This window comes from Oryzias latipes, chromosome 10, assembly GCF_053564925.1.
Source record: "Oryzias latipes strain Hd-rR chromosome 10, Olatipes_Hd-rR_3.1".
Taxonomy (NCBI): Eukaryota; Metazoa; Chordata; class Actinopteri; order Beloniformes; family Adrianichthyidae; genus Oryzias; species Oryzias latipes.
The window spans coordinates 3,257,501-3,375,144 of NC_136246.1; the positions used below are offsets into that span (position 1 = coordinate 3,257,501).

General features: G+C 45.2%; 3 protein-coding genes across 19 annotated transcripts; 2 read left to right on the forward strand and 1 right to left on the reverse strand.

Moving 5' to 3' along the window:
* Positions 1 to 9,359: 9,359 nt before the first annotated feature.
* On the reverse strand, positions 9,360 to 105,225 carry rapgef2b (Rap guanine nucleotide exchange factor 2b). Of its 16 annotated transcripts, XM_078953840.1 has the most exons (31): positions 104,559 to 105,225; positions 76,106 to 76,176; positions 74,526 to 74,582; positions 68,478 to 68,561; positions 54,434 to 54,509; positions 51,702 to 51,869; positions 41,660 to 41,677; positions 31,977 to 32,108; positions 29,509 to 29,686; positions 27,263 to 27,399; positions 25,434 to 25,592; positions 23,655 to 23,807; positions 23,410 to 23,574; positions 23,216 to 23,323; positions 22,936 to 23,139; positions 21,623 to 21,731; positions 21,275 to 21,551; positions 20,931 to 21,088; positions 20,783 to 20,797; positions 20,312 to 20,552; positions 19,791 to 20,174; positions 19,490 to 19,701; positions 18,995 to 19,118; positions 18,645 to 18,668; positions 17,638 to 17,861; positions 17,221 to 17,388; positions 16,953 to 17,102; positions 13,567 to 13,768; positions 12,983 to 13,488; positions 12,419 to 12,712; positions 9,360 to 11,161 (listed from the first exon to the last, which is right to left on the reverse strand). In XM_078953840.1, exons 1-31 carry the CDS (start codon positions 104,625 to 104,627, stop codon positions 11,136 to 11,138), a joined length of 4,893 nt encoding a protein of 1,630 aa, XP_078809966.1. In that variant the 5' UTR covers positions 104,628 to 105,225; the 3' UTR covers positions 9,360 to 11,135. The 16 variants fall into 16 exon arrangements, with proteins under 16 accessions (XP_078809966.1, XP_078809968.1, XP_078809967.1 ...); XM_078953842.1 differs by lacking the exon at positions 41,660 to 41,677; XM_078953841.1 differs by lacking the exon at positions 20,783 to 20,797.
* Positions 104,175 to 108,266, forward strand: spmip2 (sperm microtubule inner protein 2). 2 transcript variants are annotated; one of them, XM_078953857.1, is made up of 3 exons: positions 104,175 to 104,406; positions 106,585 to 106,814; positions 106,962 to 107,235. In XM_078953857.1, exons 1-3 carry the CDS (start codon positions 104,307 to 104,309, stop codon positions 107,010 to 107,012), a joined length of 381 nt encoding a protein of 126 aa, XP_078809983.1. In that variant the 5' UTR covers positions 104,175 to 104,306; the 3' UTR covers positions 107,013 to 107,235. The 2 variants fall into 2 exon arrangements, with proteins under 2 accessions (XP_078809983.1, XP_023815272.1); XM_023959504.2 differs by lacking the exon at positions 104,175 to 104,406 and adding an exon at positions 105,923 to 106,109 and having other exon boundaries at positions 106,962 to 108,266.
* Positions 108,267 to 113,414: 5,148 nt separating this feature from the next.
* LOC144994967 (uncharacterized) lies at positions 113,415 to 116,729 on the forward strand. Its single transcript, XM_078954479.1, has 3 exons — positions 113,415 to 113,932; positions 115,051 to 115,089; positions 115,235 to 116,729. Exons 1-3 carry the CDS (start codon positions 113,415 to 113,417, stop codon positions 116,175 to 116,177), a joined length of 1,500 nt encoding a protein of 499 aa, XP_078810605.1. The 3' UTR covers positions 116,178 to 116,729.
* The last annotated feature ends 915 nt before the right edge of the window (positions 116,730 to 117,644 follow it).

Genomic DNA, 117,644 nt, shown 5'->3' on the forward strand with positions numbered 1-117,644 from the left:
AAAAAAACAGAGCAACTGGAAACAAAACTCCGGACATTTGACTGAAAAAGCTTCAAATTCTATTGAAATCCTTGCACAGAACATGCAGATATTTTCTTTTTTCAGACATGATTTCCTTTACCTACAAGCATAAATGCATCAGAAAACCAAGCAGCAGCTGCAACAGAAGAGAGAAAACCAAAGGAAGCAAAGGGTTTCATTTGCTTTGTCTGAGTGCAGAAGTGTGGCTTTTGTGACACAACATGCTTCACAACAAAAACAACACAAAACCCATCACTCCAGAACCAAAAAGAATAGAGCAGGAGCACAAACAGAGGCCTGAGGTGTCGTTTTATTGGGCATCAGAGGTTTCTTCAAGTGCTGTAGAGTCAGAACCACATTTCAAGCTGGCTACTGACTTTATTTCTGCTCTGAGCGTCAACACGAGTCACAGCTTAGTTTTTAAACAGAACCGTGTTTTTCACAAATCATATTTATTCTGATATTTAGATAAATGTTTGACCCAAAAGAAAATGCATGATGCTGGAGGAATAGTGAGGGGGTCAGACATGCTCAAGGAAACGAAAACTGTTTGTGTCAATTCAATCAATTTTTGCTTCTTCTCCACTTTATTATTCTGTCAATAAATCTGCTTTTATTGGGGGTTAAGTGAGTGCAGATCACACATGTTAGTGGGCAAGTCTGCTTATGCTAAACACTTTTATATCAAATGTGTTGAAACGACCCTAAAGCTTCTTGACTTCCAATGCGACATTCTGAAAAAGATTAAGCAAAATCAGCCCTAAACAGTCCTGAAATGCATTGTGGGTAGTTTAGAGGCTCCTCCCGCAGCATGTGTAGCAGCGTGGATGCTGCTGAGGAACCGTTAACTTGGTATTAACGCCATCATTCAGAGGGACCCCCCCCCACTCCCCCAACACATATGAGGTTGTGTTTCAGCACAGAAAACAAAAAGAGCATCAAACTGTTTCAGCTGCAGAGGGACAGCAGAAGGAAACACAGCAGATTACTGTTGGGTTACTAATAAATCACAGCTTTATGCTTCTGCCTCTGTCACGTGCACACGGAGAAGATTAATGGGAGTTTAATGATCCTGCTGGAGAAACTGGATATTATGACATTACCAGTTTTACATTTGACATTTTCAGCAGCAGTCCCCTGATAGTGCTGTATTATTCATACTAAACCCAGGTAAAAGTCCCGCAGACTGTGAGTGTGTGCGGCTAAAAATTCAAACTTATTACATGTTGATAAGCTCGTTACAGCATTTTTCTGCCGGTAAAACCCCCCCCTCCCTTCACAGGTTGAAGCCTTTCAATAAAGTGGACGGAGGGCCGGCCTCTGCATGCCAAGCAGCTGATTGGGAGTCAGGTTTGTCGGTGTGTCCATGGGTGGCTGTTCGCTTAAAAGATCCATTTGAATTCAGAGCGCCTCAAAGCGTGTCCCTCAGCTACATTTACAGATTGGATAGCAATCAAATGGGATCCTTTGGGGGTGGTGAAAGAGGGGAGGACACAGCGTGAGAGAACACACACGGAAATGAGTCCCCCTTATTGAGTTTCATGCTTCCCACGCAGAGGAGCTAATGTAATGTGTTTACAGCTCTACATGCTAATGCGTGTGCTGATGTGGAGTGTGATGCCCTGCACTGCGTCCACGTCACGCATTACTGATGATTATTAAATGACTGTTTGTAGCTTCATCCTGAGCTTCTCCTCATTTTTCTGCATGCTCTCCTAGTCTGGTCAACCCTGCCAGGAAACTGCATTGACAGTTCACTGTTACTCACTAACATTTATTAAAGTGCAGTTTTGAAGTACTTTTCAGGCAGTTTGCATCACCACTGTTACTTGAACTTTAGCAGTTTGGTGAGGAATAAAGGGGACTCCTACACCAGGCAACAGTAATCTCATTCCAAGGTTTTTACCAGTAATTCTACGCCTCAGATTATGGTGACAATTCAAGTCGATCATCCTCTCCATTCATTTTAGTGGCAAATTGTTGCAGCTGAGTTCATGCAGGGGGGGCTTAGAGCACAGCAGGTTGTTGAATTCACATACAGTAGATCATACTGGAATCAAATAAGGCTTTTTTAAAATGTTAGTCCAAACTATTTAAATAATTTGAAGGTATGGGACTCACATTAAAAGGGACTCCATAAAAAATGTCTTGTCTGGACTAACGTGGGTCACAGCAGAGGTCATGGTCTGTTGTCTTCTGACAGCTGAAAGTCAAAACAAAACATCATGAGAGTATTAAAGGTTTTGCTGTGAACGTTGGATTTTAGAAGTGCACCAACAAGTTGCATTGGTCTTTGTTTGGCTGAAAAATGTGTTTTCGTGTAAGAAAAGTAAGGCGTTTTATAGCTGCCACTAATTGAACGATCGCAAAGACAACTTAGCGGGTGTTTTCAGGAACTGAGTGAGTGAACCTTACAACCGCGCAGGCGCAATGCTAACCGAGCGACCCGGCATTTTACAACTACACGCCTGCAATCCTAACTGAGCAGGGATCCTGCGTGCTCCCTGGGTTTGCACAGTGTTAAGGGGTGTGTTTGTCACCTTTCTGGTTTCCTGAATACACCCACTCAGATGTCTTTGCGATCGTTAAATTAATGGCAGCGATAAAACGCCATAGAAAAGGTTGAAATATTCCGGCAGAATGAAACCATTTCCTGACTGTCATTCAGACACTCAGACGGTTCTGTCATTTTCATAATTCAGAAAGAAGCAGCAAAAAACTTTGGAACAGTAAAAAAGTTAAACATAAAGGCTCGAGTCCCGTGCTTTGACTACGGTTTACCCCTAGTGTTATCTTAGGTGACCCCCACCCTTCCATTGACGTGTTCTCCCTACCATGACAAAGGTGGATAAAGGTGGAAAGATTTCATGTAATCCATGGACACCAGTGAAGATCACAAATCATTGAAGAAAAAAGGTTCAGAGCACTGTCTAGTGGGTCTAGATGACCCAACTCCCAATGTTAAAGTGTCTAGGATAGCACAAGGGTTAAAGTTTGTACTTAGTCTCAACCCAAAAGCCTGTAGGAGGAGATGTCCTTCAAAACTACAAATCTCTCAAAAGCTACAGAGGGTGCATGTGCTGAATGAGATGAACACAAATGTTTGAATGGCTGAAATTGGCAGAAGATGTTGTTTTTAAATGATAAGAAAGTGTTTCAGTCCTTCTATTGTAATCAGGAGAAAACATCTTTCATTGTCTTCCTCCATGCCTGGGCTTTCTGTGGCCTCGCTCCTCTTCTTCAGCCTCTCTGACGTGTCCACACTCCGCCTGCACAAACCCCATCATCTCAGCTCTCCTCTGGCAGCTCCTCCTGTCCATCCTGCTCCTCATTAAAAGAACACAAACTATCTTCTCAGAAAGATGCTGCAGTGTGGGGCTTTAACTGTCACCGTGCCAATCTTCAGCAGTTCCACTCCGCTGAGCAAGGATCACTCATCTAAACTCAGGTAAAATTGGTTTTTGCACAAGAAAAGTGGGGGGTTGTGACAGGATCAAATGCTTTAGTAGCTCCTAGAATTGATATTAACCTGTGGCATTTCTGGATCTGGACGGATGGGGATGGGGGCACAGTTAAACCTGAAGTCATTTCATCTTAGTGATGCTTCATTTGTTTGCATCCTTCCTTCCTCTGCTCGTCCTCTGGAGTCGGGGTGGAATGGTTTCTTCGAATGACTCAAAACTTTCATTCTAGAAAAGTCAGAATATCCATCTTCCACTTACACAGTGTCAACATGTTACATCAAACCCAATATTTAACAGCCCCTCCTTCGAGATTTGGGTCTGTCTGTGTGCACACAGATCCCAGACCTTCATTCTCTTCGCTGACGCTGAGAAGACGTTTTCTTGCTTCTGTGAACAACAAGAAAGTCATTACCGCACGAGTCCAGCTGCGAGCACGGACAGAGTAATTTAGCCGAGAAACGAGTGATGAATGGAGGGAAGAGATTGATCTGGAAAGATGACTTAGAGGAGGGAAAACAAGACAACAGACAGACTGTGGTCATGGTGTTACTGAGGCAAAAGCAGGGAAAACAAACAGACCCCTGGGACTGATGGAGCCACGGTGTGCTTTCATTCTCTCTGCCATACCTGTCAGTAGTTTGTATGTCAATGAGCATGCAGGGGAACATTTAATTATCCAGCATAAAAATGTTTTGTCTCAAAGATGTGAGGAGATTCAGCGTTTGTATGGTCAGTGTGCGGTTGTGATCCAGCAGGTCACACTGGCACAAACTGCATATGTGACATGTTTGACATGCACACAAGGCAGATGTCCCTCCTGACCAACACTCTGCATTTTGCCGGACTTGGGACAGCACTGGAGGACATGTGATTGCAGTAATGTATAGAATCTGGTGGTCTCCATCCACAAAAACAGGCTCCTTTGAAATACCAGTACAGCAAGAATTATTATCATGTTGACAGACTTTCTTTAAATAAGCCAAAAAAATCAACCAGTGGGGTCAGAAGAACAGTCTTACCAAGAATTTTTTCTCAAAGTAAGATTTTTTGCCATTGAAAAACATTATTGATACGATTATTTTTCATGCAAGACAGAAAACATAACTATTCCTCAAACAAGGTTCTTTTACTTCCGTATCCTTTGTGCTATCCTAGGCACTCCAACATTTGGAGTTGGGTCATCTAGACCCAGTAGACAGTGCTCTGAACCTTTTTTCTTCAGTGATTTGTGATCTTCACTGGTGTCCATGGATTACATGAAATCTTTCCACCTTTATCCACCTTTGTCATGGTAGGGAGAACACGTCAATGTAAGGGGGGGGGGGGTCATCTAAGATAGCATTAGTGATAAAATTCAGTTTTTGCAGTACAAAGACAACAACTCTCAGCTTCTGAGCTCACATGAGACAGAGCGTGTCCGGCAAAGAATCTTTGTCATCATTGGTTAGTTTGAAATAGATCTGAGTAGATAGATAACACTAAAACACACGTGTTCACATGCAGGTTCTCTGTGTGTCTCCCTCCAACAGAGTCATACATCTCTTCTGAAGACGAGGGTCTGCTGTCACAGGCACACACACACAGACACACACCCACACACACAGACCCCCACCCCCACCCACACACACGCACAAATATCCAGCAATCAAAGTTAAAAGTTCTTTTCTTCAGTCTTGCTCACAGATTAGCTTTATTTCTAGACAATGTTCTAGACAATGTTGTCTAAAATGTAGAAAGTGGAATAGATTCATTTTTGTTCTCCAATGTTCCTACAAACCAGACACTAAACCCAGAAACATCTTTCTTATTTTTACATAATATTCTTATGACTATGACCGAGTCTTCACAGAATTGGGCCGCAAGATCATATTAAATGTGCATTAGAGCTGCCCCACAATACATACTGTACTGTTAATATTACAAATCCCATAATGCTTTTCAGTCACGTCCGACAAATTAATATCACCCTCCACAAAAATGGCCAAACGAAAGATGGACAACAGGAGCTTTGAAGACATGCAGGAGGCAGATTATCTGTTCACGAATATAAAGGACAGACCTGCTTGGTTGTTTGTGAAGATAACGTGGCTGTAAAGAAAGAATATAACATAAGAAGACACTAAATGAAAAGTTAAACATTGCATTTTAGTTGCAGTACATTTTTCAATGAATATTGAGTTTGGCCCGTGACTTTCCTTCACTGCACTGTGAATTAGAGTTTGACACCCCTGCACTAAAACATGGAATGGAAATCCTTTTTTAGTTATCATAAAAATGGAGGTGTTAGCTTGGATGAGTCAAAAACCTCTGTGACAGCAGGAGCTGGAACGCTGAGCTGCAGGCTCCACAGAGGAGCTGCTTGAGGCTTTTCTGTGTGCTGTGACAGTCTCACACCACGGATGGACCGGCGGTCAAAGGCTGCCAGCAGCAGTGAGTGGACCTGGAGGTTTGAGTCCGTGTCAAACTTAACATTTAGTGATCTATTTTCAGGAGGATCCTCTCAGGATCAGAAGAAGCTCTTCTCCTAACGCGTTAAGGTGGAGTCTGGGGGGCAGCAGCCGGACCAGAGAGCAGCTCCAGCTCTCCAGGGGCCAAACATCAGGGACGGTGCAGACACCTCTGTCTGTTTCCTCACAGCTTCCAGTCAAACACAGTGTTAGATTCCTAAAACTGTTTTCAAATGTATCTTGGCTTTGAAGACAGTTTGGGGGGAAAAGCAGCAGAAGGGCTGCAGAGTAAGATGAAGTCAAAGAATTTGATTAAATTACAGCTCACACATGTGGGGAAACAAAACGCTCCAACCTTAATGAAGCACATGAAGTGTGAAATTCATTTTAGCCTGAACAAAGAGGAGGGAATGTGCTCTTCATCCCAACAGGCCCTCGACCTTCAGCCGCTGTTACCTGGTCACAGGCACGTCTGCTGCTTCTATTAATCTTTTTCTCAGTTCTTGGACTCTGACAGGTTCTAAGTGAATTGTCTTTTCAGGGTGTCCAGCCCCGCCAGGTCCAGACACAGCCTGGAGAGTGCTTTGACATCTCCACTCTCCTCAGCCCCCCTGTTGCCGCCTTCGGCCAATTTACCATGAAAAGAGTTCAGACACTCCTATAATGTGACCCTCACGGCCCGACACTGGCAGCTCCCCCCACGCCGGCAGCAGCTATCTACAGAGGCCTGCTGGCAGCCTGCTGCCCCAAGATAAGGATGGTCCCCAGACTGGAGGAGCCCCATCCCACAGCATTCCATGGTGAAGAGCGCCCCCTGGTGCCACAGCTTGGTCTCCTCCAAATGTCTGGAGCAGCTATGCTGTCCGTTTGCCATATGTGTGTGGACTTTCAAAACACCACATCTTAGTTGTTTATATGGAAAAAACTAAGAATATTTCAGCTTTTCTTCACTGAACAGTTCATGAAATGCAAAAGTTAAACACAAATCAAATTTGTTTAAACCTATTCTTCAGTAAATCACAATGAAACATACAGAATACAGGATTTCATTGTCAAAAAAGCTTAAACTTTCTCACAGAGAATGCAAGAGAGTTTTTCTGTCGTAACCCTTGTGCTATCCTAGGCAGTTTAAGGTTGGGAGTTGGGTCATCTAGACCCACTAGACAGTGCTCTGAACCTTTTTCCTTCAATGATTTGTGATCTTCACTGGTGTCCATGGATTACATGAAATCTTTCCACCTTTATCCACCTTTGTCATGGTAGGGAGAACACGTCAATGTAAGGGGGGGGGGTCATCTAAGATAGAACAAGGGTTAAGTGTTGTGTTTAGCAAGAGGGCAGTGTCAAACAATTTATTGCTGGACATTTGCGTTTAAAACACACAAGGCAGTCATCTTTCTGTTTAGCTTTCCGACTAAACTTTTGATTCATCTGCGTGAAAGAAAAGCTGTAAAGTTGTAAGTTAATCTACACAAAACATGTAAAATATGCCTTTTCTTATTTCTTTATTGGAGTTATTTGTTGGCCTTTTAGCATGATGACTTATTTTGACATGGATTGCACAGAGCAAGAGGATGTGAGTCGTGGTAATGAGGAAGCCTTCACAGTTGTGTAGCATATAAGAGAAAGTGTTCCTGAATGTGAAATACAGCTAAAAACAGTGAGTTTTTGTCTGATTATTTATTTGTTACTTTTGCAGTGATTACGTAATGACTTGTAAGTCATTTTGAGTTTATGTTTTTTTTTCTCTGTGGACTGCTGTTTTTTATTTTTGCTATTTTCAATATTTTGTATGGTCAAACTTTTAACTTTTGCCATAACTAACAGTTGCCAAAGAACAACCTGTGGCAATGATGAGGAGACACGTCTTGACTATAATACCTGAAGCTTTATTCAATCATATGCCAACAACTGAAATAAGGCGGGCATATCATCTTATATATTAACAAAGAATCAGAACACGCCCATATCAACTGCAAAGCCTGTTGGGTGTGAAGCCCAAAGGCAAGGGTGACACCACACGCCCCCATGCTTGACTTTGGGAGGGGGCTGTTATCCAGGTGCTTTTGTCATTAGATTCCTCTGTTAGAGGGCATTTTTCCTCTTGCCTCTTCTAAAAAAATCTTGTGCTTTTTGAGGCCTTTCCACTCTCCCTGGGGTCTTCTGGTCTGGGAGTTGCTGCAGAGACGTTGGACTTTTAGAAGGCTCTCCTCTCCACGCGGGCATTGGAGCTCTGAAAGAGGGATTGTTGGGTTCCCAGTCATCACCCTGACCAAGGCTCTTCTTTTAGATTGCTTGTGTTTGAGTCCTAGTGGCTCTGAACCATCTATGGATGACAGAACTCTGTGGAACCTTTGAGGGAGCAGAACTGTTTCTGTTCCCTTCTCTAGATTCGGCGTTCCTGTCTCAGAAATCTACAGAGAAATACTTTGGCGGCGGGTTTGCTTTCTGCTCTGACTTCATCTGTCTGCGCAGGGACCTCGTGTGGGCCGCTGTGGGGGCCTCACACCCCCAATCCACGGAGATCACCACAAGTCCAGAAGCTTTAGAAACATCTGAAGGAGGATCCGAGGAAACGTAGGACATGTGAACTTCAAAGGCTGTGAAGACTCGTGCACAGTCATGGTCCTTTCAATACACATGTGAAAATCAAAAAGATGTTTCTGGATTTAGTGTCACAAAAATGAATCTATTCCACTTTCTACATTATAATAAAGAAAAACTCTGCTTTCAGAAAGTTAAGCTAATCTGTGAGCAAGACAAAGAAAAGCACTTTGTATGCTGAATGTGTGTGAGCGACAGCAGACCATCGTCGTACGGCTGTAGGAGGGAGACACACTGAGACTCAGAGAACCTTCATCCTCTGGATGCCATAATTCATGAGGTGGATTTATAGAGCAGCTGCAGCAGGTGTGTGTGTGTGTGTGAGGGAGGGAGGGGCGTCACCTGCAGACACACAGAGGAAGAAGCTGAGGCGGATGGAAGATGGGAGCCAAGTAGAGGCTGCAGACCACAGCACTCAAAGCATCCTCTTTCCAACCAAACTAGAGATGGGAGAAATCTGAAGATGCTCTCTGAAGTTTCATGAAGCACAAGAAACAGCAGTGGCTGAAACCACTGAGAACACGTTCAGGAAGCTTAATGAGCCTCAGCTTCAACAGAGAATGTTGATTTGAGAAAGTTCCAGCTCATTTCAAAACCCGTCAAGTTGATCAAAGCCAGAGGAAGCAGGAGTCTGCTGAAGGTTTTGATAGCAGAACTGGATTTTAGTGCTGAAAAGCAGCAGACGTGGAGTGGAGTGAAGGTTTCTCATCGTTTTCCTCCAGTGGGACGTCAGTCGGGTTCCTGCAGGCAGTCGGTGGAGATGAAACTGCAAAAACCAGCAGCAACACTCACTCTGGCTAAAACACATTCCTGGAGTGCAGAAGAGGTTTCACCAACAGAATTTTATTACAAAAACAGAAACCAAATGTGGTTTTCTGCAGATCTCAAGATAACAAGACAAGAAAAGGAAATCAGGAAAAGACTGAAATGTGTCTTTTTATTCATTCTGACCCAGCGGGGGTCACATAGAAAAGTCTGGGCGGAGAACCGGTCCAGTCCGGTTCATCACTTCTTCCAACACTGACTGGTATCAGGACAAAAGAGAAGAAGTGCATTAAAACCCAGACCTTTATGCGCTTTTATTGATCCCCAGCTTCATATAAACCGGATGTTGAGGCATAAACATATCACTTTTGAACAAAAATATAACCAATATGTACAATTATTGTATTAAAAATACAAAACAACCGATGCATACTCCACCACTTGTCTTTTTAAAAGACATACAGGTTAAAGTAGTACAAGAAAGAATAAAGAAGTCATCACGAGCTAAATGTACATTTCTCACTGACATCAAACGCAGCAGCAGCAGCAGCTCTACCCACTACACTTATCTATCTGTACTCTGATACTTTTTGTGCAACGTTTATTTTTCAAAACATGAGGGGCCGTGCTGACACACACATGACCCTCAGAGAGAATGATTCATGTCACCACGGTATTACAAACAAGTTATTAACAATCTGCTGCCAGTACAAAAGATCAGGTTTACAAGGGAAATGTTGGCGGGCCGTCCAGAACCGCATTCATGGTTCTCCCCCATGTGGGATCAGAGGCTGATCAATGTGATCAGAACCTCTCCAGGGGGGGGGCCCGACCCTCTATGACTGGCAGAACTGTACTTCATACATCGCCTTCTCCACCGCAGTGGAGGAGAAAAGAGTCTGCAGTCATTTGGACCGACGGTGCCAATCAGGGCAAGATTGGATGTTTGGAGGCGTCAGAGCGAGGAAGAGGGGCAGCCTCTTCTTCCTCTCAGTCAACAGGAGCAAAGGGAAGAGTTGTGACTAAGGCATTTGACTCCATTAAAGTCTGATTGAATACTGCTGTGGGGGGACTGTCATCATAAGGCGCTTGGACACTCACAGCACTCACATCTGTCAGGGGACACTCTTATTGTGAAGGGCCAGTCTGTACAGGAAGTGGTGGATGTCTCATGACCTCTGAAATGTGCGGCGGGCGGCCTGGCTACTCTGAGCCCCCCCTTTGATCGCTCCTTGTGATTCCGAGCGGCTGTGCTTCTGGACAGAACGGGACGCGGGGGTCTCTGTGGTGGGGGCCCTGCAGCCGTGCTAAAAGTGCTTGGACTGGAACTGCATTCGTTTACACGGGTCCATGAGAGGCGAGGCGGGGCGTGCGCACACGTGTGGCCCCTGGGGGGTTGGATAACACTGGATTTCAGGAACTCCTCCGTTCAGGCACAGATGGGCTGACCTCAGAGTGCAATCAGGAGGGGGGGTGAGAGGAGTCAGCTGCTGTCCCCGACTGCTTCTCCATCAAAGTGCAGAGGAAGCAGGACTCTTCACAATGCTGCTGCCTTAACAGTTAGAGGGGGGGGGTCCACTGCTAGCAGAGACGTCCGTCTGGTTGATGGTGTGGGGCGGGACACCAGCCCCCGTTGGGTTTGGGTCCCGTGTCCGCAGTGCCGGGTGCCTCTTCATGGTCTCTCTTCGGTTCTTCACAGTATTTTCAGCATGCAGGGTTCTTCAACTCCCCATGATGCTTTAAGGCAGGGGGGGAGGAAGGGGCAGCTGAGGGGAGGAGGCAGGCACGTCTGTCCCTTCAAGCTACTGCAGTTGGGGGGCGCAAGCTGGCGTCCTCAGACCGCCGACACCTGCTCGTCCTCTGTGGACACACACACATGGGGAGGGGGGGTTACGAGCACGCAGAAAAACAAGACAATGCAGCTTCAAACTTCTGCTGCAGCTTCCCGACCAGAACCACCAGACCCGTTTCAGGTTCCATCCCAAAGACCAAACCTAGCACAGCGATGCAGACCTGCTCCCGGACACACCTGTGCCAGAGCACGTGCACGTTTGTGCACGTCTGCAGGTGTTCTCTGCGCTCAGCCTGAATGATGTCATCATGATCATCACCACTAAAGGTTTCAAACAGTGGAGCAGGCAGCTGTTAGCTGAACCCGTTTATCCACCGTTTCCTGAGTTCTGTCCTTCACTGAAGCCTCACGGGTCCTGAAGGTCCGACTGCTGGAGCTGCTCAGTCCAATTCAGAGGAGCAGCATCATCAACTGTTTCAGTCAGACGTCCATCCCTCAGCTCAGAACCCCAAACAGAACCTCGCTGTACAACAACCACACACACGAAGAACACAAGCGGTCCATGCAGGCTCACCAGAGGACACTGAGAACAAGGTCTGTTGGAGAGGAACCTTCAGTTAGAAAACATCACGGACGCCTGCTGAGGCTCACAGGGCTCAGGCTGGACCTGAAGGTCAGACCTGAAGGTCAGACCTGAAGGTCAGACCTGAGCCCAAACCTCCAGAATCAACCACATTCATGAGGTGAAAGCTTGTTTCCGTGGAAACAGGCCTGTTCTCTCAAAAATACAGATCATCCACCAAAGATGTACTTATGAAGGACAAGGACTTCTAAGGGGGTTTGTCAACAAACACAACAAACACACACTGTGTTCACGACTTAAGTCCTGTAGCTGGGAGACGTGCCGTGCTCTGGCACAGACGTGCACGCTATCCGGTACAGACATGTTCTGGCACAGACATGCACGCTATCCGGTACAGACATGTTCTGGCACAGACGTGCACGCTATCCGGTACAGACATGTCTCCAGTCTGGCAGCAGCCTGACGTAGATGCTTTCAGGTGAGGGACAGCCCCCCCCCTTACCTCTAATGTCAAACAGCCTCCACAGGTGTGGGTGAGGGGACGTGTAAAGGGTTCATCCAGTGATTCTTCCTCACATGCAGGTTTACTGGAGTGGGGGCAGACCCAATAAGTTGGTGTTTACCTGCCTGGTGCAGGGGGCCCTGCCAGCTAACCCCCCACCCTTTCATGGTCTGGGAGTCTCTGGTGTGTGTGCGGACGTCACTCTCTTCACAGCGACTAGTTTGGCTGACATGGACTCACCCTCCTCCTCCTCCTCCTCAGGCTCCTGCCCCTCAGCTGGTGAGCATGTGCGCTGGGGGCCGGCCCCCCGATGCTTGGAGCCCTGCTGCGCCTGGTGGGAGTCGGGTGACTGAGTAACCATGCGCGAGCGTTGCAGTGCTGTTGTGTAGTCAGGTGGGCGGCGGCCTGAGTGGGTGGCTGTGGATGTGGGGGCGGGTGGAGGAGGGTGCTGGCCCTCAGAGAGATCAGAGATGGTTAGGGCGGTGTAGCCGGGGGGAGTTGGGGGAGGTTCCCGGTAACGGCCGTCCTTTCGGGCTGAAACAGAAGAAAGAAAAGCTTTGATTTGTGAGCTGTTCATCAGCTGTTCATCAGCTGTTCATCAGCTGTTCATCAGCTGTTCAAATGTGTGAATAAATGACCCCAGCAGACCGGGTCTACTGCACAGGTCCAGAAGTGGAACTCTAACTTTTTACCCTTGGAACTCACTGAAAACTTTGTGTTTCTAATTACAACAGAATCGTTTTAATGTAGAGATTTGCCAAATCCATTCCCACAAGCCACACAACACTCCAAAAACACTCCTACCCCCCGATGGGATCGGTGATGGAGTGGGCCGGCTGAGCAGCTTGGCCTCCTCGGAGCCTGTGGAGGTGATGCTGCTGGTCTCTGCATCTGCGTTCACGTCCTTTCCGCCTCTCCTCTTGATGGTTCCCGTGTCTCCTTCGGAGTCCTCCCCCCAGTACGCCGCCGAGGACGAGGAAGAGCTGACGGATGCCCAGCTGGCCCTGGTCTGCGCTGCCCACAGAGCAGCATGACCCCCTAAGCCCCCTAAGATCTCAGGTCCTCCAATGCTACCCCCACTGCTACCTCCACCCAAAAGAAGAGTCTCCCAGCTGCGCCCCTGCTGCATGGTCTGGATGTTGTCATGGGAGCCGGAGGAACAGGAAGTCCAAGAGCCGCGGCCGCTGTCTGCAGCGTCAAGAGAGACGCGGTCCCCTTGATCCTGGGTTAGCTCCTCTGAGCTGGGGGAGGACAGCACGGTGGGACAGCCGGCGTAAATGCCCCGACAGTCCTGCATCGACGAGTACGACCTGAGACACGGCAGAAGGAGGCTGAGCTCAGACCCCGTCAGGTAAAGGACAAACGACCACAGGTCTCAGAGTTCTCACCCCAGGCTGTACTGGTCAGCGTCGGTGGTGGCTCTCCGTTCCATCCGGGGTCCGCCGCTGTGGAATTCCCCCACTCCCCCAGAGTGACGCAGCCTCCTCTCCTCCTGAGTCATGTCGAAGGAGGAGTTACTGACCAGACTGGAGCGGGACGAGATCTCACTGTGCCCAGAGTCTGAGTAGGCGTCGCCCATTCGGCCGTACCCTGGAACAGAGGTCAAGATGCCGGCAGCTTTTAGAGGAGAAGAAGCTTCATGACCAGAGGAAAGAACAAGCTCCTTCTTGTTATTTTGGAAATGAGAATGATGTTCAGCTCAGGAGGCGAACGTTTAAGTTCAGAAATGGGATCCAACTCGGCATTAAACAAGATCTCTGAGGACATCCAGCAACACAAATCACAGACACAGCCAGGGGGGGGTCGTTCTGGGCTTTAGCATGACACAGAGCATCTGGATGGATGGAACAGCAGACAAAGTCTTCAGAACCAACAGAGGTTGATGCAGACGGCAGGAATGTCCCATTGAACAGCTGAGGTCCATGGGTAACAGTCCTGCATGTCAGCCGTTTGGTTTCTCTTCACCTGTGTCACTCTCACCTGTTCTGTTCCTGAAGACCTGCTGGCCCCCACGGACACACCTCTGTGACAACATTAGCTAAACAACAGCAGGCTCAACCACAACAAATATCAGAACCATTTCAACACGAAAATCCATAAGAAATAATTATTCAAACAATTCAATACACTAGTACTAACGTATGAACAAATCACTACAACTGTTTCTCTACATATAAGTTGATTAAGTACAGGACTGGCAAATGGGAAATCAAAGGACGTGATGAGCTTCATCCAGTGCGGGTCCTTTGGTAAGACCCTTCAGACTACTGCTTAAGTACATAGCTACAAGGGGGGGCAAGTCTGGGTCTCCCTGTGCCTGTCCCCAGCCTGGAATGAATGCAGGGTGGTGTCAGAAAGGACATTCGGCGTAAAACTCTGTACCAAACCACCTGTGACAACCACTGAGGGGATTTACCAAAAGGTGAACAACAACACATATTATTCATCTTTATTAGTACGTTTATTGCTATTTTAGTACTTTAATTTTTTTTGCTTTAAGATCTAACAATAATGATGCCAAAGTCTTCAGTATTCTTTTAACAATACTATTGACACTTTAACACTTAAACCACCCAAACTAGACAAAATCAACCCCAAATATACTGTTAGTATTGTTTTGATCTCTATCTATTCTAATGGTATTGTCGTACTCATGGGTATAATGGTGTTTTTGTATTAGTATTTGGTATTAACCCTTGTGCTATCCTAGGCACTTTACCATTGGGAGTTGGGTCATCTAGACCCACTAGACAGTGCTCTGAACCTTTTTCTTCAATGATTTGTGATCTTCACTGGTGTCCATGGATTACATGAAATCTTTCCACCTTTATCCACCTTTGTCATGGTAGGGAGAACACGTCAATGGAAGGGGGGGGTCATCTAAGATAGCACAAGGGTTAATAGGTTTTTAATATGGTATACAGTGCCTTTGGAAAGTATTCGCCCCCCCTGAACTTTTCCACCTTTTGCTACATTTCAGGCTGCAAACATAAAGATATAAAACTGTAATTTTTAGGGAAGAATCAAAAATAAGTGGAACACAATCATGAAGTGGAACGACATTTTTTGGACATTTCAAACTTGTTTAACAAATAGAAAAACTGAAATAAAGTATTCAGCCCCTTTTCTTTCAGTGCAGCAAACCCTCTCCAGATGTTCAATGAGGATCTCTGAATGATCCAATGATGACCTACATGACTAATGATGATAAATAAAATAAAAGAACAGAATTTAAATGGCAGAGAGCATCATGAAGAACCAGGAACACACCAGGCAGGTCCGAGATACTGTTGTGGAGAAGTTTAAAGCCAGATTTAGATACAAAAAGATTTCCTCAAGCTTTAAACATTCCAAGGAGCACTGTGCAAATGATGATATGGATATGGAAGGAGTATCAGACCACTGCAGATCTACAAAGACCCGGCCGTCCATCTAAACTTTCAGCTTAAACTAGGAGGAGACTGATCAGAGTCTGTCCACAGGACAACAATCAGTCTTTTACTGCACTAATCTGGCCTTTATGGAAGAGTGGCAAGAGGAAAGCCATTTCTTAAAGATATCCATAAAAAGTGTTGTTTGAAGTTACACACAAGCCACCTGGGAGACACACCCAACATGTGGAAGACGGAGCTCTGCTCAGATTAACCAAAATCCAACTTTTTAGGAACAATGCAAAACGTAATGTTTGATGTAAAAGCAACACTGAACACACCATCCCCACTGTCAAACATGGTGGTGGCAGCATGATGGTTGGGGCCTGCTTTTCTTCAGCAGGGACAGGGAGGATGGTTAGAATTGATGGGAAGATGGATGGAGCCAAATCCAGGAGCATTCTGGAAGAAAACCTGATGAAGTCTGCAAAAGACCTGAGACTGGGACTGAGATTTGTCTTCCAACAAGACAATGATCCAAAACATAAAGAAAATCTACAGTGGAATGGTTCACAGATAAACATATCCAACTGTTAGAATGGCCAAGTCAAAGTCCAGACCTGAATCCATCGAGAATCTGTGGAAAGAACTGAAAACTGCTGTTCACAAACGCTGTCCATCCAACCTCACTGACCTCCAGCTGTTTCAAGGAGGAACGGGTAAAAACTTCAGTCTCTTGATGTGCAAAACTGATAGAGACAAACCCCAAGAGACTTACAGCTGGAATCACTGCAAAAGGTGGAGCTACAAAGTATTAACTTATGGGGGCTGAATACATTTTCACTTTTTTATTTGTTTGAAAAGTTTGACATATCCAATACATTTCATTCCACTTCATGATTGTGTTCAACTAGTTGTTGATTCTTTACCAAAAATTACAGTTTTATATCTTTATGTATGCAGCATGAAATGTGGCAAACAGTTGAAAAATTCAAGGGGGGGGCGAATACTTTCACGAGGCACTGTACTTGTTTTTCTTCACATTTATTCCTATATCTACTTTAACGGTACCTCTGCTCTCTAACCAACATTGAATAGACCCACTTAAGCACTACTGTATTGTGTGTTACCAGCGGTCATCTATGTTCACTTGCTCTGTATGTTGTAGGGTTTTTTGTTACTCCCTTGGCTTGTTGTACTAAAATAATCCAGAATGTCTCCTCTGGTGTCGTCCTCTCTCTGTCTGACCTCCAGGACAGAAGCTGCATCTCATTACTGCTTTAGCTTTGTGTAACATGTAGCAGTCAGTGAAGGGAGAAGACAATGCAGCCACCAGGAGGCGCCAGTGCCACACTGTGGCAGAGCCAGTGGACTTTAGGAGAGTTAAGAGATTATTGGCTTACCCTTCTTGGGTGAGCTTTGTGGGGAGGTGGGTGGGGAGGAGAGCTGGGAAGAGGCGTTGGACACGGTGTCCTCTGGGGGCTTGCGATGCCGTTCGTTTCCCTCCTCAGACAGAGAGAGGATCTTCTTCAGGGACTGGGGTGAACTGGTGCCTGTACACAAAAAACATGAGCAAAATTAGCATGTTGGGGGTGGGGGTGTCGTCAGGCACACTCTGTGGGGCAAAGCTGTTGCAGAGGAGCTTTAGGGGGGTGGGGCTCTTCCTCTCACCAAAGGGTGGCAGATCCTTGACTGGCACTCTCTTTCGGGATGGGTGCAAGGCCACAGCGGGGACCTGCAGGGCCTGGTTCCCTTTGGCGAGCTGGCCTCTTTGCTGGCTCGCTGCTCTGGACACAACTGGGGAGGTGTCCGGCCGTTTCCCGCCGGTATTCTTGGGCACTGAGCAATTCAAAAGAAATGAAAACCAAGTCTCTTTTCTGCTGCTCTACATTTTAAAAGATGGGATGAAGTGTGTGTCAGAAGATTTTAATTGAGCAGCAGTCTGTCCTACAACAAACAACCCAAAGGGTATTTCTATTGACTGTTTGGGTCCAACAGGCTCCTTCAGAACTCTATCATTAACGTTAGCACTCCCCACACAGAGAGCTGATGGATAAATATCTGCGTGGCTTTGTGTGTGAGCCTCACATGTACTGATGGAAGATTCACACTGCAGCGAAAGCGTCTGCAGACTCTCCTCGTTGGTTTCTAGGCTCAGGTTGGACAGGTACTGTTTGACCTTCCGGGCCATCTGCGCGTCCTCGTAAAGCTTTTTGGCGTTCAGGAAGGAACTGCGCCGCACCCGCTTCTTATGGCCGCCCGTTTGATTGACATCCAGCACAGCCGCGTTGGCACTACCCTGACTGAGAGACCTGATGAGGGCACATGGACGGCAGAGGACAGACATGTACTTAATAAATGCACTGCAATAAACACTGGGGGGGGGGGGGGGGGGGGACTGGGACATGCAAGTTTTTTCTACTCATTCCACACATTCCAGGCAGCAGAGGGAGGAGAGTTTATCCAATAGCAGAGGAGCAGGGGGGCGTGGTACTCTCAGTTTACATTTCTGTGGCCTGACTCAGTCATGAGAGTTTGAAGTTAAGTAACATGTGGTTTCAGTCTATCATCAGAGGACTGATGGGGGGACAGCTTCAGCTAGAAATACCCTTGTTTTCATGATTATGTCATTCAGACATATTATGTAAATCTCAGATGTAATCGACTCCATAATGAGTAAAATGGCTGTAAAACATGAATGTTCTACGTGAAAAAGGATCTGAAAGTTCAGAACAGAAATGTTTGGGTTCTTTCCAGGTAGCTGCACGGTGCTTCCCATTACAGGTTTGGTATGCAGCGTCTTCCACGTGACCACAAGAATGTAAAGCAGGAATAAAGAATGTTTTTCTGACAGGCCGACCAAAGCCGGAGGACAGGTGAAGGTCTGAAGGAGGCTGCATGCTCTGACGCATGTGTGCACGCTGCTGGTCTGCAAATGCCGCTTTGATTCGTCATGTTCAGGTTAGTGACAGGCAGGTTAGTGGGACAGTTCAACCCAAACTGGTACACAAAAGGGAGGCGTCAGGAGAGCCGGAGGGAGCACATGCTTAGGAGGACAGGCTGCTGTGCAGCAGTGCAAAGTGTCACCAACTTACCCTAAACTTCTCCATTTCTTCTTCCTAAAGGATGGGTGCCATGGACAAAGAAGCGTGGGAGGGAGGGGTCAAAGGGTGTATGAGCAGAAAGAAAAGAGAGTAGACACAGCTTAGGACAGAAAAGACCACCAAGATCACCAAAGAGAACCAATTTCACCAAAGAACCACGTGAAAATCAGCAGAAAGGGGATCGAACAGTGACACTACGGAGCGGACATCACTGGACAGAAGACGCTCCTGCAGGAGCTCCGAGCGCGTCTCCATGTCTGGAGCTCGGGAAGGAGCGGGGTGCAGAAACGGGACAGGACTGGCTGACCTCACTCGTTAAACGCATGGAACCAGGACCTCACCTGGTCCGAAACATAAGCGCCGGGTCCATGTTAACAGACGCCATCCGACCCACGTGGCGGATTTCTTTAGCAATCATCCTCAGCTTCTCAAAGTTCACCAGGCCGTCCACTTTAGAGTCGTTGCCTGTTGGATTGAGAGGTAAACGTGAATCTTATCAGCTCCAAACATCAAACTGCAGCTCAGACAACAGCATGAAAGTCCACTCTGGGGGGCTGAGAGAAAAGGCAGCTCCACTCAGCTGGACCCTGATTTCCCTCAGCCAAAATGTGACTTTTACTTTAAAGATTGGGAAAGATAGTAGTTTGTTTGTGAAGACATGAAAGAAGCACCCTGAAGATAGAAAAGAGAAGCTGCTCTTCTGCAAACGTCTCCTCTTCAGAATGCTGGCAGACATGCTGATGCTCATGCTTCCATCAGTGGAACTAGACACAGACAGCACGGCTGTGAACGCCGCTCTGTCAGCCTGCGTCGAGCTCAGTTTTTGTGTTTTCTACCTTCATGCAGGAAGGTCAGGTCCTTCTTGATGACTGGGAACAGAGGGATGATTGGTGGCTGGAGGTTCTGGTTGTTCAGAACGTTGCGGTACTTGGCCATATTCCTAGACGGGTCAAAAAGGTCCTGCAGGTCCCCAAACAGCTTCTCATACTTGCTGGGTAGTTTCTCCCATGTTCCCCTCAGTCTGGAGACTGGAGCTAAGTTCAAGCCACTGTGGGGAGAGGACAGACAGCAGTCCTTCTCACGTTCAGGAACGTTGGCAGAGAACAGAAGACAAAGGCGTGAGGCCGCCAGACTCACCTGATGATGGCAAACATGGAGCTGAAGTTCTTACACTCTCGACAGTGTAGGGCAATCTTGATGAAATGCTTGATGATCTTCATCCGCTTGAGCTGGTTAGGCTCCCGCGTCACCTCTGAGGCCACCCAGAAGGTCTCGTGGTTGATGGCCTCCTCGAAGCGCTTCAGGCTGGCAGAACCCGTCTTTGAGCGCCGCTTGAACAGGTCATCGATGTACTCGGTGGGCTCGATGGCGCAGAACAACTCAAAAGCTCGCATGGAGAGCTGCGTGGCCACTTCCACAGTGCTGAGCTGCAGCAGGGAGATCTGGCCTTCTCGTAGGAGGTCCTGGGCATCCTCGTCCGAGCATAATGTCTCCGTCTCCATGTTGCTTTTCAGGTAGTATCTGATGGAGGGGGGGGTACAACAGAAGTTTGGGGTGTTTCAGAATCCATTTCATGTGGCTAAGGTTTGGCAGAGCTAGCAGGTTTTAAAAATCTGAAGTGATTGTGAGCAGTGATGTGCCGGCACGGATGGGATTACCTGCCGCTCAGCTGAATCCTGTCAGCCAGTTTTGAAAGTTGGTCAGGTAAGCGGCGCTGCTTAATGACCCCCTCCGGAGTGACAGACACCTCACACAGCGAGTACGCCTCCGGGGCTGCAGTCAGAGCGAACTCCCTGATGGCCTGGACCACCACCTCCTTAGCCGTGGTGTCCTTTCCGATCATGATGTACCGCGACTGCTGGTCTGCCTTGAAAACCCGCAGCACTTGGTCTGACATGTCTGCAGAGGGAAAGCAGGCCCGTCAGCACAGACGCTGAACTATGTTTGATCACTGTTCACATGAATGGTTGGATTAGAAAACACCCCACACCAGCGATTTGGGCTGAACTCGAAGCTTAAACTTTAATTAAAAACACCCCCAAGGCCTCCCAACATTGCCCCTGTGATCAAAAGCGCCACCCTGCAGGCTGCATGAGACAGCTGCGAGCACACAGCACCAAAGTACTCACTCAGAAGGACCGGTACTGAAACACAGAACACGAGGAAGACAGGTCAGTGTAGGGAAACCCTTTCTGTTTCTCCTCCACAGCATTCCTTCTCTATGCAGCTCTATCTGATCAACCACTCGCTTCCTTCCTTTCAGCAGGAGAAACCCACCAGGCTGGTTGTTGAAGTCCAGGATGCGGTGGTGCGACTGCAGGAGGTCTGGGTTTGAGGACGACAAGTTTCCACTGACCGGCAGCGCGGGTGGGATCTGCTTGGACTGCTTCATCCCCAGTATGCTGTCATCCTGTGATTGGCCCACGCAAACGTCGCTATGGAAACAGGAAGAACAGGCACCAAGGAGAAGTTCTGTTAACAGGAGGCAGAGGGTGATGTCTGCATTTGACAGAACAGAAGACATTCAGCGGCTGAACTGAAGTAAATGAATAGTATCAACTGTGGGGGTGACCTGTATCAGCTGGGTGCTTAGGGTGCTTTAGAATCACAAAGGGCTTTACTTGTATGGTTTGGGAGGCAGGATGCTGGTGAGCGTCTTGTCAAAGATCTTCTTTAACTTGTTGCGTCCTCCGACCGTGTTGGCTTTGGCCTTCTTGCTGGCTTTCTCCAGACCCATCACCTGCTCCACGTCCACCGCCAGGTCCGGGATGGAGTGGCGGCTGGCCTTCTTGATATCTCCAATCTTTGGCTGGTGGGGAGCCCCGTTCTTCCTGTCGTGGTCGTCCTCCACGTCCGTGTCGTGGTCGTGCTCAGGCCGTGTTAGCAGCTCCTTAAACACTGAACAGCAACAGTGAGGTAAAAAAATGAGCTCCAAACCTCCAAACCTAATGGAGGATGGAAGGCTTTACCTAAAAGATTTGTCTTCACAGTTATGGACAAGTGGGTGTTGTTCTTCAGAATCTCACTGGCTTTGCTGAGCTGGACATTTTCAAAATTCTGTCCATTGACCTCCAAGATCTGCAAAAGGAACACAGACAGACCTGTCAGCTGGTTTGAAGGTCCTGGCTGATGCTGACGAGCAGGGGGGGGCTGAAAGACTCGTTTACATCCACAAACGTACAGAAACCACACAGATGTTTGGGTTTCACCAACAAAAAGATCAGAGGTGGTCAAAAAGGAAACTTGTCTCGTCTGAAACACAAACTGCTGACAATACTTAGATTTATCCTGGATCCTATATCACAGAGGATACAAAAAAACAGAATATGTCAAAGAAAACACAGTTCCAGTTACTGTGAGAGACATGTAAACATGTTTTTGAAGTCTGTGGATATTGAGTCTTCGGTCAATATCCACATTTAGGCAACGATGGAGCCAAAAACCCCCGATGGTCAAAGACTGCAGCTCCCATCAGGATGAACTCCAGCGTTCGTCGCTGCTGCAGCTTCAGACACAGGAGACTGCTGATCTGGACTGTACTTCTTCTAAGTACGACTCATTCACAAACTCACATGTGGCTAAATTATCTCACAAGGAACAACAAAGTTCGTTGTTGGTTGTGTCATACCTGATGATGTCACAAAAACAAACAGCCTTGTGGCAACATGGACTGACTTAAGAGGCTGTTTCATAGAGAACCTTCAGCTCACATCAACCATCAGCTGTTCAGATCAGCCTGTACAGATGGACTTACAGGCCCAGAGGTCGGCCTCAGTCTGTCAAACTGCTGAGCTCAGAGACAAATGGATCCTGCATGGCTTCATGACAAACACCCTGGACTGGATTTAAGAGTCCAGAGGATGATCAGCCTTAAAAACTGGCATGAGTGACGGAGTAAATTCCCCTGAAGACGTCAGCTGGTCTGATTCCTTCAGGAGAAACAACTGCAGAGCTTAACTCGCATCCCAACAGCCAAACTGCTTTCAGGGATTAGGAGACTTTTCTAAAGCTGAGTGGCCTGCAGTGTGGAAAAAGGCTGAGCGGTTGACATGATCGCCTCTGCAGAGTTCAACTTCACACCCCAGAAACCAACATTTGAACATCTGGTAGAACTAAACACAAAATAATAAAAAGGAGTTCAAGTATTTGTGCCACAGACTGCAGATTGCAGCCCCCAGTTAAAGAACGGAGCTATTTCAGAGTCCCCCCCCCTCCCCCTCATGTCTCTAGAAGATACAGAAGCAAATGGATTTGCAAAGTAAAACCAGGTGAGGACTCGTACCTGATCTCCACGTTTAAGGCCAACTTCTGCTGCCTTGCTCCCCGGCTCCACAGCATCAATGAAGATGCGAGAGCCTTTCTCCTGCCCTCCCAGGAGGCTGAACCCCAGAGGAGAGTCCCTGGACGGCTTGGTCAGCGTCACCAGCCGCGGCTTGGCTTTGGCAGCACACGCTATGTTTAACAGTCTGAGGTGTCCACACATTTTCTGAGGGGAGAACACAGGTGAAGCATCAGTGGCTCTGTCCTGCTGAACGGTGAACCATCACAGGCTGGACTCTTACTTCTTTCTCCAGCATGTTTTCAAACTCCTCCAGAAAGCGGGTCATGGCGGGGTCGCCCTCAAAGTCGTTGAAGTGATTGTTCACCCACAGCAAAACCACCCGGGTAACCTGGAAACACCACAGCAGCTCAGGTGGGGAAGCCCCCAGGGGAAGGTGGAGGTGGCCCCCTCCCCACTCCCACACTCAGCCCATACCTTGTCCCTGAGGCTGGGGTCATGAAACCACTCCAGGAGCTTCTTGCCCACAACCATGGGGCTAGAGAGGAAGGTCCTGTAGGTCAGCAGGAAGTCTTCAATGTAGGTGGGGTCCACCACTGAATGCTCCTCCACCAGGTGCATGGTGAGGCGTTCAGCTGTGCCCTGAGATGGAGACATAGTGGATGAAACCGTCATTCAAGCAATCCAACAGGCCAGTCAATGCTTTGCAGTTGATGTGTCACCTTGATGACGATGTGACCTTTCCTGGTGCCGGTGCGATCCAGTTCCCGGTGCTCTTTCACCATAACGATCTCTCCTTCTTCCTCAACCCTCTGCATGTTCTTCTCCACCTGGTTGAGGATGCAGCAGTACTCTTGCTGGGCTATACACACAAACTGACAACACACAGACAGAACCAACACAACAGTCAGACAGGTAAACCATCCATAGAAAGCCTTTTGTGGGGGTGGGGGTGGGTCCTGTTGTTGCATTCATGACACAGCAGAGATGTCTGCCATCCACACTAGTTCTTAGCTTCAAAACCTCCATGTCATGAAGCGTGATCGTGGGCCATCTTGGTATAACACAGTAACTCTCTCATGATGGACACATTGGATCAGGATGCAGGGAACTCCGACAGCTGATGAGCAGCTATCAGAAATGAGGGCAGGTACTCCATCCTCCTCCTTTTACCAACTCAAAGGACCAGTGCTCTGAATACAACTGTCCTTCCCAGCAGGCTTCTCCTGAAACCCACCTTCCAGGTCAGATGATGGAGTGAGGGCAGTAACATGGCTGCGTTTGGTACTAAGTGTGCATGTAAATGCAGACACTAAAAAGACCAGAATGTTGTTTTTCATTTTTCCCTGAGATGATTTTGAAACATTATATTCACTTAATCCATCACATGTGAGGCAGACATCAACAGTTGATTCATTGTTTTTAGGAATTTAAATATTATATTTTTTTTAGCCACAATTACTTCTTGATCATGTTGGATTCTATTTCCTAACCTTCTCTTTTCCCAGACTTCCCCGGGCTTTAGGGAGGTGATGAGGTTTCTGGTCCAGAAGAGGGCGCTGTACTCTTTGGTTGCATGTGAAGCCAGCAAGCAACACCAACACAAACACACGGCTCGTTTAAGAAAACAAAAGGTATGAATTGGAAGTGAAAGAGCTGAGTGGTTGGATGTAAACGTTTAACGTCTTCATCAGGTTCTCGCCGTCATAATCAATCTCAGGTGAGCAGGACGGAGCGCAACCCTAGTGCCAGTTAGCAACACTGAAAGCAAAGAACCTTGAAGAGCATGTGGTCAAGCTTCTGCCATCAGCCAATCAGCTGCCTCCACCTAACCCTCAGGTCTGTTTCTGATCTGTCTGGAAGAAAACTTCAAACATTTCAGACACCAAAGGAGTGAGTGGCAACAGCCACTCATCCTACAGTCTGTTTTAACCAGTAATGGTCACAGTCAGTAAATTTGGATCAGTGGTTTATAGTATTCATGTCATCTTTTGTTACATAAGGTTACTTTTTATCTTAGAGTTGTGGTAAAACGTGTTTTTTTTTGTGGTGAAAACAAAAACCTTCAGACTTAAATTGATTTTTTTGTAGTTTCTTCTTCTTCTTCTTCTTCTTCTGGAGTTTTGTTTTGCATTTAGTCAGATGTCAACATCCAGCAGATCTTCCCTTACACCTATCGTTTTCATTTTGACCTGGTTTACATTTTCTACGACATCTTTTTGATCTGTTTTGACTCAGGTTTAAAAGGGGCTCTTCCTATTCATAAATGTTCTTGTAAATAATCGTAGCTGAAGAATTTCATGTTGGCTCATCCTCTGATGGTTTCAATACCTAATGGGAAGTGAAAGCTGGAGCTGGTTGCTCATGGGGACTCCCTCCCCCAGCAGAGCAGTAATTCTCACAGACAAAAGGAGGCTGATGTTCAGAGCAAATCTGGCATCAAGAGGGCAGATGCATGACCTGCTAAGTTTCCACGCTGAAGCGCAGAGCCCCTCCCTCACCTGGCAGTCGTCCACCTTGGTCTTCATGACACCTTTCATGTACTCCTTCTCCATGGTGGGGGACACCCCGAAGCTGTTGCCCATGCACAGGACTTCAGTCCGGCTGTCGGGGTACGTCACCTCCACCGACCCGTTCAGGATCACGGACCACGAGTCCAGCTGGAGACATGAGACTTGGATTAAACACAGACCAGCACATGCAGACAACACGGCCCTGCCGAAGCCTGATGCTGCATTCACACGGGCCGCGTGTGAACGCGCTATATGAACCCGCACTGTGCCGGCGGGGTCCACACCGGACACGCAGGAGCGGCAGGGAGGGGGATTCTTCTCCTCTTGTTTCACTGCTTACTAGCGCGGTCTGCCTCCTACAGTGGGATAAAACTTGATGTGAAACGTCAAAGTGGTTAACATCCTGGTCCTTTCCTGTAAATGTCCGTCTGCGAATCCGGCCGGGCACAAAGCACGATGACTGTCCTCTTTGTGATCATGTTTACAACGATGGGTATGACCCTGTTTTGAAGCAGACGCCACCCACACGATAACACAAATCCGAGTCCCCGATGGGTCACAGCGCTGCGGTTAAGGGTGGACACGTTCAACCGGTTGAACTTTCAGCGCACCATCATTGAACGCCCGATTTGCACGTGGAGAACAGACAGAGAAGCCCGACATTTCTGTGTACGTGTGTTTGCTTAGACTTTATTGAGAATGGCTGCCTGAACGCAGCCGGGGTTAGAACCCAATGCTCACACTAGTCCAGTGTTTTTCAGCCTTTATTGAGTCAAGGTCCACTTCTTCTTTGACAAACATTCTGCAGCAAAACATTACAGTCTGTATTGATTTACAGTCTCATTTGCACTTTTTGTAATAATTGAGGCGCAGAACATTAAAGTTGAAGCTGTTTTTCCTCAAAGTTGTGATAGTTTTCAATAATAATTTTCAACTAAACTTGTTGAAATTTGGTCTGGTTGTTGTTTTTCCCTCCAGTTTATTAAAATGCAATTTCATGTAAACTTTACAAAATCAAAATAAATGACATTCTTTCAGAACTGTCATTTATTTTTTATGTTTGTTCAAGAACAATTTTATAATCACAGCATGTTTGATCAATTTTAGACAAAAAGACCAACATTATATTCATGTTTATTCATGTTTATATATTCTACACAAAAACATGAACACGCTGAAGTTTTATCCATTATTCTTAAATCAAACTTTGACAAAACTGATTTATTGCTTTCTGGGAGAGGAAATTGTTTTATTTTAGTTTTGTCTGTTGGAGACTTCACCTTAATGCTGGTTGTTTTAGGTTAGTATTTGTATTTAAACTTAACTTTAAGTTTTTCAAAAGTGAATAAAGTCTTAAATCAAATGTGTCCTTTAATCCGGAGATTATTAGAAAGCAGCTGTTTCTTTTATGAAGAGGATTTGGACCAAACTCTGGAATCTCTGACTTGAATTCTTTTGTTCTCCAACAAAAACCTTGAGGGAGAAATAAACGGTTTTCCTGATTTCATCATGAATATTTCCAGACTGTTGGAATAGATGTTTGCGTTTGTTGTGCAAGGCAGCAACGGCGCTCAGTGAATCAGAATCCTGCAGCAGCATCCCAAGGACAGACTGCATCTCCTCTGACACACAGCCTGGCCTGAGGGACACTGCTAAAGTGAGCGCGGCTGCAGACGCCTTGCAGAGCCCCCACAATGAGGGACGTCAGCCATTCAGGCTTAATAGAGCAGAAAAAAAACATGACATGGAGAAAAAACCTGATGTGTGAAGAGGTAAAGTTCTGAGGAGACCCCCCTGACAGGCACAAGCACACTCACCTCCTCCCCATCGTTAAGAACGATGGTGCCGGCACGCTCCACCACAGCAAACACCATGACGGCGCATAGTTGCTTCCTCACTGACATGGTCATGTTAGCAAACGCTGGCAGCTGATGCATGAACTCCAGTAATTGCTCTAAAGGACAAAGGAGAAGCAGAACAGGCATTTAAGGAAAAGCAGCAAACACTCAAAGTCTAGACTCTGAAAGGGGGTGGGGGTGGGGGGAAATGCCCCCTCAAGCGTCTTGGCTGAAAGCCCACTGCAGAAATGAACCATTGCACTGAGGCTATGGAGCCAAGTGCAGAATCATGCCAGGGGAGGGAGATGAAGCTTCATCTCCATTCAGTGGATGTGAACTTTGAAGAAAGCCAGCAGAAATGGCTGACACATCACTCTGATGTCTGTGAGACGGCCCCCCCAAACACAGCAGGAGGGGCGTCCCCCCCCACCACAGCACAAACAAGACCTGCCTTAAGAACACCAAGATAAATCTTTCAATCCAAAGATTTAAAAGTTCCACATCTCTGTTGTAGTAATAAATGATAAAGGGAGTTCATTTCCATGAATGAAATGAAAGCTGGGAGTTTTCAGATTTGACTTTCACGTGTGAACTTTAAAAATGTTTTCAGATTTCTGTCATAGCTAATGTGGATGCAGAGTCCGGGTTTTTAAAGACCCAATAAAATGGTGTTTTAAAATACTCAAGTGGGTTTTTTCCCCATGATGGAGGATATTTATAAAGAGAAGCAAGATTAAAAATAGATTTTTGAGTATTGCTTTATCAAATCATTGGAAATCAGCAGCAAACGCAATATTGCAGTTGAAAAAGCATGTTACTATGACAAGCCACAGTCTCCCTGCTCTGCTCCATTCTCATCATCCACTGTCAGACAAATGGATCCATGAACGTCTTTGTTTTCCTGGTCTGAGCTGGAATCTGGATCAGAACCGTACGGATGGATGGATCTGATGTTGATGACTATGCTGGTTTCACTGGTAATGTTGGGTTTGGGGTGTGAGGGGCTGTAAGCTAGTGAGAGAGCATGCACACAGAATGATGGGAAGGGGGCGGGCTTATTTTGCACCACCAGCCCTGAGCACAACTCAGAGGTGAATTTCTAATGAACACCTGCCGCACTGCAGAAACTAGGTCCTAGAAAACAGCACAGATTTTTGGATTTTGGCAAAAAAAACGGCTTAATTTTCATGAAAAGACCACTGGGAACACTTTGAAAGAAGAAGATCGGAGTGGGACTTTAAATATTTGCTCTCCTCCGTGCCTCAATCCAAATGGTATTTTCCAATACTGATTATCAATGAATCTCGTTTGATTGGATTTTAGAATGGCTTAGGTCCATTCAATCAGGAAGTGGCTTCAGACAGATCGATCTGGTTGGATTCATCGTTACACATCTAGTTGGTTTATTTTAGCAGAACGCAAAAACAGACTAGAGCATCACAGCGAACAACACACATGTTGATCGAGCATCATGAATGTGTGGAAACACACACAGCGTTAGTGTTTCTACACATGACCAGATGTAAACATAGAGAAGAGGGATTCAATGTTGGTGTGTTTCCTTCAAAGGAATATCAGATGTAGCATTCACATCAATTCTCTGATAACTCAAGAAAGTAAACAAGCTCTGTGATGATGAAGATGATGATGATGATGTATGTGTTCACTGCACAGCAGAGTCAACACATACATGAATACAAAACCAAACGTTCCTGAAGCGTTCTAATTCAGAATGAGGCTGGTTCTGGTGCACCGGCTGACCTGGGCTTGGCTTGGCCACAGCAACGTGCGTGAAGCTGCAGTAGCGGTGAAAGTTTAATGCGCTGGGAGAGGTGAGGCGAGAGGATGCGATGGCGTGACCTAGAAAACCCTGCCAGCAGAGGGGGGTGCAGGGGAGAGATCGGGAGGGGGGAGGGGATCGCCACCTCCTCCCTCTCTCTCAGCATCCTCTCTAAGAGCCCATCAGCAGCTCAGCCCCACTGCGTTCCCGCTCTTTTAACACGCCTGAGATTAGCAGCGGCGTGGAGTCGCAGCTTTGCGGGACATGATACCCAGAGCTGGATGCGGATTTCAGCATTACTGGAAAGCCTGCTCTGTAATGACAGAAGCACGGGCTTCAGCCCAAATGTAAAGTCGCTGCTGCTGCTGATGACACTCCACTGCTGCACCCGCCTCATGAGGCTGAGGTCAAAGAGCTAACAGAACCCCCCCGACCGCCTCCTCACCTATGTCATCGTCTGTGCGGTCGATGGGGTCCTTCTCCAGGCAGTCCCGCACAATGTCCCGGCTCATCAGAGGGTCCGACGCTCGCTCGATGTCCTCCTCATCGTCGTCCTCCTCGGAGTCGACGGCGGTCTCCGGCAGGCCGCTCAGGTCCATGTCGCCCGGCTCGTTCTCTGTGGCCTAAGAGGAGGAGAGAGGTGAGGAATGAAGGCTGGATAGATGGACGGCAGGGTTTTAGGCTGGACCTCTGCAGCCCAAACGTCCAACAGAAAACTTCTCCCTTCTACTTCTGCCACAGTGACACGTCCTTTCCAACAGACGAACAGCAAAAAGTCAAGCGGCACAGATTTGACCCATTTTGGTGTTTTAGTGCAGAACGACAGGCATCAGAACTGCACACCAAGCACTGCTGCACACAGAAACCAGCCAATTAGATCCACTCTCTCCTGCCACTCATCCAACTGCAGCCAGATTCTGTTCTTTGAAAGCACACGCTGAGCGGAGCAGGTGAAGAAACTTCAAGGAGACGATGCAATTACAGCAGGAGCAGCACTAGCAGCGTTCTGCTCCCGTCAGAGGAAGAGCATCTGTCCCAGATGAAAGGCCACATGGCCTGATCAGCCTGCCTACACCCAGACATCTCCAAGTGGAACTGAAGCAGATGAAGAAATACGTGAACAACCATCGTACCCCAAAACGGCGCTCCACCTTTGGCTTCTTCACAAAATCACTGGAGGTTTGCGTCCCGAACTGCCAGCAAAATCCCCGGGTCAGACGCATCTTTGCATCCCAGACTGAGAGACTGCCTTAAATTTTTTACGTGGCTCTCACAGAGCCCCTGTGTCGTTTCTGCTCATTTTCCATGTGAAAGGGCTCATCAAAAATTCAGCTTGTGACCAGCCGCTTCAGCTTCATTGGTGCACACACTCAGGTGGAGGCGGAGCCACGGCTCAATTCTGTCCAAATTCTGACAATGAAGCCAGGAGCAAGACGGCAAATGTCTGGTTAATCAAATACAGCTGAGAATCCAACCTACAGCTCCACTCAGGACAGAACAGCCTGAATGTGCTTCAGGAAAAACAGGGAGAAATGGGACCGTCGTTCCAGAACCAGAGTGCAGCCTCGTCCGTGCTCATGCTATGTAGGTAGCAGAAAGCCATAAACCGGCAGTCAGCATCAGGAGTCAAGCTGGCTGTTAATAATTCATGAGCGCTATTCTTGGATGCTTTCAAAGGACAGATTTCATGATTTATTTAGATGCAAACAGAGCGCCATCTTGGCCGTGACGCGAGAACGTCGTGCAGCCCTTCCCTGTAACCATGGAAACCACAGCAGACTGCATTTCTGCACCAAAAGCGGAGAAACGTGCACACAACTTCAATCCTCCCTTTCTTTGCAGCATCAGCCTCTTGTGATTGAATGCTGGAAGAACTGAAGGAGCAGCCGGAAGACCACTTCAGTGAGGACTCAGAAACCCCAAAGTGTAAATAAATACGCCAAAGATCAAAACAGCAGTTTGACACTAAAAGAGATAACCTGGAGAGACGCTAAACAGACCAGATCAAACCATATGAATGTAAAAAGAAACCTTAACATAGAAAGATTCCACACGAAATGAAAGAGTCAAACAAAAGTGTAATACAAATTCCTTTTTGTTGTTTTTATCCATAAACCATCAGAATCTGAAAACAGAGAGGCTAAAGGTGGAAAAACACCAACACATTATTTCTATTATGCACAGGCAGAAGCTCAGTGAATCCTAAAAAGCAGAAAATGCAACCCGGATGGAGGAGGTTCAACAGGAAACGCCAACAGGAGAAGAGAGACCAGAGAGCAGAGATGCAGAGAACTGCAGCAGGAAGTCCACAGCATGTTCCACACACACACACCTTACTATCATACCACAAAGCATGTTCCAGCCAACACACACACGCGCACACACACATGCACACGCACACCTTCCTGCCATACAACACACCTACACCCACACCCACACCCACACAGCAGGTGACAGCGTGAGGATCTGTAGGGTAAAGAGGACTGAGTAGCAGATGTTTGGGCACGTCCACCATTGAAAGACCTTTCTGGGTGTTTTTTTATCTTATTGAGTTGATGCCTGTTCAAATGACTTCAACTCTCTCCTTTAAAAATTGACGCCCCTCCGTCCCTTCTCCACCTGCTGGAGGCAGAGGTGGAGCCAGGACGGAGGCCTCAGCACCTGCAGCGGCAGCTGGTGGTCTGCTCGGCCCAGGCTGAGCCTCAGCACCTCCTCTCAGACTCCTGCAGCGTCTCTAGCAGCAAAACATTCAAGCTGGTAGCAGAAAAGCGTCTCCCTGATGACATCAGGGAGTCCCTATCCCACCACGGGTCACTTCTAACGTCAGCGCCATGGGGGTGGCTGCCTTTGGGTTGAAAGCATCAAACCGGGAGGGCGGAGGCTGGAGCCAGCACCTGCAAGCGGAGGCCTTACCTGATAAATGTCTGACAGGCTGCTGCTTCCAGAGTCGCTGGTGATACTACATCCTGAGTGGCTGGAGGAAACGTGGGTCACCTGTGGGTGTAAGCCGTCGGCCAGGTGAAGTCTGCTGAAGTCTGCAGGAAGCTGCACGTACACACACACATGACACACACACAGAGGGTCAGTTTCTGTCAGCCCAGCAGCGGCCACTGTGCATGGCGTACATGGACACATAGATCCATGAACGTCTTTGTTTTCCCTGTCTGAGCTGGAATCTGGATCTAAACTGTACAGCTCTGATATTACTCTCCATTTTCGTTGTACGACTACTGTTAGGCTGGGATTGTGAGGGGCTGTAAGCTAGCGAGAGAGCGCATAAACTAAGGGGTTATGGGAAATGAACGCATGTTCAATCCATGCAAACGGTCCTGCCCACAACTCTGAGACAACTCAGATTTCTAATGAACTCCTGCCGCTCTGCAGAAGTTATGCTCTAGACAAAGACAAGAGTTTAGAGTTTGGCTCAGAACAGCATCATCATCATCATCATCATCATCATCATCATCATGAAAAGACCACTGGGAACGCTTTGAGAATAAACCAAAAGCTGGTCGGAGTGGGGCTTTAAAATGAAACCTCCACAAATGTCCGTCAAAGTAAAAACTGTCCCACAGTTCAGTTGGGTTCCTTATGTTACAGTGGAACCACTTCACTCTCAAATTCAAGTCTTTCCTTTCTAATGAGGCGCTGCAGAGAACCGAGGGCTTCCCTTCCATAATGAAGCTCACTTGAAGGAAGAAAACAAACAGCCTTTAGTACAGGGAGGAAGCCCCTCTGAATCATTTAAACTACACAACTTACTAGCTGGAATTAGCATTTCTGTAAACCAGCTGACCCACTTCTCTGTGGAGAAATGGAAAACAGATCAGAAACGCAGAGCTGCCGTTCTATCAAAGTAAAGATGGAGCTGATAGAGCCGTGGCAGCTCATCAGAGGTCTCTGCAGCAGAGGAGGTCTGCCCGCACAAAACCAATGCAAAACAAATGTCACTCACTTCTGACAGCTGGGAAAACCGCTGTCCTTCAGCTTAAAGGACATCTGGATTCACTCATCAACATTTATACTAAAGATACGAATATTTTACAATCTCTTATTAAGACGAGGTTTTCCTTTTGAGTTAGTTTACACTGCACACTAAACTCCAATTATTTGACTCAGCAGCTGCAGGGGGGAATTAGGAATTCAGCAGAACTGGTTCATGTTGTTTACAGATGTAAATGTTTAATTCACCAACATGTATGAAGTTCAGCTGGGAGAGCATTTGCTCCAAACACTTTGAAACTTTGAAAGTCAAACTAGGCCAAAGTAGGAAGTCTGCTCCGGCTGACTTACAGCGGGAAATCCAGTCGAACATCAAGAGATCCAGAACAAACCTTTGAATTCAGCTTTAGGTAACAGTCGTGAAGAACGAGGGCAAGATGAGGAATTTGAGAGAAAAGGCGCTAACTGTGGCTCCGAGTCTGCTCTACACGCTGCTGCCTCAGAGTTCTGGATCAGGAATGGAATTGTTGGAGTACAAATCCATCCAAGAAGATTCATTTGCAACTAAATAAGTTTGAGCTGCTCTCAATGCACTTGAGGAAAATGTGCTTTTCAAGTGCTCATCTGCAAGGTTCCTCAATCAAAGAGGCTCAGACGGACGTTGCTCTGTCAGAAAAGTCAGTGAAGAGCGTTGGAGACTTGTGTAATGCAGACTTATTAGAAAACTGGATGGATGGCTCGACAGAGTGCAGTGTTGATGAAGTGACCGGAGGCTGAGGCTCAGCAGAGCTCCTCTGCTGCTGAGGTGTGATGTGATTACTCTGGGTCAAAGACTGCCATCGTGTTTAATTATGTCAGTCCAGATGCATTTAGATTTTACAGGTTTCCCAACAGTCCCGGGAATAAAGCCAAATCATAAAAACCCCTTTTCACAGAAAACTCCTTTTGGTCTGTCAGAATGAAAGACCAGTCTCAAATGGATTCTCCCTCATTACAATAACTGACACCACTGGCACCCATCAGAAATCCCCCTCACCAATAGAAACTCTACAAGTGAGCCCCTCCTCCCAGAAAAGGGGAGGGGCGTTCAGTATAGGCAGGAAAGAGGGATAAAGGGAGGGGATAATAAACACTTAATCCCTTCTCTGAGCTCATTTAGGTCATCCGTCTGTTGGTCAATAAGCCGGCCTCCATTCAGTGCATCAGCATGCTGTGGTCCGCTGACCTCTGCGGCCTGATGGAATGCAGGAGTCTGGCTCAATCTGGCAGCTTCCAGCTCCACAGTGAGGACAAACACACCAAGCTTTGGCTTCCGCCACGACAAGCACAGACACCGATGACATTTCTAACTCAGACCGGCTGCTTCCATTCCTGCAATAATGCTGCTTCTCAAAGAGATAAATACAAAGCGGAGCATGAATGTGGGATTGAGCTCCTACCTCCACGCGTCTCTCAAGCTCCACTGTTCTCTCAAAGACAAACAAGACGACTGGGAGCCGAAAAGCTGTGTGGTCGGTCGGCTGTCGTGGGAGGATTAAGCATTGCTCCGACGCTCGCTCCACAACGCTCAGTTCTGCTTACATGTGAGCAGATGTGGCTTTCCTTGAATTACACTGTAGACCTAATGACCTAGATTTCAGGGTGGAAGCCCTGGCTGCCTCTCAATCTCTTTACTGCCTGTATATGTTGGGGGTTAATCTGTGCAGCTCCACAGTATGGCCTCCTCTGAGGGGAGCCAGTGTCTCTCGCTGCAGAAAAGCAAGTCAAACACAGAGTGTCACTAACGTTTTCCAGTAAGAAGTCAGAAACAAACTGCCTCTGTTGGTCTAAACTGAAGGCCTTCATTGGGACTTCATGCAGCTGTTCAGAATGCCCCTGCTCTTGCAGTCAATAACAGCAGGACTCTAACTTGCTCTTTTTGATATGTAACAGAAAAGCTAGGAATCTGAGAAGTTCAGAGAATGCGTGGAAGGACCAAAGCAGCAGCTTCTCGCGTTGTCGAACCTCACAGCTCAAGAGATTAAACCCCCCTTGGCTGGGTGTCCAACTAATCAATCTGCATCGTGCTCTGTAAAACAACTTCTGACAAGCAGACCAACAGTCCAACACACTGGTCTGTGACTGCAGTTCCACATGTTTGGACAGAGACACAACTGATTAGTCTCATAATTAAAGCTTGCGATTCCACAGGATCTACTTTTTTACTTTAATAGCACATACAAGGAGGGCACTGACACATGAATGATCGGTGAAGTTAGACCATAGGAATCATTCAGGAAGTGACTTTTGACTAATGTGTTCAAACAATAACGGCTGAAATGAAGTACGGCTAACTCTTCAAAGCAAACAAACTGAAGGGTGAAGAAGCAGCAGGTTTCCTGATGCAGGCAAATGCAGCTTTACAAAGGGAACGCCGTGAGCCTCAAAGGGAATAGTGTAACTGCGCTTAGCGCTGCCAGAGGTGATGAGGCGGCTACAGTGATGCCACTACTGTAATAAGATCCGGCTGCTGCTACTGACTTGACTCACGGTGGTTTCCTGCTGGGATAAATGAATATTTACTCAAGCTGACATTTGCAGCCAAAGAGGATAAAAAAATAAATGGAAATGAGGTGGTGGGGAGAAAATGAGGATGACTTCTGTGAAGAGGTCTTTGAATCCCACTGGTTGGCCTGAGGAGATGCAGCACCAAGTGAAGGGAAGGGACTTGACACACCTCATCAACAACGAAACAGCTATGGCTGTTATAGGAAGACTTGTTTTTCTGGGCTTCTGGGCTTTGAGAGCAGAGAAGCATCCACCAGAGTGATAAATAGCCAGCTCGGTCTGTGTGTGTGTGGGCTCAGTGTCTGACTGATGCCAGCAGCGCTGACGTCTAATCAATCCATCTCTCTGTTCAAGTGCAGATCATCTCAGGCCTCCCAGCATCTGCAGAAGCAGCCAGCTGCTTCCAGCACCATGGACAGCGACTCCAGCACCAGCCTGAAGGGAAGGTTCGACTGAATGGACTGGATCGAGTCCGTTTGGGATATAAAGGGGATGTTTTTGTTTCATTTCATTTGAAAGAAGCTGTTATTGAGAGGATGGAGATTCTTTTTTGGGAGCACCATCAATCTCTTCAAGCATGACATCACCTAAACCCCCCCACCCCCCACCCCCGATAGTTGAAATCAAAGCAGCAGCTGGCGCGTTTGCTTCTGCAGAGCCTCCGTTCACCGCTGTCATCCAAACGCCACTAAAATGTGCTCTGAGCTGAAAGCAGGGCCTCCTCCATGCTCACGCCTTCACCTAGGCTCAGATTTCAGTGCTGGAGGGGCTTTGCATATGGGTGCGTGTGCGCGCCTCAGTGACAGCGAGCACATGGCGGCCGCGTCTGTCCACAGACCGCCACGCCGCGGAATGATCGCTGTGACCCGCCGGCTCCGGTTCGTGTCGCGTCCTCTCCGCCCTGCTTTCATTCACCTTGCGTGAGCTCGATGGAAATCCGATGCGCGTGCATTATGGGGCTGTAATCATATCTGGGGGGCATAAACGAGGATGGAGAGAAAAAAACTAGAGGAATCGCGTCGGTAGAGTACTTACCGGGGTTTTTTCTTGCTGGCTCGGGACTCCATTGCTGTCTGACGCTGCTAATGGTTTCATAATGAACACTGGTGAAAATCTAACATCCCGGATCAGCTCTATGCCACAGCATAACCCCCCCCCGGTCTGAAGCTGCTGCCCGTCCTCTCTGCTCCTCCGCCGCGCCGCGTCTCTAGCAGCAGGAGGCGGCGGCGGTGAGGGCAGGATCCGCCGTTCCCTCCCCGGCCTGCTTAGGTTCACCACAACAACGCTTCTTTCAGACGAGCAGGAACGCGCAGAAACGCGCTGGAAGGAGCGGAAGAGTGTCCTTCTATTCGGGCGCGGGCTGGCTGCGCGCGCTCGATCACATCTCCAGGCGGGGAGCGGCGGCGCGCCGAGAAGCGGAGAAAGATGAGAAAAATGGCTGACAACACTTTCACTCACGTTTGATCCCTCCGCCTTCCCTCTTCACCTCTCCTTCTCCCTCCCTCCGGGGGCAGTGTAAAAACTCTGCTACATGCACGCGCGTAAACGCCTATTTTGCACCATTAGATTATTTGAAGAGGGAGGCGCGCATCAGCGTCAGAGCCCTTAAAGCCAGCAGTTTGTTTGTAGCGATTACAGCCGTGTGTGTGTGTGCGTGTGTGTGTGTGTGTGTGGGTGTGTGTGTGTGGGTGTGTGTGGGTGTGTGTGTGTGTGGGTGAGTGTGTGTGTGTGTGGGAGGGGTGGGTGGTGCTGTGGAGCAGCTAGGGCTGTGCTCCTTCAGGGGACTGACACCCCCAGGATGAAAGCTAAAGGAGGAATGAGGGAAAAACCAAAGGCAGGCTCTGAGATGGGAAAGGGAGACAGCCTGAAGCCTGGAAAGAGCAGATGAGAGGTGGGGGGACATGCTGGGGTGTGGGGTGGGCAGCACAGTGTGAGTAATACCATTATCACTCTCTTTTTAGCAAGAGACTGTGGCTGGAACTGGTTGGCATGGCAACGGAGGATAGGAAACATTTCCTGGGCGGGGAAGTTGTAGCACTTCCTCTTGAGAGAGAACAGGATTAGAGAGGAAGAGGATGCAGAGACAGCAGTGATGTCACGCTGTCACTCAGCTGGAATAGCCATGGCAACTGGCAAGAGCCCCGCACCCAGCTAGCCAGCCCCCCCCCCCCCCCACACACACACACACACTCACCCTCCGGGGCCCTCGGTTGCTGTGGCGACGGAGGTGGTGAGACGTGCTAAAAAGAGGAGGGAGGGAAGTGTGTATGAAGCAGACGAAGCGGCTTCAGCCTCATCCAGCTGCAGCACAAGAGGCTGAGCGGCAAAAAACACACAATTCTTTGTCTGTGCTCCATGAAAGAGTCCAGGTGGACAAGGACAAACATCAGAATACTGACATAAGAAACTACACAAATCCAACACAACCACACATTTCATTTAGCCACACTCAAGACTAGCTTGCAGTCTTCAACAACACCTCCTCCACCTGACAGACAGAGTAGAACCTCAGGAAAAAACGACATTTGGTTCTTGATGTCATCAGTCGACTTCTGTAAACTCCATCAGCTTGTTCTTAATTTGCTGTTTAGGTTAGAAAAGCGGCAAAAGCTGCTTCATCCATGAGACGTTCTAACAGAAAATGAAGCCATGTCAACACAATTTAGAAAAGCATTTTCATAGGGGTGTAACCATTCACTTCAACAGCGATACCATTCATGGTCGATATCAGTTCATTTTGAATGATCCGATTATTGACCTAGAGTGGATCCAGATCCTCTTCATCCAAACTTCCAGCAGTGAGACTCAGACAGAAATTCCTGCTACTGAACAGTGAAGTTTTCTAGATTCTTGGATTTCTTCCAGATCATCAAGTGGAAATGAAATCTGTGTCCAAACAAACAAGTAAACTAGAATGAATGTCAAATCCATTCACATGTTAGTTTCCTAAAGTTCACCCCTGTTGTTTTTCCACATCCAAAGAATCCAAAGGGAACATTCTTAGAACATTATAGACACTGGATGGTCACATGACTTTATTCAAAGTCTGTCCACACATTGGACTGGAATGATGGATGATCAGTGTTTGATGACATCACATGTGTGTTGTCCACTGATGTACTTGGTCATTTTTACATTAGAGTAAAATAAACCTACTACCCCTCAATTCATATAGTAGTAGGTCGATTCGATTAACAGCTAATCTCAGACAGATTGATCTGGTTGGATCATAGGATCATAAGTCAATTCATGGATTTAGTTGATTATTTTTACAGCCCTAATTTTACACTTCAAATGAAGTCCAGGTAATCTTGATCTTGTTTTAGATGTTGGAGATCTGGGAGATGACACACACGACTAAAAAACTGGAACCAAAGAGTCCTTCTCCAAAGCAGCTGCAGGTTAATATTAATGAGATTATTCACGGCTTCATATTCATGAGCAAACAGTGCATCCATCATCCAGACAGGCCCTCAAGGATCCAAGAATGATCCCACAACCACCAAAGCACGGCGTGGAGCAGCAGCAACAGACAGTGTTGGAGAAGCTCCAGTCAAAGCACTGGGGGAGGAGAGGCAGTCCCGCTATGACATCACCCCTCCTGCCCCCCAAAGCCATGATGTAATGCATCAAAACAACAAAAAGCTCAGGTGCTCTGCTGAGCCTCCCAGTCATTAAGGTCTCCAGCAATCACCTCAGGGGAGGAGGAGCAGGGCATCATTACATCACCGTGGCAACGAGGTCACACACGGAGAGAATCAAAACCACTCGCACGCCCCCCACCCCATCTTAAATTGATATGAGTGTTTACCTAAACACTGATATTAAAGGACTGTGACGCTGAAGATGGTTTGGATCAATGCTTCCTGCTGAAGGTGTTGAGCTTTGCTGAAAAGCATCGTTACACTGCCAGTAGCATGACCCACACAATGACATCATCAGAAACAAACAAACAATCTAAGCTGGTTTTATTCATGCCAGTGAAAAAACAGAAGCTGATGCTGAACAATCCTCCGGCGCGAGTGAGGAGAGCTCACATCCGCTTCACCACAGACTGATGCAGCACTGCAACAGGAATGTTGAATGAATACAACAAGGGTTTTCTCATGAGTCAGCAAAAATCTGTCCAACAAACACCAACTTGTGACCCTTTTAGGTGGGATCGTGGCAGCAGAGAACATCCACCTCCCAAAGAAAGTGGAGCTTCTCCCTGAATCATACTTTGATTTATTGATTTGTCTTCAGTCTTGTTTGTAAACCAGCAGCAGGCCACGTGCAGACAGAGCATCCATCAATGATGTGGCTCCATAATGATGGCTCTAAGTGGCTCTGCAAGAAACAGAAAGGAGATCTAATAAAGAGACTCCGTTCCAGAGCTGCTGCTGCCCGAGGGATGACTTCATTTTTCAAACTGTTGTCGCCTCCACACTGCTCTGAAAATAATTTGATAGAAAGGCGGCCAGCAGGCCTGCCTAAAAGATTACATTTGTTAGATCAGGAGGGGGAAACATCTGTGATATCGATGCAGCTGCTGAGACCAGCGTAAATCAGAGAGGTGATGGAGGAACGCAGCTTTCAGGGAAAGAGCGCCGCCATGAGCTTCCTGGTAAGTTCATCAGTAACTCAAGGTTTCCAGATCAGGTTACACGCTAACTAAGCAGAGTCGTCTTTAACGCAACCATAACAGAGACAGGAAGTGAAAGGAGGCGTCATTTTTGCTGAAGGAGAATCTTTAACCTCACAAGGCAGTTTCTTAAGAGAAGGTACAAATTTGATCCTAAAGCATTAAAAGTTTTCATTGTGGACGATTTCTGAAGCAGAGGATGTGAAACTTCACACAGACTTTAAATCCAGAGTCTAAGTCAGCTTTTCAGCCAATGCAGAGTGGTGGACGATATGGATGATGGGAGAGTGGCAGAAAAATAAAGAACTGGTCAGAACAGTAGAAAGTGCTTTCAAGCTCATCATCAAAATAACAAAGGTGTGTGAACATTGAAACAGACAGGAAGAAGCATGTCTCTACACCCCAGCCGAGTGTGAACTCTCCAAAAATATCTGCTCCATTTCCCTTAAAGCGGCGCCTTTGATTCCTGCCTATTAATATCTGCAGCCGCTGAGGCGGCGTTTGCTGTTCTGAGGCGTTTGATTCAAACAAAGGAAACTTCAAACCACAGCTGCAAATGAAAATGAATGTTCACGCTCTTCCCACACAAACACAAAAACCTACAACACCTTTGAAACTGAAGTGAAGAGATGCTGATTATCCAAACTGGATGATCCAGAGAGGATAAACTCAAATTGATTCACTGAGCGAGTTTAATGACTGGGATTGTTTTTTCTGTTAGGTAGATAAAAGACACAACTCTTTTGTGAATGACTCTGAACAGATGGAGGAATAGGGATAGCATATAAACAAAGGAAAGTGTAGTATGAATGTCATGTAGTGTCAGAGATCATCAGAGCTCTGCAGGTCTGCATTCGTCAGCAGGTGGGCCTCCTCAAAGTTTTCCTGAACTTCCCAACCTTTCCTTCATAATCCATTTATGCCCAGATGCTCGCTGGCTACATGATGAAATACTGACACACTTGTTCCAGATGTCCTCATAAACCCGCCTTGATATCCTTCAGAGCCCCACTTCATCCAGCAGCAGAGCCTTTGTATCGCAGCTTTATGCTTCATGAACCATCATAATTAGGCAGTAATCCTCTAGAGCCACACAGCACAGCCTGAATGATGACAACCCAAGAGCCTCAGGACAGTCGCCACCATTATCAAACACATCAGCAGAAAGAAAAAGTGAAACTCAATCGACCGGATGGTTCCAGTTATCTCAGTTTACACGCCTTAAAGCAAACCCAAAGTGACGCTCATCACTCCTTCGTCATCCCGGCCGACCTGATGAGCTCTGCTCTCATTTATCTGATCAAAGTGGATAGAAGCACAGAATGAAGCCTCGTTGGTCACATGACCTCTGCTACAGCTTCCCATCCTTATCAGCACGCACATCTACAAATGGAAGGTGTTTATGAAACTAAACACTAGCAGCTAAAGATATAAGGAATGGGGAAGAGAAGATAAACACACTAAACACAACAGAGGACAGTACCTGAGCTTTCCTGCATTCCTGGAGGTGGGGTGTAGAGTCAGCCATGTAAAGAAGCAGAGGAGATGGATGGAGAGTTATCTTTCTGGGTTCCAGGTTTCCTCTAGAAAAACACACTTCATTGTTCCACAAATGCACATTTCTACTCCACGTGCCTGCAGTTGACTGAAGACACAACCACAGGTTTCTGAGGAAACCAAACATGTGTTTGACCCTCACAGATGAGAGCAGCATGGGCGGAGCTTCCATGTTCCAGCAGCCTAATCCGATAGACAGGAAGCAGGAATCTTTCACAACGCTTTATCTGCAACAGCTTTATTTCACAGACATGTGAAGAAGTCAACCCCGGTCTCAGCAAATGACCTTCAGACTCAGCCCAGCAGAGCTGACGCTCACAGGCTGAGGGAGGTCAGAGGACCTGTACCCCCCCCCCACTCTGTAATGATACAGTACATGCTTGGAGACCTGAGTGCCCTGCTGCCCACCAGCATACTGTGTGTGTGTGCACATGTTTTTGTTAGTACATATGTTCATAAACATACAAGTGTGTATCTGCATATATATGTATCTGTGTGTCCATTTGTGTGACTGCGGACATGTATGTTAACATGTGTGAGTGTAGATGTGTGTACATGTGTGTGTGTTTACTCGTGTGTCTGTCGTCTATGTGTGTTGTGTTCAAATAACTGTTGACATTAGAGGAAAAGATGGACCCTGTGAGATAAAGTGTGAAATGTTGAGCAGCTGGGAATTGGAGATTATGAGGCTCTATAAGAGGAAATATCTAAAGATCAAGTTCCAGCACGCTGTAGGTGTGAGTGTGTGGTTGTGTGAGTGTGTTTCTTCTGAATAAGGTGTTAAAATGTCAGCTCACAGCTCGCAGCACAGAGCGGGATTGGGTTGAATCTTAAGCACGGGAACAGCTCACAGAAACAAGGAGAACGGGTTTAATATTTATCTGCAGAAATCCCTTCACTGCTGTTCCTTTCTGTTTAAGGACAGCAGATGTAAGAGTCTGCCCTTATTTACAGATGTCACAACTCATTTAACTGATCGTGTATTTGGTTTTATTAGACTAATAAATATCTAAATAACGGTGAAACCTGCATTTAAATAATTGCTTGACCATGTATATTTATGCACACAACATATATGCATATAGAGCAGTGGCCCCATACCACCGGGCCGCGGACCGGTACCGGGCCGCGGCCCGGTACCGGGCCGCAGGACACTTGGCACCGGGCCGCGGGAAATTTTGGCACCGGGACTCAAAGAAAGAAAAAATAATTTCCATTTTATTGTTTTTTTCGAAAAAAAAACGTTTTATTTTGAAAAGTGACCGGATTCTCTCTGTTATCCGTCACACTTAACGCCGGTCAAAGTCGCGACACCAAACATCACGTGATACACACCTTGCGTTGCACCTCAGCCACCCCCCCTCCACACACTGGTCCGCGGTAAACGTGCCTTGCGGTGTACCGGTCCGCGGTGACAAAAAGGTTGGGGACCACTGATATAGAGTGCAGTGATTTCAGGTCAACTTTGTTGGGATTTAATCAAACATAAAAAAGTCATTTTATTCTTCTTATTATAAAGAAAAGAGTGAAGTACAATTGAGCTGCACAATGGTGTAGAGGTCTGCAGAGCCGGCTTACAGTAAAGCCCTGGTTCAAATCCTCACTGGGTTCTATTGTAGAGTTGGCATGTTTCCTCGCGTATGTGTGTTTTTTTTGGTTTCCTCGCACAAACCTCTGTGAACCAATAGGCCTCATTGGTTCACAGAGGACTCTAGTCTAAACTGTCCCTCAGGTGTGAATGTATCTGAGTGTGTTGTCCTGTGATGTCCAGGCTGTAACCATGAAGAAGCTGGAATAGGCTGCAGAATTCCTGTGACCGTTCACATGACAAAGCGGGTGTAGAAGATGGATGGAGTTGGAACTGTCATAGGAAGCCACCTGTGCCACACATGCAGTGGTGAAATGTCCTCTCTCCTTAATCTTCCACAGTCAACTGTCATCTCTATCAGAACAACCTGGAAGAGTTTGGGAACAACAGCACCTCAGCCACCAAGTAGTAGACCACATAATAAATAAGCTGCAATACATTCAGAACTCTGCTGTCTGTCTGCTCACACACACCCGCTCCCGTGAACACATCACCCCCATCCTTCAAGGCCTTCACTGGCTCCCCATCGATCAGCGTATCAAATTCAAAGTTCTCCTCATCACTTTCAAAGCCCTTCATTACCTGGCCCCAACATACCTCACCGATCTCCTCCAGCGTCACACCCCTTCCCGTTCTCTGCGCTCGTCCGATGCTAACTTTTAAAATAGCTTTTAATCTTTAATCTGTCTTCTATGTTTTTATTAATATTTTACTGTATTAGCTCTGTTCTTATTAACTGTTTTTGCTCATGTGTTGTAAAGCGTCTTTGTGTGCCATTTAAAGCGCTATACAAATAAAATGTATTATTATTATTATTATAAACTGATGGAGAGGGGTCAGAGGATGCTGAAGCACAAAGAGGTCGATGACTTTCTGCACAGTCAGTGGCTGCAGAGCCCCAAACGTCATGTGACCTTCAGATTAGCCCAAGTACAGAACACAGAGAGCTTCATGGAACGGGTTTCCATGGCCGAGCAGCTGCATCCAAGACACACATCTCCAAGTGCAATGCAAAGCGTTGATGCAGTGGTGGAAAGCACGCCGCCACTGGACTGTGGAGCAGTGGAGACGCTTTCTCTGCAGTGATGAATCACACTTATATATTATGAAGACATGGAGGACAGAGTCTGGTGTGGATGAACTGGACTGACCTGCACAGAGTCCTGACCTGAACCCCATAGAACACCTTTGGGAGGAATTAGAGCAGAGACTGAGTCAGGCCTTCTCCACCAACATCAGTGTGGAATGGTCAAAAGTTCCTACAAACACACTCCTCAACCTCGTGGACAGCCTTCCCAGAAGAGTTGAAGCTGCAACAGCTGCAAAAGGTGGAGCCACATCATACTGAACTCTATGGGTTAGGAATGGGATGGAACTTCAGTTTATAAGAGAGTCAAGGCAGATGAGTCAATACTTTTGGTAATAACGTGTAACACTGCCCTCACACTAAAACTGCAGAAATCTCTTTTGCTCTCTTCATTGTGGGTTAAAAACAAATAGTATCAGACAGCTTGAGGCTTCAAGGATGTATCAGGTTCTGCCTGGTCTGAATCCACAGTTTCCCTGGCAGAGCTGCTCAGAATAAAAACAATCAATGAATAGCAGTACTCTGCTTAATCAATGGCTAAAATGTTAAAACACGCTGCCATGAAACATGAAGGGAAACTACATCAACTGATGGTTTTAATGTTTGTCTATTTCTAGTCCTTCTTTCCACACATCCAAACCAGACACAGGGAAGCCTTTAGACCAGAAAAACTCTTCAGTAAAATTTCTCCAATCAATGTTTGAACCCTGAAAGCCAAATTAAGCTAGCAGTACACAGCCAGCAGCTTGGCTTGAAACCGTGGGGGTGTGGGCCCTGCTCCCGCTGGGGCTTACAGTTAGGGGCCAGCGTGGATTTCATGTTTCAGGTATTGAGCGGAAACTTTCCGGAGCGTTCAGGATGCGCTCAGGGACGGCAGACGCTCCCCCGGCTGCGCACAGACACTCTGTGACCTCTGCGTTCTGAAAGCGTCTCCTACTTAAAGGGCACGTCTGCTGATGATAACAGACATTTCCCATCATGCTTGTTCAGGCCTGAGGAAAGCTTTAAACAGTTAGTACTTTCAGTTTTTTGATAGTTTTTTATATATACCCACATATAATATGCATGTGTCAATGCACACATACATTGAACCCCAGTACCCTGAACATTTTTGGATACATGTAGTAGTTCCAGAGGTAATAAACTGTTATTTACCTGTCAGTCAAAAAGCCACACACCCCCATATTGGCACACATCCAAAAGAAAACCTTAAAGTTCAAAGAAGTCCAGTCCCAGCATGTTTATCTCAATTCAGAAAAGGGTGGAGTAACCGTTTGAGTTTATTTTTGTTGTCATGTTGGTCTGACTTAGTGTTGTAACAGGTTCAACGGTTAAACGCTGACGTCTGTGCATGGCTTACTCTGGCACCGAACTTAAATGTCCATATTTCTGTCAACAGTAGAATTGCTGATGACTTGATGAAGCCTTTGAAGTGAAAAAAAAGCAAAAAAGACTTAAGATTCAGTTTGGAGAAAAACAAAGAAAGCATGAAACTTGGTTAGTAAAGCAGAAAATCGTTTCTGCAGTTGTGTCTGATCGCTCTCTGAACAGATCCAAAGCTTTTGTCAAGGCTGAGACCAGAAGATCTGTGAAGATGTTGGTGAGCAACGGCTCGGTCAGTAGTTTGAGTGCTTACCTGAACCACCTGGTAACTGAAGTGTCAGATTGTGTGGGGGAGCAGAGATGGAGAATTCCTTCATTAGAACAGACATGTCCATCCACTGAATTATCTGCAAGTTAGGGTTCCAGAACAAGATGTGAGAGAAGTCCTTAAGGAACAACAGAATGACGGGAAGCTTTCAGACCAGTCTGAGGAACCCAGAACAACGTTTGAGCTTCATTTACAACAGTGACTGATCAGAATCCACATCTGTCAGTCCTCAGGAATCTCCAGAACCCACCTCAGGGAAGGAGGAGCATCGTGACACTGAACAGCAACTTGTTCTGTCGGGTTCAACGCTACAGACCTCTAGCCCCTCAGCGGCAGCACTGACCCCCCCACTTCATGCTGCTCTTTACTGTACTTCCATCTGCACTTGAACAGGGCCCAGTAGGGGCTGCTGGCTGCTATAGCGCCAGTCCCATCCTTCCCACAGGAGCAGAGCTGCAGTATAGAGTTGAAAGCTTGTTTTGTGGTCATGAGAAAGTTCAGCAAATGTGAAGTCAGGGAAGGGGGCGGGGCGGGGGCAGATGACAGTTTCCCTTTTTACCACAGTTTCATGTTAATTCAGTAAAAAAACAAAGGGGGGGGGGGGGCGCAGAAATGAGGGGAAGACAGAGAAAGAGAAAAAACCAGGAGGAAAACAGAAGAGCTTCATGTATGTGGAGACTGCCATCAAAGAGACAACAGACACGCAGACACATCCAGGATGTCACTGAAAGAAAACAAGCAGCAACATCCAACAAATAAACAACATCTGCTTCATCCAACGAATTAGAAACAGCATCCGCTTCATCCAACAAATAAACAACATCTGCTTCATCCAACAAGTCAGAAGTTAAATCTGTCATCCAACAAGTCAGAAGTAACATCTGCTTCATACCAACAAGTCAGAAGTAACATCTGCTTCATCCAACAAATCAGAAGTAACATCTGCTTCATACCAACAAGTCAGAAGTAACATCCGCTTCATCCAACAAGTCAGAAGTTAAAACTGTCATCCAACAAGTCAGAAGTAACATCTGCTTCATCCAACAAGTCAGAAGTAACATCTGCTTCATCCAACAAGTCAGAAGTAACATCTGCTTCACCCAACAAGTCAGAAGTTAAATATCTCATCCAACAAGTCAGAAGTAACATCTGCTTCATCCAACAAGTCAGAAGTAACATCCGCTTCATCCAACAAGTCAGAAGTAACATCTGCTTCACCCAACAAGTCAGAAGTTAAATCTGTCATCCAACAAGTCAGAAACGACATCTGCTTCATCCAACAATCAGAAACATCCGCTTTATCCAACAAGTCAGAATTAACATCCGCTACATCCAACGAATTAGAAGTTAAATCTGTCATCCAACAATCAGAAGTAACATCTGCTTCATCCAAAAATCAGAACATCTGCTTCATCCAAAAATCAGAAGTAACATCTGCTTCATACCAACAAGTCAGAAGTAACATCCGCTTCATCCAACAAGTCAGAAGTTAAATCTGTCATCCAACAAGTCAGAAGTAACATCTGCTTCATCCAACAAATCAGAAGTAACATCTGCTTCATACCAACAAGTCAGAAGTAACATCCGCTTCATCCAACAAATCAGAAGTAACATCCGCTTCATCCAACAAGTCAGAAGTTAAATCTGTCATCCAACAAGTCAAAGGTAACATCTGCTTAATCCAACAAGTCAGAAGTAACATCCGCTTCATCCAACAAGTCAGAAGTAACATCTGCTTCATCCAACAAATCAGAAGTAACATCTGCTTCATACCAACAAGTCAGAAGTAACATCCGCTTCATCCAACAAGTCAGAAGTAACATCTGCTTCACCCAACAAGTCAGAAGTTAAATCTGTCATCCAACAAGTCAGAAACGACATCTGCTTCATCCAACAATCAGAAACATCCGCTTTATCCAACAAGTCAGAATTAACATCCGCTACATCCAACGAATTAGAAGTTAAATCTGTCATCCAACAATCAGAAGTAACATCTGCTTCATCCAACAATCAGAAGTAACATCTGCTTCATCCAAAAATCAGAACATCTGCTTCATCCAAAAATCAGAAGTAACATCTGCTTCATACCAACAAGTCAGAAGTAACATCCGCTTCATCCAACAAGTCAGAAGTTAAATCTGTCATCCAACAAGTCAGAAGTAACATTTGCTTCATCCAACAAATCAGAAGTAACATCTGCTTCATACCAACAAGTCAGAAGTAACATCCGCTTCATCCAACAAATCAGAAGTAACATCCGCTTCATCCAACAAGTCAGAAGTTAAATCTGTCATCCAACAAGTCAAAGGTAACATCTGCTTAATCCAACAAGTCAGAAGTAACATCCGCTTCATCCAACAAGTCAGAAGTAACATCTGCTTCATCCAACAAATCAGAAGTAACATCTGCTTCATACCAACAAGTCAGAAGTAACATCCGCTTCATCCAACAAGTCAGAAGTAACATCTGCTTCACCCAACAAGTCAGAAGTTAAATCTGTCATCCAACAAGTCAGAAACGACATCTGCTTCATCCAACAATCAGAAACATCCGCTTTATCCAACAAGTCAGAATTAACATCCGCTACATCCAACGAATTAGAAGTTAAATCTGTCATCCAACAATCAGAAGTAACATCTGCTTCATCCAACAATCAGAAGTAACATCTGCTTCATCCAAAAATCAGAACATCTGCTTCATCCAACAATCAGAAGTAACATCTGCTTCATCTAACAATCAGAAGTAACATCCGCTACATCCAACAAATCAGAAGTAACATCCGCTTCATCCAACAATCAGAAGTAACATCCGCTTCATCCAACAAGTCAGAAGTAACATCCGCTACATCCAACGAATTAGAAGTAACATGTGCTTCATCCAACAATCAGAAGTAACATCTGCTTCACCCCAAAAGTCAGTAGTAACATCCGCCTCATCCAACAAGTCAGAAGTAACATCCGCTTCATCCAACGAATTAGAAGTAACATCCGCTTCATCCAACAAGTCAGAAGTAACATCTGCTTCATCCAACGAATTAGAAACAGCATCCGCTTCATCCAACAAGTCAGAAGTAACATCCGCTTCATCCAACAAGTCAGAAGTAACATCCGCTTCATCCAACAAGTCAGAAGTAACATCCGCTTCATCCAACAAGTCAGAAGTAACATCCGCTTCATCCAACAAATCAGAAGTAACATCTGCTTCATCCAACAAATCAGAACTAACATCCGCTTCATCCAACAATCAGAAGTAACATCTGTCATCCAACAAGTCAGAAGTAACATCTGCTTCATCCAACAATCAGAAACATCCGCTTTATCCAACAAGTCAGAAGTAACATCCGCTACATCCAACGAATTAGAAGTAACATCTGCTTCATCCAACAAGTCAGAAGTAACATCTGCTTCATGCAACAAGTCAGAAGTAACATCCGCTTTATCCAACAATCAGAAACATCCGCTTTATCCAACAAGTCAGAAGTAACATCCGCTACATCCAACGAATTAGAAGTAACATCTGCTTCATCCAACAATCAGAAGTAACATCTGCTTCATCCAACAGGTCAGAAGTAACATCCGCTTCATCCAACAATCAGAAGTAACATCTGCTTCATCTAACAAATCAGAAGTAACATCCGCTTCATCCAACAAGTCAGAAGTAACATCTGCTTCATGCAACAAGTCAGAAGTAACATCCGCTTTATCCAACAATCAGAAACATCCGCTTTATCCAACAAGTCAGAAGTAACATCCGCTACATCCAACGAATTAGAAGTAACATCTGCTTCATCCAACAATCAGAAGTAACATCTGCTTCATCCAACAAGTCAGAAGTAACATCCGCTTCATCCAACAATCAGAAGTAACATCCGCTTCATCCAACAATCAGAAGTAACATCTGCTTCATCCAACAATCAGAAGTAACATCTGCTTCATCCAACAAGTCAGAAGTAACATCCGCTTCATCCAACAAGTCAGAAGTTAAATCTGTCATCCAACAAGTCAGAAGTAACATCTGCTTCATCCAACAAGTCAGAAGTAACATCCGCTTCATCCAACAAGTCAGAAGTTAAATCTGTCATCCAACAAGTCAGAAACAACATCTGCTTCATCCAACAATCAGAAGTAACATCCGCTTCATCCAACAATCAGAAGTAACATCCGCTTCATCCAACAAGTCAGAAGTTAAATCTGCTTCATCAAACAATCAAAAGTAACATCTGCTTCATCCAACAATCAGAAACATCCGCTTTATCCAACAAGTCAGAAGTAACATCCGCTACATCCAACGAATTAGAAGTAACATCTGCTTCATCCAACAAGTCAGAAGTAACATCTGCTTCATGCAACAAGTCAGAAGTAAAATCCGCTTTATCCAACAATCAGAAACATCCGCTTTATCCAACAAGTCAGAAGTAACATCCGCTACATCCAACGAATTAGAAGTAACATCTGCTTCATCCAACAATCAGAAGTAACATCTGCTTCATCCAACAAGTCAGAAGTAACATCCGCTTCATCCAACAATCAGAAGTAACATCTGCTTCATCTAACAAATCAGAAGTAACATCCGCTTCATCCAACAATCAGAAGTAACATCTGCTTCATCTAACAAATCAGAAGTAACATCCGCTTCATCCAACAAGTCAGAAGTAACATCTGCTTCATGCAACAAGTCAGAAGTAACATCCGCTTTATCCAACAATCAGAAACATCCGCTTTATCCAACAAGTCAGAAGTAACATCCGCTACATCCAACGAATTAGAAGTAACATCTGCTTCATCCAACAATCAGAAGTAACATCTGCTTCATCCAACAAGTCAGAAGTAACATCCGCTTCATCCAACAATCAGAAGTAACATCCGCTTCATCCAACAATCAGAAGTAACATCTGCTTCATCCAACAATCAGAAGTAACATCTGCTTCATCCAACAAGTCAGAAGTAACATCCGCTTCATCCAACAAGTCAGAAGTTAAATCTGTCATCCAACAAGTCAGAAGTAACATCTGCTTCATCCAACAAGTCAGAAGTAAAATATGCTTCATCCAACAAGTCAGAAGTAACATCCGCTTCATCCAACAAGTCAGAAGTAACATCTGTCATCCAACAAGTCAGAAACAACATCTGCTTCATCCAACAATCAGAAGTAACATCCGCTTCATCCAACAATCAGAAGTAACATCCGCTTCATCCAACAAGTCAGAAGTTAAATCTGCTTCATCCAACAATCAGAAGTAACATCCGCTTCATGCTACTGTAATTTCAGTGAATGACTTCAAAATAAGTATCAAAAAAAGAATAAAAACAAAAACAAGGCTGAAGTGATCATTGATGCTCACCAAAACATCCATCACAGAGTTAGCAGCAAACATATGTGTGTTCTGCCCACCAGAACTTCTGATCCAAAGAGGAGAACCACAGAACACCAATGAACGAAGCTAAAGGTGTCATGGCTCAGCCACCTGCAACCGGCTGAAGGGGGTAACTGGAAGGACACTTGGAGACCACCAAGTTCCAGTTGAGATTAAAAGAAAATATATGTATATAAAAAGGCTGAACGCACAGACAGAGCGGAGCTGTGCGCACAGCGGTCTGCCACTTCCAGACACATCAGCATACAGAAGCGGGGCTGCGCCTCACCGTGTGGTAACCCCGGGCTATGGGAGGCTTCCCGGTGGGGTACGGATCCACAGTGTCGATGATCGTCTGCCTCTCCCCTTTCTGGTTGATTTTCCGAAAGCGCCGGCGGGACTGTCTGTGTGAGGCTTGTCGCTGAAAGTATTCCTCATTTTCATCCATATAGTCCACCTGCAAGCATGAGGACGAGATGCAAACACAGTAAAGGGGTGAATGTTTTCATCCTCACACACACCCCTCAAAAGAGAATCAAACAGTTCCTCCTCCTCCTCCTCCTCCTCCTCCCGCCTGCCCTCTCATCCTGTAAAAATAGAAGCGTGAGCGTAGGATCCACTCTGCACACCTACGTCAACGGCAGCTCAAAAGAGAGGCGCAGAAAGAGAGACGTGCAGGGCTGGCTAATCGGGTGCAGGAATACACAGTCTGCTGCCCTAACGGCAAAGACAAACACTGTCAGAGAAACACCATCAACTCCACCATCATTGTGTTCTAGAAACACCTGCTAAATCTGCCACAGGAACAAGCCGAGCTTCACTTTGCTGTGGAAACGGGAGCATGATGGTGCTCTACAGCAGCAGAGAGGAAGTCGTTTTCTCAGCTGGAACTTCCTTATTGTCCAGGTTCCATCATGTCTCATGATACTTTCATTGTAACTTCACGTTTCACAGCTCGCAGCTCTTCAGATTACACTCCCAAAATCTCACTGCCTCACCAACGGCTGCCATGACAACAGCAGCAGAGTTGTGTAAGAGTGAGAGCATGAAATCGTGATGCTCGTGTAACTGAGCCGGACAAAGCCCGCCTGGCTCTAGAGCAGCTGCACTAGAGCTGCTCTAGAACCGGGAAGGCCAGGAGCATCTGCAGCGGATCCTCTGGAAAGACCGCTCGCTTTCTGAGAGCCGCCATCCCTCCTTCACGACACTACAGACATAAGAAATGAAGGAGTTCTGCATGTCATACGCCTAACACCAACAGCATGTGGGGCTCTAACTTTAAGTAGTGTAGAGCAGGTCTTTACAGACCAGGACTGGGGCTGTGTGTGTGTAATCCATATTTGGAAAACCAGGCAAATGCAAGCAACATTTACATACTCACAGAGATCCCTTTCAGGATTTATTTCTAGAAAACTTAGCAAACTTACAGGTGTGCCTCTGAGTGGATCCATGAAAAACTGTTCTCTGTGGACCTGACTGAAAGGGCCTGAACCATACTATTATTGAGCCAGTATCCATGCATATGATGATATAACACCTTTGACACAATTTTGTTTTTTAAAATTAAATATGAGTAATTTTCCTGAGTTCTTTTCCATTCTGAAAGTAAGACAACTTGATCTCTGAGGCTCCGCCTTTCTCTCCTCGTGGGTGTCGCCCATTTCATGACGTCATCTTAAGAGTCGCCCTCAGCAGCGTGTCTGAGTTTCTCCCACGAAAACAAACAACATCCAAACGTAAAGACGGATGTCCATATAAAATGAAAGGGTTTAGCTGATCACAGCTAAACGTCCTGGAAGGGGCTGTTCTCATTGGTCTACGGCAGCTCATGAGAATCCACTTGTTTTCATGGGTTGGGAGGGGCTGGTGCTCAGAGAGCAAGTTTTTAGAGGATTCCTCAGAGAGGCCTGAATGGATCAATATACTGCTTTGGGGTAGTTTTTTTCATGAGGAATGACAGCTATTGTACACTTAAAAGCTAAAAAAAATTATTTTGATTGAGAGAAGGCGTCTCCACTGCTCTAGAGTCCAGTGGTGACGTGCTTTACACCGCTGCATCGACGCTTTGCACTGCGTGCTGGACTTGGGCTAATCTGAAGGTCACATGACGTTTGGATTTGTGGCAGAGGTGGCGTCCTGTGACAGTTCCACGCTGGAATTCACTGAGCTCCTGAGAACGGCCCATTCTTTGACAAATGTTTGTGAAAACAGTCTGCATATCTGAATGATGATTTTACACCCCTGTGGCCAGAACAAGAGATTTCTGATCATTTGGATGGATGAGCCAACACTTTTAGGAACAGTGCACGTGTTTAGACACAAAAGTTCATCTTTACATTTTCCTATAAACTTCACATAACCAGCAGCAGTGCTCAAAGATGGAGATATGCATTTTCACAAATGAACAACTGAACTCTCAAATCTGTTTGAGGTATCATTCAGGGTGTTCTGTGCTTTAAACACAAGTAAAAGCTAAGGCCTATCTCTTTTATTTTCTTGAAGGTTTTTGTGTTAGTCTGGAATATGCAGTGTGGTCAGCTGGTTTGAGCCCCCCGGTGTCCCGCGCATGTCTTTTTTTTAAAGATGGATGTGGCTTTGCTTCTTCTAAGTCGTTCCATCCATTGCTATCATCTTACAGGCCTGATATCAAGTTACTGCAGTCGTTTTCTTCCATGAATCTCTTTGAAATCTGTTGCGTCGATTCCGACTACTTTGTGACGTGTATTAGGATTACATTAGGTTGCTATTGTAAATAAGAACATGTTCTTAATAGCTTACCTGGTTAAATAAAGGCTAAATAATGGACTCATTTATCAGATAAGAAGAACAATTATTTATTGTAATAAAGGTTCTGTTGTGAGCACCAATATTGGCTCATGAAATTAAAAGTGTTCTATCTTAGTGCTGCATTGTTCCTCCTCTCCTGTGGTCTTTAAGATGAAATGAAAACTCGAACATGCAGAAGACCTTCAGTGAGTTTTTGTTTCGAACTGCTGCTGGGACAGAAACTGTGAGACTCACCACGATCATCTCTGAGGGTTCCAGCACGATGCACTCACATCCACGCCGCAGGCTGCCAGCTGATCTCTTCCCAAAACTAAAAATAAGGAGAAGAGCAAAGAGGAAGAAGTCTGTTTAGACCCTGACAGTGTTCAAACCTGCAGATAAAAGCTTCTATTTCTGTTCATCTGCAGTCAGAGACGCTGCTGCTATGAGAGACTCCACAAATGTTTGTGAGCCCTTAGACCAGAATGAAACACGCGCCATAGAAAATGTGCACATGCTTTGACACAGAGCTGCATTGATCAGACAGGCCCCTCTTTCAGGTCCTGATGGGAAACACCCGCCTCCGGAAAAGTCCACTCTCCTGACGTCACGGGCCGGGCGGTCTGCCGAAGCCTCAGAGACGCCGTGCAGCCTGGAAACTCTGAGCATGGGCACGTCTACGTGTGCAGGAGCAGCAGAAAGTGGCTTTGTGCAGCGGTGGAGTTGGGAGTGAAGACACAGGAGCCTCCTTGTTTGTCATTTTTAACATCGCTCTGTTTTCATCTTTCTTTTTTTGCGAGGTGGATTAAGGTCGCGTGACCTGGACGCCACATGGAAGCATTTTTTAGGACTTTAAACATTTTTCTTGGTTGTATCTTTGAAATGAACTTTCTTGGTAATGAAGTCTGCCTCAGGACTGTCTAAGGCCTCAAATATATTTTAGACAGGACAGTTGTCAGTTTATGAAAGACGTTGCTTTTCCGATTCTCCCTCAGGTTTCTTGACCTGTGCATTCTTCAGCATAGAGTAAACCCTTCTAGTGTGAAACTGCTGGGTTTCATCACGAGTTTCAGGTTTTGTATGTTGTGGTATTTTTGAATATTGTGCTGGTTTTAAGCTTTAAAGCCTTACAAAAACAAAACTTGGATCAAATTTTGGCTAAAGGATCATTCCAACTCTGACTTTATGTGAATATTTTTTCTGCATTTCAAATAAAGTTTTGCAATGTTGTCATTTTTATCTTTAAAAAGGTTACACATTGCTAAACTTTTGTGAAGCTCTTTTTTCCAATGTATTGACCTTTTTTAGTCTCTGTTCTTTATTGTACATATTACTAAAGATTTTCCTGCAGCATCCTCCTCCTCCTCCTCTCCATCTCAGCGTGGCCTGGAGCCGTGGAGCCTCGCAGTGAGGAGTTTGTCTGATTTGTGTGTGTTTGTATTGTTTTTCTCCCAGCGGAGCAGCTTCATTGACATCCTGGCAGTTTCAGGATTCGCGCATCACTCTTGCTAAACAACTGTGGGAAGCAGTGATCAGAAAATCAGATGATGGCTGTCCTCAAGAAGAAACGGGCTTGTTCGTCATTATGCAGAAGACTTTCTCAGTTGTTTATGAAATGATGTCTTGACAGTGTCAAAAGAAGTTCACATACAGACATGAAACACCAGAACATCGATATCACATAACCTTTTTATTTGAACATTCTGTTCACCTGGACATGGACTCTTTGACCTGCATCAGCTCAGAGGGTTTATCCTCCAACAGCATGCATGCAGTGAAAAGCAGCAGTGATGTAGAGTTCCAGCCTGCAGTGAGGGGCGTTAATGCTGATTCTTGCCGTTTGCTTCGCCTGAGCCGGACTTTAATGCTGCTGTAATTCTGTTTGCAGCCCTGACAATCAGAGGCCTGAATTCCTCCACAGGGCAAGCTCTGCGCTTACGCAGCCCTTTCCCCACCGCTCTTGGAGCAGCGCGAACACGGTTCCTCAATAACCACTGCTTTCCCAGCAGAGTCAGCAGCTTTAAAGTGTGGAGGTTCTGCTGCTCCCTGACGTCTGCCGAGGGGAACAAGCATCGCTGTTCTCCCCCATGCAGGAAGCTGTGATGGATGGACAGCTTCAGGATGTCAGCGCTCAGTAAAGGGCGTCATGGAGGACGCATCATGAAAACTACAACAAATGTATACGATTGTGGTGCTTTTTGACTCAAATTGACTTTTAAAACAATTTAGAGTTGGATTCAGCTAATACAGCATTCAATTGAGCTGCAGGGACTTTTGCAGAATTATTTACTATTAGTTTAGTTTAACCAGTTTAGATTTTAACTGCGTAAAGTAGCAGCTCCTGAAGTTCACCTTTTTTTAAACCGTATTTAAACATGTCAACTCATTAATTATAAACATGAAAGTGTTATAATATTTGAGCATCCTGTCTTTCCCTTAGGATTTATCAACTTTAGTGAACGGTTGCCGTTCATAGTTTTATTGTCCTAAACTCAGATGTTTTTAGAGCATAAAATTGGGCCCCAGGGTCTTTCCCACACTAAGGTCTGCACAATAAAAGGATTAAATGAATGATGGAAGACAAAGGAATCAGGGTCAGTGTGTGACCTGACAGCACAGGATCACCTCCTTCTACAACAGGGAGGACCCCCTCCTTCTACAACAGGGAGGACCCCCCCCCCTTCTACAACCTACAACAGGGAGGACCCCCCCCCTTCTACAACAGGGAGGATCCCCCCTTCTACAACAGAATCCTCATCAATTTTTAAGAATTTTAAATGAAGATATGAATCCCTGTTGGTTAAAAAGGTCAAAGGTTCTGAGGATATTAAAGCTAAAGTCCATAAACTTTCTTACATGACTAATTATCATCCGTATTTACTGGACATAAGTTGATTTTCTTTCTAGTTCATAGTTGCAATATTTGTACTTCAACAGAGCAGAAGTGCTGTGTTTGAGTGTTGAACGATAAAAGAAGGTTAATGAAATAAAAAGTGGGACATCCTGAATCTGTTTATTACATTTCTTCATTTATTAAATGTGTTACAACAGTATTGGATCAGGACTCTGGATCAACAGATTCTCAAAATCAAAGGACTCAGAATCAGGTCCAAAAGAAGCTGATCAGGACATCCCTAGTTTAGAGTTTTTCCAAAAATGCTTCCTCTGTGACCAAACAACCATGATTCAAATCAAATGTTATAGGTGCAGAGTTGTGAAGCTCACCACTTTTTTCTTCATAGAATAAAGTCAGCGTCTGGTTTTATAGCAGACAGTCCTGTTTCGGAGTCTCACTCTGATTTTTTCCCCATGTTCATTTTGTTTTGGGAAGCCAAACTCCCATAAACACTGGCTGTGTGGTGGTTGATGATTTGGAAACTGCTGTCTTTACACGAAAGAGCAGGCTTGTGCACACATGACAGAAAAGTCAGGCTGATAGATGTGTGACTTTTCTGAAACTTCCCCTTCATCTTAAAAATGCCTCTGCAGCTGAACCTCTCAAAGTGATAAACAAAGTCTTCAGGAGCAGAGAGCAGAATCTGCAAACACACTCACACCAACAGACAGACGTTTCAAAGATGTAGTAACAGATGAACAGATGAGTCCATCAGGCTTCACTTCAGGCAGGAAAAGGGAAAATAATGACACGACGTCCATCAGTGGTTATGGTCCATAATTAGATATCACACCTGGTTTCCCAGCAGCAGTCAGAATCTGGCCGTCACACTGAACCCTGAGGCACTTTCCCAGCGCTCCGGCCTCCGTGCTTCCCGCCCTGCATTCCGCTGCGTTATACAACGAGACGGGAATGGGAGCAGGAATGGAATGCCGTTCCACGCGATCAACAGCCGCTCTGTGTGCCTAACCTGTGCTCGTACCCTCAGATCCACACAGCCATCTGTCTGGGGGAGGGGTCTCCTCGCCGAAGAGCAGCCATGCAAACATTTACAGGTCAACAGACCTTCGGCAGGTTGAAGACGACGCCTTTTGGCTATTTTGAAGCAGATCTGTACAGCCATTACAGTGGGTACTGGCTTACAGCCCCAACCAGCTGCCCCCCAGCCGCCCTGCAAACGTGCTCAGAATTCCTCGGAGCATCGACGTGGTTGTTCCACACGCGCAGCCCAAACTTTGCCATGACGGTTCTGAAATAGCAGTTGCCTTCAAGGCCAAGAATGTGCCAATGACTTGTGACTTTTGCTTCCTAAAATACCCCTCCGCGTCCCGCAGCCTGCAGGGACGGCCCGGTTCCACCAGCTGGCCCCCGCATGTCCAGAACATCCATCCACATCTCAGCGGTGGCTTCTGACAGGCGGAGCGCTCGGGCTGCCACACAGACTAGAGTTGTTTGTAGCGCCTTAACCACGAGGAGCAAACAGCGTCTGCTGACAGCACTGCCTTCACCCTGACACTCCAGAAGCAGACATCAGAGTCATGCTTCACATTCCACACTGGAGGGTCATCGCACAGACCTGCTGCACGCCTGGAGGCTGTTCAGACTTCTCACATACAAGCAGGAGCTCCTTCAGCATAGACAAACCAGCATTTGTGTGTTCAAGTCAGCAGAGGCTGCCCCCTGAGCACTCACCCAGACACCTTCAATCGCTCCCAGACTGACACCGCCCCGGGTAAGAGCAGAGGATCCCTCCCCTCTAAATGATTCCTCCCGTTAGTCCAGAAAGGCTCCGACAAAGCTGTTCCAAACCCCGAAGCTTAGCTGTAGGAGCGGCATATCGTTCAGCATACATGCCAGCGCCGCCGTCAGAGATCTGTGCGGAAGGGCTGGGAGCGCGTCTGCTGATCCTCCCCCCGCCTCTTTGGGGTGAGGTGGTGCGCAGACCGCAGCAGCATTCCAGCATGACGCTCACTTCCTGCTCCAGCCACGAGTAAGCGAGAGGGCGGATGGAGCGCTCTTCTGAGCGTGTTTATGTTTGGGTGAGCTGTGGACGCGGTGTCCTCGCTAAATGACTAACTTGATTCCATCCTTCAGTTTCCTGTGTGATGATGAAATCCTACAATTAGATTTCTTGAGCTAGTTAGAGTTTAGATTATGCTTTGTGGTTTGATTCAGGTGTTTCCACGACAAAGTCCTGATAATAATGAGTTTAGAAGGATTTTATTGTAATCCTACAGGGGTCGTAGGGAAAAAGCCTTCAGGCTTTTCAAAATAAAATGGTCTAAAACTGATTTTCTTTTCTTTTTTGCATCTTCAGAGGATTGAAAACTCATTTACCTAGTAGTTTTTTAATGTGGACATAGACTGCTGTGGTATTGAGTTGACTGTCTCTTCATTGCAGAAGGCTGGTCCCACAGAGGGAATGGGCAGAGTGGAGAAACATTTTACTGCATTCCTGCCCGTTTGGTCAGTGAATGCACCATACATCAGTGGTTTTCAACCAGTGTGCCGTGAGATATGGTCAGGTGTACCATGAGAGATGACCCATTGACTGATCTAAAAACATTTTCCATCTCCAGGATATCAGCTCTGTGTTCATCCAAACAGGTGCTGATAAAACACTGAGTAGTTAGGAATATGAAAGATCATAAAATACTTTTTACTTTGTGTTTATTTGATTCTATAAAAGACATTTTGAGTTTTCGCACTACATCTCCCATGATGCATTGGGTTAAAGTGACATCATCTCAGCGTAAAATGAGTCTTCCCTGTTAAACGTCTTGAACCACAACGAACACATCAAACAGTTTGAAATCTTCTTGATGAAATCAGACGTCAACAGTTTAGTTCTCCTTCAAGGTTTGTGTTTCTTAACAGCCAAACATCCCAGAGTTTGGTCCAAGTCATCTTTCTAACTGAAACACTTTTCTAATAACATCTGGATTATTTTAGATGTTAAACTTTAGAAGAAGTAATAACAACATTTAAGAAACAGGATTAAGGTGAAGTGGCCAACAGACACAATTAAACTAAATTGAAACAATTGAATCATTTAAAAAGAAATAAAACATTTTTGTTAAAGTTTTTAAAGACTTCATCTTTGATTAAGACAAAAGAAAAACTAATAAAACTTCAAGATGTTTACTTTTTGTGTAGCTACAAAAAACAGAAATATAATGTTAGTATTTGTGTGAATTTTATCAAAAATATTGTGATCATATTGTTCAAAAATTGCATTTGCCTTTGCACCAACATTGAAATAAATAAAGTTAAAAAGAAAATCACTATTTAGAAAGAATATATTTGTTTATTTGTGAGGTTACATAAAATTGAATGTTAATAACCTGAAGGAATAAAAAATGACCAGGGTAAAATTTCAAATAATTTAGTTGAAAATTATTACTGAAAACTAATTTAACTTTTATCACATCTTTAAGAAAATTCATCTGCAACCTCCAGCTTTTTCTGCCACAATTATCCCAAAAATGTATATGAGATCATGGAGTGACGGTACATCAATACAGACTATAGAGTTTCTCCTTTTTGAATTTTTGGATGCTGGTGTGCCGCGGGATTTTTGTCAAGGATAAAGTGTGCCTTGGCTCAAAAAAGGTTGAAAAACACTGCCATAGATAACACATTATGATCTTTATAAAATAAATAATAACGGAATTGAAAATAAATCGAAACCTTTGCAACTATAAGCTTTAAAGCTACAAAGTAAGGATGTTTTGGTTGATAATACAATATGTTAAAGTTAAATAAAGATTGTTTAGCTAAGCTTTTATGTTTCTTTAGTTTCCCCCGACCATGTTTTGGTTGCTTATCTTTACTCTTTACATTTTTTAAATTAAATTTACCATTTTATTTTTTTCCAGTAAAAAATGTTTATTATTTTGTTTTATTCAACCTCTATTTTACCTGGAAGTCCCATTGAGATAAAATTGATTTATTAATAGTAGACCTTGAACAAGAAATTGTACGTAAACATATAATTATATTAGCAAAATTCAGTCATGTGAATGTGTGGTTGTCAGCGTAGTGCCTCATTAATCTTGTTTAATTGCAGTTAAATCAAAAGCCTTAGTCACATGCACCTGAACGAGGGGTTGAGCCATACAGGTTTTGCGGGTTTTTGGGTTGTCCGTGCCCGGACAGGGTCATAGAGAGGAGCAGCTGCCTCTTAAAGGTACTGCAGGTGTGTCTCGCAGTTCCATTAAGACTCGTTCAGTCACCTCAAGAGACGCCATGAAAATGTGGTAATATAAGTTGCACGCACTTATGAATTACGAGGGATGTGGTGGTACAGTCCCCTTTACAGAACACTCTAGCCATTGGTAAGGTGCGAATACATGCTCTGTACCTTTTTGACCCACAGACAGCCCGTATCCACCCATAAGGACAGGTGTGACCAAGACATAAGAAAAATCATCAATCCCTGTAAACAGATGTACTGAAAAGTTTTCTCTAGTGCAGCTTTATGTCTTTACATCTCTTGGGAGGAGCATTATTAATAAAATAACCTATGAAATGATGAGAGCCGAGCTGTTCAAGCTCTGTACTAAGTGTTGACTTATAGGGTCTTTGAAGACAACACAAGGGAATGCATTCAAAAATAAAGATGCTCCAGCTGAATCAGCCAATCAGAGAGCAGGATAGAGCAAATGTCAAACTGAGAATACAGAAGACGTAGTAGAGACAAGACAATGTGGAGCAAATTATGATACAGCAGATCCTTTCTGTTAAACCATCTACCTGTTAGAAAACTGACAGGACCTGTCAGATTCTTTAAACCTGCTTAGTCTCTCTGCCTCTAATATGACCAGACCACCCTTCACTGTAAATGTACTGCAGCTAGGGGTGTAATGATTCCTTTTAGCAACAATTCAATTTGATCCGACATTTGTGGTCGCCGATCCGATTCATAGTCAATATTAGTTCATTTTAAACAATCCGATTCTCTAAAGTGGATCCAGATCATTCTCATCCAAACTTCCAGCAGTGAGACTCAGACAGAAATTCCTGCTACTGAACAGTGAAGTTTTCTAGATTCTTGGATTTCTTCCAGATCATCAAGTGGAAATGAAATCTGTGTCCAAACAAACAAGTAAACTAGAATGAATGTCAAATCCATTCACATGTTAGTTTCCTAAAGTTCACCCCTGTTGTTTTTCCACATCCAAAGAATCCAAAGGGAACATTCTTAGAACATTCTAGACACTGGATGGTCCCATGACTTTACTCAAAGTCTGTCCACACATTGGACTGGAATGATGGATGATCAGTTTTTGATGACATCACATGTGTTTTTTTGCTGTGATGTACTTGGTTGTTTTACATTAGAGTAAAATAAACCTACCATGTCTCTGTCCACATGGTATTTTCCAATTTTGATTCGATTATCGATTTATCTCATTTTGATTTTTTTCAAGGTGTTGGTTGACTGATTTGATTTTGACTCAGATAAATCAGTCTTGTTCAATCCTAGGAATAGAAATGGGTTCATCGATTCATTGTTACACCCCTACCGGCAGCTCAAAAGACAGAATTGATGACCAAACACGTACTACACCTGAAAGTTCAGCTTGTGAGCAAATCAGATAAACGATGAGAAAACTGTGGCGGTTTCATCAGAGGTAAATCTGACTACAATAATTTGAGCTTTACTAACCTTCATGTGTCAACAGGAGAAAAAAAGAGTGAGATTCCTCCAAAAAGCAGGTTACGTGTTTGCTTAGGTTCTGATCAGAAAGCTTCAGATGAGTCTGGTAAATAGCTTCCTGAAAATGAATGCATGCAGAGGAACTGAAACCAGAGATGGGTTAATAAAGTTTGCATTCAAGTGGAAGTTCCCACTTCCAGAAAGTGGAAGTTTTGCTACAACCTTAAACAGAATATTTTGACTCAACAACATACACAGCTCCTATATAAGCAAATGTGGCTCTACCTGTTATCACTCAGCATTCCTGATCTGTCAATGAATGAAAACGGACAAATCTGAGCTCAGTGATGGCCAATGTGTGGACAGACTTTGAATAAAGTCATGTGACCATCCAGTGTCTAGAATGTTCTAAGAATGTTCAAAACAACAGTGGTGAACTTTAAGAAACTAAAACTCTGAGTTGATTGGAAATCATGATTAAAAATTGTGAATGAGTCTTTTTTTTTTTTTAAACATAAGGTACAGGGGTGAGATTTAGAATTTTTTTCTTTTCCCTTTTGGATTTTTGTTGTTTTTATAGTGTAGTCTTATTTTTTCTCTACACATGTTTTAACATGTCTAAAAAAATTTAACTTAAACTTAAAAAAGAATCAATAATTGTGATTAGATTTGTTGCAAAATGCTGTCCGTCTGTAAAAAAGTGGTCAAACTTTTAATAAAGAGATTTGTGTGTCTGTAAAAAGATGCAGTATCTGTGGAAATACAATTGCCTGTACTAGACGGGTACCAAACTTTTTTTTTACGGATGGTCATTTTTTTCTACAGTTAAAAAACAGTTTTACAGACGCACAAATTGGATGTAACAACTACAAAGCTTATTTACAGACAGTTTTGTTTTTTAACAAGTACAAAATCTTTCTATAGATGGACAATACTTTCAAGAAATCTAACTTCATACTTAAAGGACAAAAAATTGATGTTATTCTTAATCTTTGAATCCTTTGCTCCGGACCGAGTCCTGAACCATCCGTTTGGTCTGTATTCAGACTGTCATCAAGCAGACCATTCTTCTACGGACCAAAGCTTGTAAACAAAAGCATGTGACTGAAGATCTCTTCAGCCATTGGCCAGGAACTATGAGGGCGGGTCAAAACAACAAGAGAAAGATGGCTGTGCTGCCATGTATATTTTCTCATCAAGACAGCTAACTTGTTAAAATTTTGTATTTCGATTACCAGTTTTTAACGTCGGGAACAACACTTTTTACTTGTTGAACGGCGGATGAGTCCTGAAAGGCGGTTACTGGCAATGAGACGTGCTGTGTGTTCTTTATCTCAGAGGATGCTAGCAACTGCAGTGATGAGGAGACGACGGGGATGAAGGTATGAAGGTATGCTCATAAGTGTACAGTGATAACTGTATTACATTAAAAGTTGTTTCAATGAGCCTGCATTCATCCAAACAGAATTCAGTAAGTTGCTCTGTCTCATCGTTGAGGTGTTAAGCCGTTATTTTGGGAGAATACTGTTAAGGAACTACAAGGTAGCTTTTAGGGTGATATCACATGTAAGAAGCGTTTTTCAGCTGTGTTAAAATAAAGACTCTAATAAATAAGCAGTTTGACCCTTTTTAATGTTTAAAAACACGACAATCGTTGCTTTACATTTGTCCGTGGTTCATCAGTTGCTACATTCCTACTCTGTTTGTCGGCTTTGGCAGCCGTTTTGGTCCATTTTCTCCGTCCGAGGACGTATTGTATTCAGACTGAGGAATCTCATATACTGAAGCTCAGTCCGAAAGGAAACAAACCGAGACCACCTCCAAAGATGGGTCAGTGAGTGGTTAGTGGTCCAGGACCACGGTCCCCTTGGATGAATTCAGACTGAAATGGTGTTCTGGATTATCAGGAGAAACTAATTCTGGTTCACCAAATGCATCCAGGCTGAATACATCCTAAAACATATTTGATACTGCCTCAGATGTTGAAATTATTAACATTAAACTCCATAGGAATTCAGCTTCATACTGGAACAAAAAAGCTGTATTTAAGGCAATGAAAGTAGGGATGGGCGATATATTGGTCCCAATATCGGTATCGGCCGATGTTTGTATAATTTCCGTTTATCGGTATCTGTCCAATATTAAAAAAACTACTTTTTCCGATAGACTTCATTTTTTATATGTATACTTGTTCCTAATAGAGTCCTGGGAATGAGGAGCTTATAGTTTACAGTTATGTCCAATATTCAATAAATGCTCTGAATGCTTTAAGATATATTTATATGAAAGTTTTAAGTGATGCTTGTTCCTATGAGATCCTTTGCTGAATGGTAAAAAGGTCAAGTAGGATGTGATTGAATAGTAAAGCAAAAGTTGTTCATTTCTAATAAAGAAACAAAATGGAAATCTAAACTTTGTGTTTTTCTAGTCACTTAAGTTTCGGCTATCGTCACAGTTTCAGGGGAAATATTGGTTATTGGTATCACCCTGAAAAAATGATATCAGCCCACCTCTAAATGAAAGAGAACTATGAAGAGATTTCTCCTCTCAAAAACTGCTTTATGGCTTCCTAGAATTATGATGAGCAAACAAATAAAGTCATATTAACTAGAAGTTAAAATGACCAATAAGCTTCCTCTTTCCTCTCCCTTGTCAGGGGTGCGTTAGAGCCTTTGCTAGTGTGTGATTGATGGACAGTTATGGCAGATGTAGGGCTAATCTGGTGGTCAATTACTGTATATAAGACATTATTTACCAATAGTTAAGGTTATTCAGTTTTATTGTACAAATCTCAGTAGATTAGAACCATCAGAAATAATGTAGTCTTCTTCAAAGTGTGATGTTTTGTTGTTTTCTTTGTGTAGCACATCAAGAAGGAATTGACATCAATATGATGGCACTATTGTTGTACTGTGATATCATTGAGAGTGTTGCTCAACATTCTAGCTCTAAAGAAAATGTCATATTTGTGGATGAGATATGTCATAACCAGACCACAAACATGGAAGATGACATGATAAAAACAGAAGAAACACGGTACAAAACCCAGATTGTGCCTTTGAAGGCAATTATACCCAGAGCTTCTAGACATCTTTACATTAACTTCTTTACATTCACCTGCATCCGCGCCGTCTGTGAATGATTACGGAACATGACTGATTAGGTTTTAGTCCATTCAGCAGCACAGAACCCCGATGTGCTTTATATCTGTGGCATTCTTCTGTTTAGATTTATCCATTCGTGTATCTCATTTCACACATGGATAAAATGAAGCACACACAGCTCAAGCTTCTTCAGTTAATGACTGACTCATTCATCTTTCCTGGATCAGGTCTCTCTAATGTTGTACGCGGGGGGGGGGGGCACACAGAGAGAATGACAGAGACGTATCAGGTTGTCGGCCTTGCTGCCAGTGTAGATGTGGACTTCCATTTCTGGGTGCAGTCGGTCTGAAATGTAATTCCAGCTCGTCTTTAAAAGCTTCAGGAAGTCCTGCTGGACTCATCAGTTCATCGTGTCACTCCCCATTTCCCCCTCCCTAAAGACCACCAGAACCAACTTTATTCTCTGTTTTGGGCAGATTAAAGAGATTCCTTTTTGAAGAAAAAAGTGAGATGATACAGAAAGGCTTTAAGCTTTCATGCTCTGCTAACAATGCCAGAAGATTTGATGAGACTTTGGGTTCCTGACTTTGTTGTTCGCTATAATGGGTCAAAGGGCACTGCGTAACATACAGTACCCTAAGTTTCCTTTACACTGACATTACTGGCGATCCAAGGTGCAGTCTGATTCTGAAGGAGTTTGGAACAGTGCTGTCCAGAAAAAGGTTTGTTCTCGGTCAGAGATCAGTGAACTTCCTGTCTCATGTGTCTCTAAAAGAATGAATACAGTTTTTGTTTCAGTGTTTGTCACAGAAGGAACAGCTTCTGTGTCATTTCCCTTGACAAACTGTATTAAAGGGAAAAAACTGTGTACAACAGTCATTTCTTTAAATATTACCGGGTTATGAAATCGTTTGAATTGAATCATTTTTTGAGCTTCTTCACAAATGAAATTTTATTAATAAGGTACAGTGAGGTAGGGGTGGCATTATATAAACTCACTTCTTCCCACTTCTTTTCAAGCAATAAATCAAGCTCTACATGACTTTAGTTCATGGTCTCTATATTTAATGAAGCAAATGGGATTTAAGTGTCTTTGTTTGTTTTGGCGTGTTCCAAAGTGTTGGGTTCGAGTGAACATCATCACATAGGCTGAGGTTTCATCCTCAGGCATTTAGAGCACTGTGATGGGAGTTTGGCTCAGTGGTCAATTCATAGAAGTTTCAGTTGTGTGTCCTCATTATGACTGCATGCAGAAGTGACAGTAGCTAGAACCAGTCTAAAGTGAGCTAACTATCAGAGCCATGCAGACTGGTGCAGCACAGAGGAGAAGAAACGGAGGACAAGTGTCTTCTGCTCTGAGGTTAGGAATCCTCCTGAATCCGCCGTACCAGCAGATCCCTCTGGCATCGCCAACACACCTTCACCTTGGAACAATCAGGAAGGCTGCATTTCAGAGCGGCCTGCGTTTCAGATCGTTATCAATGCCTCCTGCGTTCACACAGACTGGACAATCACACCCCCGCCCCCCACCACCCAGAACTGCGGATACATTTCTGCAGAGGGAATTCCTAAATGCCGTAGGTGTGTTATGGCAGCTCCCCGGATAAAAAGGTCCTTGTTTAAAGCTCCCACAGTGCAACAGATCCACCTGTGCAGCTCTGTAACATTTGGGTTTCTGCTTCAGAGGCGGCGATCACTGCGGCGCTCTGACGGTTCCAGACGGGAGACAGAGGGAGGAGTCTTCACTTTCTGAGCTAAAGCTTCTGTGATCGTATAATATTAACACAGCAGAGGAGCTGAAAAGAGAGAACCAAGCTGACCGCAATGATCAACAGGACTGTACTAAACCTAGAAAATGCAGTAATGCTAGAGAGAAGTGGACCCAAGTTCTGCTGTGATAACATGAGGACAGCAAGGTCAATGACCTCCACTCACTGCTGTCATCAGTGTGACGGATCTTTGGAGCTTTTCACACTTTTAGGGTCTAATATGAGCTTTACTCCAAACTACTTCACACTTGTGAAGATTAAAAATCTTGTCTTTAGAAATTAAAGATGTTTTACCAAGTTTGAAGCTCTTTTAGCTTCACACTGCTCTCAAAATTGTTTTGTTTTTTTCAAAAGTGCCCAGTTAAACATTTTTTGTCTCATTAGAAGCTAGAACGTAGAAATGAAGAATTTATTAAAGAAGTCCTTTATTGAACTCCTTTTGACAAACTTTATATTTTATTGTTTCATGCATCGTCTGCAAATGAGCTGATCTGTCTATCTAGTGTGTGTGGATGTCAGCGTGTTTTCCAATCAATTTTAAGTTTTATATATCTCTGTATAGGTTTATATTTCTGTTTTTTCCCCTGTTATTTTTGCTTTGATTATTTGGAATAAACCATTTCCAAATCCAAATCCAAAAAATTCAACTGAATAAAAATCATTTTGCTCCAAACTACTAAACAGAAAAATGTGATTTAAAACTACTAAAGACTCTAAATTCCCCGTCATTTATGGTTCCATTTTAAGGATGTTTTTTATAAATGTTGACAAGTTAGACTAACTTTCATCGTGATTATTTTGGAACCAGAAATGTAGATTTATGTTCTAGGATTCAGATCTTCATGAAGAACCAAGTCCCAAATCCTACCTGCTTCTAGGGAGGAACATGGACTCTTTGATGAAAACGGAACCAGACAACAGGATGTACCAGCAGCTGCCGATGTCTTCAGGGCTGAAAAGAGAAGAACACCCAGTTAGAAGTGAAAGCTGCAGCACTTCCAGGAATGACTGTTACACCACATGAGGAGAAAACACAATCATTTCAACACAAACACTTGGTGACTTGAAAACAGGAGTAGAAGGATAATAAACATTTAACATTAAAATAAAATATTTACCACTAAATACATTTATTTTAATTATGAGCACAGAACAAATTTATTATGCAAGGTCTCTCTCTCTCTCTCTCTCTCTCTCTCTCTCTCTCTCTCTCTCTCTCTCTCTCTCTCTCTCTCTCTCTCTCTCTCTCTCTCTCTCTCTCTCTCTCTCTCTCTCTCTCTCTCTCTCTCTCTCTCTCTCTCTCTCTCTCTCTCTCTCTCTCTCTCTCTCTCTCTCTCTCTCTCTCTCTCTCTCTCTCTCTCTCTCTCTCTCTCTATAACTTTGTTATACATATTGTTTTTACTAAGTAAGGGAAAATGTGAATAGAAGATATAACAAACACATATGGATCCTGAAGTACACTCTACATGCAGGAGTATCATGACACAAAAATCACACACACACGCACACAAACGCACAATATTAAATTATACTATTCAGGTTTTTAGTGAGCTGAGTTTCTGAATGGGAATTTTGATTCTATTTTATTTTTTTATAGAAGGCAAACCAGATGTTTTGATTTTCTCCAAACCAACATTTGCTTTAATAATTGCATTTTTTCATCAGCACCTGGTTTGAATTGAAAACATCATGCAGGTCCATGGTGCCTGCAGACTGTCAGCTGATGTGACGTTTAGGGAAAACATGGCAGAAACATGGGGGGTTAAACATGTACCACGTACACAGGACGTGTTTTGTTTACGGTAAACCATGGGCCACGCTTGTGTGGTAAACTGTGTGGTAACAGTTAACGAGGAAAATCAAAGATTCAATGTGAAAATGACAGAGGAAACCCTCCCCATCCAGGAATGTAAAAAAATATAGGTGACTGTAACGGCTAAAGCTGATCTTAAGTGCATCAGTTTTGTTGTTGCCCCCCCCCCCCAACATCATATATTCCACGAAGATAATCCGGCAGGGTGGAATCCTGCAGACTGGATGCAGTTCCTGCAGGATTATCAGAGATGCTGCGGATGTCAGCCTGCACTGTAAACAAAGCATAAATGCTGGCTGTCAGTCAGCGGCAGCCGGCCAATGTGCAGAGAGCAGAGAAGAGGTTCTACAGAACTGCAGTGCAGGAGGACCACACTGCTGCTGGAGCAGCAGGATTCATGTGCAGCTATCATGAGATGACTTCACTTTAGAGGATGGGGCGCGTTTGATTTCTCCAGCTGATCAAAGTGCCCTCTGAAAGTAAAGACAAAGCAGAGGAGGAGGCATTTATGGGATGTGACACACGGACACTATCCTCTAAGGAAAGAGAGGGGAAGTGATGCTTTGACGGAGGTGAGGAAGAGCAGACGGACCAATCACATCCCTGCTGAAGGACTGCAGCTACTTCAGGAAATATTGCGGCTGGGTAGAAAACAAATAACTCCCAGAATTGATTCGATTCACTATTTTTACTGTTTTGTATTCTTTCGATCCACTCGACTCAATTCTGAATGTACGCAGTTTACACATTGAGACATTTGTATAGACATGTAATAATATGTTTTGAATATATTCATATTAACTTGAAACAGTTGATATACTGTCAAATCTATTTGTGAAATAATAAAGCAGTGAGATTGTTAACACCATAAAGCTTCAGAGAAGCTCTGAAAAACAGCAAATCCTGGTCCACTAGAGAGGAAGGGTCTCAGTTCAATTAATAAGTAAGAGCTCTGCGGACTATACAAAAAAAAAAAATCACATCAAAATAGCAAAAAGTTCAAAGATTTCAATGATATAAATGTGGTTTGTTTTTATATCAGGGGTGTAATAATTCATTTTAACAACCATTTAATTTATATCATAATTTGTGGTTAACGGTACGATTCCGAGTCGATGTCTGCTCATTTTATCCACTGAGCTAAAATGTAACGTATTTAAACTTTAAGCAGTGTTACTCAAAGATAAACACCTGGATCCTGAACAGTGAAGGTCTGCACAGAAACACCATCATTTACACATCAATGCTGCAAATAGCAAACAATGAGATTTTCTGGATTTTTTTCTCATGTTGTCTCTCATAGTTGAGGTTTACCTATGATGATATTTACAGGCCTCTCTCATCTTTTTAAGTGGGACAACTTGCACAGTTGGTGGCTGACTAAATGCTAAATTTGCCTGACTGTATTTAGTGTGGTGTCAAAAGAAACAGACATTTGGTTGACAATGAAAACCACATGGAGAACGTGGAAAGTGTTTTTTCCAATTGAGAAAGTTTACAACTCAATATGGGAAAAGTACTACATAAACTTACTTAAAGGCTAAAGTAAGTTTACTTTCCAAATGCTGGGGCTCCTCCTCTAAAGTTATGTCATAGATCAGGAATCACAGGAAGTCAGCTGTGAGCAGTGATTGGACAGACTGGCCAAACCCAGTCAGGACAATTCTCCTGCTTTGACACTGACCCAGAACTGCAGTGGTCATTCCAGCTTACCCAAAGAAGGAAGCTGGGGGGCTCAGAGGACAAGAAGCGACTGGGCTGAAGTCTTTTAAACGCCAAAGTCCTCTCAGCTGCCTGTATTAACAGCTTTGCCTCAAAGCTCATTCCTCTCTTCACCACAACAGGCGAGTTCAGAGCTCAGACCTGACTTTTTATCCAACAATCTATTCCAGTCTCATTCCTGAAGAGCGATGCCAGGTTCATTCCAACGGAGAACTCAGGGTTCCTGCTTTCAATCCAGGTGCAACCTCACCGATGTCTGCAGGCGGTCTCCACTACATGCAGCAAGCAGAAGATTCTGAGCAAAGTCAGTACTGACCAAAGAAAAATACTGACAAACATCAGCAAGTGGTACCTAAAAAACAAGCAGGTGTTCTCAGTCTTTGAAGGGAAAGTTAAGGAATCCAAAACTGACAGTTTGTCACTGTTTCCCAGAATACTGCTCAACGCTAAAAAACGTATGGAGTAGAAGAAGCATTCTGAACAAACTACACACTTGCTGGGAACGTTGGGGGCTCCAAGGTCAGGGATCATCTATGAGCATCATCACCGGGTCTGAGATCAGAAGGAGGGATCTGTCCGTCACACACAGCTTCACAGCAAACGCCACTGCTGATGGAACACAACGCAAGCTCTCTGTGCCAACTGCTCTCCGTCTGCATTCAGTTGGATTGCACTCTGAAGGTCAGAGGTCAAGTGCTGCTATGTAGGGAGTTAACACTGAAGGGGTCCTGAACCAACAAGAAGATGCTGACTTTATTGAAGTGATGCAGCTGGATGTGAAGGGCTTGGCTCCACAGATGTTTTCAGGAGTGACGTTCCTGTTCCCATCCTGACCTGCAGCAGCTACAGACGCTCCGCTTTACGCCAGAGCATCAATGACCACAGCCGCCGAGCAAAACAAAACAAAAGGCTGAATCCAGCTCACCTTTTGGGGTCCAACATGGATTCATCAGTTTGATGAACTGATTGTCCTTTAATGCTGCAGGTCTGTGTCAGAAAAACAACTCTGGTCCTTTTTCAATGTAAACACTAACAATTCATCTGAAGGAACCTCTACGGTCTAAATAGGCAGAGGGGCATGTGGAGGAGCACAGTCAGGAGCTGATGCATCACAGTCTTCCTCACGCCACCATGCTAGAGCCTGATGGTTCTCCTCGTCTTCTGCCCGGCGCTCACTTTATCCACAATGATCCAGACCTTAGCTGCAAAAGCTCTGCGTTCCTGACTTCCACTGCTTTAGATTCCACCATTAAATAGAACAAGGAGGTGCTTGCAGGCACAGAGAAGCTGGATAGGCTCCAGCAACTCCTCGGAAACGGATGGACGGACCAGTCAAAAGGTCCGTTTTAGTTGATGAAATATTTGATAAAGAGTAAATGGAAAAAAAACATATTTTGACATATAATAACATTTGATAAATATGAATTTAAAATCACTTTATGAAGCAATTAAAATTCTTTTTTTTTCTAGAGTGAGTTTGAGTAATCTGGTACATCCGAGTACTGATCAAACATCTCATGGTATAAAGCAGAAACATGAAATGATATCAAGCTTATTAAGAAAAGAGACCCAAAGAAAACAGGTTTTAGAAAATGCTGAAAGTAACCTGAAGTTAGTGATAACTAGGAATGGGCCATCCAGAACCATCAGAACTGTTCAGTCTGAGTCTTCTTAATGTTCAGCTTCTTAACCACCAACTGGTCTGTCAGTGAGGTGTCCAGTCCCCCCCACCCCCCCCCCCCCCCCCCGCCCCAAAACACACCGATAAATACATCTGCACACATTAGTGGTCAGACAGCAGGGCAGCAGAGCCTGGCGTGGACTGAAGCCCTTGGAGACGGCGCTGAGTTCATTAAGCGTCTACAGCAGCGCATCACAGCGATCTAAACCACTGAGTGTCTTCTGCTCAATACTGCAGCAGGTCAGGAGCTGCTGGAAGACCTCAGTACTGCTCTCTAATCCCACTTAGCCTATATGAAGGACAGGAAGAGGAGGAGGGGGATAAGGATTGCATCTTCTAACGGGTTTTCCTGGGGAGTGTATTTGACGGGATTTACTAAAATGACCAGTTTTCACTAAATGTTTCAGAGCAACAGTGAACATCCGTGAACTCTGTGTGCAGCTGCCGTGGTTCAGGGGCCTCTTTTATAAAACTTTGCGTAGGATGTGCATCAGAAGTGGCGTACGGATGAAACATAGGACGTGAGTACGCACAGAAATATTCGGATTTATAAAACCGTGCGCACCGGAGCGCCAGATGCACCGGGTGACACGCGTGGTTCCTCCGAGTGCTCCTCTGTAACGCCGGGCCCAAAAGCCTGCAGAGGTCCAAGTGGACAGCCTCGAGGAAGACGGAACCGGCTCATAAGCCACTCATAAGCAAGTCTTCTTGCCGTCTAAAGATGCGTTCACTCCGAATTCTTCCATTTGCCACATCTTCTAATAGCGCAAGATCAGCCATTGTGCGTCATTACGCATTGTGATGGGGCATTTTATTTCCATCCATTTAATTACATCTGACAAGCTACAGATGTCGGTAATAATCCACGTGGAAATGGGAAATTGATCAGCGCAAATGTAATTTCTTTTTGCTTTCTGAATGGTTGAGACATACGCCATACATTGTTTTATCAAGAATAAACAAACTAAAGGCATATGCATGAATACCATAATTCTGTAGCTTATGAAGAAATGTTTTAATATGAAAACAACTTGTGGACAATTAGTACGTCTGTCCGTCCGTCCGCCCGCACGCCCACACCTCTATCTGCTCCGCCAGACGGACACACTGACCAGAGCTTTGTACATTATTTCGTTCTGTTAACTATATTATTTATGAGGATGAATTGCTCAACATGCCAATATTGTAGAACATATTTCACTTTTCTTTCTGCAAATAAGTGTTCATTTGAATATCTGTTGTCATTTTCGTTTGATTTTTTTGTTTGTTTCACTGCTGATCGATCAAACGGGTCTTCGTGTAGCTGTTAATTGTGAGACTTGCTTTGTGAAGTCTTCATGTTATTTATGAGAGGCAGTATTGTCATTTTCACTGTCACATGTTTCTTCCATCTGCCGACGGTGTCGCCGTTTCTCATTTCACCCGTTTTTGTGCGTACGCCTGGGTCAGAGCTTGCGTGAAGGACCGCACATTTTCCCGTCAAATTTGCTTTTTATAAATCTCAACTATTGCGTAGAGAGTGGCGTACGCCTTCTTTTGTGCGTACGCAACCTTTAGAAATGAGGCCCCAGGTCATCATCATCATCATCATCCTCAGACTCAGCTGTAACAGTGAACCACCGACTCATCCAGATCCATTTACCCCAAGCAGCAGCAGCAGCAGCAACAGCAGCAGCAGGAACAGCGGCGGCAGCACTTACCAGTAGAGCACCTCGTTGGCCTCGTGCCTCTCATAGCGCACCGTCTCACACATCATCCTGCAGGGACAGGGGGGGGGGGGGGAGCTGAGGTTAGAAAACTGACGAAAAACTTCAATACATTTTTATCCAATCATATTTGCTCCAAAGTTATTGGCTGGTGGGCCACAACAAGTATTTACCACTATATGTACATCATTAGGAGAGATTTGGTGTAATAAACACAGCAAGAGGTTCAAACTGGGACATTAGCTTGTTGTTCCTGAAAATCCACCATCATGTCTCCTCACATAAATCATTTAAAGCACAAACAAGAATCAGAAAAAGTGTTGGTGGATCTATTTTTAATTCACAATGTCAGCAGTGTTTGGAGTCTTTGGGCATTAAATAAAGTCTGCATGAACAAGTTCCTAAAGTTTCTACAGAGGTCAGACAGACGGCAGCTGTGGGTTCAATTCAAGCTAGTTTTATAACAATAATCCTCTGATGTCGTAGCTTTTGCCCTGATGAGAGAAGTTTTAGTTTATTGACAAACTCTGTCTTAGAGAAGATGATTTTATTGAGGACAGCAACAATGTTTGATGCAGCAATAAGATGTGAAATGATCTGCAGGTGAGCGTGGGTGTGGACCCTCAGAGCTCCAGGAACAAAACAAGCCTTTGTGGAAAAGGAGCAGAGAAGGAAAAACAAACCATTCCTCCCAGAGGGAAATGTCCAGGACAAAACACTTTACATAATTCCACGCTTGGAAGGATGTCTGGAGCTTTTTTTTAATTCAGTACCAGTGAAGCTGGCAGGAGTTTCTGTGGGAGAACAGGGACATTCCTCAGAATCCGAGCGGGAGGGGGGCTCTGGCGGCTTACACACTGGAATGTTCTGGCTGGCGGGTCGCGCTCTGCTACATTGTTCCCTCGGCTGATATAATCCCTGTGCGCCAACACAAGCCGCGCTGGGAACGGACCTCTATCGCTCAGTGTCCTTAGGGCGACGGCTTCACAAACGTGCACTCCACAACAGAACGGTCCAGCTGAAGAGAGCTGCTGGACCTGCTGGGTCCGGTTTCCCCGCAGAGGGGGCATCACCTCCTGCCCTCCATACCTGCTGATGATACCTGGATCAGGTGTGTTTTGCCAGTAAGAAGCTGAAAGACTGAAGGTTAGCTGGAAACCCAGCAGCTCTGGAGGGGTTTGACCCCCTGGTTAGGAACATTTCTGGAGAAAAGAAGAGGCGGTGGTCTGCTTGGGAGTGATCCATGCAGAGATGATGTCAAGAATACAGCTTGCTCTGCAGCAGAGGCATGTCTGGTGAGTCTGAAGGTCGCTAAGAAAACGGCTGGGACTCATTTGAAGGATGAAAACTGAAAATGTGGAGTTATTAAATCAAGAAATGTCTTTGACATGAATTCTGGTCAAATGTTTAGTTTCTCATCTCTTAGACTCTAAGACTTAGAAGATCTAAATAAACAATAGATTAGAATGAGTGAGTGAAGATCAATGTTCAAAGCTACAACTCATTTGAATTGAAATTCACAAACCACAACATTCATGTGAGTTCTGGTTGTTAAGACAGCAGGACACACCCACCTCAGCTGATGCTCCCTCAGGTTGGACAAGGCCTCCATCCCATGGAGATAGGAGTAGACGATCTCCAGGTCCTGAGGAGAAGGAGAAGGAGGAGGAAGAGGAGAGGAGAGGAGTCATCCATTTGGGGTAAAAGTCCTTCAGCTTTGACATAAACTTTAGCACAAATCCACGTCAGGCTAAAATGAAGTTCACCTAACACTGTTAGGATTTCTTAGAAATAAAAGAAGAGTTAATAAGAACCTCTATGGTTTTCTAGAGCAACTGAATCTAAAAACTCTAGACTGGACACTGAAACGGCTAATATGGACTCTCAAATTCTGGATCAATGAATCCATACAGTCAGGACCATAAATATTTGGACAGAGACACATTCTTTCTAATTTAGTTCCTGTACATTACCACAGTGAATTTTAAATAAAACAACTCAGATGCCATTGAAGTGCAGACTTTCAGCTTTTATTCCATGGGTTGAACCAAAAGATTGTATAAAAATGTAAAAAAACTAAAGCATTTATTAAACACAATCCCTTCATTTCATGGGCTCATAGGTAATTGGACAAATGAAATAAGTGAAAACCAAATGGTCATTCCTAATATTTGGTTGAAAAGCCTTTGTTGGCGATGACAGCCTGAAGTCTTGAACTCATGGACATCACCAGATGCTGGGTTTTCTCCTTCTGAATGCTCTGCCAGGCCTTTACTGCAGCAGCTTTCAGTTGCTGTTTGTTTGTGGGCCTTTCTGTCTGAAGTTTAGTCTTCAACAAGTGAAATGCTGCTTAATTGGGTTCAGATCAGGTGACTGACTTGGCCATTCAAGAAAATTTCACTTCTTTGCTTTAATAAACTCCTGAGTTGCTTTGGCTGGATGTTTTGGGTCGTTGTCCATCTGTACAGAAACTAAATTAGAAAGAACGTGTCTCTGTCCAAATACTTGTGGTCCTGACTGGATGTCCTGAAACCAGTTCTAACCAGTACATCCACATGAACCCCACACACTGCTCACTCTGTGAGTCATGGTGACGCTTTGACACTGGAAAACTCACATTCAGCCCGTCACCATGCACTGAGCAGCTCTCACATGTGCTGGTCTGCAGTTCAAACAAAGTGCTTCAGTGAGCACAGCCGCCTCAGCCCAGTGCAGCTCTGTGTGCAGCTCAACGTAGCTCTGTCTGCAGCTCTGTCTGCAGCTCTGTGTGCAGCTCAACGTAGCTCTGTCTGCAGCTCTGTGTGCAGCTCAACGTAGCTCTGTCTGCAGCTCTGTCTGCAGCTCAACGTAGCTCTGTCTGCAGCTCTGTCTGCAGCTCAACGTAGCTCTGTCTGCAGCTCCGTCTGCAGCTCAACGTAGCTCTGTCTGCAGCTCCGTCTGCAGCTCAACGTAGCTCTGTCTGCAGCTCTGTCTGCAGCTCAACGTAGCTCTGTCTGCAGCTCTGTCTGCAGCTCAACGTAGCTCTGTCTGCAGCTCTGTCTGCAGCTCAACGTAGCTCTGTCTGCAGCTCTGTCTGCAGCTCTGTCTGCAGGTCTGTCTGCAGCTCAACGTAGCTCTGTCTGCAGCTCTGTCTGCAGCTCTGTCTGCAGCTCAACGTAGCTCTGTCTGCAGCTCCGTCTGCAGCTCAACGTAGCTCTGTCTGCAGCTCTGTCTGCAGCTCAACGTAGCTCTGTCTGCAGCTCTGTCTGCAGCTCAACGTAGCTCTGTCTGCAGCTCCGTCTGCAGCTCTGTCTGCAGCTCTGTGTGCAGCTCAACGTAGCTCTGTCTGCAGCTCTGTGTGCAGATCAACGTAGCTCTGTCTGCAGCTCTTTCTGCAGCTCCGTCTGCAGCTCAACGTAGCTCTGTCTGCAGCTCTGTCTGCAGCTCAACGTAGCTCCGTCTGCAGCTCCGTCTGCAGCTCAACGTAGCTCTGTCTGCAGCTCTGTCTGCAGCTCAACGTAGCTCTGTCTGCAGCTCTGTCTGCAGCTCAACGTAGCTCTGTCTGCAGCTCAACGTAGCTCTGTTTGCAGCTCTGTCTGCATCTCCGTCTGCAGCTCAACGTAGCTCTGTCTGCAGCTCAACGTAGCTCTGTCTGCAACTCTGTCTGCAGCTCTATCTGCAGCTCAACCCAGCTCTGTCTGCAGCTCTATCTGCAGCTCAACCCAGCTCTGTCTGCAGCTCTGTCTGCAGCTCAACCCAGCTCTGTCTGCAGTGTTGTCAGCTGCTTAGCACAGCTGCACAGAGCTAATAGTTTGCTGCGCAGCAACACACTGAAAGCTTGTGTGTTTGTGCTACTGGGACAACGCTGTTGGAGGCAACTGGAGTCAGACGTGGCAACAGGTAGCCTGAGCTGAGAGGCTACACACACATACATACACACACACCTACATACACACATGCATACACACACGCCCTCACTCACACAGAGCACAATGAGACACAATCATCATCTTAGAGCAGATTTCTGAAAATAAAGAAACTTTCAGTCTCACAGACTTTGTCTCAGCCACATCAGTCTGTTACTACATCAACCCTTTTTCACTTTTTTGTGAACGTTCTTTGTTGTTGTTGTTCTGTGCCTTATACGTGCCTCCCTTAAAGCAGGGGCAGAGATGGACTTGAACCTGCAACCACTGCAGGTAAGAAACCAGAGCATTGATTGTTTTTCCCAAAGAGCACAGAAAAATCAACCTGCTTCCTCCGTATCCTTGTGCTATCCTAGACACTTTAACGTTGGGAGTTGGGTCATCTAGACCCACTAGACAGTGCTCTGAACCTTTTTTCTTCAATGATTTGTGATCTTCACTGGTGTCCATGGATTACATGAAATCTTTCCACCTTTGTCATGGTAGGGAGAACACGTCAATGTAAGGGGGGGTCATCTAAGATAGCACAAGGGTTAAGCTGCTCATGTTCACAGCCTTCTCTGTGAGCCACATCCTCATGGGCAGGTATCTACTGCCACCTACTGGATGCTGAAGGGACTACAGCAACAAAGTAGAGTTACTTAACCAAACTGTATAAAATCAGCAGCAGCACAGCAGCTTTTAACAGAGGAGTCTTTTTAAAAGTGCACATGTTCACTTTAAGTGATGCAATCAACAAAAGAAAACCAATAACAGAGAAGCTGATAATGTCTTGAGTACAGTTTTGAAAGTTCTTCAAAGAATCCAGAGATCTTCCAAATCTATCATGTCCAGGAGTGATTCATCCAAAGTCTGCTTGAAGACGACCTGTGAGCCCGAGGAGTCACTTCTGTTTCATCTTTAAACCTGTGAGGCCACTTTGTTGGAACAAACTAAACATCAGAAAAATTCCTCTAGAGAAACCATCAGCTCTACAACTCTCAGAACTCTGAGTAATAATAATGTGATACATAATATGTCTTCCCATTTATTGTTATAAGTGATGAGTCTTTAAAACTTGAGGCTCCTTCATTGAGGTCTCTGCTTTCCTGATAGGACTGCACCACTAGGGGGCAGTGTTTACCTCCCAGTGAACCTGACAGCAGTGGGAGCTCCAGCCTCACAGGCAGAAAAATGTCAAACCATCAATTGTGGCTTGACTTTCAAATACTTCAGATTGACTGAATGGAAAGAATGCAAAAGAGGCGCATTTTCCACTTTCTGAGCCGTACACTTTCTGGTTGACTTCTCTATTACTGGCCTCTTTTCGCGCTGATCCAGAAAGCACAGCCACATACTGGAAGAGGAAGGAGTCCAGTGCCAGTCTGAGCGGAGGCAGAGACTCCCATCCGGGTTACAGCCGACTAGGAGAGGCTCACTGATCTATGAAATCCATGACAACTGAAGAAACTAAACGGATTTCTGCTGCATCCACGCAAAGACGACGCTGGTTTGCTTCAGCTTCCCCAGCTACACCTATAACACCACCTAATCCGACTGCCTTCATGGCCAAACTGATCCCTTCAGGACCACGGCTGGACCCCACGGGAGAAAAACATACCCTGCTGCTGTTAAGCCATAGAAGCCCAGACCTTTCTACTGAAGCACCAGGACCGTGATCACATGACACGTCTCACAATCCTCTGCTTGAGCAAGAACAAACGCGTCATACACCTTCATGATGGGCGGAAGCACAGCATCCAGTCACATTTCCTCTGAAGACCCAACAATGGCCTGAGACCTGCAAACACACAGGAGCCAGGCCATCCTTTGCTTCCTGCCTCTTCTGTGTGTGTGTGTGTGGGGGGGGGGGGGGGGGGGGGGCTGTCCCAGAGAGAGTCCATCTGCCCCCCAAACCACCCTGCCCTCACGTTGTCCTTGGACCCCGGCACACCTTGCAGTGGCACAGGTGGGAACTGGGCCCTAAACTCTAGATCAGGCTCAGTAGTGGTGCTGTTGGTGTGAGCCATGACCTATTTAGCAGCATATAGAGGCAGTAAACGTTTCCCGCTACTCTATCCTCATAGGTGTTCGCTGTGCCAGGACCCTAAAGGTAAAACCAGTTTGTGAGTGGAGCCAGGGACGAACGCCGTCAGCACACGTCAGTGAGGACTCCCTACTCTGACATGGTCTCAGTCAGTTTGAGCAGGTGGAGACCAGGGTCACACCATCATCAGGACCGATCCACTTTCAGATACAACACTCACTAGAGTGAAAAGGAAGTGGCCCTGATCACCAAAAAAAGAATCCCACCACAGTTCAAACAGCTGTTGCTCCAGCTGCAGCTGTAACAAAAACACTGGCCTGATGGGAAGAAGCTCAAAGGAAACCAGCAGCCATTTCCATGCAGGTTCTCTGATCGTTGTGATCCAATCAACTCCTGCAGCTCCTCACTACAACCTCACACAGCACTCAAGCTTTGAATGAATAATGGCTCCTGCAGTTGCCCCAGTGGACGCGTCATCATGAGGATCATTCACTCTGAAGGAGGTTTGGTTATCACAAGAAATGACCAAACTATTTGTTCTCTGACAGCACAAAGACAGAGTCAGCAGCAGAGACTGGAGGTCTGAGATTCTTCACTGGTGGCTGAGTCTCGTCTAATACCACCGCATGTCTGCAGCAGCTGATGAACGATGCTGTCATTTGGCTCTGGAGAGGGCAGATAGCGCACCTCTACCAAATCCTACACTGCACACCATCGTCAACGAACAAAGGAGAGAGGGGGGGGGGCAGACTGACATCAGAATCTTCACACCCAGGTTTTATTTCAGCCTCCTTACTGCACTCATGTTTCACTGGGCTGGCTCAAAAAAGAACAACCATTAAAACTGACTTTGCTTAGAAAAAATTCTAATTTAATTCAACCACGCTATCACACATCGCAGGCCGACGCAGACGCTGCAGGCTGACGCAGACGCCGCGGTCCGACGCAGACGCTGCAGGCCGACGCAGATACTGCAGGCTGACGTACTGTTAGGCGAAGCAGACAATGCTATATAAAAAACTATATAAAATGATTTTAGAACTGCCCAATCCAGGTCCTTCCCCTGTTAATATCTGTTCCTGCCCTAGTTGTGTAGTTTACCTTGATTGTTGAAGGATGTTCAGCCAGTCAAACCATGAAATCATCCACTCATCAGCAGCAGCTGGGTCAGGGACAGCTGGAAACTGAAACAGGACTGACCAAACCTAGTCCTCAATGGCTGGTGGAGCAGTTTTCCCTGCTCTGACTGCTCCACCCTAACCGTGGTCACCTGGATCAGGAGGGTTTCATCAATAAGAAGCAGTAAGAAACAAAACCACAGCCCTCCAGGCATGTACCAAAGTATTCAACACAAAAGAAAATTCATGTGATTAGTTTTCTCAAAATGAAACCAAGCCGGTCTCTCTGCCAACCTGACAGCTGACTCTGTTTTCAATCCAGAGGAGACCAGACCACAGAGTCAGAGTCGATCAGAGCAGTCACCTCCTGTGAGGCATATGTGCTTCTGTTAGTGCTGCCAAGCAAAGTCTGAACGGTGTTAGGCAGCAAGAAACCTCTCAGCAGCCAACTTTGAAAATGACTACTTCTTCAGTCCGCTGCAGTCTGTGCAGCTTCTGTTGGAAACTGTTGTGTGTAAAAACTGAGACTGAGGAATCGCCTGTAGGCGTTTACACACTCAGCTCATCAGGCAGATGAAGACTCTGCAGCGTTCATTTCTCAAAGTCAAAGAAGGAAGCGCTCTCTTCACTGAACTTTCAGAATGAAAAATCTGTTCTGGTTGAGGAGAAATGACTCCCTCACCTTCTGAATGACCCAGTTTATCAACAACTGCCTATTTATCACAGTGGGCGGGGTTTACGGCTCTGTAGCTGCTTCCATGGAGGGAAGCACTGAGAAGACGCTGAAAGAGCAAACTATTTGAAGAAATTCATTGTTTCAATCCCAAAGTTAGTGCTGCTACCCCCACATGATGCATCCTGAAGCAAGGCACTGAAATGTTCGACCCCTTTCAGTTTGGTTTTTACCAGTCAGTGACACCCACCTCCCCTTCTCAGAGAGCCAGCTTTAGTCTTGCATCCTTTATTGTGACACAGGGTGAAACCTGCATGACGTCTCTGCGACCATGCCACAAAATGACGCACCACCTAATGTCCTCTGAATCCTTGTTAGGTTCCAGCTGAAAATCTGCCTTTGAAAGCTGTCATCATTTGAGAAGTCTCCTGAACACTCACCCTAACCCCAACTACTAAAACACTATGTAGGGTTTTAAAGGCAATTCAGACACCATGCTCACTACTTTTTTTATTTTTCCTAAATAGCAGATATGACGTCACTGATATCACAAAGTCTAAATCTAATTGATTTGAGCGTTTTGCAACGATTATTTCTGAATCCACTGACTTCTGAAGATAAAAACTTTAATGGTTTATCAAAAATACATTTAAATACAATTTTTTTTGGCAAAAATCGTTTCGACGCAATGCATTGTGGTCTATATTTGCCGATCTAGTGAACATCGATGCACACAGGTTTTTCACAGAGCTTCTGGGAAATTTCAAGGGCCCTGGATTTTGGAATAGTAGATTCCGACAGCGCTAGAAAATGGCGAGCACAGAGTTTGGAAGGAATTCAGACACAACTTTAGTGTGTCAGACGGATGATCTTCCTCCCAGGTATCTCGTTCTTACAGAGCTCAGAATGATACATTTATGTTTTAAAGCTTTGTTAAGAAACTCCGTAACAGTCACAAAAGCTGCTAAACGCTTTAGTATTGTCCAGGAAAGGTCTGCTCCATCCAGGTGTGGTGTCGCCGGCTGGGGGATATTTTACGTGGATGTCAGAGAATAATGAGGCGGGGAGTTTTGATTTGTCAGGACAATCTGTGGAGGGGGCAGAGTAAGGAGGTAAACAGACCCCTGGGAGCCAGACAAGCGCTGAAGGTCGGAGGGTCATCCAGTCTGTGATTCAGTTTCTGCTAATAGCAATATATGACATTATATTGTGGGCTCAGCACAAAGGCTGCTGCATGGCTGTGTCAGTGCCAGCAGGACGGAGCTCTGTCCCCTTGTCACTGACAAACAGCAGCGCTGGCAGTTTATTCCAAACATTCATCATGTGCCTCGGGGGGAGGGGGGGCAGGCGGCGCTCCAGCGGGGGCAGCAGAGTGCGTGCAGGTCTGTTTGTGTTGTGGCGTGAGCATTCCCCGCTCTTGTTTGTACATTCCATGCGTTAACAGGCTGTCCGGCAGCTGTCCTTGAATCCATATTGACAGAGAGTGTGGGATCTGCAGAACATTTCTACCCGCTCGTCTGTGTGGGACAGCAGGTGGACGCTCTGTGGGCTGCAAGGTCACGCCACCGTGTTACGCTGCTATCTGAGAGAGGAGCCAGCGCACACGGAAGCACTGGACGCGCTGCTCCAGAGATTCATGTCTGCAAACGTCTCAGAGGAACTTCTGCTAAACCAAAAAAGTGGGTTTTTTCTTCTGCGTCAGCTACAATCGAGTGATTGGCAGGACGTCACCAGAGCAACGGTCGGTCATGTTGGAGAAACCTGCTCACATCGTCTCCTAAACCATGACACCCAGATAAGGTCCACATGTGAGCAGGAAGGTCACTTACTGAGTTTTCTTTAACGGGACTCCAGTCATCCAGATACACCATGAATGACTGTCAGGACTGTTATCATCCAGAAGAAAACTTCTTCTGTTGAAGTGTGAACAGTGTTCTTGGAAGGCCGTGTGTGGTTTTTAAATTCCTGTGAATGTTCAGCAGAGAGAGTGAGAGGAGAAGATGCTTTTCTTTCTGCTGATCCGGTGGTGTTTGGGCTGAGTGGTTCAGAATGCCAGGATGGATCTAGTAAGGGGAATTACTCGCTGTTGTCGGAAATATAAATGTGAAAATGCAAAAGCAACAACAGAGGGACCCTTCAATGGCTGGGTGAAATGCTTGGCAGTAAACAGAGTAACTCCAGGCGAGGCTTTTCTCCTATTTACTGCAGTAAAAATGATTGTTTATTTTATGTTAATGACCATTTTTCATCTTTTTCCACTCCACTTCAGACGGGCGATGGGGGTTGTAATTCTGTCAGCGCAAAGCCTCTCACTTGGCCCGCTTCCGGATGTGTGACGTGGGTGAAGACTTCTGTAAGCATGGCACCTGGATGAACCTGTCATAAATAACACAAAGCTAATTAGCCGTCTGGCTGAGCGTTGGGTGTTGGTGGTTAATCTGGCCGAGTGCGTGGCCTTCAGCCTTTCCTCTGCCAGCAGGAGAAACCACCACTCTGTGTTCACTAGAGATGAACGACGGTGGAACGGATGGAACAGACGTCTCTTGATGGCGGTGGGCGGTTGAAGGGGCCAGTGGAGCACAACATCTCTGCATTTCCAGGCACTCAGAGGCTGGAGGCTGGAGGCTGTTTATTTCCCACCGCGGTCAGAACAGCGGCGGACACGGTGACTGGTTGGAGCAGGAATCAGGAGAGCATGTGAATGAGCTTAGCAGCGCACACTTCAACTGCCTGCCAGTGTGAAACCCTCAAAAGAAGTAATGCACTCAGGCTCCTAAGGCATGCAAATCAGATGCATGCTGGGAAGTGGAAAAGAAAGCTTCAAATTGGTGTTTTCTAGCAAGGCCCTGAAGAAGCAAACCCACTGCTGGCTCACAAATCTCTACAGAGAATAAAAAAGAACACTATTGAGAAAATTCAGACAACACTTTGCTTCAAAATTCCCTTCAATGTTTGGGGAAAAAAATAATTTTCTTATTTTTTGTCTCTTAAACATTTTCTACTGAACATGAAGCTTCTGCCATGTTTGGCAGTAATCTGGACCTCATGCAGCCTGATTGGTTCCTGCTAAAACATCTGGTACATTTCAGTGAATCTAGTATTATACTTTCCTCTACTCTTTTCTCGTGGCAAGAGGCCAAACTTTAGCATTTCTGATGACCTCCAGAAAGGTCAGGTGTCCGTCTTAACCATCCAGACGGTTATTCAGATTGTTGCTCTGACCATCAGCTTGTTTCCACATCCCAGCTGTCCTCTGTAAGGAGCATGAATTCTGCATGACGCTGTGGAATACTACTGAACTGAAGAGGGTTTGAACCAAAAACCAGACAGACAGTCTTCATGAAAGGATGCATTTTCCCTGAGGAGCGTGTGAAGACAGCAGAGAGAGCAGGGATCTCCACAGGACAAGCAAGTCAAAACAAAGAACTCAAACACTTTACGGTAAAAAAGGCTGACAGGAAACCAGGTTCACGTTTTTGTCAGTAGGTTTCATCTTGGGAGGAAGTTCATGCTCCTCTTTCTCTGCCACAAAGCATAGCGCTTTCCTGAACCGTCTCTCCAAAGCCATCCTGCATGGATCAATGCTTGGTCTTTAGAGAAGCTGTCGTCTCCTCATCTCCCCTCAAAACAACATCATTTTCTTCACATTTACTGATTCATATCTGTCTATTAAGATTTATTTATTTACGTATCTGGTTATTACAATTAGTTATAACTATTTTTTTCTTTTTACATTTGCGTTTGAACTCCAGTTCTTCCTCAGAGGGATCCTGCTCGTCAGCGACCGACTTCTCAGTGAACGGGGTCACTGCAATGGGACCTCCCAGCCCTGGCCCTTTTGCTTAGGACTGGGGGGTCCTGTGGTAGCATATTCTGTGAACTTGAGTGGGGGTCACTGATGTGGACATGACCCCAAAATATTGTTTCCCCACTTCAGTACAAAGCCAGATTTCTACATTGCATCATTTTATATTTTTTCTCACCATGGTGTGTGTGGTGGTGGTGGTGTGTGTGTGGGGGGGGGGGCATTGTACAGGTTTTAAACAAAATATTTGTGTAATGTGTTGTATTTTTATTTTTTAAAATTTGATGGTTTTATGTAAAACACTTTGAGTGCTATACAAATATATTTGGATTTGATTCAACACTTTTGATGAGGATGATGATGATGAAGCCCAGCTAGTATTATAACTCCCAGGAATCACAGATGGTCTGTCTGAGTCGGCCTGAGTTGTAGAGAGCACTTTCTTCTAGAAGGCTCTAGAAAAGACGATCCCTCTAGCACCATCTGGATCCCTGACCAATGGGCATCTGCTTACTACGGTGCACAGTTCCTGGGACTGTTGAACCAGCAGCACCTCCGGGGAACCGAATCTCCACACTGTCAGAGGCTATCGGTTCTCCTGCAGTTGCTGGGTTCATCAGTGATGGACTGAAGGTTCACTCCAGAGTTCTGGGCTGACTCTCATGTCCAAGTGTAGAACAATCACTTCCTTCTGAATGTCAAGACAGAAAACATGACTGTGGTTTTTGGCAGATGTAGGGATAAGACAAACCGCAGAGGAAACAGTGGTAGTGGGGAAGCAGTTTGGACACACTACCAAAGAAGAAACACACCTGCTTGTTGTGCGCCACTTTTTGGTCACTTGTTTGGAAAGCAAGACCACATAAATTCACCATGTCTGAACTTGGTGCGTTTCAGTAACTTCAAAAAGATATACATAAGATCCAAAGCGGACATAAAGGGAAACTGCCCCATTCTTTGTCCAAAAGCACCTAAACCATCAGTGTGATGCATGCAGAGTCACTGTGTGCCTCCAGAGCCGCTCCACACTCAGACGCCATGGAAACAGTTGGAAGGACAAAATACTGCAGTGCCGTCCTTGAGTGCAGCACCACGATAACCTGTTCTACAACAAAGAACAAACTTTCCTGGGCTTATCTGCCCGCTCCGCCATTCCTCACAGGGGGAAAGTCAAACACTACTGACACGGAATGCTTCTGATATCAAAGTGACACTTGCACACCTTTGGACACGGCCCCAACTAGAACTCCTGAGAACAAAGACTGAGCGACTCGTGTAGAACGATGAGAAACTAACGCTAAGCCAGTCTGCAAATATGACCGGCTGCTGTCTCACTGAGAATGTATCCGTGTGGAAAAAAAGCTTCCCAGTGCAAGAAGAATCCACGCTGAGGTGAGGAGTTCAGCTGCTGTGTTGGTCTTGACATATTTATTTCAGAATCCTCAGACGGTTCAAAGTTAGAGCCTGCAGCTGCTCTCCCTGCACGACACAACAGCCTCTCCAGAGAAACTGAGCTGTGTTGGAAAGAAAAGCAGCATTGATGCCAAACTGTCTGTCTGACTGAGTGAGTGGACCCCCACCCAACATCCTCACATCTGTTCCTCAGTCAAAGTCAAAATCATCTGGCATTAAGTAACTTAAATATAAAACCGATGAATACAAACTAATGTCAGTCTTTGTCTTCCAGCTGCTCCCTTTAGGGGGCGCCACAGCATATCGACTGTCTCCGTCTAACTCAGTCTTCTGCCTCTTCCTGACTCACACCATCCACCCGCATCTTCTCCTCCTCTGTGACCATGAACCTCCACTTTGGGCTTCTTTAAGCTGCAAACCAAATCCAGAGAGAGCATTAGGTCATCATCCCCATGAGTCTGCAGCTTCAGTGTCAGCCGTCTTCTGCAGAGACAACAGTTTACGCGTCTGCATCAGGCAGACCCACCGCAGCATCTGAAGGACAGATAACTTTGTCAGGATCTAAAAACATTAGAAGACCAGTTACAGACCTTGGAGGGGTCTTTTCCTTTGTCGTGAAAGCTGGCTTCATCCAACAGCAATCAAAAGCTCAACTCAAATCATTTTAGGAATCTTTTTTCAGTTCTTCCCGTTTGCTGGAGTCATAGAGTCATATTTCACTTTTTTAGATCTGCTTCACAATGCTGAAGCAGGGCTTTTATCACAGCGCAGACACATAGCTGGAGTTCTACACAGGAATCAAGCATACTGTTCTGTCCTAACACATATTTGCAGATGCCAGTGGTGTCAGAAAACAGAACGCCTTCTCAGCGCCCACAAAGCGAACGTATGAATGAAATCGAAAGAAACGTCTGGTGGTTTACTCCAGAGTCATGGCGTGTGCACACAGAGGTCATGTTTTCCTTTCTATGGATGTTTCATTAACTCATAAGTCAATACTTAAAAACTTACATTTCTGAGATGGTAAAGTGACTTCTCATACATTTTTTTGCACTTTTGCATCAACGGTCCCGGGACCTAAGCCTCTGCTGATTTCCCACCATCCCTTTGTTTACACACTCTCCTGCTAGCTTACAGCCCCTCACAACACCAAGCTAACATTAACGGAGCAACAATAATGCCGAGCAATATTGGAACTATCAAGTCGTAAAGTTTTGATCTAGATCCCAGCTCAGATGAGAAAAACCAAGACGTCCATGGATCTATTTGTCTATGTTTTTGTCTGCTGCTGATTTACCAATATTTGAAACAAAGAAATACTCAAGAAATACAGTTTTAGACTCAACTTATTTTATACATGTCCTCCATCGTGAGAAAAATGTTACAAGAACATGTTAACACCAAAACACACCATTGTCATTGGAGTGGGTCATTAAAAAAAATGTGGTATCAATATTTTTGAATGAAGGCTAATAATTTGAAGAAACGGTCCAACCACAGCAGCGTTGTGGGACTTTAACACTGGAAAGGGACAAACGCAGGACAAGAAGGGAACCTGCTGCTCCGTCACTGAACCTCATGGTAGCGGCTGCCTCCCCGGGAACAAAGCCAGCTGTCTGGCCAAATGATACCCGCCTCATCTCGCTCAGACAAAGACCTCAAAGAGGGGCAGAGCAATCATCAGAAAGTTACGCAACATGGCATAAAACGATCAATTCATGGGAGCTGAAAGCAGGAACAATAAGGTAAGGGTAGTGTGGATTAAGTGGGATGGAGATGTGCTTTCATCTTCCCAGGGAAAGTCGCTTGTTTGGTGGCCTAAATGATCCCCAAACGGCAACTCTGGCTTCATCCCCCTCCCTCTCCTTTGTCCAATTAACTTGACACAAATAGAAGCCAGAGTCTGGAGGAGACTCCCTAATGAAATCCCAGAGTGCAACACAAAGGGAGGAAAATAGCACTGCACCCCAACTACTGTGGTTCAATACCATTGTCTGAGTGTGGAGAGGCCTTTAGCTGCCTTACATATTGATAAACTAATCCTCCAAGTCTTCCTTCTGATACTAATGTAGTTATGAAACCCAATAATCAATCTTTTCCATCTCTGCCACTCTGTCCTATGGCTTTCTGCAGAGAGCCATTCCAGCATTACAATGAAACTCTCACAGCTGGTTGCTAGGTAACAACACGAGCAGCCGCTCCTTTCTATGACAAGAACCTTCAACTGAGAGTTTTCATTACAAGCTCTGAAGGCCACAAACAGCCTCTGTTCTGTGGACGGGCATGGGGGTTTGTATGTGAACGGGCCCATGTCAGATCAGATGTCCATGTTTGACTATCTTATATTTGACTGAGCTGGTGCTGACGAAATATGCTCTCAAAAATGAATGGAAAGATGCCGTAAGAGAAATGAAACTGCACAGGGTCATCCAGAGAGGCACGTTTGGGCCTCATTTACATCTGCAGTCTTTTCTTCGGATAGTCAGAAAGTTCAAAGTTCAGGTGTGAGAACTCACCTGGAGTCTGCCAAGGAGCCAAACAAGCCAATTCTGACTCAGCCGTTTGTCTGTAAACATGATGTAGAGAGAGAGTGAACGCAGCTACTGATACATGAACGTGAGAGGACTAGCTGCTTCTGTATTTCAGCTTTGCTTCTTCTCGTGGTTAGAGTTCATGTGGGAGAATCCCCCAATGAGCAGCTGTTGAGTGTGTGAAAGCAAATGAACATGTGAAATTTATCATGGTCCACACCCATTCCCATCTCAACCAAGTCAGTGGAGCTATATAGATGCCAAAGCAAGGTGAGGTATGTCCTTACTGCATTCTCAGGATTAGACAATCCAAACTGACCGATTTTAGCAGTTCAATTCAATTGTTTAAAATATGGAAACATGGTCAGCTTGGTATGGCACCTCTCAGAAAGGTCTGAAGAAAACGCTGAGAAAACTTGGATTTATTGTAATGTCGACAGACCACAGCATCAGGGAAACAGCTGGAAACAACCACTTCAACCAAAAAAGAGAAGGAAAAGTCATAGTCTGAACAGCACAGAGAACGATGTCTCGGCAGTAATGCTGAGGATCACACTAACAGCACGGTCCTCATGAACTGGGGGGGCAGAAAGTAAATAATACTCTGGTCTGTGCTCCTGTATGTGTTTTTGATATGCCTTTCAAGTACGACTCCTCGCCTCTAACCCTGAAGGCTGTGCTGATCGTCACAAAGTGACACTGCATATGTGTGTGTGTGTGTGTGTGTGTTCGGGGGGGGTTCAGGTGAGCTGTTGGCTGAGGTCACAACAGTAACAGTGTGAGAGGGAATCTGAAAAGGTGCTTCACTCTGTCATATGCTTCATATGAAAAGCAATGTGAAAGCTCGTGGTCAGAAGGGGGGGTGGGGGGGTCCTTGTTTAGAACTTGGTTCTCCTGTTTAGCATACAGTATATGAACCGTTCCAGTCCAGGGAGACAAGTGCCCTCCGGTTTGAATGGAGGTTTCCTGTTCACAGATTAGTCTGATGATCCCACCCAAAGCCTTTCAACTGACAGAGATTAAAAAAGCCCCCGTCAGCCCAGATCCATTAAGAAAAGAACGTCAGCCCTTCATTTTCATTTGCCTGAAATGTTACTATTTCTGCAGTGGTATTCTCTCTCACACACGCACACATGCACACACACACACACACGCGCCTGAGGTTAACTTTCATACCACAGACGTACAGTACAGACCAAAAGTTTGGACACACCTTCTCATTCAAAGGGTTTTCTTTATTTTCATGACTGTGAAAATTGTAGATTCTCACTGAAGGCATCAAAAATATGAATTATCACATGTGGAATTATATACATAACAAAAGTGTAAAACAACTGAAAATATGTCGTATTGTAGGTTCTTCCTTTTGCTTTGATTACTGCTTTGTACACTCTTGGCATTCTCTGGATGAGCTTCCAGAGGTAGTGACCTGAAATGTTTTTCACTTCACAGGTGTGCCCTGTCAGGTTTAATAAGTGGGATTTCTTGCCTTATAAATGGGGTTGGGACCATCAGTTGTGTTGTGCAGAAGTCAGGTGGACACACAGCTGATAGTCCTACTGAATAGACTGTTAGAATTTGTATTGTGGCAAGGGCTGTTTGACCAAGAAGGAGAGTGATGGGGGGCTGCACCAGATGACCTGGCCTCCACAGTCACTATACCAGAACCCAATCCAGATGGTTTGGGGTGAGCTGGACCGCAGAGTGAAGGCAAAAAGGCCAACAAATGCTAAGCATTCTGGGAACTCCTTCAAGACTGTTGGAAGACCATTCCAGGTGACTACCTCTGGAAGCTGAGAATTAGGAATGTAAATTAGATTAAACAGGGGAGTGGATACAGAGATACTCTATGTCGAGAAATTGGAGTAGAAAAAACAAACGATCTGCATTTAACACCATCAATATAAAGCATCACCTCTAATAACCCAAAACAAAGAGTTCGTTCTGACAACTCAGGAAAGTACCTGAGCTGACCACAAAAAGTCTATACTGGAGCTCAAGAAAAGACTTAAAGGATTAAAAGCAAAAGTTACCTGACAGAGAGACTCAAGTTCACAGATTGATGGCGCATGTGGAGATTCGTTATGTGTCGCCTTCATGATCATACTTCAGACAATTCTGATGAGTGTTTATATCAGGGTTCCCAGTCCCTGCTTCCTACCCAGTTCTCCCTGTCCAGCTCAATGCTAACTATCTCGACAGGAGGTGTTCAAGCAATCAGAACCTAGAACCAGTTGATCCAACCTAGCTGTGCGTAGAGCAGAGATGGCTGTGAAACAAGCAGAGTGCTGTTGAGGACTAGCACCAGCTGCTGGTTCTTACAATAGTCTTTCTGCTTTCGGATACCCCACAGAAAGGTCGAGCTCTTCCGTTTGTCCTGAGTCACTTAGCTGGACTACACAATAGGTCGAGCTTGCATGCACAGCACCCTTCTTCATCCACTTTGCCACAATATTGGATCAGAACCTTGTATCTGGACATGCTGAGAGCTAAATAATGAGATCAGTAGATTCCCATTGGAAAATACTGGTCTCCGTGTTAGAGAGTCATGGGAAATAAAACGCCAAAGCTACAAGTACACAAACACATACACACACACACACACACACAGACATTTCAACTGTGCATAGACTAATAAGAAAGAAAACACGCATCTTTCTCCCTAAACAAATAAATAAAACGTAGCCCTTTTTCTTTTTTCACTCCAAGCTTTCTAGCAGGTAAGTTTATATTTCACACCCTTCCACAAATGTCCCACTAATCCTCCGTTAAGAGCATTACAAGTGTTTGTTCTGAGCAGGGCCTCGTAACCACAGCTACACTGATGCATCCTGTGAAAGTGCACCGACTGCGCTACGGCCTTTCAGCAGGTAAATCTCTAAAAGCAGGTTTGTAGATCTCTCACACTGTTGCATTTGTGTCACAATGCGACTAACACTCCATCTATGAACAGGGTGTCTCCTTCAGTGTTATGTCCAAAGAAAGTTTGCTCAAATGACTTAATCAGAGTCAAGCAAACATCCCAGTTAAAAGATTACCAATACCAACAATAGCTTTCCAGCTGCAAACACGCCATTATGTAAGCTTCTTTTATATTGCTTCTTCCTAATAAAGTCAAGGCCACGGCAACAATTAGCTAATGTCATTTGTGGATAACGCTCAGCTCCAAATGACAGGACAGCATTTAGTGAGGAAGCAGCAGCACTGAGGGACATGCAAACCACAGTGTGCCCAGAGTGAATGGGCTGCTGACTGTGCATCCCAGCAGCAAATGTGTTTCCACAAATTCTCCCACAGGAGACATCCTCAACACTGTGGGTTCATACAAGCTTTCCGCTTTAGCGCTCGGACTCAGCGTGCAGATAATGTCAATCTGGCACCCGGGCAGTCTGCAGTGTGTTAAGAAAAGGGGCTAACTGACGGTTCTGAGATAATTATGCCCCTTCTGCCCCAAACCAGGAATCTTGAAGAAACTGTCAAACATTCCACCGAGAATCAGATTAGGCCTTGGAAATAACAGACATTTTCCTGGACGGGCTGCAGGGCTGCAGGGCTGGAAACGTGATCGGCCACAGGTTAGACAAACCCTCCAGGACCCATTACAAAGATAAGGTTTCAGCCAGTCAGACATGGTACACCCATTTGCTCCACTGCAGGCAGGAAGTGGAACAGCGTTTCTGATCACTAATTAATAAGGGAAGGGGGCTGTTTAATGCCTTAAGGTGCCCCGCACCCGTCCCATTCCTGCTGGCAAGACATCATTAGCTGGAACCGGAAGTCCATGTCCCCCCTACCCCACCCCCTCCCGATTTCAGTCGGAAAACACTTTTTTTTTGTCCAAAAACACTCCTTTAAATGGCGATCCCTAGGAGTTACATTTTTTCAGCTTTAAGCGTTAAAACTTTAACACCTGAGATGTCTCTGTCAAAGTCTTATTTGCTCCGACGGTCACTCCTTTTGGAGTCAACGTGAATCAGCTGATTGGCAGAGAAAAGCGTCTCTTTCTCCCATATGCCTATAAAGTGTTGCTTACCAGTGCAAAGCCGCTTTTCTCCTCAACAGAATACGCTGATTCCCGTTGGATAACGCTAAGGCTTGAGATATAAACTAAAGCTCTGGTGGAACAGTTTCACTCATCTGAACACTTTTGTTTATATCGTGTTTGATAGGAATGACATAATGACCCCTTTAGCACCGTTGTAAGCTCATGTTGTACACTGAACCGTTAATTCTCTTGAAAAAGTTTTGATAAAAGTTGCCACAAGTCTGAAAACTTGTAATGTTTCCATGTCCGGCTAATGATGTTCTGCCGCCATCTTGCCTGCGACCAGGTCCCCCCCCAAAAACTGCTGCTGGAGCAGCTTCAGGCGGCCGCTCCTCTGCTGTCAGGAATCGCAGCAACAAACCAGTCTGCAAAAGGTCACATCATGACCTCCCAGCCTCACACATCCTCACAGGACAAAGTGTCCCAGCATCTGAGAGAGTTATGATGGATGACCCGGTCACTGCACTAGCCAACCGTCCTTCCTCTTCTTTGTTTTTTACCAAATACAGATTCTCCAATTCCACCTTCCTAGGCCGATGGCGTGTGATGGCGTGTTCTTATGTACCGTAGCGCTTTTCTGCCTTCAGTGAGACCCATAGTGTTTTACTGTAACGCTTCCATTCATCTGCACACACACACACATTCACAACCTTTACTACCATGATCAATGCCTTGTCTGCACACTTTGACACCTGGGCAGGCGAAACGGGAACCAAACATGCAACCTTCTAATCAGGGGTCGACCGCTGTACCGCTGCGCCGCAGTCCTGGCTAAGTGTGGGATAGTGTGAGATACTGATTCCAATTTTATCTTCTGTTTTTTTTCAAAGAACAATAGATAACTTTACAAACTGTGCAAAACTGTGTCTGTCCTCTAAAGAGTTTCAAAATAAAGTGCTGGTAAGTATGTGTCTGCTGTGGTGAACATAAGAGAGAGCGAAGCAGGAAATGGCTTTCTGCATACATTATGAACTTCAAAGGACCTTTAATCACCTTTTTGACCACTTTCACCTGATTTTAAGGCTTTTGTTACAAAAAGACATGCAAACATGATGTTCTTGAATCCAGGAATACATGTCAAAATGACAACTCACTGAGTGTGACCATGTCCAACTGTTTCAATAAAAACCCATCATTTCTGTTCTGAACATGTTATTAATAGTATCATCAGAATAAAGTTTAAAAACCCTTTAGAAAAACTACCCGATTTACTTCATACAACATACTTGATGCTTTCAGCGACACAGACATTCTCATTTTAATAATCCTATTTTCAATGTATTTTTCATTCAGTTTGCATTCTGGTGGCGTTAGTGTGTAGTTATCAGCCTCGTGGACGTAGCTCCAGTTTTCAGTGGACTGACTTTACTCCAAACAATGGAAGCACAAGAAACCAGAGAGAAAATAAAATCAGGATTTTCCCAAAAAGAAATGGTCTAAAACAACAAATTCAAATTCAATGATTCAATCTATTGATCGCCCAGGCCTACCGCAGTCCCACTCCATGTTCCATGTTTTGATGTGAACGCATCAGCTGCCAGGTTAACTCACACAACAACTCAGACAGATCTTCAAGAGGACTGGAAACAGTTGCAGTAAAAGGTCCATCAGAAATCAAGCAGTGGTCCAAACAGCTGCAGAATTGGACCCACAGTTTCACTCATTTATGGACGTTGTTGTGTTGCTGATGCTAGTGTGTTCTAGCATGAATGCATCATGTCAAATGTAACAAGTGTCACCAGTAAACTCACCATTCTGAAGCTCAGATAAATACTGGCGGTGTCTGCTGGTGTTCAAACAGCCACACCATTTCTAGAAAGGTCTGTTTTTGGTGACGGTTTGTGCACAGCTCTGCACGTGTTTTCTCAGACTCTGACCGTTTCGACAGCAAACGTCACTGAGGGCCTTTGTTCAAAACACTGTAAACACGTATTAGTAGCTGCATGGCGCAGTTCCATGCTAGGATTTAGCGATCCGTAATCACACAAATTAATCAGCTCTTTATCTGATCCACGTCATGTCTGAGCAGTTCACCACCAGGAGGGATTATAGCAGATTATGCATCAGTCTCCCTGCACTGTCTGAGACCGAGGCTGAACAGTCAGGTTACCCAAAAGAAGCTGACAGGTTTGAAATAACCACAGAACCATTTCTGATTGGAAACGAGATCACAGCTTCATTAACTAACTTTCTGCTCCTCCGTGTCCAACTTTCCTTCAATGAATCCTTTTTCACAACAATGGAATTTGAAGAATGAGGAGTGATGAAGAATGAGGCTGTCCGTGACAAGCCCAGTCATTTCATGTGGTTCTCTGAGCCGTCAAAGCAACACAGAAGGTCTCCAGAGAAGCTCTGGTTTAGATGGCTCGCTGCCATGGGCTCTGCTGCTCCTCCTGTAAGGCCAGAGGAATTTCTGGAGCCTGGAATCCAGAGATTCTCCTGCTTTGAGAGAAGGAAACTGGGAACAAACGTTCATTTGGAGCCTGTTGAGCGTGCATCACTGCGATGAGGAGTCCCTGTAGAAATGCTGGTGTTTATTTGAAAGAGTTTGAACAAGACGACTGCAGAGGAATCCAAACACAATGGAGACCGTCTGTAAATAAAGCGAGGACAGAACTGCAGCTCTGTGGACCACGCCGAACAGTCACACAAGCTGCGCCAGTGCCCAACAAACACGCAGCAACCGTGACGAAATGAGCGCAGCGGCAAGCAAGCAGCTCAGCAGCCAGCACAGGGGAACTTTTTAAACTTTCTCTGACCCACTCTTGTTGTAAGAGACTGGATTTAGCAAGGACTGCAACATAAAACAGTAAGTTCCACAGAGGTGAAGCCTTAAACACACTAAACCTGCACCAAGCTGCTGGCCTTCTTTCACAATAAGAGAATCTTCTGATATTTAACTCACAACTCCAGCAGACTTACAGTCAGGTCCTTCAACTCAAACAGCCAAGGTTTAGGAAAGTAGAGCAGGACACGGGATCGCTCATGGCTGGTCTGCATGAAGGTGTTCAGCAGCTGCAGAGACCCAGTGAGCTGAACCTTTCCAACCACACAGCATCGCCGCTGCATGAGAGGAACCTGCGGCCTGAAGGACGGCTTTCTGCGACGCCTCACTGAACAGACCGGCTCCCCGCATCACTCAGGTGGACCCCAGCAAACACATGCTTTCTGTGCTGGTTACCATGCAAATGTCTCAGACACAGCCCGGTTAAGAACGTGCTGCAGGGGGCATTTAAGGACAAACTGTGCTGTTCACGGTTGCCTTTCAGAACCTGGCTGCTTTTCAACCATTATCTCAGATTTTTACAGATTACAGAGCAAACAGTATTGAAGCAATGAAGTCAAGAATAATTATTTCCATCAGAATCCTCCCACAACTGTGCTCCAAACACAAACAGAATGTACCGAGTTTGATTGATGCTCCTGCAGTCAGCACCTACACTTAGAGCGATTGATGCTCCTTCTGCATCCCTCACAAAGCTTTAGCTGGGTTCCTGCTGCAGTGCACAAGCAAGAACCCAGACACAGCTGGAATACCGCAGCTTTTGCTGGTAGAATTAGGATTGTTGTCGGGGAAAATGACCAGCCCCGGTGCTTCCACAGCTGTCTTTAAATAGTCCGTCCAAACATCGGAAACGAGCGACAAAGAGACTCTGCGGACAAACAGAAAGAGTGTTTAGGCTGAAACGGCTCCTGAGACGTTCTTCCTCTTCACAAAGCTCACTGACGCTTTTCCTCTTCCTTCCTGAAAGGAAGCTGAGAAGAGGCTGTGGCCGTCTGCATTACAGCAGCGGAAAGTCCAGACCATAAAACCTCACCAGGATGTTAGTGTTCAACTTTCTGACTTCATGTCCAAACATTTGCTTGGACTGTTTTTCCAGCTCAGACGTGTTGGGTGGACGATTCCACGCAGCGTTTCTGTGCAGCATCACTTCTGGTCTCCAGCTTCTGGAGAATCCCTTTGCTAAACGGTTTTTCATGAGGGCCGTGTTCTCTCCTCTGCCCTTGGCTTCCTGTGGAGGAGGTGGCAGCAGGTCAGCTCCCCTGCAGAGTTTGTGCAGACCGTGTAGACAGCTCATCCCTGCAGCTGTGGGGGTGAACCTGGGGCAGGCGCAGTCAGTCGCTTGTGGCCTTTGGCTCCCCACCTGCCTCCACGACAGGTACGGCTGCACCGCGCTCCTACGCTGCCGAGAGCGAGAACAGAGCGGCGACAGCAGGAACGCCGGCTGAATCCTGCAGAGACCAGGAGGATCTGCAGGAAATTTAGACCAGCCATTTTGTGTTTGTGCCAACATTGGCTTCAACTGCGGCGGGGGTCTGGGTGTGGGGGTGGCTGGGCGCTCCTCCTCCTTCTTTTCACATTCCACCATCCATTTTAGAAGAACATAAACACTCACCTGAGCACAGGTGTTAGCTCACCTTTGCACTAATAGTTTGCATGATTGAATGAATGAAAGATTTCACACTAGTTGGTTTGGAGGCATAAGTATGCGTGTGTGAACACTATCTGTTTTGTGTACATGTTGACATGTGAACATTTTTTTGCAGCTAGCAGGTGTGTTGATAATATTTGAGTGTGTGTGAACAGGCCCCGCCCTTATTGTACTAGATTTGAACCGTACCGTAACGATAAACAACCAGTAAACCTGTCTGCTCTATGCTGCTTCATGGTCTTACCCCCCTTCCCCTCCTATTATCACCCTCCTACCCCCCCTCTCTCTAACGTCCCTCTCTCTTCTTCCCCTCTTTCCTTTTCCGTCCGGTCCAACACCAAAGATTTTCAAACATGATTGAAATTAATAAAGTTTGGCCTCAATTACAAAAGGGGTTTATTCAGACATACCTTTGGTTTGTCTGAAGATGAATAACCCCTCTTGTTAAAGTAAAATCTGTCCAACACAAGAGGCCCTCAGCTCTCATCTGCTTGCCTAGCTGTTGGACAGGACAAGTTTAAAAAAAATAAATAAATAAATAAAAAAAAAACATTGGCTTCAACTGCAAAGCCTGCGTTCAGCTTCTAACCTGCACACACTGACGGTCTGAATGAAGAGCTGACAGAGCGGAGCTTTGACTCATTCATGGGACAAAATGTGAGTTTCTGCAGAAAGCACCAAACCTGTTCACTGACATCAACTGATGGTCCAAAACCAGACTGCTCCAGAAACGATACAGAATCTATTTCTTTTTTTTTTAGTTCTGGGTCATTTTCTGGTGTTTCCAGATGATCTGACATTTCCCAGCATTACCACCACCCTAAACTCTTCTTCCTCTCATCTTTGACACAAAAACTGAAACTCATCTTCCCTATCAACAGGTTGCAGCCATGCCTCAAAATCCTCTTTTCCGAGCCACCTTTGCAGGTTTCCCATTTCCTGCTCAGACTGCTTGGCTTTCCTTTCCTCAGCCCAGCCAGCCTCATTCCTTCCAATCACCTACTGGTCATGGCTTTGTTCTCCTGGACAGGTTGTAGATGTTAGTTTCTGACCCAATGCTTTTCCAGGCCTTCATTTTCATTGGAGTTTTTTGACAGGAGCTAATGACCAAGCAAACCACCCTCCCTTTGCTCAAACTGTACAAGAAGAAATGCTTTGAGGAAATAACAACGCAAAAGTCAGAGAATCCCTGAATAGAATGAGTCCTGCTGTTCCTCAGACTACAGACTGGATCAAATGGCTTCAAAATGAGCCTGAATTGGTTAGAATTCAAAGTTCATGTTGATCAAAAAAACAGCGACAACATTCTGTTTAAAATGACACACATTTGTTTCTCAAAAAAGACTGTCTTTTTAAATCATTTTAAAGTCCCCCATGAAATGTTTTCTTTAATAAAAACATTCCCAGTGGTGTTTTAATTATAATTATGACGTTTTTAACCAAAATCCCACAACCTAAATGTCTTTTAAAGCCAAATTTCATGTTTATTTGAAGCCTGTTTCCAAAGTCTGCATACATGGGCGGGGCTATTGGTGCTGGGGTATTGGTGCTGGGGCTGCTGGGGCTATTGGTGCTGGGGCTGCTGGGGCAATTGGGGCTATTGGGGCTGGGGCTATTGGGGCTGGGGCTATTGGGGCTGGGGCTATTGGGGCTGGGGCTGCTGGGGCAATTGGGGCTGGGGCTATTGGGGCTGGGGCTATTGGGGCTGGGGCTATTGGTGCTGGGGCTATTGGGGGCACAAATGACACAGACGTGTCTTTAGTCTCAAAAAGTTTCTCTTTAGCGATAAAGAAATGGTGAAAAGTGGCATATTTGTGGTTCCAAAGCGACACTTTTTGAACGATGTGTGGAACGACATAACAACAAATGTGTGTACCAGACCCTGCTGTTGAATCTAATTACACACCAAAAAGAACTTGAATGACATCATAATTTAGACTATTGCAGCAGCACTGGCTGTGGTTTAGAACACATTTGATGTTAGCTCATGCAGATTGATGAATTCACTCTCATTTTGAGTGAATTGAATTTGAATGAATTCATTTTTCTTGGCCGCATGGACCCAAAGGAAGGGTTAAGTTTAGGATTAGGGGTTACAGTTAAACTGTGTTTAACGCTGAACGTGAGGCAGCCACTTTCAATGTTATGTCAATGGGACAGACGCCATCTGAGGTCCAGCGGAAAAGCCTGTCGCAGTGACACAGAGGCTACAATCAGCTCCCTGCTCCGCTCCATTCTGATTCCTTCACTTGCAGACAAATAGATCCGTGTTCGTCGTTGTTTTCCCCGTCTGATCTTGTTTTTGTACGGCCGGATGGCTCCAACACTGCTCACCATTTTTGTTGCACCAGTAATGTTAGGTTGGGGGTGTGAGGGGCTGTAAGCTAGAGGAAGACAGTGTACACAAAGGGATGATGGGAAATGGAAGCAGCCTAACTTGGCGCTAATCGTCCCGCCCAAAACTCAGAGGTAAATTTCTAATGAACTCCTGCCGCTCTGCAGAAACTGTGTCCTAGAAAATGAGACTGTTTTTTGCGTGTGTGTAGAAGATGAATATTTGAGACAGAAAAGTCATCTGGTCATCTCTGCAGAAAACGTTTTTGCTTCTGCACGTCACAGATCCACATCCACAGAGGTGTGAGGGGGTTGAATGGGCAGTTATCCAACCCATCATGTGACCGCAGAGGGAGAAGGTGGAAGCTCCGTGCACAGGTCATGACAGATGAAGACAGATGGCTGTGTGTTAGCTAATCCTGACAGAGAGGTGCTGCCTTCATGTCAGCTTTAAGATAACCCTGTTTGAGGCTCACCGGTCTCACGTCACACGAACACCACACTGGGAAAGGTGCTGCTGCTGCAAACACGCTCAGCAGAGCGGCACAGTCACATGACTTCCAGCACTGGAAGGATTCCAGCTGAAGGCCTGGGCTCCACGCAGAACAATTGCAGCCTTTCCTGTTCCTCTCGTCCTTTCAGAAAAGCTGCACCCCTCTTTGGAAACGCAAGCAGCCATGGACGAGGTGCAGAAGGTCCTCTGTCCCCTCGCTGCTCTTTTCCATTTGATCAAAAAGCAACACTAACAGATGTATTTCCATAGATTATGCAGAAGGATTATAGACGTTTAAAAACGCAAATGTGTCAGCACATCAAAGCTCAGTGACTGACAGTTACCATGGAGACAACAGGACAACTGTCAACCAACAGTTGACTGTATTCAGGAAGGACGTGGTGTTCAACCATCACAACAGAAGCTCACCTTAAAAATGGAGCAGAAATGAAGAACTAAGCAGCAGGAAAAGCCTTCAGAGTCAGCAACAGCAGCAGACGAAGAAGGAATCAAACAACAGTCAGAATGAAGAGCAGAGAGGACAGACATGAACTCTGATCAAGGAGATCCTCAGCATTTCAGGACCAGGAAGAGCAAGTCTTCATTGTTGGAGGTTTCGTGAAACAGAAAGGCAGATATTTGGACCTCCACGTCTGGATCTGACTGCAAGTCTGAAGTTAACACTAGGGTTGTGCCGATGGACGATATCATCGTCCATCGTGATGGGTGACTGACATCCCGATGGAGAGACCACCATCGTGACGTTGCGACGTTGCGCGTCGACGCCAGAAGCCGCGGTTACATGTACAAAATATCTTGATGGGATCAATGGTCGGATTAGAATCCAACCGTGTAGATGGGCCCAGAAAAATGTTTTCAGAATATAAAAACGTTCACTAAGGTCACAATTTCGGTCGGAATAAATCATTCGCACATGCGCAGTTTGAAAACCGGAAGGGGATACAACTTCCGCCGAGCGGCTTTTTTTCCAAACTTTATTGAATGGAACAATTCAATACAAAACGATAACAGCGCCGAGCGGCTATATACATTGACATGTCAGCTCGGTAAAATACGAGACGATCTTCTAAACGTGCTTTTAATAATGTTACGGTTATTATGAAACACCTGTTCGCTCATCATTTGAATTTTAATCCGTGTGGTCAGTGCTTTTTCTGAACGGAGCCAGGATTAGCAGTATGCTAACACGGGCTAACAACATTAGCTTTGGGTGGCGCTGCAACATGTGTGAATAACATCAGCCTTTATTTAGTCCGGACACGACTGGAAACACAAATCCACGTGATTGTTTGAATGTTTTCTAAGGACTGAGCGACATTTCTGCTTTGAAGCTCAAACCGCTGTGTGTGTGCTGACGATCCGAGCTGTGCTCAGACACACACTTTTAGACCCGGTTCTGAGTTCGGTTGCTTGTACCCCTAGAGCTGCGGGACGGATCGCAGTCTTAAATCTCCCACACATACCGCTCATGTACCCCCCCCCCCCCTTCCCATCAAACACAAAGCTGTAAATCCGCGATCCGCCGGTCCACTTGACTAGTTAAGTGCGGGAGCGACTACTTCTTTTCTATCTTGCTTGTTACTTTTTCTGTTAAAGTCACTTCCCTCAGTTTATACTGGATCATCGCGGATTAACCATTAGTTGGGAAATAAAATGAAAAAAGCAAAATAACGAATAGCAGTTATATAAGATCGAAAAATGTAAAAATACCCCCCCCCCCCCCCCCGACGATGTCATCGTCCATCCCGATGGTTGACAGCAAACATCGTCAACGGCCAAATTAGGGGACATCGCCCAACCCTAGTTAACACTGAACAATGCTGGTCCATAACAAGACTCCACCATGCTAGATGGATCTTTCAAAGGAGGCCTTTTGAACAAGAACGTCTCAAACATTGTGTGAGCAGCACTGGTTCTGAAGCAGAACTGTCCTGGTCCGTGACGAATCCTGCTAGCAGACTCAAGCAGCAACAGGATGAGATCAGAACTGGCCAATCAGACAGAGATCTGACTTTCAGTTTTTTAATGAGCAAAAGCCCTCCCTAAAAGAGCTAACCTAAATAAATGTGTGAGGAGCAGAGGGGAGGTGCAGATGTGCTCCTGGTTCTGCAGAGCATCGTTCTGCACACAGGAGCAGGATTTTACACAGACAGACTTCAATCTGCACAGAAAACCGGCGCCATGCAAGAAGTGAATGTGTTTGAGCAGATAAGATCATGTTCAGTCCATCTTAACGCCATGAAAGACAGAGTATGGAGATGAAAGAACAAACTCTGGACTCTACAATCTTTAAACTAATGATTAAAAACCTGTTATTCCCAAGAATATCAAACACTTGTTTACCACATCTGGATTTTTTTTTAATTAAAAAACAAACTCAAATGAATCTATTTCAAATCAAACACCATTATGGATGCTAGGGACGTGTTCTGATGATGGAACAGTGGCGAGCACGCCGTAAACGCTGGATTCTACTGCGAAAACGGGTCTAATTTGTTGCCAGATTCACTTCTTACAGCTGATTTGCGGCACAGCAGTTTAAATGAAACACTAAGCTAAGATAAAGAGACTAGTTCCACATAAATACAATTTTACCTGAAATAAAAAGGCAACACTGAAAATAGAATAAGTGAAAAATGAGTCTACTCATCCGATAGAAGTGCTGAGTGGGATTTTGACTCTGCAGTCAACCTGACATGTGAATCACAGCTCTGAATCAAAAGAGTGTAAATATTCAGACATAGCGTATCTGTTATGGCCCTATCATAAACTACTGAAGGTCTGCCAAAGCCTTAAGCTGGCACCTGTCACCCACATCACCTCCGGCCTGCATCCAGACTGCGGGCCTTGGAAGATAACAGGCCGCCAGCGACACAAAAAGGCTCTCAGGCGGACGGAGACGAGGCTGTGATGGGGCTGCAGCGGGGGACCCGTGTCTGAGCTGCTCTCGCGCGCACCTGATCTGCGCATGCTTCAAGATGAAGAAAACTGAATCTGAACTCGTGAACAGGAGAAGGAATCACGTGACGATGGATGGAGGATCTCTGCGGGGAGATCTTCTGGCTGTGGAGGTCAAAGGTGAGGCTGCAGATCCACCACGAACCCCCCCCCGGCAGAGAAACTGTTAGCGGGACAACTGCCGCACGTCGTTCCGACCCACTAACACTAGCACGTTTCAACCCGAACCCGGACCCGGACCCGGACATGGAAGTGAGGGGAGAGCTGCTGACCTGTTGAGTCCTTTCAGCCGGATTCATCATCACCGCCTGACGAAAGCGGTTATCCACGTACGACGCCATTGTTCCTGGAGGATGAACTCCCTCAGTTCAAAAACTCTCTACAGAGATCCACGGCACGCGGAAAATTAAATAAGGTCCACGGGCCTCAGCGTCGCTTGGTCTGCGCTGTTCTCGCCTCGGCGGAGGTCCAAGCTAGCGGGTGAGCTGGGAGTGCCCGCAGCCAGGCCACGACTGGAGCCAGACAGCCGAGCCGCCCTCCCGGGGTCCCGCTGTTGCTCAATCCGAAGCCCTGGTTCCTCCTCTGGGAGAAAGGTCCGTGGAAAAGCGCGGCTCCGCCGGCTCCTCTCGGTTACTCGGTAGCCGTGAGAACCGGTATTCCTTTATGATCCGAGCTCAGCTCGGCAGAGACATTCCTGCTCTCTCTTCAGCTTTCTGGCGGCGACGGGAAGAAAATCCCCAAAACAAACGGAGGACTAAAATTCTACCCAGGAAAAGTCTGTGTCCCCCATCCTAAGAGGCAGGGCCCCACACGCACGGAAAAAAAACTCGCTAAACTGGCCTTTTAGTAGGTCTGGAAGTGCGGGGCAGTCCGGAGCCTCTGTTTTGTGCCACCACCATGGTGACTGACGCACCGCAACAAGCTCCAGCCACTCACCGCGTCACTTCCGGGAAGCCTTTCAAAATAAAACACCGAATCAAGGCAACAAACACGCAAAAACAATCTGAGATAGATTCATGTAGGTCGTGTCTGTTTGTACATTTTAATCCTAACAACGAATGTGCAACATATAAATGCATTCTTGTAATTTTAATTCAACGAAGTGTGACTTTATTACTAAATTTATCGTGAAAAATTCAAATGACAGTAGAACATAGAAATGTGGTTAGTGGCATGTCTCACAGTCGTGACATTCAGAAAACTTGACCGGAATTTGCGCAGCAGGCGGAGGCTGGGCGGATCCTTTCAACAAAGGACCAAACGGAGACTCACCTTGGATAAATCCACTGTAACCTGGCGCCACCACGCGTCTGGGTTGGGTATTGCATGTTTTAACAAAGTTTAAAGCGAGCCGACCCAAAAATGCAGGGCGAAAACTTGGAAAGCAAAAGCACTTTTTTCTTGGAAATTATTTGAAATGCCGAATAATTTAAAGCATTACGAGTACACCAACAATAAAAATGTCTTGTAAGAAACACAAAAGTAATTTTAAAAAAGGAGAACATGATATTATCAAGTATCTTTTGACTTTGTGAAATAATTTTACTTTAGAGTATGAGCTCTGACAGAATTCTATAACTGCAAAGATTCATAACCAGTGTAGTTTAATGTCTGACCCTTTCCTGTCTGGGGAAGGTAATGCTGCCTGCAGCAATGACACCATGGCAACCGCTGGACGCATGTCAGTCCCCCAGGACCTCACGCAGAGCTGACTGCATGTGTTTCACAGCGGCTTCCATCCGGCAACGAGCACCACACCAACGGTAAAATGAGGCCCAACACAGATCCAGAGGGGCAGCGGGGACAGAGGATGATTTTCACCGGTACTTAGCCCTCAAAGACAGCTGCTTCTCGTTTGTTTCCTTCACTGAATGAGGACATCTTTAATCTAAATGTAGGGTTCAAACTGTGTGTGTGTGTGTGTGTGTGTGAGTGTGTGTGTGTGTGTGTGTGTGTGTGTGTGTGTGTGTGTGTGTGTGTGTGACCAGAAGGCTTCAGAAACATTCCTAAATATTAATTTTACCTGCTAGAGGATGGAATTATCACAATCAAACCATTTCAGACTGAGGCATGTACAGCCTGCTCCAGACGTCTCTTCTGGGTTTCTTCCTCTGTTGGTCTGGTTCTGCCACATCTTCTGATCCCTGTAGAAGTCATCGTCAAGTTTAGATCTTTCCTGCCTGCAGTTTTTACCTGATAAAGACCATTTTTAGTCACTGGAGGTGCAGGGTTGTTTCTCCAGTTCCTGGGACTCTGTAAGATTTCAAACCTGTGACAGATAACAAATATTGTGATCAGGTCCAGATGGGGTCGGAGACTACCGGCCAAAGCTGACTGATTTTCCTCATCACATCGGTGTGGGCCCTGTCTCCCATGAGGCTACGGGTGACCTGGGTTATCTGTGGCGGGCTGCGCCGCACGCCCCTCCAACCACAGCCCGGCACAGCTATATAGGAGAGGTGGGCTGGGGGTGGCAGTACAACCAGCAGCTGAATCAAAGCACGCTGCTCAGCAACATGCAGATCAAGGTAGGAGGGAAACGGAGCATGTGCAGCTTGTGCTTCATCTTGCACAGAAAGAAAATCATTTCAGCTTTTATTTGGGTAAAATATGCAGACTTAATTTAATTTAAGTGTCCGCTAAACTAAATGTGTTTCATTTTCTCTTCCTGACAGAAAACAGAGCTGCGTGCATCCTTGGAGGTATCAGCCTCCCAGAAGTTTTAAAGAGTAAGACAGAATTAGTTTCACCTCCTTTGAGGGCTGTGCTGATGATGGAGACATGAGAAGCTTCGAGTGACTGCAGCGTAACCCATCTGCTTGCACATCCATAATGCAACACCTGCTTGGGGCAGGAACACACAGAGCCTGCATCTGTGGTCATGAAATCTGCTTGACACACACATGCAGCCGACACAAACAGGCTGCTAACCTGAGCAAACCCCCTGAAAAAACCCCTGTGCTGGAGCTTTTCACCAACAACCCCCCCTCACTATGCCCTGGTTGTTGGTCTGTGTTCAGTTTTGTCACACAGTGTTCAGGTAAATCAAAAGTCAGACAGGTTCAGCTTCCAATCCAGTACAGAGCATTGGCACGACAATCATGAGGATTGTTGGCAACATCCATGCTGTTTAGAGCTAACATGAACCCTCTAACTGTATGTGTCCAACATGAATCAGCTGAGTTTGTCCAGCACTATTTAGCACTGGTTAGACATTATTAGACACAGGTGGTTAGACACCTAATGAGCTTTTACAGCCCCCCCCCCCCCCCCCCCCCCCCCCGCCCAAACATGTGATATGGCTTGAGGTTTACACTAGATACCCTTTCTGACCCAACACTGCATTTACCTGGGTTTGGGCCTAAACGTGGAAGCACTGGAAAGCGCCCCCATGTGGTTGTAGTGACTTACAGCACTAGTGGTCCAAGGCAGTCTCCCTTCCATGGACTACCTGACCTGACCTGGATGGAGCATGTGCTGTGCACTAGAAATGGCTATTTACATGTAAACTATTAAATATTATTTTGTTAATTTGAGCCCACCTGGTTGGAATTATTAAGTGTTTTTTTTCATAGCCTGGCCTTTAACTCAGGATTTAGCCATGATGCTGGTATTGTTAAGCATTATTCAACCCGTTTCAGTTTTTCTGAAACATTCTAAGCATCAACAACACCTTTCCTGACATTTAGTCAGATATATTGTTGCTCTCTTGCTATTTTACCAGATCATCCTTGAAAGGCTTTTTTCCATGAAAAACATGAGGAAATGTGAACTAAAGTCATTTGAGTTACAGGTACACTGCTAAAAGGAAAGTATTCACCTTCAGAAGCTGCTGTGTCCTGAGCAGGTCACAGGGGGGGCAGTCCCACTGATGTCATGGCCAAGGGCCATTGCAGGGTCAACCTTAAAAATATAAGGCAAAATAAAACGAGAAATAAAATCATTTTAAGTCCTTATTATATTTTCATACAAAATAAAAAGTTTTGTCAAACTGATTAAAAAGAAATTTAAAGCTGCATATTCATATAGTATTATTTAAAAGAGTAACATTTTCTAACCTTTAGAACAAATCTGTAATGTGTCACTTTTTGTTTGTGTATTCTTTACAACAAATGTGGTCTTTAGGGACAGAGAGGGCTAACTTTAACCAGTATTGTGTACTGTAAACACACCCTACTGCATATATATATATATTGTATGTGTGTCAGTTACCATGGGGAAGAAACCCATTACAAAAAAATCAAAAATGAAAGGATGTCTGCCTTTTTAGATTCACTCAAATATTTCTGGTGAAACAATCATTTTCCAACTTTCAAAAAGTTCCTTTCTGTATGGAAGTGATTCTGCAGCATAATAAAAAATAAAGGTTAAATCCAGAAATACTTTTTCATTTTCAAAATGCAATCCCCTCTTTGCATTTTCTTTTTAATTATGACACAGAATAATCAGTTTTTAAGTAGAAATGAAAAAACATTTGGAAGCATTGATTTTTCATTTTAATTTTGAGTCATTTGGTGCAGTTACATTTTGAAAATTAAAAAGCATTTCTGGTATTGACTTTTATTTTTAATTATGATACTTAATTGCGTCCATATTTCTCAGTTGTTTTCTTTGTATTTACTTCCACTCTGCTTTGACAATGATCTCAGTCCTGGTGCACAGTTCACGTTGTATCATCCTGCTGTGGGTCTTTCCTTATCCTGGAGACAAATCTAAATACAATAAACAATCTCCATAATGTTGACAGCTCTGTGCTGCACCAACATCTGCAAAGGCGAGGGTGGGGTACACCATGGGTAGGTTACAAGTCCATAGCAGGGCCGCACACATTCACATTCTCACCCAGGGACAACTTAGAGTCATCAACTGATGGAGATTTGGTCAAAACGTGTCAACATGGAGGCCCACACTGGCCAACAATCCTGCACTGTGTTTGCCATTTGAAGAAATCATCCGTCATGGAACACAATGAGTCCAGCAGACGCAGACTTTACCCAGTGATCTGTATCACGTAGAGGTTCACGGCATAGAAATGGTCGCACTGCTCACTGCACAGCAAATATCTGCCAGACGTCCGTCTTACACTGACTTTAGTTGATCCAGATTTCATTTATTCAAGATAAATTGTGGTCACATTTCTCTGTGTCTTCAGTACTAATTATGCATGTACCACACAAGCACACACAGGCTGCCACAGCAGGGATGGATGGATGGATGGATGGATGGATGGATGGATGGATGGATGGATGGATGGATGGATGGATGGATGGATGGATGGATGGATGGATGGATGGATGGATGGATGGATGGATGGATGGAAGGATGGATGGATGGATGGATGGATGGATGGATGGATGGAAGGATGCGGCCCAACCTTTCCACAACAGCAGTATGAACAAGGCTTTGTCAATACAGGACACAATCACAGAGGAAGCACACACCAAGATGATTACTGCCTGAAGCTTTAACAACAACTAGATGAGACCTGAATCTGCTTAACTCACTTTATCTCAGGTGATGGTTTGGATTCACATTACACAGCAACTGAAATGATTGCTCAACCTACAATTTTGCGTGGTCATTAAAAACCACTTCAGTGCCAGTATTAATCTATTTCTGATGACAAAACAAATCTCAGTGGTGCCGAGTAACCCTTGTGCTATCCTAGGCACTTTAACATTGGGAGTTGGGTCATCTAGACCCACTAGACAGTGCTCTGAACCTTTTTTCTTCAATGATTTGTGATCTTCACTGGTGTCCATGGATGACATGAAATCTTTCCACCTTTATCCACCTTTGTCATGGTAGGGAGAACACGTCAATGTAAGGGTGGGGTCATCTAAGATAACACAAGGGGTATTTGTCTCTGCAGTTTCATTTCCTTTCTAAAGGGAAACTATCAGGGGCTGACTGAGGATTGCTGGACACCCAGCTGCAGATGGACAATGGCAGAAATGTCATTTAACTAAAAACAACAAAATAATAATGAGAACAACATGAACTATAAATGGAAAGTGATGTAAGGGTGGAGACCATGGTTCCAGACGAAGAGCAATGGACTTCATTGAGGCTGAAGGGTGAGCAACTAAAGAAGAAACAGCTGAGTAATTCAGGTACAGTCCTCCCAAACACAGGGAAAATAAGCAGACATCACCTTTCAACTTTAGACAGCACCTGTCGACGCAGAGGCGTTAGACGAGCACACGTCTTCTCCTTTATAGTCCAGTTTGATGAATAGAGGTGGAATCTTCAGTTTACAAATGTATTTGACATGAGAACATATGCCTGTAGAATTGTACACATCTTGATCATACAATTCATCTTATCAATTCAGACTTTTTAAACTTTATGGCCTTGTGGATTTTTACACTGCACAACTTCTATACAGAGTCAGTGGGAAATCGTTACCATTCATTATCCAAAAACAATTCTTAGAAAATGAGTGGTGGTCTGGCTTAGCTTGGGGGGTGTTTTTTTTGCCTGTGCTTATTAGGGTGATGGGGTGGGGTGGGGGGGTTCAGCCTGCGATGCACCTTGGGGGTAGGAGCTACTTGGCAGTGGTCCCCCTCCCATGGTATAGCCCCCCCCCCCCCCCCCCTCTTGGTTTTATTTGCACCTTAGACACGTAGGTAGGTGCTGGTGAGGTGCTCGTCTGGGGTTGTGGGCACTCTTCTGGGGTGGGGCCCTGCGTTGGGCCCTCCAGGCGCAGCGGGGGGGCTGATCTCCTGGTTGAGCTGGAGCTGCACTCTCTGTCCCCCCATGCCTCCCTGCTCTCTGGCTCTGGGGGCCTCACGGCGGTCCTGCTGGCCCTGGCCTGGGTGGCGGACGTAATTGCCCGGGGGGCGGTTGTTCTCTGCCTGCTGCCGTGTGGCGTTGGGGGGGTTCTGGCTTCCGCTGCTGCTGCGGCGGGGGTCTTGGTGTGGGGATGGCTGGGCACTCTCCTTCCTTCTTTTCACATTCCATCATCCATTTTAGAAGAACATAAAACACTCACTTCAGCACAGGTGTTAGCTCACCTTTGCACAAATGCTTTGCGTGATTGAAGGAAATATTTCACACTAGTTGGTGTGAAGGCATAAGTATGCGTGCGTAACCAGTATTTGTATTGTGTACATGTTGACATGTGGACATTTTTGGAGCCAACAGGTGTGTTTATAACATTTGAGTGTGTGTGTGGACAGGCCCCGCCCCTTCTAGATTTGTATTACCTCTAAACCTGACCGTAATAATAAACATTCAGAAACTTGTTGCTTTATGCTGCTTCATGGTTTTACCCCCCCCCCCCCCTTCTATTATCACCCTCCTACCCCCCCCCCCCCCTTCTCTCTAACATCCCTCTCTCTTCTTCCCTTCTTTCCTTTTCCATCCGGTCCAACACAAAAGATTTTCAAATATGATTAAAATGAATAAAGTTTGGCCTCAATTACAAAAGGGGTTTATTCAGACATACCTTTGGTTTGTCTGAATATTAATAACCCCTGTTGTTAAAGTAAAATATGTCCAACACAAGAAGACTTCAGCTCTCATCTGCCTGCCCAGCTGTTGGACAGGACAAGTTAAAAAAAAAAAAAAAGAACCACAAAGAACAGTTTCTGTGTGTCGGTGTGTGGCACTAAACTTTGGAACGGGGTAAGTAATGAGCTCAAACAATGTTCAAACATCCAAATATTCAAGAAAATGTATAAAGAAACTCTGATTTAAGGATATGAAGAGAAGAGGAGGTAATGATCAACAGGTGTTTGAAGAATTCTAAATACATGTGTAAACTTGATTTAGGTGAAATAATCAAAGCTCTTTTCATTACAGCAAATGAGTATTCTATTGTGTAAAGTGCAATAATGATTACTGAAATCTGTAAATTACAACCAATAAGCTATTTATTTTCTTTACTTGATCTGCAATGTGTAGCAATAATTACTGGTTTAATGTGATAGTATGTTCTAATAATAATCAATGATTATTACGTAATAGTTACCATTACTGTTTACTGAAATCATGAGTTAATGTTTTCTGAAGATAATCAATCATCAATAGGGACTGGATTTTGTTACTTGAAGAGAATCTATCTGATCAGAACCGGATTACAGAAACTGTAAAACTTTAAAATGAATGAACTCAGTAGGGGTGGGATTATATAAACTCGTTTTTTCCCACTCCTTTACAAGCAATAAATCAAACTCTACTTGATTTAGATAATGATCACTGTATTTAATTAAGCAAATGTGATTTAAGTGTCTTTTTTGTTTTGTTTTATTTTCTTTTTAATTATTATTATTAATGGTCTTTTTAATTTATACATTTTATCATTTTTGTAACGAGTTTTATAAATATGTGTTAATTCTTTATTGCTTTGACAACAATGCTTAAAATCAATCAAATCAGATCAAATCAAAACGTTATGTTCCCACCGCAGGACATTTTTATAAACAGGTCAGGTAACATCTTGTGTTTTTAGAAAACTTTATCAAGCAAAAAAAGAAAGCTCATTAAAGTTTTGTTAATTAATAAAATATTAATAATCTCTCATGGAATTTCCCCTTTTTTCCCAAGTGTAGAAAGAATCAGCTTTAATTCTAAGCTTCATGGCCAAAGCCATAAGTGAAACCCAGGAAGCTTGTTCTGTTTGTGTGAGGGAGAAGCTCTTTGTGAAGCAAACAAAAAAAACAGTTGTTGACAAGCTGTGCTTCTGGTAAACAAAGAGCATAAATCACCTACCATGAAAAATCAGTTACCATGGCGCCGCATGTGTGGCAGCTTATCTGGGCAGCTCTACCTTTTTGTGTTCCTTACTTTGAGTTTATTAATATTTTCTTCCAACTTATTTGTGTTTTTTGTATTTTTCAACAACTATTACGAAGTTCTGCGACAAAGGACAGGAACATCATTACTTTTGCTTTTTGTTTTTTTATTTTTCTCAACTTTTTGAACCGGCCTCGGGGGATCCGTTAGGATGCAGCTCCATTGTTTACACTCGAGATCAGCTGTTAGCTCTTGGACGAGTTGAGATTCTCCTCGCTGGAAAGCCAGATGTTCCAGCTGAAATACGGAAGAAACGACGAGGCTGCAGAGCTGGAGTTAAACGGCGGGAGAGAAGACGGAGGTACAAGCCATGTTTACCATCCGTTGCTATGGGAAACGTCCGCTCTCTCTCTATCAAGCTGGACGAGCTAACAGCGCTCATGCGTCTGCAGCGGGTGTACCGTGAGAGCAGCCTGCTGTGTTTCACCGAGACGTGGCTCCACCAGGACATGACAAACTCCGTGGTCTCAGTTACTGGATTCACGCTGGTGCGGGCGGACCGGAGCGCGGCGCAGAGCGGAAAGAAGAAAGGCGGTGGTCTGGCGGTGTTCGTGAATGACAGGTGGTGTAACCGGAACCACATCACTGTGAAAGAACAGCACTGCAGCAAGGACATTGAACTGGTGGCAGTCAGCTTTCGGCCGTACTACCTTCCACGGGAGTTCTCCCATGTGCTGGTGGTGACTGTTTACATCCCCCCGTCGGCTGACGCTGCTGTCGCTTGTGAGCGCGTGCACAGCACCGTGTCCCAGCTGCAGACACAACACCCGCAGGCCCTGATCCTGATTTCTGGGGACTTTAACCATGCATGCACCCCCCTCTCCGCCACCCTGTCCAACTTCACCCAGTATGTGAACTGTCATACGAGGGACAGAAAACTCTGGACCTTTTCTATGCTAACATCAAGAATGCATATGCTTCTGCCCCCCTCCCCCCTTTAGGACGCTCTGATCACAACCTGGTCCATCTCTCCTCTGCGTACACTCCAGTGGTGAAACAGCAGAAACCACAGATTAAAACAGTGAAGATCTGGACTGAGGAGGTAACAGAGCGACTAAGGGACTGTTTTAGCACCACAGACTGGGACGTTCTCTGCAGTCCACACGGGGAGGACATTGACAGTCTCACTGACTGCATCACGGACTATGTCAATTTTTGTGTGGAAAACACAGTGCAAACAAAATCGGTGCAGTGTTTTTCCAACAATAAGCCCTGGGTCACTCCTGAGCTGAAGACCCTCCTAAATGAGAAGAAGAGGGCTTTTCTCTCTGAGGACAAGGAGGAGCTACGCAGAGTACAGAGGGACCTGAAATACAACATCAGGAAGTGCAAAGACGCTACAGGAAGAAGCTGGAGCAGCGCCTGGAACAGAACAACATCCGTGATGTGTGGAGAGGTCTAAAACAGATCTCAGGACATGCTGAGGCTGGAAATGGTCGCCAGGTCACAGGTGACCAAGCCTGGGCAAATGAACTGAACCTGTTCTTTAACAGATTTGATTCTGCCCAGCCCCCAGTCTCCACCCACTCGGCCCCCTCTTCACACCTTTCCAGCTCAGGCGTCTCCTCCCAGCTGCAGCTGTTACCACCTCAGCACCAAACAGTCCACTCTCCCCTTCTTCCAATAGAAGCAAAGGGACCCCCCCAACGACTCACAGCACCAGACCAGCCACCGCCCACCCATCCTCCAACCCCCCTCTGCCTCACCCTGAATCAGGTTAGGATGGAGTTAAGGAGAACAAAGGCCAGGAAGGCAACAGGCCCTGACAACATCACCTCCAGGCTCCTCAGGGAGTGTGCAGACCAGCTCTGTGTGGTGATGCTGTTCATATTTAATATGAGCCTCAGACTGGAGAAGGTACCAGTTCTCTGGAGGACTTCCTGCCTGGTTCCGGTTCCAAAGGTACCTCGTCCTACGGAACCGAACCACTTCAGACCTGTCGCCTTGACTTCCCACCCGATGAAGGCTATGGAGAGGATCATCCTCAGCCATCTCCGCACTCAGGTGAGCTCAGCACTGGACCCGCTGCAGTTTGCATATCGACCAGGCATCGGGGTGGATGACGCCATCATCTACCTGCAGCATCGGGCCCTGTCTCACCTGGAGGCCCCTGGGAGCCCTGTGAGAGTCATGTATTTGATTTCTCCAGTGCTTTCAACACAATTCAGCCATCACTGCTGAGGAGGAAGCTGGAGGTTGCAGGTGTGGACCAACATCTGGTTGCTTGGACCATCAACTACCTCACAGACAGGCCACAGTTTGTGAGGCTGCGTGACTGTGTGTCTGATGTGGTGGTCTGCAGCACGGGGGCACCTCAAGGGACTGTGCTCTCCCCATTCCTGTTTACCCTGTACACATCAGACTTCACCTACGACTCCCACCACTGTCATCTGCAGAAGTTCTCAGATGACAGTGCCATTGTGGGCTGTGTATCAGGGGGGGATGAGCAGGAGTACAGGGGGGTCATCACTGACTTTGTTAGCTGGTGTGAAGTTAACCACCTGCTGCTTAACACCAGCAAGACAAAGGAGCTGATCCTGGACTTCAAGAGGTCCTCACCATCACAGTCACCGGTGAACATCCAGGGTTCAGACATTGAGGTCGTGGACACATTTAAATATCTGGGTGTTCACCTGAACAACAGACTGGACTGGTCCAACAACACGGATGCTCTGTACAGGAGGGGCCAGAGTGGCATTCACCTGCTGAGGAGACTGAGGTCCTTTGGCGTGTGCAGACAGCTGCTGAGGACCTTTTACGACACTGTGGTGGCCTCAGTGGTCCTTTATGGAGTTGTGTGCTGGGCGGGGGGCAGTGCAGGCAGAAGCTTGAAGAGGCTTAACAAACTGGTTAGGAAGGCCGGCTCTGTCCTGGGCTGCACACTTGAGTCCATCGAGGAGGTGGCGGACAGGAGGATGTTAGCTAAGCTGACATCCATCATGGATAACCCCTCCCACCCCCTACACCAAACTGTAGAGGCGCTGACCAGCTCCTTCAGCACCAGACTGTTGCACCCTCAGTGTAAGAAGGAGCGCTACCGCAGGTCATTCCTCCCCACAGCCATCAGACTGTACAACACCGTGTCAAAGTGACACTCCACGGACCCAGGGGTGTTTTTCTGTTTAGTCATTGACTCATTTACTTTTGTTGTAGTTGTTGTTTTTCAATTTTAAATTGTTTTTTGTTCCTGAACAGTTGTTTGTTTTTGTTCTTGGTGTGAACTTCATTAGTTATTTCTGTATTTTGAAAAAATTTGTAATGTTTTTTTACAGTTTACATGTTTTGCAGACCGCATGTTTTTTACACTTTTGCAGCTGTATTTATTTAATATTTCTTTCTTTATTTAATAAGAATCTCATTTTTGATAATAATTTTTCATAATAATTTTAGTAATATTTTTAATTATCTAATATAAATGTAATTTGTGATGTCCTTTATTGATGTTATATTATATAGATTATTTCTGAATGTCGTGTTGCTGCCACAGATAAATGAAATTTCCCCATTGTGGGATTAATAAAGTCATCTATCTATCTATCTATCTATCTATCTATCTATCTATCTATCTATCTATCTATCTATCTATCTATCTATCTATCTATCTATCTATCTATCTATCTATCTATCTATCTATCTATCTATCTATCTATCTATCTATCTATCTATCTATCTATCTATCTATCTATCTATCTATCTATCTATCTATCTATCTATCTATCTATCTATCTATCTATCTATCTATCTATCTATCTATCTATCTATCTATCTATCTATCTATCTATCTATCTATCTATCTATCTATCTATCTATCTATCTATCTATCTATCTATCTATCTATCTAAATACATTTCCCAAAGCCATATCTGCATTTCTGCATACTTGTACTCTATGAAGTTTATTTCTGTACCATCATTTTCATTTTCTTTGATCTGTGCTGGTCATTTTTAAGACCTCTTTAATTCAGATTTATGATCTAAAGAGCTACAGAAACTGCAGGATTAAGAGTCAGTAAACCATCTGAATGGTTTTTAGAGTTTAACACTCATAATCTGCCAAAACTGTTCAGTGTCTGAAGAACACAAGACGGTGCAGTGCTGTCTGCTTCCATGTTGGGTAATGAGTCCCTGACAGACTGCAACGTGTGGAAAGAAAAGGCCAAGAACAGCCTCAGGCGGTTGAGCAGGTCGTCCAATGATCAAAGGGTCGGCGGTTCGATCCCCGCTCCCCCCAGCCAACTGTCGTTGTGTCCTTGGGCAAGACACTTCACCCTCCTTGCCTCCAGTGTGGCTCCACTGGTGTGTGAATGTGAATGAATGATCCCGGTGATGGTCAGAGGGGCCGTAGGCACAAACTGGCAGCCCCGCCTCTGTCAGTCTGCCCCAGGGCAGTTGTGGCTACAACCATAGCTTACCGTCACCAAGTATGAATGAGGAGTGAATGAATAATGGACACACTGTAAGCGCTTTGAGCGTCTGGAAAAGCACAGATAAATCTAATCCATTATTATTGTTATTATTATTAACAAACACAAACGAATGACAACCCAACAGAACCAAAAG

Coding starts and splice junctions, on each gene's coding strand:
- LOC144994967 (XM_078954479.1), top strand. CDS start 113,415: ATGGGAAACGTCCGCTCTCTCTCTATCAAGCTGGACGAGCTAACAGCG. Junction 113,933..115,050: donor ACCCTGTCCAACTTCACCCA/GTATGTGAACTG, acceptor CACCCGATGAAG/GCTATGGAGAGGATCATCCT. Junction 115,090..115,234: donor TCAGCCATCTCCGCACTCAG/GTGAGCTCAGCA, acceptor TGATTTCTCCAG/TGCTTTCAACACAATTCAGC.
- rapgef2b (XM_078953840.1), bottom strand. CDS start 104,627: ATGGCGTCGTACGTGGATAACCGCTTTCGTCAGGCGGTGATGATGAAT. Junction 27,400..29,508: donor CCGCACAGACGATGACATAG/GTGAGGAGGCGG, acceptor TTTGTCCTTTAG/AGCAATTACTGGAGTTCATG. Junction 23,575..23,654: donor AAGGTCACATCGTCATCAAG/GTGACACATCAA, acceptor TCTCCATCTCAG/GGCACAGCTGAACGCCTCAC.
- spmip2 (XM_078953857.1), top strand. CDS start 104,307: ATGAAGAAAACTGAATCTGAACTCGTGAACAGGAGAAGGAATCACGTG. Junction 104,407..106,584: donor TCTGGCTGTGGAGGTCAAAG/GTGAGGCTGCAG, acceptor TATTGTGATCAG/GTCCAGATGGGGTCGGAGAC. Junction 106,815..106,961: donor TCAGCAACATGCAGATCAAG/GTAGGAGGGAAA, acceptor TCTTCCTGACAG/AAAACAGAGCTGCGTGCATC.